We start from the raw sequence: 121,896 nt of genomic DNA on the forward strand, positions 1-121,896 counted from the left end.
AGAAGATGTTTTTGACAAAGCAGCTCGTTGTTCAAAACAGACATTCGGCCTTCAGAGAGGCTCCTGGTTGGTAAAAAGATCTGCCACTTTGACAATGAAATTTAGAATTGATATTGCATCTTTGTGCTGGTCTGTTTCGAAACAAGTGCTCTCCATCAGGTTTTGACTATTTGATAGCACCTTGATTATGACGGCAGGAGTCTCAACATCAGAATAACAACACCACAGAATCTCAGAAAAATACAGCAATATAACTTCAGTAGTGAAATGAAGCAGAAATGCACACCAGCATCCTCCACAGTAAACTGGGTCAGACAGCTGATACTACATAGGACCACTGAAAAGAGGGTTGATGAAAGCTTTGTGTGGGGTTTCATCATGTTTTCCATCATCTGGTAATTGAAACAAAATTTCAATAGAAGCTAGGAAACTGCTCAGTCATTGTTCCACAGTCGCTATTGTTTGCTGAAATAATATATCAAACATGTGGCTTGCACTGCATTGGGGTATAAAATGTATTAGTAGGGAAGTAAACAGCAGGAATACACCATTGTTCTACATTTACATCATCAAAACATTTACTCTAAACAGGAAATGTGTTTGGAAGCCCATTTAGCTGAACAGGAAAGGGTGAACTGATAAAACAGTTGTTTCTCTCCAGAAATGATAGGCACATGGTGATATAAAAGATACACAGCAGCCTGGCTTAAGTTCTGTATCTACAGCTTTCTACACAAAGGTACATTCTTAATTTGTCACTAGTTAATGACAGCTGCCCATCAACTGGTCCAGATTTGCGATCCAAAGACTGTGGTTGCAGGGGAAGGCAGAAGTGAAGCGTCCAGTAGAAAAAAAGCCCCAGGACCCAAGAAGGAGCGCCACATGACCCGGTCCCCAGAGTTAGACGGAGAGCGAGAGAGGAAGTGCGTGATTCTTCTGTTCCTCTCTCTATCCCCCACTTCCTCTCCCTCTGCCTCTCTCTTGGTCTTACCACGCAGTGGGGTCTTTTCTCTCTTTGCGGGGAGCCTCCTCGTTCCCTTCCAGCTGCCTCTGTCTCTGTCTTTTCTTGCACCGCCTGCAGGACAAAATGACGATGAGGAGGGCGACCACAGCAAGAATACCGCCCCCGATGGCCAGCACCAGAATGAGAAGCTCAGAGAAAGAGGCTGTATGTGAGGAGAAAACACAGGAGCGCAGAGTGAGTGTGCTTGTTCGATAAAGCGTAAGTGCCATCACTGCTCGGAGCCATTTCATTGTGCATTTGTGTGCGTGCAGAGGATGAATCTTACTGATGTGCTGATCCCTTAACTTTTCCTGAAGCACCAGCAGTGGGTCAAAATTTCAATTTACTTGATGTTTTGGTTCATGACATGAATACTTGCAAAACTCATGGTATTCCCATCAGCCTCAACTTCACTTTGTGTTCAGTGCTAATTAGAAAATGTTTGCATGCTAACATGCTAATCTAACATGGTGAGCAAGGTAAACACTATACCTGCTAAACATGTTAGCACTGACATTGTGAGCAGGTTAACATGCTGATCACAGCAATTAGCATTGCTGTGTCTAAGTACAGCCTCACTATAGACTCATTATCTTGTTGACATGTTGTTGTCTGCTTTAATATTTATACAAACAGTCAATTGTTCTGAGTTGCTGGCTTGCACAGAAAGCTAGAGTAAAGTATCTGATTAATGCATCTCATAATCAACCATAGGCAAATATGGAGAAACATTTTGTATGAAAAGTACACAGCAGACCTGTGGTGACCACACGGAGTCGAATCTCTCCAACTGCACCGTGAACATCCGGCGGATTCTTGACCTGGCAGATATAAGTGCCGTTGTAGGTGAACTTGACCTGTTGAAGTATGATGGAGGCGTCACGGCCCATGATATCGCCGGCCCAAGAGACGCGTTTCCTGAAAATGCCATCTACAGGAGGATATGCTCGCTGCTGGTAGTGGAACACCTGGAAAAAGGAAATTGATGGGTTGATTTTGTTTGAGCAATAAGTGGCTTGACTGGTTGGATTGTCACAGATTGAAAGTCATACCACAGTTTGTGTGGTGAAGGAAGCTATTTTATTCTCACCGAGAAAGAAAGACAAGACATAAACCCAGACCTGCTGCTGCTTTTTCACTCTATTCTTAATATGTGCACGCACCTACACAAACACACATATGCACGCACGCGCACACACACACACACACATAGACACACACAGGCTGTCTTGGACGCTCTGTAGGGAGCCTGATGACTCACCGACTCCTCTCGCAGTTGGCTGAGGGGGTGGATGCTCCCTGACACAATGAGGGAGGTTTGAGGTTTGATCTCATTTTCTTGCAAACACACACACGCACACACACACACACACACACACACACACACACACGCACGCACACACACATGCACACACACACACGCACTCACCGACTCTTCTCTGCCTGGTTTAAGGGGTCTGAAGGTCCAGGAGATGACAATGGAGCTGGGGTTGATGGGAGAGGAACTCTGGAATGTGCACTTCAGGCGAACATCTGTCCCGTTGACTGCCTCTACATCCCCAGATGTGTATATACGCATCCCGCTGACCTGCAGCACGCCTGCAACAAACAAGACACAGCAGCAGAGGTTACTTAAAAGCGGCTTGCAGGACACACAGAGCAAAATTTATACATAGATTAATGGCATGTGAAAGAAACACAAATACATATACAAAAGTACGAGACAACATATACAGTATGAATTCACCCTCATGAGTAAATTCCTGCCTAGTGAGTGCAGGCAATGTCCCCAGTGAACCTACCTCAGCCTACACAGTGCTGCTGCGAGAAAATCACTAACTCTAAACTGTCACTCTAACTGTATTAGATCCATATATTACAGCATATACTGAAATACCACAGATTGGCCCATATGCTAAATGTATGAGATCACATCTGTGATCCCGAAAGTCCAAACTGATTCCAGATCAGTAGGCCAAATCTGTGACACTGAATGAAAAATAGCCACTTAAGCTACATTACTGCATCTGAGACAGGGCTGAAATTGACAGTCTGCTATATATTATATGGATATGGACTATATCAATCTTTACAGTACATAGTGGACCTATTAGATGGAAAATGAATGGACTGGAAGAGCGGAGAGGGATATTGGCAACGATTTGGCTCTTCCACATAATGATGGATGGAGCTCCCCGGAATGGAGTTAGCACTGACACACACTCCACATACACTGTACAGACACACACACACACACACACACACACACACACACACACACACACACACACACACACACATGCATGCACTGCCCCAGAGAGAGACATGCTTAATGCAAAGTTTCTGTCTGGCAGCCAGACAACGTCACATCAGGAATCGGCTGAACACATCTCCCTCTCACCAAGATTGCAGTCTTGTTTATCGAGGTATATCCAGCCTTACTCTAAAGCAGCCCAGAGAGTATGTGTGCATGAGTCTAAGTCTCTCTGGAAGTTTATGTGCTGTCTAGTCCAGATCACTTGGTCTATTTATAGAGGGAGCTCTGTATATCCCAATAATATCAGGAGCCGTGTCTAGCCTTATTAAATTCAGCTCCCAAGCATGCAGCAGACCATCTGCAGAGCTAGCAGCCACAGTGATCAGGGTGACCAAGACTTGTCTTAACTTCATTAGCACATTCCATGTGATTACCCTGCAGAACAAGGCAAACACTTGATGAAAGCTCTGACTATCAGAGACACTTCAATCTGACAGATGAGCTGTCTCTGGCTCAATGCATTACCTGAGTGCATGTGTCATCTCAGGCTAATAATTAGCCTTTGTTGATGCAATCAGCTAGAATCAAGGTTAACCTATTAGTCTGATATAAAATGAATAAAATGTAACCTCCAGCTGTCGATTATCAAAAGAGTTTGAGCAATACATGCAGCAGTCATCAGCAGGATCTTACACCCTAAAAAGGTGAATTAAGCTTTATTCTACAATTTAAGATGAAGGCTGAGTGACTTTAGGTGGGCTTGCCCTATATTGAATGGTAATATAAGGCACCAGGCAGAGAAATAAGAAAAGTCCAAGAAGGCAAATTAAGCCATATCGCTGCCCCTGCATTATAAATACAGTGAGCATTGAGTCAGGGGCTGGATGGGAAAATGTCAGCAGGGGCTTGGCTCCTCAGGCAGCACGTTCTGTTCCTTATCAGGCTGGAGAGAGTTTCCTGTGGGCTAGGATGAGAGAGTAGAGCAACCAGACAGCCCCCGCACAGCATTAAACAGACAGGCTTCTCTCTCATCGCCAGGCCCTGACAGCGCTGTAACAGCCTAATGTGTTTTAAATGAGCCCGATGAAACCTGGGAGGAGTGTGTACGAGCGAGCAATACAGGCTGAGTACACACCGTCCATCTTTGCAAATTGTCAGGTCTTTTATTTTTCAGACTTAAATTTGTATTATTTTTTTTTTTTTTTCCAATGGCCAAACATATGTTGTGTTTTTTCAGCATCATTACCTTGAAAATGAGGCAGGTACTTCAACTTGCATGGAAATCGCTGCTTTGACAACAAATCGTAGCCCACTGGCACATATTTCTGCTTGTATAGAGTAAAATAAGACTTTTTATATACTGGAGAATAAATGCTTTGAGGAATGGACTTCAAAGGGAACAAGTCTCCTCTGCCACCTCTTGTCTACCTGCTGAGGTTAGTGGATTAAAGTGCCTGTGTTTAGGATATTCATTAGGAAGATAACATCAGCACTGACTGTATCCGTACAGCCAGTGCTGCCAGTAATGACTCCCTCCTTGGCTTGACTGCAAGTGTGTGTGTGTGTGTGTGTGTGTGTGTGTGTGTGTGTGTGTGTGTGTGTGTGTGTGTGTGTGTGAAAACTCAGCAGAAGAGTCCGAGCCACCAGGTGAAGGTCTCTGTATTCCATGTGAAGGTTGACAAAGAGAAAGGGAGGAAGGGAGGGCGAGTGAGAGCAGACGGTGTTGCGTGTGTCACAGAAATGACGACCACACCTGTTACAAGTACAAGAGCCCCTTCTCAAACTAAAGGACATGTACTTCTGTTTTTAGCCTTAGCAGCATGGCTTAGGATCACCTCTTTCAGAATGAAATATCTCAACTGTTGGATGTACTGCCTTGAATTTTAATACAGACGTCGATGGTCCCCTGAAGATCAATCCTATTGACTTAAACGATCCCCTGAGGTTTCATCTAGCGCCACAATAAGGTTGACATATTTGATTTTTAGTGAAATGTCTCAAAAATTATTGGCTAGGTGGCCACAAAATTTGGTTCAGGCATCGATCAGGAAGAATTAAAATGACTTTGGAGATCCCTAAACTTTTCATCTAGCGCCATCATCAGGTCAACATTTTAATCTCATATCTGTCCAGGTTTTTGACCCAATATCTGCAAAACTGAAGACATCAGCCTCAGCTAAACTTTGTGTTCAGTGCCAATGAGCAAATGTTATCATGCTAGCATGCTAAATTCAGACAGGAAGCATGGTAAATACTAAAGAAAAGTATCCACGTGTTAACTTTGTTATTCTCAGCATGTTAGCTTTTAGCTCAAAGCCCCACTGCAGTACAGCCACATAGAGCCGCTATTATAGCTGCAGACTCTCAGTCTGCTTTACACACAGAGGGGAAGGGGTAAATCCCTGTAATGACATTCATTACTCATCAATTAAATATCCACAGTTGAACCCCTCTATTTCTACATCCTTATTTCAGAGAGTGGAGCGCACGCAGATTAGCTGAGCAATATCGTGCAATGCCTATCCTCCTCTACCAAATTGTCTAAACGCTCACGCTGAAAAGATTCATCATGCTTCACGTATCAGGAAAGAAAGCAGGTCCTCCAGGCCATAACACCTCATTTCAAATTTCTTCCCTTAACCAATCTATTTACAGTACATGAATTTAAAGAAGCATTGCTAATCTCCTTTCAACAACACAAAAGTAAAACGCTTTCAACTCCGCCATCCTTTGACGCAAGCTGAGCTGATTAAGAATTAAGGTTAATTAGGCCTTTTTGAAGGCAAAATGGATATTAGCAGAATGACAGAAGAGTTGGGGCTATGTACAGCGCCTCAATTACACTACTAATTTGTCCCTGCGGCTAAAAGTACATGATCACTATTTAATCGGTCATTAGCAGGCACTAATTCCGCTAAGATGATGCATGCCATTACATGAGTGAACCATTATGTGAGTTACATGACATTAAGAGCGCAGAATTTAACTCGTTTAGAGAAAGAGAGAGGGGAGATAAACATGCACAAATGAGAGGGTGAGCTTAAGTGATGAACGAGAGCTGGATGATTGAGGAGATGAAGGGGCGCTGATGTATGGATGGAGCCAGAGGATAACACCATGATGGAAAATGTATTCTTCTACATAATTGCAGTCTGTAAGGAGGAGATAAGATAATACTGTTTGTTTGCTTGCTTGTTTGTCCGTCCATTCTTCCACTCTGGCACGGCTCTCTGTCCAGCCTAAGTCGCTCACTTGTTTATGTCTGAACATCCTGCCCAACCAGTACTGACCACACCCAGCATCCAGAGACAGACAGAGTGAGCTTTCATGGCTTATTAAGATGGAGTTATGTACATTACAGTGGAGGGCAGGGCCAGAGTGCAGACGAACATAAGAATTTGTCCTAATTATGTTTCAAATATTGCAGATATTGTCTGGCTTGCTGTAGTTTTCTTGCAGAATACTTGCAGAACAACGTAAGAAAAAGCAGTTAGAGGACCCCTTTTCACAAGCTTCTATCTCTCATAACCGTATACACATGCTATAGGAGTAGGTGTTATTCATTTAATGATTCAAGGGCTTTTAAATACTCAGATTTTCATTAAGATTGTGTCTCTACTCCATGTTTCCCCCTTTAAAATTATTAAATGCTGTGAAACATGTGAAGGAGATCCATTACGCTCTTCACTGGTAATTAAAAAGACGTGTGTGTGTGTGTGTGTGTGTGTGTGTGTGTGTGTGTGTGTGTGTCCATGTATTACTCATGTTGTGGGGACATAAATCTGTTAACACTGTCATATTGTGGGGACTTGTCCTACTTGTGGGGAGAAAATGCAAATGTCAATCATTAAATTTTAGGTTGAAGACTTGGGTTAAGGTTAGGGTGTGTGTGTGTGTGTGTGTGTGTGTGTGTGTGTGTGTGTGTGTGTGTGTGTGTGTGTATTTTTGCCAATGTAATCTCCAGATGTTTCTATTTATGAACAGATACAGCTCAGGAAAATCTGGAATAGGTCGTAAAATATTATCCTCCATTGTTATGGGTGTGTGTATTGTCCGTGTGTGTGTGTGCGGTGTTGTGTGTTGACATCTCTCAGGGGGCTCACTTTTGGCATACATACACACAATCTCCTTTACCGGCGTCGCGTTAGCCAGCAATATTTGTCAATATGTCCAATATATCATGATGAAATGAACTTGCTGAACCTTTAATGCACTTTATTCTATCTGTCAACAATACCTGCTACAAACTACGTCAGTCCACTGGGCCCCGTCTCAAGCCGAAGAGGACAAATACTTTCATCCCCCGTGAAATATTCAAAGCAAAGCCCACTCCAGTGTGATTAGGTTTGCTTGGCTTGGCAGTCCTCCCAAGATTTTATAAAAGCCTTCCAAAGAGGCTAAAAAATATCAAGTAGTGTTTGACCTGCCAATATAATTATTTCACCCCGTGTCAAAGAGAGTGCAGTACCCTCAACCATGCTTTATAGAGTCTCACAGTGCTGGATGTATTATATCTATGCATGTGATGTATCAGTGCAGAAGAAAGGCTTTCAGAAGTCATATTTATTCAGCTATAGCTTATAAGAAATTGTAGCTGGCAAGCTAATTAAGCTAATGTTAGCACTACAAGTTGGTTGAAAACCCCACCAGCTGTTTGCTAAAATATTTCCAGCTGCCTCGATTTGAAACAAGAAACCTCGTACAAAGGTCTCAGTTATGCACTCGATGGCTCCATGCATGATCTCTCATTAAACAGTAAAAGCCATCATCCTCCCCAGTTGACGGAAATGAAGAAATAACATTGTTCTTGTTTTGCAGTGCAGAGCTAGTTAGTCCAAGTAGGCTGTTATGTGTCGGCCTATGACAAGGAAAAATTTAAACTCAGACTCAGGTGTTTGATTAAATGTTGGTATTTTCAAACAGTGTGTTTTCACTTTGTGATTATCTTCAACACAGCATGTAGCCCTACAGATCAGTGAATGCTCCTTGGCCTCATAAGTAACGCTCCCCTATGTAGCAAGGTAGCCACACACGCTAAAATTAGCAGCTTACAGCACCCAGCGCCCTGTGCACGCTGTCCTGGCATGTGGAGAAGCCGCACAGGTCTGCCGTACCTATACTTACAGCTGCTGAGCTATGATTAGACAATTGCTACTTGGCAAAGCGGTGTAGCAAAGGGTCACTTCTCAAGGCAGCCGTGTTAGATTCTGTGTTTATCATCTGGTTACACACCGCACTCAGATAGTGTGTATTTCTGCCATGGCTGACCAACAATCCTCTGATATATGTTCTGTACTGAAAATAATCACTTTTTCCTTGGACCATAACCTCACTTTTCACCACCCTTCTCTAAAATCTCTCTCTTTTTTTGAGAGATTCTGCTAACAGACAAGCAAACAAACAGAACTGTCTCATCAGATAGATTACATACCGTTACGAAGGGTGGCTTTTCCAGAACCTTAGTCTTTTCGGGGCCATTCTGGGTGTGTTTCACACTGCAGGGAGGCATGCTCGGTATATTGTACTTGAGTCATAACTGCTCTGCAAACATCCCCTGGTATTCTAAATATTTTCTTTGAATATCTGGAAAACAATCCACAGAATGAACCAACTGTATCTGCCTTATTGCATAATCAAAATCTTTGTCAAAGCTTTCGTGTTGACTTATAGGCTGAGAGCGTGTTGATGCAGTTGCATATGAATATGTAGGGAAAGCAGAGGGAAGAGAGCTGTTTTTCTAACTCTTATGGTATAATAATATCCATGATCAGATAGTTACCAGTCGCAGTTTGAGAAGTGTTTTCTATACAGTATACACTGTAGACCTGATTTTTCCCTTTTCCAAGAGGATGTTAAGTCTTCTAGGACTTTGTAAGAGAGGAGGAAACACTACAGGAGAAATTAAGTAGTTGGCACGACTCTCTAAATCAGGAAATTGGTTTCATTACATTATTTCCTAGACGGTGTGTGCTTGTGCCTTTCCTCTCTTCATTACGGCTCAGAAACAAAAGGACCACCAGAGGAAACCCGATTCTCTGTCGCACCGCTTTTGGAGGAAACACTTAGGACGGGAGCAAACACACAAAGAGCTCAGTGGATTACAAAGAGCCTCTTCTCTGCTTTGTGAGAGGTTTCACAAGCCCAGGTTACCTTTCCTTTTTTTTTTTAACAAGGCCTGTCTTTCATGCAGGGCTGGCCTGAGAGCTGGGAATAGCAGGTTCAGGTAACAGTGTGTTTGCAGAGTTGAGAGAGAGGGTGAGTGTTGAGTGGTGTTACAGAGGGGAAGCCTTGAAATGGGCGTAACTGTGTGTAACATACTCTGCTGTACATTTCTCTGTATGGGTCTCCATTCATTTCACTTAGTCATGAACACGCAGTTGTTTGCAGCCAATTCACAGCCTTTTTATTCTGGGCCTGTTTTCCTGGTTTGGGCCCCTTAGTTCCAGCTGAAGGAACTATTCATACCACAGCATAACATGATTTTGTGGCAAGTTTTGGAATGGTGCTTTCCCCTCATGGTATAGAAGAACTTGACTGGCCTGCACAGAGCCCTGATCTCAACCCCATCCAGCACCTTTGGGAAGAACTGGAACACTGGTGACAAACCAGGCCTCATCACCCAACACCACTAATGCTCTTGTGCTTGGATGGGAGTGTCCCCTTATGAGCAAAGGCTGTTAAAGCAGTAGATTTATGCACATAGCTTCTGGAATGAGGGGCAACTATCACATACAGGTGTAATATTGAGGCAACCACATACCTGTGGCCAGGTAACGTATGATAAGAGCAAACACACACACATACCAGAGCCTCAGTACTACCTCTCTTTCTCCTCTCTCAACACTTTATTCAGTCCATATCTGTAAAGCTGCTGCTTTTTCTATTTCCCTCCCTTCACACAGATTCATGTTAACCAGTTGGTGGGACTGTTCTTGGGTGTTCTGTTGACTTTCTGCAGGTGGCGCTGTTTTCTTTCATCCACAGTCTCTCTCCCTGCTCATGCCTACTACTCCAAATGAAGCTGCAGTATAAAATGTGTCACGACCAGAGAGATGTACCAGACGCCAGGCGTTTGGAACAGCGAATCTAAAAGCTTTTATTCACTTGATGTGTTTTGAATCACAAAAAAAAGACATTTCTTTGTGTGAAAATGTCACATAAGTCAATTTTGACGCTGCATTTACTATTCATATTCAAATCTGAATGCTGGAGACGTGAAAACTGTATCAGACTTTTGAAATCCGCAGAAATGTGTTTGAATACGCTCTAAAGGTCAGTCCAAACACAGACCAAACATCAATCTCTCTTTCTAACTCTTTCTTCCTCTCCCCCCTGCTTCCTCCGGGCCAATTGTAATTCATCAGGCGGCAGTGTCCAGAGGAAACGTGTAGTGGGTGAGTGAGGATAAGAGTTTAATCCATCAAACCTCTTCCACTCCCACCTCGCAGCTGACTCAACAACTCCTCCATGGGATTACAAACTCCTGAGGGGGGGTCCAACACGTATGCTTCAATTCAGCACACCCACAGGCTTCTGTTGGAAGGATGGTCCAACACTCAAAAGACAACCTTAGTTTCACATATCTACTACGAGGCTAGACGAGCCGTATGTCCTGCAGCGCTATGAGTCAGAGTGAGTCCAGTCCCACTGTGACTTGCGCCTCTGCTCCTGAGCACATGAATAAGTCAGCTGCTGACAATATATACACAGATCAAAAACCACACATTGGAGGAGGTAAAGACCCCTGCTCTCTGCTTTCCACCTTAAAGGGCCATGCCACTAATTTCACAAATAAAGATCAGTATACTTGTCATAAAATGTACTAGACTACTGTATAATATCACAGCTTTGGTTCTGAAGGAGGCTTTTTTTTTTTTTTTGAAGGAAGACGATGCAACTTTTTTCTCCAAGCGCTGGCAAAATGCTAATGTCCAAGAAAATGACCCTGATAACATCTCAGTGAGACTTCACATTTATAACGCTAAGTACGTGATGCAAACTTGGGAATTCGATTTTTAAGACCGATAGATCCTCCCTTCCAGGTAAATAGCCAGGATGTCGGATCCGGTGTTCGGGTAATCTTGACTTCTGCTGCATTAATTGTGAACATTCCTTTTAAAATGTGTTTCTTGTGCGCCCCCAAGTTTCTGATAATAGCTCTTTAATTCTAGCTCCTGTATATAAACAAGGATATACATTTTGGCTAATGTGCCAGAGCTAACCTGAACCCTGAACCCAGAAAAGCACTCCTTCATGTCAGTCACACAGGCTTCAATGGAAGTGCATGAGAGTTGAAGGGAACATTCAAGTGCACAAGTGTGATCGAACCCTTGCATCCTGTCCTTCACCTGCCCCACCCACGAGCTCCACCCCTTCTCTCTTCAACTTACACTATTCATTTAAATTGCTGTGTACAGTGTCAGTTAATTAGTGAGCAAACCGGATAAGTAGGTGCCTCTGCTACTCTTTCTCATTTTTATTAGTCAGTGTGTTAATAGCAATGGCTGGATATACCGGAGGACATATTCAAGTCGGAGACAAAACAAAGAAAAGGAGAGTAAGACAGAGCCTGAGAAACTTTATGATCATGACTGCTCTTCATTTTAATCACAAATATTTAACTATTGGCAACGGATGATGAAATTCCTCGTGGCTTTCTGCAGATCAGATGACTCACAAAGAACTGCTGATATTCTGTGGAAACAGTTAATTTATTCCACATGCTGTAGACCTACTGGAGGTGTTGCTTTAGCTGGAATATCTTCTTGTTTGCCGTAACTCTAAACAGTTTTGAGAACGAGTGCCCAGCCAGCAGAGTATGTAAGAATGTGACTACACAAACAGAAACCCATGCTAACAAATACACGGTATTTGCGTTTGCACGGGCTCGGATGAACACTGACTGTGTGTGTGTGTGTGTGTGTGTGTGTGTGTGTGTGTGTGTGTGTGTGTGTGTGTGTGTGTGAACACAAACACTATCAATTCAGTGAGAAATGTATTTCGATCCATGTTTACACTTGAAGCCAAGCACAGCCTTGTGACTTAAACATTATTCAGGGAGTGCCTTGCCTTCACACTCAAACACTTCACAGATGCGCCCTAAGCCCGCTGTGTTGGCGATTGGTGCGTTCTTGCATATGAGAGCGTCATTGTCAACTCTCCACACCCCCAGGCAATCCCATCAACCCGACACAAAGGCCAGACGTCCTCATAGGTGTGTCAACACAGCACAGCATGTCAAAAACCACAGCAATGCTTTGTTATGCTGACCTATTATTGTGGTGAGATTAGAGATGCCGTGGCAGAGAGATAACTGTTATATCCCAGTAAGACATACAAGAGGCTGCTTGTCGACTGCAAACCTGACAGGCTTAAACTGAAGCCTTAACAACCAGTGTAAGCGTCTAGTAGCTGTGTGTGCATGCGTGCTAAACCTGTAAGTCAGGACAGGTTGGCACACGTCAGCCTTCGAGCATTTCAGGCATCTAGCTGAGGAGGAAAATATGAGAGGAGGACAAAAGGAATTAAAGCAAGGCTCAAAAAGAAGCAGCAGGGGATCAAAAAATGCGAAGAAAAAGATGCTTAGCCACCTCTCTGTGTCTGGTCAGACAGAGGAGAAATGAGAGTAATTTGGTCTAAATTCAAATTAATCTGCTCTTTGTTTTCAGTCTGTTTCCTTTTTCTAATGAGCCATTCACAGTGCGCGGCTGGCTCTTTATTTTACTTGTTTTGAATCCAAACAGTCAGACACAAGAAAAGCGATGTTTAAATGTAAGCTGCCTGCAACCAAATGACATTATCTTTTGCAACAAATGTATGAAAGATATGAGAACAATGACTATGCACGTTCTCTCTGTTAAATATGGCATTTTCTTGATTTTTCTGTAACTCAAAAAAGGGAAAAACAAGAGGTTGTTGTAGTTGATACCAGACCCAGGGGCATTAACTGCATGTCTATTGTTTTTGGTCATTTTAATTGCATATTTACAGCATTTCTGTACAATATAAACTAAAGTGGGTCCTTTATCTTTGGTCCTGTTTTGCTAGTTTTAAGATCTTAATTGCTCACACTAAAAAAAGTTAAATGAAAATGCTGCAATCTGACAGAAGAAAAACTCGGGGCCAACAGTGTTATTCCAGTGCACTGTACTCGAGAGCAGCTTGGAGGTGACAGGTACATACATAAAGCATCTGCCATTTTCAAAGGCACATTAACATTTTAAGGGGACATATAATAAAAAAAAATGGCCCTGTTCCTGAAAACTATGCAGAAATCTTGTCGCAGTACCTGTTTTTGGTGTGATCAGAGGCTCTGCTCTCATTCTGACAATCGTGTGCCTCCACCTCCGTGAGACTCCATGAGCCTTTCACTGATCCTGCATTAAAACTGCATCTACACCTCACAAATCTGCTCAGGATCGTGTCTGCTATAGAAAGCAATTCCATTCTGGTGTTGTGAAAAGTGAAATCATGTCTCCCAAAAGGATCTCGAGACAAATGATGATTTATAATACAAAAAAAAAACCTCCTACCAAGCACACTTACGAAAACACAGAAGGGAGTAAGTGCATTTATCTTTGAGAGCGATGAAAGATTTTTTCCACTGCAACACCTGCTGTGATTATGTTTGGAGGAGCACTGGGAGAGAGGAATTAATCTGTTTGGTCTATATATACATCTCCTTAAACACAGGCTCTACGCTGCAAGTCTACAAATGAATGCTGACTGTCTTTGATCGGTGAAATGCGTGTCAAAGCAGTGGCGGGCTGATGGGTAAATGTGTTAGCTGTGTGCTGTCTTAATGTCACAACGTATACCTGAAGGGAGGAGGGGAAGGGAAAGAGAGAAAGCCATTCGGAATTATTTTGCATGCATATTTGCAATTTTACACATACATGTCTCGTGACAATGAGATGTGTCTGCAGGCTGGTTTCATCATGGTGTGCCGTTTTGCTAGCACAATAAAGCCAAAGGCAAAGAAAGTGATTACAGCGTAACAGACATGAGAACCAAGATGCTGCTGAGCTGTAATCACTTCCAACATGCTTTTCTTCATCCACATGCTGTTATTTGATTATCTATCCCTCTATATCCACTCAGTATATTTAGTCATCCTCCTGCTTTGTCAGCCTGTGACTCTGTTATGACTGATCTGCAGGCACATGCTCCTTGTAAACATAAGCAGCTTGCTACTATAGTGAATCCCAACATGGTGCTTTGGCAGTGGATGGACATGTTCAATCAATATAATCCACTTAAGTGGGATGGACAGAGATTACTTCAAGGTTAAACAACCTGAATGAATTGCCACTGATACGCCAATTTGTGTTATTAAAACGTTTCCATTAGCCGTGCAGTTGCATTTGGATGTGAGCAGTTATAACTATAGGATGTAGTCTGCTTCTGTTTTTTTTTTTTTTTTTTTCTTCTCCATAGTGTATATCTGACAAGATGTTATGATCCAACTGACATATCCTGGACCCTTTGCACGGGAAGCAGGTGGACTTATCTGCGTCCAGCGGGTCACTTCAAAGCACGGATGCACATTAGTAGGCAGGAAATGAGAGAGGTTGCATAAAACCTACACACAATGCGGCCACGGATTGGATGCCAGTAAATACTCTAAAGCCATTATGTTGTCAGAAGTTGCCCCCGTTATGGCTGTTTTATAGTGTTCACAGGAATTCTCCAGCGACCCCACCGGTGCCACTGTGCCAAGTTCTCCACTTCCCAATGACGCACGACGGGCGCTCAGAGATTGAGGTTAGGGGTCCCTGCGGAGCTTTCACTAATGGAACGAGAAGCATGGTTCTCTCTTTTACCTTGAAACTCGATTGTTTGTCGATTGGAACGTCTCTAAAGGGTCATCCTGTTATGTCTTAAGCGCACTCTTGGGATGTGAACAAACACCGCCAGTGTAAACTTTTGGAAAACCCAGATGCGAAAATACGCGACCAAGCAGGTATATGCTAGTTTATACTGTATATAATTAGAAAGGCCTTTTCATTTGTTTTGACCAACTGTTGGACAATGTATATGTAGCTACTGTCCCCTTAACATTTAACTATCAAAACAATGTGTTACTGTTAACTTTCAAAAAAAAAACATACAAACATACATTTGGATAAATCACATTAGACTGTATGATTCCCAGAACACATGAATGTTGAACAACAAACAGCCCCCATTTACTCAACATCGTCTTTTCACTCGGTTTATCCACTCAAACTAAACTGGGGTCTCACCTGAAGCTGCGAGTCCAGACAGGACGGTGAGGAAATACAGCCCTTTTACGCACATTGGATGGACGGCAGGCTGTCCGATGACCAAGAGACCGGGAGTCCGCTAACCCACTGAGACTCCTCCGCCGACGCGCAGTAACAGGGAACCGGCCGACAAGTATGTGGATTCCGTGTCGTGAAGGTCAAAATCATGAAGCATACGGTGAGTCCTCTCCTCCACCTTGTCTCTCCAAAGACGCGTCCCAGCTCGCTGCTGCCCTCGTACATTTCATTTCTGCACCCTCCCACCACATTTTCGGGCGGAGTAACAAAGTCATAGCCTCTCCTTGCTGCCTTCTTATCTCTCGTTCACATGTTAAACCCAAAGCTCAAAAATTCTTGATGGTCACCCAACCTGTTTTGCTGCTGCGTAAAACAGATGCTGTGCCATACCAAAGCTGTTGCGCAAGCACATATCCAGGACGGTTCATCAGCACTGTTACAGACAGCATCGTGTTATTATGATGTCACCTTACATGAGCTGATGTGTGATAAAACAACAAAACCACATGTAATATCCAGTCATGCTGACACGATAAGGGAGGCAATTAAGAGCTTTCTGATGTGACATTTTATGACTTTATATTGAAGGCTGTGACGTGTTTTTTTGTTTTGTTTTTTTGACACGTGTAATGTGTCGTCACTGTGAGACTTAGTGAAATTTTATTCATTTTAGGCTTGGTTTTGATTTTCTAATCATCACATTGAAAAGTCATATTCAGTTAATTGAATCATATTAGTTCTTCAGAGAGACAGGATGGTTAAAGGGGAATTCAATATTTGAATAATATATATGAAAAACAACTATGTCAAAAACCACGAGGCTGATGATGACTGGACTATTAATCCTTCACTGTAAAATCAAACAGTGAGACGTGAACAGAAATGGTTCTGCCTCTCCTGGCAGCTCAGCTGTATTGTTCCACATGAAACTGGCTGGTTTCTGGTTTGAACCACTTGGGGGCAGAGCTGCACTTTGATGTACACCACCTCTGTACTTCTTGTCTGAAGCCTGTCAAAATGGCTGGAATTCACGTCTAACTTTCTCTGGCTGACATGAGAGACTTTTCACGTTCGTTTAAATCTCATGGCGTGAATAGAATGAACATGTGTGACTGTGAAAGTACATTTATGTTTGTGTTAACAAAGGTGTATAAAGATCTCAATAGTCAATCTGAATAAGTACATTTTTTACAACCGTAATTCTAGCCTTTGTGGATGTCAGATATGAACTGCTACATATCAGCTTTATTACTTGCAAATATTTAAAATAACAAGCTGTGATATAATATGATCAATTGGAAAAAATGACTGTGGAAGCGGTAAAATGATCAAACAGCACCTGGTACCATTTTTGAATACAAAAGCCTTCATAAACAGTTTATATGCACACATTAATATGGAAAAGCAAAACTATGAAAGTCACACATTCTGCAGATACGTTTACACATCCAGCATTCATTGTGTCCAAGAGTGAATAGAAATCCTCTCTGGGGCTGAGGATTGGAGTTTCGGCATTTTTTTAGAGTTATGTTAGGTTTAGAATGTAAATGTAGCATTTTTGACAATATGTAAATGTAATGTAGTTCATGGATTTTTAAATATGTTGTTAAAGCTTATTGTGTGAAAGCAATGAAAAGTGACCCACAGTTTAGTCCACACTGACCTCTGATCTCTGACTACAAAGACATGACTGAGCAATGTAAAAACATTCCATGTAACTTCATTTTTGCATAAACCAAAATTCCATTCCAGTAAAAGGAAGGATGTCTCCATACCGCATGGATTGTGCTACCTGACAGTATGTGTATGTGTATGTGTACGTATATGTCACACAAATGAATCTGAAAGGTTGCAACGTGCTTCAGTAGGCTTTGTTAAACACTGCAGTAAATCCAGTAATGTAATGGAAAACAAATGTGTGTAGATTCACTTTGCATACTTGTACAGGACAGCTTTCCACCTCCATGAGGAAAACGATTCCTCGGTGGGGTTGAGGACCCGCTGTGGAGTCTCTGTGGGTCCATGATTACTGAGGATAGAGTCATTCCAAAGATTTGCCCTTTCACAATATACACGGCATGAAATTGAAAAGCATAATAATTGCAGGCATTCTCCTAAAAGTTTTAGATGTGGATGCAGCAGAATGTAGAGTTTGTGTTGTGTTAGATTTTGAATGCAAGTTTAACAGTTTGTCTTATGATGTGCAAACATGTGAAAGATGGCGGGAGTAAAACAGTTCATGAATTTAATGCGTTTTGAGTGAAAAGTGATCCACAGTTTAGTCCATATTGACCTCTGTTGTACTGACTGTGTAAAGAGTTTTTAAAAAGCGAACTCAGTACAGAGACGTGTGAGTTAGCAACTGAAAAAAGAAAAGAAAAAACTGTAAGATCTCATTTTCAAAATTTTCAATTTTGAGGCCCGATCACAGAAAATAATAGAAGATGCTGAAAAACAATCATGTGCATTTCAAAAATTTCTATTTCTATTCTAAATCAATACAATAAATACAGTACAGGAGGATTTCTATACACTATATTAATTTAGTTTGACTTCATTTAGAGGTTCAACCATGAATGCATCTTGAAAAAAAAACACTTCCTGTGGGGAGTAACGTTTGTGTGTGTGTGTGTGTGTGTGTGTGTGTGTGTGTGTGTGTGTGAGACTGAGAGAGAGAGAGAGAGAGAGAGAGAGAGAGAGAGAGAGAGAGAGAAGCACCAGGTCTGCTCCTTCGAATATTTTTATCTCAGACAGCTTGATATCTTTTTATATTTTGTAAGTGCTTACATTCACAAATCGATCTATAGAGTCGAAAGCTCACCAAACGGCACAATAAGCAGAGGTCGTCTTAAGGAAATGACCAGCATGGGTGTTCAGGCTGCACTCGCCGTTCTCCTCCTGCTCGCAGCAACCGTGAAGGCTGGTGAAGGTAAATATTGCATTGTATTATTATTTTTTTTTTTTTTTTTTACGTCATTGAGTTTCAGTATACTGGTCTTTGTTCAGAACAATACATATTCTGAAAAAAAAAGACATCTAAGAGCTCTATCCAAAGACACTTCTTCAACTTCCTGTATTTAATTCATGCACCCGACTTGCTAAATGGAAAAGTATCCTTCTCTGTGTTTCACACCAGTGTAACGAGTACTTGTTTCACACTGATGTTTTCATCTACTTTATTCTTTTTTGCAGTGTAGTTTGCCACTTGTATTTTTGTTATTTGTTGTGGGTTCCCGTTGGAAACACCTCAGTCTCCACACATGTAAGACATTTGACTCAGAGAAAAATGATTCGACTCAGAGGCACATAAGATGAGCTGAGTCTTGAAAAACCTACCTCAGCTCTCTGATCATCCTATTTTGTAACTCAAATGTAATGGGGAAGAGGGGTCGTCATGAAATGATGAATTAAAGCAAGTACACTGAAATAACCTAACATCTGTCCATGTGTTTTAACGAGAAGTATCATTCTCGGGGGAATATTTCACGATGACCTGTCCAGAAAACGGGACTTGGCACCACAAAAAAAACGACGGCTATAAGGGACAGGAATACAGACTCAAGTATGACAATGACAACAAAGGCCTTTATCGGTGTGAATATGAGGACAAATTCTATTACTTCTACGTGCAAGGAAAGGGTGAGTAAAAATCACACTTCCTCATGATGTGCCATTCGTGCCAGCTGTGCTTCACTTATTCAACTGCTGTTCTTTGTCCTTCAGCGTGTGAAAATTGTTTTGAGCTGGATGGGGCTATGTTTGCTATGGCCATCTTTGGGGACGTGATCGTGACAGCATTTGTGATGACGCTTATCTGCATGTGCATCAAGAAGAGAAGCTCACCTGGACTTACTCACGCTTCCAAAGGTAAGAATGCATTAAAGTAGATCATACAAACTCACAGCATTCCACTTCTTTATCTAAAATGTTGCTGAATGTCCCCTGGACTGGAGGACTTAGCATCTTTTAGTGAGGATACTGATTTTTCAGACTTAGAAATAAGATTGTAGCGGACGTGTGCTGATGCAGCTGCAAATGCTATTTCAGTTATTTTTAAATATTTGAAGTATTAAAGTGGGTGTGGACTAATTTTTACTCTTAAAGTTATACATATTTTGTCTGTATGCATGCACAATAAACCATAGAGTATGTGCTGACTCTGATAGTTCAAGTAACTGGTCCCTCTGTACCTCTAGCACCTGCTCATTCAGGAGGCCGGGCTCCACCTGTCCTATCTCCTGACTATGAGGTAAGAATTGTATAACAAAAACAAAAAAAGCATTATATTTGCATTTGTTGCATTCGCCTGATTTTCCTCTCCACGGTGACAAAAGCCGCAGTGTCCTCGCAAACTAATTCTAAACATAGCATTAGAGCTGAGATGAGAGTGTTAAGTAAACTTAAGTAATAGGTCGACATTTTGGGAGATACACTTATTTGGTCTCTTGCAGGGAGTCAGATGATCAGTACCACAGCAGGTGAATAGTTTGCCTGGCTCTGTCCAAAGGCTAAAAAACACTCCACCTACCAGCACCGTTAAAGCTAACTATATAATTAACACCTTATATACTGTTTGCTAAATCTGTACCAAAACCAAAGTGTAAAAAGAACACGTTTAGCTTTTTAGTCAAGTCACTTCTGTTTACATGGCGCATTTAAAAACACAAGGAGCTGACCCAAAGGGCTTTCCAGATGGGTTAGAATTTGCATCAGTACAGGAATACATGATTAAAGGAAGAATATAAGAAAGAGCAATAAAGCATAATGTAATACATATAAAAGAGAGAAGGCAAGTCTAATGTGGAAACATACCTAAAACAACTAAGATGATAAAATCGGAATCAAACCATTTGGAGTTGAGAAAGGATGGATTCAGTGAACTACAGCACTCAAGAGGTGATAAAAGCACGGATGACTGTTTCTGGGTGCTCATTTGGCTAAGCTGCTAAAAAAAAATCTGCCCTTCATGCCACAAGTGACTTTATTAAAATTCAATGAAGTGTCCAAGAAAACACCAAAGTTTTTAACTCCAAATTTGCAGTCGAGGGCTCGAGTGCATTGCTTATGTTGGTTACAGTGCTAGGAGGAGCAAACATGACTCTGTGATCGACCTAACGCTGTTTGTGTTGTGTTCTGGCAGCAATTGAACACTCACACTCGCTCCAAGGATACTTACTCTACCGTGAACAGGATGGGATAGCGACAAATCGGCACTAGGTTCCTGGTTTAAAGGCCGCATGGACGAAGGCAAACTTGAACAGCTGTCATGCTACCAGTAGTGCTTCCTTCTGCAAACATTTTCTCACTCGCTCTTGGTATTATCTACCCAGGTACAGTCGTTTCAGTTCGGGTACAACAGAGGTGAATTGCTTTTTTTTTTTTTTTGTATTGTTTCTGTAAATTGCTGCAATTCAGGTTCACCAACTCAGCTAATTTGGAAAAAACAGATGGCATGATTTGACAACATATCAACACATTTATGTCTATGAGGAAATTAAACACAGTCTTCTACTGGCCTGAGTCAGTTGTAAAACCTTGACACCAAGTATTGTAACTGAGAGTGCATGAAAAGTATTTTAAATGTTTTCCGTGCTGTGAGCACCACAAACCAATGTCCATTCTGCTGTGTTGGTGCGGAGGCAGAAATCTCGGAGACCGATAACTGGTCAAATACACATCCAGACTATATGCATGGCTTACCATTAGGGGTAAGTGAGACAATGTTACAATGTTGGGGGGTGTTTGTTTGTTTTAGAAATATATGCTCAGTGGCCACTTCATTGCGTACACCAAAGTCTAATACAAGTACAAGTACGATACAACTGCCGTGCCATAAAGTCTTCTTTTACGGTGCCTTTAATGTTCAGTTTGTTAATTAGATGAAGTGTTTTAACACTGAAGTTGTAGTGGTGGTGGTGTTTGATATATGGAGGTGTGGAGGAGCAGAATCTTTCCTTATAAGGTTGCGTAATGACCTCAGTAATAAACACATTTATACATATTCAGCGATGTCACAAAGAAATATGACGTAAGCTTTGTTAAGATAGAACTTCTCGCAGAGTAATCGCACCGGATCGCATTAGATTGTACAGGTGTACCTAATAAAGTGGCGACTGTTTGTGTGTTTAGACTTGTACTATGACTGTACTGACCCTTAAATATAAAAACATGGTATGGTGAAGTATTTACAATGATGTCATAAGTAAAAAATGTAACATATATTTGTCATTTCAAATATGAATATACCTGTTTTCTATAGGCTACATATACTATATGTTTTTGTCATAACTTCTGACTTAACTTTATTTTGCTCATCAACTTGCTTTTTTTTTTCTTTATCACATTTTTGTTTTAATCTACAGTGTTAATTTGTGCAACATGTGTCACTAATAAATGAACCACAGCCACCGCCTCGTCTTCTTTTTTTTTTTTTTTTTCTTTTACTCATGGTTGGAAGCAACGCTGACATACTTCTACAGATATAACTGCGGGCGATTCATGAAGCGGCCTCAAAGCCGCAGCTCATATCCGTAGCACAATTGTCATCAATATGTCTTCATCACTAGTTTCTCTTTTGTGAGTGACTGGCCATCCTGTCTCTGGAAACATCTGACATCTCGACAGTGAATACACATGTATTTTCTATCCATTGTGTGCACAGTGGAAATGCTGTGTCATGTTTTGCTGTTTTTTCCCAGCACTGACTAATATTGCCTCTTCATGCAAACTAACAATTGATCAGTCTATTACACTCAGTCTAATGCACTCTGTGTAATAGACTGGGGTTCACTGCTCAGTGGAAACACTCCCACACTTACTGCTCAGCTATCTCCTTCTACATCTGCTGTATGTTTGTGAGAGAGAAAAACAAAGAGGTAAAGGGGGAAGGGGTGGGGGTGTATACGGTGTGCTCCTGTATCTGACTGTCTGAAGTCAAACCGTTCCCACACACAGACCTACATCTGCTCGACAAGTGCATGTGGCTGTGCGAGTGTGATCGTACACGCTCACATTGCACGAGAGCTTGTGTGTGAGCGCGTGCACATGCATTGAGTCAGAAGTCGGTCGTGTGTGTGTGTGTGGGGGGGGGGTGATCAGCTTGTGTTTCTGAGCTGAGCTGTCTGAGCCTCGTTGTTTGATCTCTCTTCTCCTCCTCAGGTAGGAAACTGCAGTTTGTAGCTTTGTCACAGCAACGTCAAGAAGAAGGCGAAAGACTGCGAGCGGTGATCAAAGAATTGAAGTTATCAGATTATTTGACGTGAGGAGGCCTTCTATAAAGTCAGCAAGTTTCTCTCATCCTCCTCCTCTTCTCCATTTCCTCCTTGTCGTCTGTGTAACTTTTTTAACGTTTCTTTTTTTTCTTTTTTTCAACTTTCTCTGCGTTCTTTACCCTTGTTGTGCACTTCTTTCTATCAATACAACAGACTCATATAGGCCTCTGGAAGACTCTCACTCTAATGGTAATGAAATACAGCAGCAATAGCAACCCAGCTAACACAAACGTTCCAATAACATTTCCGGAACGTTCCTTACAGGTTTCTGTTTAATTTTTCCACAGTGTTCTCAGAATGAACAAAACACTGACGTTGGTTTTACGTCAGAAAAACATGTTGTCATTGTCGTTCCAGGGAACGTTGTGCAGGAACATTCAATAAAAGTTCCCACAACCAAAAAATAATATTCCAAGAACTTTTTGAGAACCAAATTTTGCTTGCTGGCGAGTGCTGGAAGAAGTACTAATATCCCTTACTTAACTAAAAGTGCTAATACAGCGATGTAAAAGTACTCCACTATAATTAAAAGCCTTGAATTAAAAGTCCTGCCAAACGGAAAGTACAGTATTACCATCAAAATGTACTTAAAATCCTGAAGCACACTGATTTTGCAACACCTGTGGTTTCACAGGGAAGTGTGGTCTAACACTACTACTACTACCAGTAAAGTGAGGCTGATATCAATTAGATACAATTACAAACGACAGTGCTGGATTACGTGCATGCAGTGTGACAATGTCAGACTCTTAAAATAAAAACTACTGTATAGATACACTGAATGGCTGTAGCTGAATCAATTAGAAACGGAGTCAAAAGGATTATAACTGTAAAGTATCAAAAGTAAAACAGCTCATTATGCAGAAAAATGCCCCTGTGACTGATACGTTGTTATATGTTTTCTAACTAGATTCATCCTGATGCACCAATGTGAAAGCAGTATTTTACTTTTGTTGCTGCTCGAGGTGGAGCTGACTGAGCCACTTACTGTAATGTAAATTTTGTTATTTAAACCCAGTCATTCCCAACTGAGAGACCGGGGTCATGAGATTAGTTCTGCAGCACAAATTATTAATTAAGCTTTTCTCCAATCTTTGTTTATTTGTGAAATTGGATAATTAGACCTCTTCAAGCCTCAAACAGCTATTTCAATGAAACCCCCCTGAGAGGTTTTCGATGGGAAGTGTCTCATGTGGAGCTGTGCACAATGTGACAGGGGACGCTAAGAAGACAGAGCTCACAAACCAAAGCAGTGCATTATATTCTTTCAAACATACATTTTATTATTTTTCATTTAGTAACCACAGAACAAGCATAGGTCATGTCAGTGAACATATCAGTACAACTCTAAATGTCTCTGTCTTTACTCAGGGGCTCCAGGGGTGTCCATGTGAAGGGTGTGATGAGACGTCCATTTGTCCCATTTCTCAATAAACTCAGATTGTTGGATTCGCAATATCTGTGTGAGTCTTTCCATATCAAACATCTTCTCAACAATGTCCAACCAGTGTTTCAGAGTAGGATGGCAAAGTACCTCAGAATTGTGCCTCTGTGTGCAGTACTTAAATGTGCACTGGCAATACCTGCCAATATGACAAGACAGCCCAAGTTTGATTCTTCAGTTTTCGATCTTGCATCTTGATAATGTGAGTTACGTTTGTCACAATAAAAACTTGATCTTTAAGTCATTACATGAGGCGGCTGTTCTAGCGTCCTCCTTTACAGATACTTAAAGAAAACATAGATAATGAGTGAAAAATATAACAATAGCTGATTAAAATGCTACAAAATATGAACATCGGCTAATAAACAATTAACTATAAGATACAGCAACGACTTAACAAGTCACTCATTGTGTGAGGGGTCTATGCTAAGATGCTAAGCTAAAACAGTATCATAGAGAGAAACATGTATTAGGGATGTGCAACACCCATCACAGATGATAGACTTGTCCCTCCTGCAGATGTTTGAGTTGCTAGCACACATGGAGCGCTTTCAGCTGGGGTCCCAGGCAGTGAGCCACCACCCCTCTATCTCCTGTTGGTCAGCACATCATACGTGTCCCTCTGACCTTTGTGTTTCAGAGGCTGAGGGAGGAACAGTGGGGTAAAGAGCAAAAGAGTCACTTATCATTTCATTTTCACATGTGATAATCACATAATACCACTTGAGAGGGCCTCGTGTTTGAGCTTACCTGATAATGGTCATTGGGGGCTCTGCTGCTCATTTCGTTTGGAACAAGATGCTGTCGATCAGAGCCTGAGGATAGATGTGTTGCTAATATTAATATACAAATATTAAGTAGCAAACAGAGGCTAATCTGAACATTACTATTTTATTTACCATTAATACGAGCTGGAGCAGCCTTTTTTCATTATGCTAATGCCTATTTCTGGTTTTATTTAAGTTATTTGCTTCAGGTACATTTTTGGGAATGCATGAATTTTTTTACATTTTTTTTTTCTTCAAGTTTTTTGTCTGTGCTATTCCTGCTTGTAGCAAAGGATCTCAGTTAAACTGTAATACTTGTGTCCATAGTTGTCACTGTGATTGAAGCTGCAGTCGTGACTGTGACGCTTGAGTTTTTAATGTGTGTAAGAGTACGTGTGTAGAGTGTAGTCGTGCTTGTGCTGGTTGAGCGTTGCACTGAAGATTTTCTGAAACTCCTCTGGTGTATATTGGCGTATGTCTGCTAAAAGCGCAGGGTTTATATCCTGCTGCAAAGTCCGGCCCGAGTGCAGCAGCAGCAGCCGCGGAACAGCTGAATGCCTTCTTGTGGTCGCCTTGTGTTTATCATATGGACAAGACAATGGTATCAATTTTCTCATCTAGCATCAACCAAAGCCAAACAATACTCACAGTCAACAAAAATGGATTATTGTCAGATTCACAATGGCAGCATTGATCAGACATGAAAAAAACTATGAACCCATTCAGTGTACAGCAATGCAGCCACGTCTATTTTGGAAGTTATTTACAGTCGTGTATTCATCCACTGCTATCGTTTTTCTGTGAAAACCCAGAAGGTAGTTCAAATGAGCAGTCTAATTTTTTTTTTTAATCATAATGAATCAATCCACACAGATTGCATCATTAAATGTGTAGTATTTACTGCTACTCAGTTCATGTGAACATACTGTATGTTGTCAATCAAATATGATTGAATTTGCATACTAAACAGGAGTATTAGCAGAGCCCTGCAGTGGCAAACCCTGAGATGAATGCACAGACTTTTTCATCCTGTCTAATCAATAGGATTAGTTGTTAGGGATTAGGAATATACTGAATATGGACAGACAGACAGACAGACAGACAGACAGACAGACAGACAGACAGACAGACAGGTAGGCAGAGTTTACTTTTCTTGTGAGAGGCGGTTGGACTGATCCGAGTCTGAGATGTAAGGAGGTAGACAGCCACTCCTATCACAACCGTAGCCACCATGTTTCCTATAGCTAATCCCACGATTGAAGTCAGGTCGAGCTCTACACAGTTGTCACAGGCTTCACACACACACACACACACACACACACACACACACAAACACGTCTTCTTGATAATGGGACATTTTTGAAATATGACTACAGTCAAAAATACTGTCCTCATAACACAGTGAGTATGCAAGTAAGTACAAAAGCATGCATAGAACCCAAAACAACATGCAAAAAAACATAAGTACAGATCACATGAGATACGAGGCCCAAGTTTTACTGCAGAACTTACTTCGAAATTTCACAAAGATTTTTGGTAGATCGGTTGGTTCATCCCCCTCAGGAGGGTCATCAGAATCAGGCCTCACACATGGGTACTCTCCTGTGTTGTCGTCTCTGTATGTCAAGGTTATTGATTCTCTCCCACCTGTTTTGTTTTTAATATGAGATGTGCTACACCTGAGCACAATGCCATCAGAGACAGTTTTCACTTGTATCTCATTCTTTGGTGGTGTGCCTGTGTAAGAAAAGGAGACATTCAAAGTTCAAAAAGAAATCTGCACCTTGTGCTGATTATTGAACTGCTTTTTGAAAACTACCCACAGGCATGCTTTTACAAAAACACATTTAAACCTAATTTCACTGCTATGCAACCCCATTCAAAGCAATCGTCTTACCGTCATTGCAACTGACAGATGCTGTGGGAGAGATGTGGAAAGAAACATGAGAACATTTACTGGCATACAAAACGTTGATTTCATGCCATTAAAAGCAAAAATCGTGACCGAGGCCGACCTGTCAGTGTCCAGAGCAGCAGCAAGGAGGCAGGCAAAAGTTTCTGGCATTTCATTGTGTGTTTACTCCTCTGAGTCCTGCTGATGACAGAAGGACATATTGCAGCTCACAGTCAGTAAGAGCGAGCATACAGACAGAAACCAGGAAGGGCGCCATTTTCTGCTCCCTGTCAACCATTTTACTCAGCTTAGCGTAACAGATAACTGATGATGAAAGAGAGACTTCAGGGGGTTTTGTTTTGTTTTGTTTTTTGTTTTTTGGTTTTTTTTTTTTCCAAGAAAGTCATTTAAGCTCATCTACAGCTCAAACTTTGGGTTGAGTTGATTTTATTTCAAAAGGTATCATATTATTTGGCCTCCATAAAAACACACAAGTGCACAACACAGTCTGAGATCAACTGAAAGTCAATATTATATCCAGCAAGTTTTGAATAAAAGTACAGACCTCAAAATAAAGAGCTGCTGTGTCCTTGCTGTCAGCGCATCCAATCTCCGTCTGCTGAAGTGTCTCGGTTTGTGTGCGTGTGTGTGTGTATGTGTGTGTGTGTGTTTGAGTAGGAAGTGAGTGTGATTGGTTTGTTTTCTTTCTCAGCAGGCTTCGTTGATTTCTGCATCTGGAGGACTCGGGGTCTCTGTGACTTCCAGCTAATGACACCATATGTTAGACGCTGGTGGATTTTACCCTTATTGATTGTTGTCACAGCAGCTTCCACATTTCCATGAATAACAACAATCTGTGAAGGAAAATCTTCAGATTAACAGTGGAAAAAAAAATCAGTTCCAGGCCAACATTACCTGAAATGACTGCTACTTTGGCACGTGCTGTGGAAATTCTCTGTAATAGAGACGAATTTCACATAGACAGAGATGTCTTCCAAGAGAATTCTGCAATATTTAGTCAATTATTTGCAAACGGTCCCTTGAGTTTGTAAGGCTGAGATACTGTATGAAGTTCAGTCATCATATTTGTACATATTTGACTCATAAGTACATTTAACAACTGCTGGAAACCACCAGTTGAATATTTTTACACAACAAATAAAGTATGACACTGTGCGCGCCATAAGAACCTTAGAGAGTACAAACAGTCATTCATAAGACTAGAAGAACATGCATTTCTAATAAGAGTATACATTTCTTTTGCAAGTTGCTTTGGGAGACAAACAAAGACATGAACACAACCGGTATGTGTTCAGATGAATATTTCAATTCCCTGTGAGTTTCAAATGTTTGTCCTGCTGTGTGTGACAGACTACAATTCCTGTTCAGCACAGAAGAAGCAACAGTGGGAGAGAGAGGAGATGCTCGACAACACAACTCTGCTTCCTGTTTGAAGATAAGCCACAACAACCTGTGACCTAGAGCTAACACCTGGCAGACACACACACCTCAAACATAAAGACATGCACTATTTGTCTCTTGCACCTGCTATTGTAAAAAAATTAAAAAAAAATGCTTTCAAGCAATGTTTTCACCATCACGCAATATACACTCATCACCAGTACCATGTCAAAAAATATGCATCAACCTCACACCTAACAGAGAGGCCACCATATTTTCCTTCTTGTATAGCACCTTAGAGCGCCCCCTGGTGAGCGCCAATGAAATCACAGCAAGCCCCACAACCATGTCATGTAAATTCAACATAATCTTTACTAGACACCCTCTTTTATACACATATACATATGCATACAAAGATACAGTACATGGCATGTTACATGTCCACATACAAATATGCACTCTATAATTATATACCATCTTATTTGGATATTATTAATCAAAATGTACAATCTCATGTACAGTACATTATCTTGAACATTCTGCATAGGGCAATGAATGCATTCCAATAATGCAACAGGGAGGAGGACATCATGAGCATGTGGTTACAGGAGGGGATCATGTCAAAACATACAGAATATGAGCATTGTTATGTAGAGTTCATACTTTGCATTGCTGGGATAACACATCAGCAGTGTATAGACCAGAGCACTTGATTCAGAACGACAAAAACATCGACAGTTGTCTTTTGTGAACAGTTCATGGATGAACGTGTCAGAGTGTGGTGACACTCTATGTGGCCCAGAAACACATAAGATCACCACAGCAAGAGAGTGTCTGGTTCCAGGTCATCCCGGTCCAGCTTGACGGTGGCAGATGATTGGTTGAATCACTGACCGGCAGTTGTTTTGGGTTTCCTCTGGGAAAGCTGCACTATTAGAAGTAGTTTTGCATGCATGTACGGTGTGTGTGTGTGTGTGTGTGTGTGTGTGTGTGTGTGTGTGTGTGTGTGTGTGTCTTTGAGGTCAGTCAGAGCCAGATCTCCTCACTGCTTGTGCTGTTCACCTTGTAGATGTAGCCCACCATCGGATATCTGGCAAAACCTTGGAATCATCAGGGAAAAGCATTCAGAGAGAACACAGAGCAAAAAAAAACAAATACTCACTGCTGTTCCTCCACGCTGAATCTAAAGTATAAATAATGAAAAATGCAACAGCATCAGAGTGTATATCTCTGACCTCTGGCGGCGTAGGCTAAAGACAGATCTTCCTCCTCCTCTTCCTCTTTTTTCTCCTCTCCCACACTGTTCTGCTGGGCGACCTCTCGGGCTAGCGATGCAAGAAGGATGGAGGACAAAGCAGAAGGCACAAGAGATGTAAGGATGAGTTGAAGGGATAGTTTTGGGGAAGTACAGTTTTTTTTTTTTTGTTTGTTTTTTTTTCTTGCAGCAAGTTAGATGAGAAGTCTTACACCACTCCCATGTTGTACCTCTAAATGTGAAGCAAACAGCCAGGAGATGGCTTTCTTAACTTAGCATAAAATCCAGAAACCACATGTGAAAGGCTGCAATGGAAAATCCTGTAAATATACAAACATGTGCTTTTATGTTTGTTTTGATGAGGTCATTCTAAGCTGCCATAATACTGTACAGTAAACTAAATGAAAGCATCCAAATCTTATTTTACTGGCCTGTATTTCCTTGGGTTTAGCTAGTTGTGTTGAGCTCCTACATGTATATGGGAGCGGTTGATTTGGCCACTATTTTGACCACAGCTGTGCTTAAAGATTAAGTGTTACTCTCGAGTGTATATTGGTCACATCAGAGTCACAGAGGTGTCAAAGTACATTCTCAAGCAGCCCGTTTTTCTTGTTCTACCAGTTCCTGCTAGTTCATCTATCATTATTCTACAGCAGCAGTGTACAATGTAGTTAGCCCTTCATTATTTTTTGATTCTTCTTTTCATTTGACACTGAAAACATGTGTACTTATGCTATTCTAGTTGCAGGATTCCAACCCTTTACTGGACACAACAGGTGACAACAACAGCTCTGCTCTGATGAAGGTTGCACATTCCGAACTGCATAACCCACCAGGCAGCCAGAGGGCAAAAAGAATAACTACAGACAACTAAAACAGAATGCCTTGGGGCCCCTGAGGTCCTGGGACCCACGGGCAGATTGCATAATCCAGCTCTGACTGAACAGCCATTTTAAGATGCACTGTGGGAATTTTGGATTGAAGAACTTGCATGTTCTAAACAAGAACCTGAGCTGCAAGTGTGTTGGAAATGTTTGCATTGCCATTCGCTTCCGATTTCAGCATGCTTTTGTAAGAGGCTCAATTTTGCCGGCCTTTAGCACTGAGCTTTGACCGAGAAAACAACTGACATATTCCTATAAAGGTGTGTTACTGACTGACTTGTGCTTTAACTGAGGTGACCTCCAGACCTTTGCCATCTTGTGTAGGGTGAGCTTGTTTTGTCTTCTTAGACGTACCTTTTCTCAAAGTGCTGAGGTCATTGAGCTGCATGTTGGAAGGCAGAGACATGTTCTCTCTGGGGATGTGAGTCTTATCAGCTTTCTCTGGCCTCAAATTAGCAGAGTCACTGTGAAGGAAATGTGGAGAGGAGATGTCTAACTTGGATTAGACGTGTTATTGGTCTGCAGGATGGACATAAAGTATTCATAAGAGCACAAAAAATGCTTTCATCATTGTTTTTTCTTGCAAAGCAGTACTGATGCTGAGATGGAAATTATCAGATGACATGCGGTGGGGGAGGGTGTGATACAGTGTCAGTGTGATGTTAAAGTAAGGAAGGTGGTTGTAGGAATTGTGAAAGGAGATTGTCCACTTGTTAAAAATCTCAATTAAAGCCTTAATTATAATTGATCACTGTTAACCCAAAAGGAGTTTCATTCTCAACAGTGACTGGTGATTATTTGCTGGGCACGTTCTACCTGTGCCCAGTGTTCAAAATGTGTGTGAGGTGCCAAATCACTGTAAAGGAATAGTTCAACACTTTACAGTACAAATATCCAGTGACTTAAGTCTAATGTTCTTCTTATTATTGTTATTTTAAACTGTATTTACCTTTTCTTGGTCATCAGAATCTCCACTGGCTCATCTGTAACACAATACAAGGGGATTATTGTTCTGCAGTGATAATAATTACTATCCTCTAGTGAGTGTTATTCAGTATACATGGTCACAAATTTTCTAGATGTCTCGCTCACAAACACACTCGAGTCTCACCAAAGGACTTAGTCTTGTTTTTTTGCATGAGGCAGAGAACTATCAGACTGAGGATGAGGAGGGCCATGAAGGCCATGGCTCCCCCAGTCACTATTCCCAGCATGGGCACCTCCACACGAGACTGCAGGAACTCTGGAGACAGAATGAGAGAGAGCTAGAGGACATTTCGAATGCTTATTTGAATTAGATGAGAAGTTTGATACCACTGTGATGCCTCTTTGGTAAATATGAAGCTACAGCCACAACACAGTTAGCTTAGCATTATCGCTTTCCCATTGCCTTTTACCATCACTGACCTGCCAGTGTGAGGTTGCTCTGCACCGTTCCCACACTGTTGCTCGCGTTCAGCGTGACATTTCCTGATAGGCTACTGAGCATGACCCTCAGCGTGTGATTGGTCAACCAGGGATAGCTTCGCGAGTCCAGAATGAGGAAGTCGGATGTGTTGGCCACCAACTGGCCTGACTGGTCTACAAAGGTGATGGTGGCAGGCGGGTTGGACCGTACCAAGGCGAAGAGGACCAGGGAGAGGCCTGGGTCTGAGGTTTCACTGTAGTGGGCGTTCACCCTGAGGATCTCAGGCTGAACTAGGAGCCAGAGGAGAGGAACGACTCAGCACTTAATTCACTGTGTCAACAGAAAATAGTTGGCTTCACTTACAATCCTGGCCCAATATTTCACACAGACTCACACTGGACATTGAGTGCGATCGTGGCATTGTAGCTCTCTCCTGTCCTGGGGTTTGATGCGACACACACCAGCTCCCTGTCCCACTTCCTGGCCCGCAGAGCGAAGGTGCTGTTGTGATTGGTCCCCAGTCTCATGCCCTCAGAATCGGCGTGCGATGTCATCACCAGGCGCCTGCGGTTGGGTGACGGCTCTCTCTGCTGCACCCCATTCAGGTACCAGGTTAGCAAAGGAGGGGCACGGGGATCCCAGCTGTCTGATTGGCAGTTGAACCGGTGTGTCATGTTCTCCTGCATTGTCACAACTGCCCGGTGCCTACCATCAATTTTGGGGGCGGGCTCAATCGCACCTGTGAGTAACAGGATCAGTGTTGATGTGATAGGACTGTGAGAGCAAAACATGACAACTTAAAACATTTCAGCTTTATCTCCCCTGACTGAAGCAGTAGCAAACATATTTCTATACGCTAAATCCTACACGCTGAACCTTTAAATATGAAGCAGTGCAATAACCTGGAGCTACATTTTGCTTGAATTAAAACAGTTTATGTGCACAAAGTTATAGTTGCTGTGTACCGTACCTGTCCAGGATAAGGCCAGTGTGTGAAGGAACACAACAGCAGAGCCTGATGCCCACCTCCTCAGACACACACGCTGCATACTGGCCCAGCGGAGCACCATATGCACATACACACCTACCTGCTTGGAGAAGAAATTACATATGGACAGTTACTTTACCGTAATGAGCTTCTATGGATAATCCTGACATATCACCAACTAAAAGCTCAGAGACAGCAATCTTAAAACATGGGTACGTAAAATCAAAAGCATCTAAATGGCTCAATTCCACTGGGGTTACACAAGGATAGGTTTATGATTCTGGTGAATTCTCCCTTTACAGACACATGGCATCATTGAGATACAAGCCTAAAGAAGCAGACAGAGCTACTGAAATGAAACTTTCAATGCAATACAATAAAGACACAGCACACACTGACAGTGACATGCTTCTCACTTCGCAGTAATTCACTGGCTGTCCAGCTTTGATTTGCACACTTACTCTATCACTACAATGCAAAACATTCACAGGTCTGCTTGGATTGACGGCAATAATGCACACGCTGGAATGGTGAAGGGAATGAGTAATGTCGAGTGCCTGCTTGCTTGCAATCTGGGTCATGTGATCTGTGAGAGCACCTCGGACGAAAGCAGGAACTGAGCCATCAAGGAAACACTCATAATCCTGCACAGACTGAGACGACCAAGGATATTCTTTTTAAGACAAGCACACAGGACAGAAGGTGTTACAGCTCTTTGCCCTCAGGTTGAGGATGCTGGGATTGCACTGACATTCAGAGCAATAATGATAGGCAGCAAGGGGCAACACATTACTCTGTAACTAACACGTACACATACTGGACTTTGTAAGGCTGCATGCAGGCATTTCAGTGCAGATGTGTGCACTGGATTACAGAAAGAAAGCCCTCCACGACACACACAGTATTACCTCAGCCCTTTCTGCAGACGCTGTTGTGATTCAGCCTGCTGGAGCTCCATGGCAGCAGAGGAGAGGAGGGAGAGCGAGGGAAGGTGATAACAGCAAGGAGATGAGAGGCAGCCCTCCCTGACTCAGTTGCTTTCCCATCTGCATGCACTCATACACTCTCTCATACACACACACACACACACATACACTCACTCACACACACACACACACACACACACACAAGGTTCTCTGCAGGGTATGGCAGCTCCAGTAGCAGCGTTCACTGGCTGGCAGGGGCTGGCAGGGCTGGCTGACGCAGGCAGTCACGCTGCCGCCACTCCGAGGACGAGAGAGTGGGAAGAGAGGAGGGGACGAGGGGAGGGAGAGGGAAAAGAAGCAGGGAGCTGAGGAGATGGAGGAGAGGGAGAGAAAGAGGGAGAGACTGCCGAATGAATGCAGGGACAAAGGGAAGGGAGCAGAGGATGCAGAAAGAGAGGAGGAGAAGGGGGAGGAGAGTGGGCACAGAATCGTGAGGGAAGCAAGAAGATCCAGTGTGGGAGAGGAGAGGAGAGGAGAGGAGAGGAGAGGAGAGGAGAGGAGAGGAGAGGAGGATATGCAGACGAGAAGACAATAGCATCTCTGTGCAAAACATCAATCTTTAACAATCTACTCAGTGACTGAAGATGGAGCTGTGGTGGATAGAGGACAGTAAACTGTCAGTTCAGAGGGATAAACAGATCTCTTCCTGTCATGCATCATTCCTGTCCATCATCAGGCATGTTAAATTGTCCCTGATATCCCTGATCTACAAAGGCAGATACTCTACGTGGCTGAAAGCGTCTGAGCTCAATTACTAGAGACTGAAAAGCCTCTGCAGTGCAGCTGTACAGACATGAGCAGCAGCATGCAGAGCACTGCAGCCAAAAGGCAGACAAACGAAACTACCTATAGAACAGATATATTTCCTGCCCTGACGCCACAGTTCAAGCTTAAATCACTCTCCAGGAAATTTCTATTTTTTATTCCATTTGCTTGTAATAAACATCATTGGTTTTGTTTGGGGTCCTTGAAGAAGCAGCAGCTTGTTAGTCCCCTGAGGAAACTCTGTCCTTAAGTTCCTCTCTGCCTGGAAAACATGTTTTGATGGGAAGTTCAAAAAGCTATGCTTCTAGCAAATACCGTATCCTTTTCCTGTGACTTCAATCATCTGTGGAACAAGGTCGACACAAGGTTAGGCTTCATGAGGTGATGAAACCAGCTGCACACTTAAGACCATTGAAAGCCAGTATTGCGTCGCCAAATGTAAACAGATACTGCTGACAGGACTGGTTGGAGCTAGACACAAACAGGTAACTCCTGCTACATCTGGTAATGGAGAGCATTCACCTTTCAGTGAAACAGTGGATGAAACTCCTACAAAGAATGCACTCACAGGCAGCCATTGGTCTCCATTTATTTCTGTAAAAACCAAGCCTCAGTGATCATGTGCGTCTTCAAAGATTCAGAACTACTTTGTGTCAGTTCTCCATCGGATAGGGCGAACTCAGCCGTGGAACAAAACCATCACACTGCATCTTGACCCAGACGGACAGGCAGATATCAGATGGTATTAGAGTATTGCAGATACACGGATATCTATGTATGTCTGCCAATAAGAACCAAGACGTTGCACTACAGAAATGCCAAGGTCGATAAACAAGTGGAACAAGTACATCGTCTGTCCACCAGAGAGCAGTGACAGGTTGATTTTTAGACCGAATGTCTAAAGGTATGTAGCATGATCACAATTGTTTAAATAAACAAGTTGCAGGAATCCACAGTCAGATTGTTTAGGTTATTTATGAAAAAAATGCTACTCTTGCCCTATATATCATTTTTAAAAACTCTGTCGCTTCAAGTATCAGCTTCAAAAATCCAGAATCAGTTAATCCGCTGTCACAAACAATTCATACTTACATTTGAAATATTTTGACTTTTTCGCTCTTTGTGTCCTTTCTAGTGTTTGAATGGCTGCATGCATGTTGGTAACAACTCACATTTCTCTGAAGTTAAGCTATTTCTTTCATTTCTGATTTTATGCTAGTGTTTTACAATTGTTCTACTTCATAAGGGACCAACTCTAATTTGTCATCACTGCTTTCTTTCATTTTTAAGTGATGCCTTTAGCATTTTTCTGTCTTACCAGCACATTGCTTTTCCCCCCATTAATGTATTTGCTTTTTTTTCGGTCACCTGTGCAAAAACTTACCTCTCAACTCCTATTCTGTAATAATTGTGTGCACTGAATATATTAAAATTAGAGTGATCACTTTGTCATATATTCCTGGAAGGTGGGGAAAAAGAAGTAAAAATCTTAAAAAAACAAAACACACATCTAGATTAAAATATGCAAACACATTGATATGGCCCTTTAAGGTTATCCAATAATATTGTGACACTGCCCAAATCTCTCTATTTAAACTTTTGAAACTGCACTATAAGAGCTTAAAATACTCATGAGCCATGAATCCACACAGGCATGTAGCAGGTAACACAAACACACAAGAGCCATGACCTTTTTAAATTATTTCTTTATTTATATATATTTATTTATTCATCTCAGTTTGGTTGATATTCTTTTTAATCATTGTTGTTGCACTTTAGTATTTTTGTACTCAACAGAAATGAACATAAAAACAAAAACAAAAAAACAAAAAAAGACAAAATGAACCAATAGAAAACAAAAAGAACCTAAGAAACAGGAGTAGAGCAGAGAGCTGGCTTGCTGAGCAGGGAGGCTGGGATGGAGAGAAAAGGTGAGAGGTGGGGGAGAATGGAAGCGTTAACGAAGAAAAAAAGAGGGGGGAGAAGGGTCAGTCTGGTGGGGCAGAAGATGTGTGTGAAACAGCGCTCGCCTCTCCATTACCTGTGAATCATCCGCAGTGCTTTCCATTCACTCGAGCTGCCCCTTCCTGTGTGCCTCTGCTCTTCCCCTCCATCACGATATGAGACAAAGTGGAGCCTCTGGTCTTAATTTTAGAGTTTCTATCCTGCCATGGGACGAGAACACAAGCAATGTCTTCCAACCCGGCCGTTTCCTCTCCAATTCCTGACAACACCTCCCCATTTCTTTCTCTTCCAGATCTCAGTTTTGGCTTGGTGTAAACAATGAGAGAAAACAGTAGGGCAGATCTGAAAGAGGAATGAATGAAGAGCTGAATGGAATGAAAACAAGCGAGTTAAGTTCATGAATCCATCCCACTTCGCTGTTCACACCTGTACTGCGCTCTTGTTTTAGAGATTCAGATTTACCGCTAAAGCTAAATGCTCTCCTCAAGAGCGAATGTTGGTAAACAGGAAGTGACACGGTGCAAATGGAAAGCACAGGCGCTGCATGACACCATCTACAGCTATATATAGAGAGCATATGAAAAGTCAACCGTGCAGCCAGGTATTGTGAAATCTGGCCAGTATAAACACATATAAGTGGAGCTTTACTCTTTGCCCCACAGTCGCTTGTTGGCCCAATAAAGACTCAATATCCAAGGGTATTGTGTAATGGGAGGATGAATAGAGGTCAAACAATAAGATAAAATTAAAAGAAAGGGAGGGGAAAAAAAAAGGTGGTGGTGTTGGGAGGGGGTGTTCAATCATCTGCTGTGTTCCCCTGTGTGCTGTAATCTCCATCTGGCTGTGCTTGAGCTCGGCTTAGGGCACAGACCTCGGTAAAAGTGTTTAAGGTGGGCACATCCTGCCCCGCTCGGACCACAGCCTTGTAACTCCTCTGCTGTGGAAGTCCAATTCAAACCGTTCATTCCTATGGTCACCTCCTGAAATGTTTCCCTTTTACGGTTTGGAGGTGCGTCCAGGTGTATCCAACCACAACAAGATCCATTAACTGCGCATGAAACGCAGCATCCGATCTTCCCTTCCAGGCTCCAGGCGGGAGAACAAAGCAAGGCCGAAATGAAATTGAAGAAAACTAAAAGAGGAGAAAGGGGTTGAGTAATAGTAGTTGTTTCCTCCTTCGTTGCCATAGTGACAAGATTAGTTTGGGAGGAGGGGCCATGTCCGTAAGGCGTCATCCGATCACAAGCCGATGTAGTAAAAGATGGTCGGAGAATCACAGCAGATAGGCAGGGCAGCAAGAGAGAGAAAGAGAAGTGGGTTTGTCCGTCTCCACACTTGTGATGCTTAGGATGATATGTCAGCTATTTTACAAGTTATTCCTCATTTTTTGTCTATTTTTTTTTAAGAGTGTCAAGTCTCTGTAGCACCCGAACCACCCAGACAAAGCCCAAAGCCTGACCATGTATAGCCTGCCACAACTACCCCATTAACAGAGAACAGGCCCAACATCAACAAGAATGACAGTCACAACAACATCGATTGAAATGATACTTTAAAAAGCAACACAAAATAATTACTCTCCTCTTATTCAAGTGTCTCGATATAATAATATTAAAACAAATAAGAACAATCTTCTTTACGACACAGAAAGAGCACGGTCTCTCTTCTCTCTGTCCTCTTTTGGCTAGAAATCTCAAGAAATCTCATAAAACAAAAAATGGACAAAAAAAAAAAGAAAACATTTTGAAGACATCCAAAAATACAAATGATAAACAATACCAATATAAAAAAGCCTCCCCAGCAACATCTAAAAACAACAAAAAAAGTAACAAAAAAAGAAGAGATTTGATACAGAAATTGCAATAGCGTTCTATACATGGCATCACTGTACAAGGAAAGGAGCAAATGTCTGGTAAAACTACCCACAATGCAATACACTGTCACTGACACGGGAAAGAAGGAAGGAGGATGGACAAAAGGGGCAACACAAGGTGGGGAAAGTTAGGGCTGTAGGACGCAGGGAGGGTGGATCTGCGGGGGTAACAGCATGAGAGAGAGCGAGGAACAGCCGGGGGGTGGGGGGTGGGGGGGGACAGACAGAGAGAATAGCTGAACTGAAAGTGCAGAATTACTTAAGTAACCAAAGAACAATGTTGTCTTCCTTGCAACACAGAACTGTTTTTCCTTTCATAATAATAATAATGATGATAATAACAATAATATTCATTATAATAAAACCTCTTTTACAGAAAACAGTAATAACAATAAGAGTAACAATATTGACCGTAATGCCTACATGGACATTAGCTGTAAAAATGAATAATAAAATAAAAAAAGAATGCCAGAACAAAAAGGAAACAAACAAAAAAACTAAGAGAGAGCTGGTTTGTCCTGTGCGATGTCACTGAGCTCCATCTTTGGAGAGAGCGGTTTTGTTGCCCAGTTGGAGCCTGATCCAAAACACCCGACACCCGGCCAAAAAGGGGGGGCCGCCGCTGCTGAGACTTCAGCACGCTCCGGAATGATCTGCTGCAGGACAGCAGGAGGGGAGGGGGGGGGGGGGGACAGCGGAGCAGACTGAACCTCACAATCACCTTTCCCCTCCACTCACCTCTTCTTCTCAGTCACTCACACACACACACGCACCCCTAACGTGAATACTTTGGGTTTGTGGCAGCAGTGTGTGTGTGTGTTTCTTTGTGTTATTGGACTCTATGTTCTTGCGAGTATGACTGTTATCGATGCATTGGCCTACGAGGCACATCATGACATGCCAACAGTTAATAGAAGATGAAGGGTGAAAGGGGAGGATGAGGCGAGGGCAGCGGGTGGGCGTGGAGGGGAGGGGGGTCGAGTTGAAAAGAGGGAGGAGTGGAACCCCAATCTAACCACGAGGGGAAAAGAGGAGACGACCGGTGGCAATGAATGCTGGATGTCTGTGCAGAAAATGCTGGCACTTTAGCTTTTGAACCCCGCGGACTCCCCCCAACCCTCCTAATGTCTACAACCCCCCCCCACAGTGCCCCCCTCGCTCGCGCAAACTGCCCTCCCAGGGACAGATGGAGACAGACAGATGGACGTAGAGCGCCCCCGCTTGGGCAGACGATGGTGGTTTGGCGTGATGCTGCTCAACTCAAGTCAACACAAGTCAGGATGGCTGATATGGACTGCTGTACACAGGATACACCACGTCCTGAAAGAACACAGATGGGAAGAAGAGACGGTTTAAGACTCCACAGGCTAAAGGCACCTATGCCATACGCAGGTGTGTGCGTGTGTGTACCTGTGCTAGACCCCAGCCTGCTCCATGCTGTACTGCAGGTCAGGGGGCTTGTAGCTGAGGAGCATGTCACTGGTGCAGGAGGAAGGATAGCAGGCTGCCGCATGGAGCTCCCCTTCGACATCACACACTGCATGAGAAACACACGTCTTTCACTGATATGGACCAAGAAAATCCACGAGGTAGATGAGTGCATGTCTCCTACTGACCAGACTCTTCCCGCTGGTGCAGCTGCTGGCTTCCTGTCAGTGACGTCTGGCTGAGAATATCCGACATGCGAGCAGAGCTCAGTGCCTTCCCAGCCAACAGGCTCATCCCAGACATGGGGTCTGCCTGATCCTGGACCGAAAGTGAACAACAGTTTTTTGAGACACAGAACAAAACCTCGTGATACTTACTGAAAAGCTTCTAGCAGCATTGATGAGTTGGAACTTTGTTTGGATGACTGGGCATGCTGATAGTGTGTCGATGCCCACAAAAAACATCTTAATAAATATTAAATATCGATAAATATTATATACATTCCTTCAGATATCATCTTTCAAGATGGGCTCTCTGCAGCTTTACACTAGCAGGATGAGCTAAGACACCATACTCTTCAATATAAACCCAATCTAGACTAACATGCCATACAGATGTGAGATTGCTGCCGCCATCTCTCATGCATGGTATCACACTTACATACATACGTTCATAGAAAAGCCCAGCTTGAGTCATTTGTCCTGCTACAGCCTTAACAAAGTTGTGATCAGAGTGGTCTGGAGAGACTAGCAGTGAGGTTTCACTCACATAGGCATCGTCACAGGTCTGGATGGTGTGGTGGCGCTGTAGCTGTCCACGGGACCTATAGGCGTCACCCTGGGGACCTCGTGAATAGCCGACACCATTATGATCCGGCACCTCCATGGCTTGCCCTGGGGGCCTGCACTCCACATGTTCAGATTCTGAAAGAAAAGATAAGTAGTATGTAAGGTGACAGTAAACAACTATTTCAGGCAGTCAGAGAAGACACTTGGCTCTAAACCGCTGTGGTTCGTTTTAATGCAGCAGTGTAGTGTTACCTCTAGTGGCTGGAGCACTCCTTATGAAGCCACCATGCCTGTGTGTAGGGGAACTGTAGGGCGGGGTGCCTCCTCGAGGAGGCCCCAGGAGCTCGTGACCTTCGCCTGCCTTAGCCAGCAGACCCTCGTGTGGGTGGTGGTAGCCAGCTGGCACCTCATCCTCCTCCATGCTCTCCGAATGAGGTAAGCTGGTGCACGGAGCCTGGGGCGGGTGCTGCTGTGGCTGTACTTCTGGGGGCCGGATCTGGAGGAGGTGGTGGTAGTGTTGGCCTCCGGAAGCACCCTGCGGTGTTGGCGGATCCAAGCTCTCTCCCTGGCTCAGCTGGCGGAGAAGCAGCATCTCTCCATACTCTTGGGGTGCACCGCTGGGTGGTGTTGGGGGTGCCTGGCACGGCCGGGGGCTCTGCCTCTTCAGCAGGGCAGCCAGGTCTTGGGGGGGCAGCCTGGGGTCGGCGTGGCCTGTTAAGGAGTGGCGGGGGGACAGGAGGCCCTGCAGGGTGGGAGTGACATGCTGCTGTGGGGGGCGGTAGTCCAAAGGAGTCGGGGAGAGCAGGGCCTGCTGTAGTGTAGAGGGGGTGCCGTAGCTGCTGGTCCCTACCACCCCGCTCTGGTAACCCTCCAGGCCAGGGACTTTGAGGGAGGCTCCCTGCAGGTAGGGGCTGTAGGAGCCAACCACTCCCGAGGCGCCCCGGGACGCGGCGTCACCAGAGAAGAGGTGGGGATTGAACTGAGCCTGGTCGTAGCCCAATGTGAAGCGGCCAAGGCTGCGACTGGACAGACAGAGGGAACGCAGAGGGACATTAGCTACCTGTCGCCTAGCATCATCATACTCCCAGTTCTCTCTACACAGCGCAAATACAACACCTATCTTTCAACAATCTACAGAAGGCCTTCATTAAAGCACCACACACAGACACCCGGGCAAACACTTCAGGTCAAATCCAGGGTCAAGTATTCACTGAGAGGTGTAATGACATTCCAAAGGACACATTTGATCGTTACACGCTCTCTCAGTGAAGGCAGTCCTGGTGACACGGGGCTGTTCAAGGGGTGATGTCAGGGGTCACAGGATGACTCATCTCCTACTCTACATATACTTCCAAAACATTTACATCAAACCACTCACCCAGCTACACTGAGGTGAAGAATTTGTTGAGGATGTCATCTCAGCAAAGTCGATGGGGGATTTACATCAATCAATTTTCAATACTGATTACAAAGTCTGCCCTCTCACACATAAAATCTCTGTCCTGACCAGCAGAATTACTGTCTGAGGTTTCAAAATACAGCATGTAGAAAATCAGTGGACATGGCATAAATGTAAAACACAAACAAAAAGGTGAGAATCAACACAATGATAAACATAAAAGTACAACAAATAGCATGAAGTTGTCTGTAATGAGTAGCGAGGTCATGGAGAGGAATACAACAAATTCAAACTAAAAGATGGAAGAGGAGGAAGACACAGAAACAGTCCAATGATGTTGTTGGGACGGTCTGGCCGCCATCACGGGACGTGGTGACAGGATGGGTGGGGTCACCTGTGCGACTCGGCGTTGTCTGCGCTCAGCTGCTTCCCGAGGACTCTGTGTCCCCCTGGCGTGGACAAAAAGGCGCCCTGTCTCTGTGCCCCACCTCCCAGCTCCACTTCCTGAACCTGAATGGTCACCTGGCCAAGCAAAGTCACATCATTAAAACTCAAAACACCAGCAGAGAGAAAAATGTCTGAAAAACGGCCTCTTTGCAGTCACCTGCTGTTGCTGAGGTACACCCTGTGCCAATGGGACGGCGGGGCGCGCAGATGCTGCTTGTTGATTAGTTGGTAGAGAGACTCTTGGCATGCCAGTGGGAGGTGGGCTGCCACTCTGGCCCTGATACAGCGCCGGAGTACCGTGCTGGTACTGCACTGACGATGGACCTCCTGAGAGAGAGGAGTCATGAGTTCTAAAGTTTTCTTTGTCCCACAAAATGCCTCGAGCAATGACGGACAGTTTTTACAGAGCTGGGACAATGAAGCTTCCCCAAACACACAGTTTAACCTGAGCAATCGCAAGTTACTGTGTTGGTGATGAGCACAATGTTTCCTCACCTGCTGCTCACGGTTGCACACGAAAAACCTCGGTGTAAACTATGCCTTCTAGTGCACTTTTCATAACACAATGTCAAAAATGAACACATGTCAGATGTGCGTGTTGTGTGCAAATGACAAAAGCCAGTGAGCAAGGCTGAAGCTGAGCATCTATTTCAGAAAACAAATTAAAATAAGTCAACTCTCATATAACTATGAAATACACATGAAAGCCTAAAATGCGACAGAACAGTCAAAGCTGAGCTTTGAAATAACCAGCCACCTATTTCAAAAGCTGCCATAAAGTTTATGTTAACAGGAAAATGGATCTATCCACTTCTACTTATTATCGCACATTAAAAAAAACTGCTGCATCTACATCAGCTACAAGATAACAAGGATTTAAGCACTTTAGTAACGGTATTACTAACCATGCCCTTGCATTATGCCTGCAGAGCCAGGCGGAGGGCTCTGGTTGGGCTGTCTGAAGAGGTGGTTGCTGGGATGTGTTGGCGGAGGGCTGGAGGGCTGGATGCGCAACCTAAGGGAGGACAGGACAGAGTAGGAGAGGAGAAGAGAGAGATACGACAATGATGTAACACTTCAGTCGATAGCACTGCACCACAGTATCAAGTTCATTGTTCACCGTTCAATAGCTGATGAGTAATGTGTGTGTGTGTGTGTGTGTGTGTGTGTGTTCACCTCTGGAGCTGGTGGGTTAGGTGACTGGGCTGGCTCTCTCCATGGCCTAAAGAAAGACCCTGCAGGTAAAAAGAAATTACACTTGAGTCAAATCTTCAATATAATGACTGGCTGATGAGAGTTTAACGATGTGAGGCGAGCTGGATGAGATTATATAACTGCTAATACAAAGTGTGTGTGTGTGTGTGTGTCCCACTAAAAGGTTGATGCATTTATAGAGACCTGTGTAGTTCAATTTAATGCATGCATCATGTAAGAGTGATGAAGAGTTGCTATATGCTTTCACAATGCAATATGAGGTCAAGCAGCGCAGCTCACCCCGTCCTGCATGAAAGGTTAGAAACTTTCTCAAAGCTCACGGTGCTTTCTTTCACCATCACGGATGGATCTTTATGACAGCTCTCTGACAGGTTCAAATACCTGGATTTGCTGGTGGAGGATTTGTTGCTCTTGCTGGTAGAGGACATGCTGTTGCTGCGTGTGCTCCAGGAATCGCTCATCCTGCTGGGCAGCGTACATTTTCTGGAGCTGCTCACACTCCTATTGGAAACGCAGACATGCACCCCAAGTCAGAAATTTCTATGCTAAAATGGAAGTCATTTCGATTAAGGGCAATGTGTTTGGATCTAGAAGAGTGGCAAACACGTGATCAAACGATGGCTGAAATGTAGTTTTTCAAAGCTCATCAAGGATAGTTAATGAGTAAATGACAAAATCTACTGCATGTCCAAATTCAATTCATTATTCGTCTCATCAAAATGTGTGAACAGTAATTTATCAGTCATCAACACTAAGTGGTAATATGTAACCTTTGGAAGCTACTGCTCACAATATTTGTAAGAAACCACCGTCTTGCTGGCAAGCACATCTCAGTAATACCCATCATATCTGAATCTCTACATCTCCCAGTTTAGCACCATGTGTCATCATCTGGCTCACTGTTATCCTAAAGCTCATCGAACGGCATGAACAACACAGGCGCACTCATACATTTAGTTCATGTTTTGCTTAATTATACCGATAAAATGAAATGATAATGCAAGTCGAAAAAAGAGAACATCCCACATGCAAGTGGGATGTTCTCTGATCACTTTGTGAAGTGCCAACTCACGAAAACAACACATGACAGCTTGCATATGACCAGCACATACAACACACTCTGAGGTCATATAATCCCTCCCTGCACTGCCAGCTTCTTCCCAGCTGACATTTCGCAGACATTTCGTTAAACATTTGATCTTTTCAGGGGTCCTTTCCTGGGTATAGGTCATGTGTGCATTAACCTCTCTTCTATCCATATTAACCCTCTTAACACTTAGGAACAATGATAATCCCAGCAAGTCAGTACATGCCTAAGACGAAGCACCCGGTGTGAACATGATCATTATCTTTCTCCCTACCTACGCCTCCGACTGGGTGAGGTAATCTCACTGCAGTGTCACTGCGAATGATGTGATGTCTCAAGAAGCAGCTTGAGGTTTTCTCCGGTGAAAGAGTTTGAACTCGCCTTAAGAAATACTGTATGTTGTGCGTCAAGATTACAGCAAGTCTAAATTGTGTCAGTATTTAATGACAATGCTAGGACTGGTTCACCTTGTTTACACTTTGGACGTCACTTGAATTCTAACAGCAAAGAAACAGGACAAAGCTGACTTTCATCCCTGTCATCGTGATGTCGACACTTTCACTTTGAATGTTTTTTTTGGGCAGGATCTCCTTACATTTCTCCTGTTTGAGGCTAAAATCATGTTTGGGTGACACAGAAAAAAACCAATACCTCCATTTCATTAAGAGTGCTACTTGCATGCACGTTTGTGAATACACATAATGGCATCTGAGTCTGTCCTGGGTGTCTGTTGTGACATTGCCAGTCACCAGCGAGCAAGCTTTATTCCTGTGATGCTGTGACCCTGTTTTCACCTCTCACTTTTGTAACCACCTGCTCTAGCCGACTATCACCGTGCCGCTCACAGGATAAGATCGTATCTCTAATACCAGGATGTCAGAAGCTCCTGAGGGCCTGATTTGAAGTCCAGGGGCAAACACAGCTAATCAGAGATGGCACTAAGCTTGCTTATGGTTTCGGTTATGCATTGAAATGGTTACTGGGACCAGAAGAGACAGAATGCACAGTCAGCCACATACTGCATCACTGAGTTTAGGGGTTACCTCATAAAGCAGATTGGCAGTGCCATGGACCCTGGTTTGCATTCCTATGAGGGTCAACATTGCATCAGACTTGCAGCGGTGTATCACTATTTCTGTACTTTTTGCTCTGAGAGCCAAATGTGTTGCATCACTGTTTGCAGGCCCTGAGTAGTCCTCCTTTTGTGAGTGGTTTAAAAGGCAGGGGGGCTTGGGGCAAAGCAGAGTACAGACCAGAGGGGAATTTCTGAAATCTCAGCACTTGGTGAAGTAATGGTTTGGTATTGATCAATAACCCAATCGATCCTCCACAGAAACGCTGCCTTTTTTTCTCCCACAGACGGAGAAACAAGATAGCTAAATTTATCTTTTTATAAAAATAGCCAGGCAAGAAAAAAGCGGATGATATCCCTTGATATTACGTCGTACCTGTTTGAGTTGCTTAATGAGGCTGCTGTTTTCTAGATGAGCCTTGAAGGCCTGGATGGTGGCGGCGCCATCAGAGAACCGTCTGACAGGTGAGAAGCGCTCCATGGGGAGATGAAGGGTGTTACAGTCCTTATAGCTGGATCTGTGGATGGGACCACAGGGAGCAGACGCAAACACATGTGGACACAAATACACACACATGCGCACACACACCATGACACACATAATCAGTCATACAGACACAGAGACAGACACATGAGAAGCTTGAGCTCTTCAAACCTGCAAAAACGTTACAAGTTAAAGTATCTGACGATGGTGTGTTGAGTGTGGAAAGCATCAGGAGACCTAAATTAACGCAACTGATATGTCAAAGAAATCCAGTCGCTATCCATTCCTGTCAATCATGACAGGAGATGACACGTTATGGGGGGGATTTTAACTGTGACGAAAAGCGGCTCAAAATTGGCTAGGGTTCAGCGTTTGGCAGCTGGTCCAAACATTTTGATTTCATATCCCCTTAACACCCTTGACACATCAACTGCATCTCATCAACAGCTGAAGTCAGTGAGACAAGAACCTGTACGAAATCCATAGCTCGATCACAGCATGCTGGCCAAAAAGTACTCAATGAACAAAGATACAGCGTCTAGCTTTAAACATCCATTGCAACTGAACAGAGCATCCTTCCTCTGACAACAGGTTCAACTCTACCCATACCCAGCCACATTTCAGACGACAGGCCGTGCATATCACTGCACACAAACACAAAACTTCACAATGAAAAACGTCAAAAGACTTTCTCAACTAAGTTGGAGGAAGATGATACTTACGGGGAACATCTAGAATTACAACACGGAAAACACCTAAACACATCAATATGACTGCTGTTGGACAGAAGACACATAGAGGCAGTGATTTAGCTTTGAAGGGCTGCTCAATCTGCTCCTTCTTTGGAGTGGACCTGTCACATTCATGCTCTTTCCAGGTTTGTGGGGAAGAAAGTTATTCTAAATCGTGGTTTACTGGTGATGTGGAGATATGTCTGCCACACACTCCACCTCCAACACCACTACTGACAAAAAATACACTTCCTGTTTGGAAAGCGCCCGACCTTCATCTGGTACGAGTACATCACCTGTGTGTGTGTGTGTGTGTGTGTGTGTGTGTGTGAGAGAGAGATCGGCTGTGTGTGCAAGTGAGTGTCTGTGTGTATGACAGAGAGAGAGAGAAAGAGTGAGGCTTAATATGCCCATTTAATATGAGTGTGTGTTTGTGTGTGTTTGTGCATATACAGCTCGGAGCGGGCGTGTCCCCTCACCGGGTGTGTGTGTCGAGGGCCCAGCCCCCCCTCTGGCGGGGGCCCTGGGGCCGCTGTGACTCTGCCGAGGGCTCGCCATGCGATGTGCTCGTGAGCGCGTGCGTCGTGTGCCGCTTGGAGCGGTTCGCCAGGTACCTGGGCCGCAGGGAGGGGGGAGGACGGGGGTGAGGGTGGGAGACAGGAAGCAGCGCTGGTCAGCTCTCTGTCCTCATTGGCTAATGGAGACGGGGGAAAGGCCCGCCCCTTCCCACCTCTGCCAATGGGTGCCATCATTCATATCATCTTAGCCAATCAGAAAAACATAACATAAAATTACACCATAGATTGATGTTATAGCCTATGGGTATCCCACAACCCCCAGCTTCCAATTTAAGGACTGGAGTGGTTGCCATTTCTTAATTACTGGTTTTTGCAAGCTTCAGAGTTAGCAAAGCTGTGTGAGAAAGGGTGAGAGAGTCTGGAGAATAATTTGGCACTTACTGAAATGAGAAAGTTAAAGCAGCTCTTTGCCAAAGAGTTTGAGAGATAGGAGGGCTGGATTTGGTGGCAGATTCAGTTTGGAACTGTGGCAGAAGGCACTTGCGCGATGGAGAAAGGAGGAGAGATGGGGTAAGCACCACAGCAGAGTGGCCACCTCCCGTGTGAAAAAGCAGAGCAGCCTAGAGGCACTCACTCCCAGCAACCCAGGACACCAGCGAAGTCTACAGAAGGTGCTGTCTGAAGAGGACCAGCTGGGAAACCCTAACCTGGACTTTTGAATCCAACACAACTCCATACACCAAACCTGTGCCTATCCTTACCCTGCCCTCATGTCAGCTCCTTCTTTGGACAGTTTTCTAAATTCTTGCATTGACCCATCTATAAACCCTGACTGCATGGTTGCAGTATTTGTTGTGTAAGCCCAGTGTTTTGCCTTCTCTTGTATTCAGTTAAATGGATTTAACCCCACCACCACACACACAATGAAATCTGCTGGCTGTGCACATTATGTACTGTATGTCACTGTCCTGTCGTATTTGAGGCCTATGAAAGGTTGGTTTTTGACGGAGGGCAGTGATGCAGATCTATTCCAAACTACACCTGATAAATCATTTTAAATGATGCTGGATCAAGCATGAAGACAATAAATCCAAACCTAACAAAGAATAAAAAATGTCAAAATGTGGTGTGTTGATAATTTTACTGATCTTTTCGATAGCCTTATTTCAACCCTTATTCCAACAGTCACACAGAACCCACCAACCGGTCATCACAGGTTACAGGCCCTCCAGACTACCCAGTTTAGACAGCACCTCTGTACAGTATAGCCCTTCACCAAAAACCATCATCGTGGGTTACCTCTGTACTGCCTCTTGGTCTGGCTCTCCATCTGAACCCTCCTCATCCACGGGAGCTACTGCAGGGATCGGGTGCTAAGAGAGGCAAAGAGTTTACCAGTCAACACCCCTACAGTTAACATGAGAACTTATAAAGTGCACCCATACAGAAATCCAGACCCTCACCGGGCTGGCGACAAGTGGCGAGGGCCCCCGGGGCCTCTTCAGAAGCTGAGCGTGTAGTTGAATGTTGGCCCCGCCGTCGGAAGCTCTTCGACCAAGAGGCCCCATGCCATTAAGCAGCTGCAGGGTTGGTGGCTGCAGCAAGGACTGCTCCTGTAGGATCAGCAGACACAGGAAGTCAGATTGGTGCTGCAAATTAACTGATGACTTCCAGAGGCCCTTGAATGCCAAGTGAAGGACGTCACACCAAATCCAGCCCAGCTGACTGTACCTTGTACTCCAGCTGCTGCGTGGGCTGCAAGCTCTGTGTGGGCATGAGAGTGTGCATTTGACCCATTGTGGGGGCCAGCGAGGGGAAAGGGGGCTGGGGCACTGCACCGCGAGGGAAACCCGGTGGCAGTTTCTGGAGGTCCTCCTGCATCTCTGTCCTGTGGTGGGAGGAGGGAGAACAACAGGAAGAAGTCACTACATTTACGTGTTGGCCCATGTGCTAGTTACTGTCTAATTTGGGATAGACAGACAGTTCACTCTCCCTGTATCAGTGTGCTCACCAATAAACACTTGCTATTTGTGATCTCCCACTGATTGTTTGATAAGCTACAAAAAGCTAGCGTTCAAGATTGACAACACAACCTGTGTTGCTCGGTGGTTGGCAGAAACATGGCATCTACCATCTCTTGACAACTGCCTTGAATAAATGCAATTTTGATGCAGTCTTCTACCCAAAAATTAGATAACATGACCAAATTTCATTTGATCCTTACCTCAGAAGAGCAAAATATTTGTCGAAAGATAGACTTATTTTGACCGTATGGTTATTATAAACAAAGGTTGACATTTTAAAATTCCAGATCATTAACAAAACATATCAGTATATGTTAATAAAAAATGCAAGCAAATGACGGGTGATGACAGACAGCTATGCTTTTAAGAAAAGTACGAAGGTGATCATTTGTACGCACAAGACAGAAGAAACAGCTGTCATCTGTCAGCTAACAGTTATGGAGTAAAAATAACCCTTGTTCTACTGCAGCAATAACACAGACCACTGACTGTAGATTGGAGAGTTAAGTATTTACGTTACCTTTGGTCTGGTACCCCCACCGTGTGCCGCCTCATCGAAAGGTAGCGAGCCATGGCCTCTGGAGATGGTTCCTCACCTTCATCACTGTCCAGTGCCATGCTGCCATCCGGCTAAACAATAAACACACACATATTTGGTCACGAGTGATGCCCTTCGGTAGCATGTGTTGCATGCTTGTGTTCATGTACATAACGTACATTTTAAATGTAGCTCAATTCTAATATAAATGCTCAGGTCTTCTATTAAAATCCCTGCTGCAATGCAGTGATCTGACGCAGTCTTGTGTTTCACAGCATTTGTGAGTCAGCTGTGAGGCTGTGTGAGTTATGTTTGAGTGCGTTTGCATGTATGTTTGATTTTGTTTGTCTGACAACAGGCTATGAGATGGATACCAGGCTTCTCTAACAGTAGTTAATTGTAGCAGTAAACTGTAAATACTGAACAAATACCCCGTGACTACAAACGTGCACATCATCAAAAATATGAGACAGGGTGATGTTGCGTTTACTGATTTAAGCTACAAAGACGCCTGTGAAGGTTCAAACTCAGAAAGAAAGAAACAGAAACAGTTGGGGTTAGAGCCGTGGTTGGGATTTCAGCTTATCCAACAAAAGTCCAGCCTGGTCCAAGCTTCCTTATCAAGCATGATGACCTTTGCTGCTGGCCACCCACTGCCAGGCTGACGCAACCAGGTTGACTCACCTCAACAATCTGGTTCTCTGGGTTGATGAGCTGGACATGGGGAACAGTCATGCTAACGGGATTACCCTGCGGATCTGTCTGCTGGGAGGCATACAAACACACACACATACACAGACACATACACACACACACACACACACACACACACACACACACACACACACACACACAGACAGGTCATGTGAGGATTGCGCTAATTTTCTAACAATCTCATTAGTGCAGTGGGATTGGCAGATGTGGGTTAAAGCCAGTTAATTCCAATCAGTGGCAGAGAAAGATGACCACAGTTGGCTAGACTAAGAGAGAGAGTAAAAATCAGTCCAAAGGTGCCTTCATACACACATAAACACACACATTAATCGGATAACTATAGGGGGTGCTAAGATCAAGTTGTGACCCAGTGGCTTGATTACAGCTAGACTAAACTTGGCATGAACTCGTCACAACACTCCAAAATACCGTCAAACTGTACTGATAATTGACACATGCAGGCTGTAAAGCCACCATTACATCACTCCAACACCAGTGGATAATGAATTACCTGTACAGCGTTAAGAGAATAGCTAATGGGGCGTGGTTGGGGTGGGGCAACAGGCAGGGTCTTGTGTTTCTTGAGGCGGTCAGCCAGCAGGCTGTAGATGGCACTGTAGTGATCATATGCATCTGTTTGTAGAGACTAGAGAAGAAAGATCATGACAGAAGTAAGTTGCTGAGCTGACGTTTGACAAAAGGCAGTGCTAAAAATGTTTGTGTCCGACCTGAAGTGTGCGCTCTCGGTCCAGGCCCATCTCAGACATGGCTATCAGCACCTGCTCGATGATGAGCTCTGTCTCTCTCTCCGTCTTCACCTGCTCACACTCCGTTATCAACTGGAAGGGTGAAGAGTATAAGCATATTTCTCTAAATGTCCATAGTGTGCTCTAAGATTTGTATATATATTGAAATAGTCTGGATACTAGGCTCCCAACTACGTGAACTGTTAGTTCATACATTTTCATTTTGTTAATGTAAGACAAAGATTAGGGGTCAGGGGTGAGTCATCTTGACCACAAGGACAAACACTAAGGCTGTCAAGGGGTCACTAAAGTCATCAAAACAGCTGCAAAAACGCATTCAGTAGACAGCTTGGAAGACAGATGATTACCTGACACCGAAGTGGAAAACTGAAATATTCTTTTGCATAAATAACCATTACATAACCCTGCCTAAGTCAAGAGATTAACTTCGGGATACTTCTACGGGGGTCTCACCCTGTCAAAGTCAGGGTCGGGGTCTCCTTGTCTCATCCACTTGTTCTTACAGATCTGCTCCATGGTGAACCGTCTGCTGGGCTCCAGCACTAACATGTGTCTGATCAAGTACTCACAGTCTGCAATAACACACAAACATCAATTCAAGCTGAGGACTGTTAAAGGTACCATGTGCAATGTTTTTTACCACTAAGAGTGCATAGTATGTGTGTGTGTGTGTGTGTGCGTGTGTGTGTGTATGTGTGTGCAAGTATGCATGCACATGCACACGAACAATTCACATCCTTTCAATTGTGTCACATCGTTGTGCTGATCAGCGATTTGTGGCAGTAACCAGCACCAACTAAAATATTAACGCCGTAACAAAGGTAGTGAAGACGCAGATTGCCAGCAAGCAAACATGGATATAAATACTGAATGATGCAAAATCAACTTTACAAATGTTCTATAAGGACGGAAATGCACTCAATACGTTTATTTAACTCCACAGGGCACCTCTAACAGCCACCTTCTAGGCCAACAGTTGCAAGTTCTCCATACTAAGGAAATCGATTTTGGTAAAGTAGCACTTTGGAATTTACTTTGCCTGTGGATGGAAAAAAAGAGAGTGACATCTTCCATTGAGGTGTGGTCTGGAGGAGTAAGAAGATACGAGAGAGTAAGAGCTGAGTGGAGTCCTACCTGTGGACATGAAGAAGGGGATGCGGAACTTGCCACTGAGGACACGCGCCCGCAAATTTTGTAGAGTGCTGCCGTCAAAAGGCAGGGCGCCGCACACCAACACATATAATACCACACCTAAGCTCTACACAGAGAAAAGACAGCAGGAAACAGACCATGAGTACAATATCTCAATTTAAACAGGACTTAAACAATTATTTTCATTATCAATAAACCCAGTTATATCACAGTTTCGACCTATTCAAATGTCTATTTTTGCGCATTGTGCCAATAAGAGGATGAACGAACACAAGGGACAAACCATTTGTATCGGTATATTTATTTCAACATTACAATGTCTTTTAAAAGATCTACATAGTTACACATTACAAAATAAATAAATAAAATAATGTCCTATAATATGTCGTTGCATTATTCGCATGTTACAGCTTGTGTGCAAAGTTTCCATTTGGTGCCTGAGATTTCAGTGTTCTGGACAAACGGGAGGAATTCCAGTCAAATATGAGCTGTTTAAGGAGCCTATTTTCCCATGTTTTTGTGTGGAACTAACTAATGGGGGTAACAATTTCTGAAATTGGTCGAGTATTGAGTGAGAGCGCTGCACCTGGCAGCAATGAAACTGGCTACAATGTAATCCCTCTGGGCGTTTGCGCACCGTCAATGTACGCCCACTAAAAGTGTTTGTTTTTGCCACTGACAGGCTCAGACTGTTATTCTAAGTGTCTGACAACATTATGGAAAGGATCCCTACAGGGTTACCTTTTTATTAAAGAGTAAGATCCTTTTTGTTTAACCAGAAACAGTCACTGATCGCTCTCACCAAAGTCACCAGACTCCATTCACAGAAACAGTAATTCTATCATTGTAAAAGACACTTTGTTGTGCTGCTTCTTCTCAGTCGAATATTAATTTTCACAATCTAATGTCTTTTCCTTACAATTCGATTACATATTTGAATTTAAACTGTTTGTTTACAGTCCCACTCACCCATATATCTACTTTAGGTCCATCATACTCCTTGCCCTCAAAGAGTTCTGGTGCGGCATAGGGAGGACTGCCACACCATGTCTTCAACAGCTGGCCTCGAGAAAACAGGTTACTGAAGCCAAAATCTGACAGAGGCGGAGGAGAAGTTTATTCAATCTTATCACTTTCCTCTACAGAATAAATTCAATCAACCCAGGAAAATGCTCTAAAAGCACATGTTGACACTTGCCTACACCCACTCACCACGACAGCACAAAACAACTATATTAAGTTTCCCACCCATACATTCTTAAGTGAAAACCCACAGACACACACACACCAACACACACACACACACACACACACACACACACACACACACACACACACACACACACACCTGCGATTTTGATGTTGAGGTTGTGGTCCAGCAGCAAATTCTCAGCCTTTAGGTCTCTGTGGACGATGTTGCGGCAGTGACAGAAATGGACTGCTGCAACAATCTGTTTGAACTTCTTCCTGGCGTCCTTTTCCGCCATACGCCCATGAGCCACCAAATGGTCTGCACACACGTGCACACAAACACACACACGTGCAGGCATGCGTGCGTGCGCGCACACACACACACACACACACACACACACACACAAAATACAGTTTGGATATTTATGGTACTCATTTGCATCGTTGAATATACAGGAAGTGAAGCCTGTGATTCTATTATGATTTAGCCTAACAACGCACAACATTAATCATCAAGGAGCAATGCATAAGGAATCTAGGTTAATCCTTCAGAAAACTGAAAAAGGACATAGAAAGACGCTATTTCAACTCAAATACAAATAAATGGCACAAAAGACAAAAGGTCACGCGCTGTTGAAGAATGAACATGCAGTGCAAACAAATCAATCATGATGGACACAAGCGAAAAATAAAACTCCCTTATATCCCAAATTTCATTCTTTTCCCTTTTGGCAAAATTGCCCAAATCGCCAGACATCTCAAAACACTGAAGCAGAGGGAGAAGCGATGAAAAGGACAATCTACATCATGGGAACAGCGGGGAACTCCCTTACCGAATATCTCTCCACCGCTAGCGTACTCTGTTACCAGATAGATCATCCGCTCTGTCTCCATCACCTAAAAACATAAACAAATCATAACAACGAGAACCTACAGACTCTGTGACAGGCCAACATCTAGTGATGGGTGGTTCACCCGTTACACAACAGAATGAGTAAGCACTCTTTGGCACCATAACAGCGAGATTTAAATAGAACAAAAACTGACATTTACTCAGTGCGGTGCTCAATGTATGTATGTGTGAGGATTTCAACATTAGATTTTGAGGCAAAGTGATTAGATTTAAACCTCTGGGGGCTGTTTAAGACAAGATACTGTAAAAGCTGCCTTGTGACGGGTTGGATAGGTGTTACAATCATCTACAGCTGGAAAACAAACAGGAAACTCTCTGTTTTCTCAGCATCTACCACTGAGTTTTACCAGAAAGAGGTTATCAGGCAGAGGACTGTGGTTGTTCTGGGCAGCCCCCCAGATTTGCATGAATGTGAAAAAGAATTGTTGGTACAGTAAACCCAAAAACAGTGGCATCTAACATCAGATCCTGCTAAACCAACACATATTTTATTTGTTCTTTCCCTGTCGGGCCATGGGTCTCAGGTGTAAGATGTGAGCAGCGTGCATTATCGGCTCTGTGGGTGAGTGCAAGTGTGTACCTGGTAGAGGCGGATGATGTGGGGGTGCTTCAGCAACTTCATGATTTGCACCTCTCTGAAGATCTTTTTCAGGTTCTCATCATCCAGCTGGGTCTTATCCACTATTTTTATAGCCACCTGGAGACAGAGAGACAAGAAAGGGATGGACGGGAGAGATAAGGATGAATGATGAGGGGGAGAGGGCGAGATTAAGGAGGAAACAGTGAGGGAAGCGGGGGGTATGGAAGACAGAAGGAGACGGAGATAGAGTGAGGAGAGAACACAACAAACGAAGAAGAATTTATCTTAAACCAAGCGATATGTTTACCAGCTCAAAATACAGACAATACATTCACATTAATGGCATTTAGCTGACACTTAAATTACAGGCAACAATTCCAGAGCACAGGCCCTTGCAATATTGCTGTGATGACACAATAATCATAGAAGTGCCAAGAAAACAACCAGCACAGGAGCTAAGGGGAGGGTGTGAGTCAGACAGACTCAATCTAAGACGAACTGAGACCTATAATCAATTAGCATACACACAAAAATGTGTGTAAAAGTAATAAACACAAGTAATTATCTGCCATCGGCTGAGTTAAAAAACAAAATACCACAAGGAGAGACTGGCACTTGATGAACAGCCAAACAGAGTGTTGTCAAACACAGTGCTTTCTCTGGATTTCAGCTTGTTCGTGTAACCTGACCTAATCCATGACCTTCGACGGTGAGCACGACTCTTGCGTAATTGCTGAGCCCTGGACAATGGCTCCGGCAGCGTGGACGCTGATGGTGTGTGACAGGAGCTTTGCTCTGCCACTTAGGAATGAGTAGACGACTTTAATGACTTAATCAAGCACAGCTAATGGGGCTGCCCCAAAACACAGCATCTTCCAAAAATAGATGAGCAAGTCAAGTCCAAGTGTGTGAAAAAATGAAAAGCATGCATCCTGCATTCAAAGGCGTGTGTCTCATTGATCACTTGATGACAGTTCTCATTCATAATATGTAATATATGTGTAAGACTTTCAGTTTAACACACTGTATTTATTCCCCATATTGGCCACAGCATTCTTTAGAAACTGTACATATTCTACACATACATACACTTGTGCAATTCAATGTTCTTTTATGCAACAAAAGCACAATGTCAACACATTGGTAGTTTTTCTCATAAGAATATTGACAATCTGTACTCAATGTTCATATACATAGTTGATTTTTTTATTCTGCATGCTTTATACTAAGTATCTTGACCCTTCTGGGCCACTGTTTTTGCCTTTTTTCTCTCTCATGAGTGAAATTTAAACAGACTCCTTGCTTTCATCTTGATAGCAGTCTATCATATTGGAATATAATGACCTTCAACACAAGGGAGGAGAACTCCAAGACATAGCTGGCATCAAGAACAGTAACAGTCACATCACTGATGGCTAAAAATATAAACCAGCACAAAAATGTCAATCACCAACATAAACCACCATGTGCTGAACGCCCACATTACGAACACCAACGAAAAGTAACTTCTGTATTTAGGAACATAAAACAGCAGAGTGCCATCACAAGCGCTCCTTTTCCGGGTAGCAGACATGAAGAAGATGAGGGCCTCTGAAGGCCGACATGGCTCACTTCCTGCTACAGACAGGAAGGGGAAGTGAGGGTGAAGAGGGGGCTCCTGAGAGAGTACAGAACCATAGCTATGTAACAGTGGCATTAATCCAAGTCAGTGTGTGTCTGTGTGTAGCTGCCCTTCAAGGTCACTGGACAATTGTGGAAAACACATGTATTAGTAGAGTTCACTGGTGTCAGTTTACCAAAGTTGGTGTTGTGCACACTTTATTACTCAATTAAGTATTTTTTGTGGATGAGCTTGTAGCTGACCCAATACAATTACACTTATACACGTATTTTCTTCATGGGCATACTGCTGCTGACATCTTAAAAACCTGCCATTTATAAAGACCATGAACAGCAGCAGAAACATATATTTAAATAAAAAATAACTCTTGACCATGACCACCGACTTGTCATGTATGTATGTATGTATCTGTTTGGAATGTGTGTCTACGTCGTATTTTAAGCTCTCGGAATCTATTCTCGGCGTTGGCAGTCATCCAGCTTTGTTGATGTAATCACTCCCCTCTGCATCTTCTGGAGGGTAACAACAGGACATCTGGACCGCACACACTGAAACGTATGCCGACATCTACGTGTACACATTATACTCTGAAAATAGGGAAAATGGCCTAGAATTACAAGTGTACAGAGGATTGGTGTGTGTGTGTGTGTGTGTGTGTGTATGAATACAAAAGCTGACAGGGAGATTCAATAGCTAGATGACAACGTACACACACTGCAGACATTTCAGGTTTTACATATTGGTCACTCAACTGCTGGATTTCTTCTACCATAGAGTTTGGATGATTGTTAACATGGCTGACAATCTGGGTTCACACACACACACACACACACAGACACACAGACACACAGACACACACAGACACACACAGACACGCCCACGCACATACACACAATCCCGAGAGGCCGGCTGCGATGAGATGAAGTGTCACATAGTTCCTCCGATCACAAGACAGTGACATCAACAGAGCACTATGCCAGAGCAGCTGGTGCCCAGCAGAGGAGTCTATACCATTTACTGTACATCGCAAAACACACATCAACTCTAGCTTTACAGCACGAGAAATAATACTGGATGATGGCAACAAAAAGGGATTTAAAGGAGTTCAAAATAAAATACCCATCAAACACGTAACCAAAGTTGATTTTTTATTTTGTGTGTTATATTTTTACCTTTTATTTCATATGTTTTATTCTATTCTACATCTCCTTTTAATTCCTGCTACTATTGCTTACTGTTTGTAATACACTAGTTTACCCGGCAGGGGGATTAATAATGTTATCACATTATTCATTTACTTCGACTCAAACGTTGGGATGGTAAATTGCTGACATTTTAAACTGGTACCGGGTCCCCACTGGTCAGAACCGGGATAACAATGTACTTCTGGGAAGCATCTTGATTTATCTTTAAATTTCCTCATTTATCTTTTTTCTTTTCTTTGTTTTTGTGGACCGTGGATTAGACTTGTAAAAGCCCAATACATTCTCTTCTTCTGACAGTGCAACAACTGTTCTGACCAACTACTGGGAAATAATTGTGCAATGTGATCAATCACTCTCTGTCATCTGCTGAGCTGAATCAGACAGATCCTGTCATGTCTTGTCTCTGTTCACTTGATGACAGTTTGAACAACTCATTCATTAAAAGGTGCAACATGAAATATGTGTGTAGGAATTTGAGTTTAACTTAACTACAGTTATAAACAGAATTATAAACCTATAAACAAAAACGTCTATGTATTGTGTTTCAGAGATATCTACTGAAGTTAGCATGCTAACCAGCTAGCCTTGGCCCGTTCTGTCTTGGAATACCACTTTGTACCTCGAGAGGCAATAGTCCGAGAGTATAGGCCCCTGTAGTTTCAGATGTTGGATGGATGCAAGTTTGGTATGTTTCACAAGCACTTTAGGAAGGAAGAAAAGGAATTGGAATAGAAAGGAATTATTCTTACACCTATTTTCCTTATTAAACAGAAAAAAACACAACCACACCTTATTAATTCAAGTTTCTCTCTTTTTCAGAAAACTCATCGTAAAAGACATACCCAAGCTAATGACACAGCAACACTTAAAAGGGGGCAAATGTCCTCCTGTGTAAAAATATACATGGGCCCAAGAAAGCACTGGCTGGCTCAGGTAGACACAGCAGAATATTTTGAGTGAGAACATTCAACTGTGCTGCTCACCTGCCTTCAGACAGACATTGGCATGTTTTTCACCGAACACTGTAAAAAAAAAAAAAAAAAAAGCCTGTGTGTGCCGCTTATTCCTAATGATTTTTTACACAGTAACACATACATTGGCTTTTCAAATTATTACTGCATGTGGGAACCCTAGTAGCCCACCTCACTGTGTACCATGTACCAAGGCTGAGTCCTTACCGCAGCAGCCAGGTTCAATTACAGCCCGGGCCCTTTACTGCATGTTATAAAGCAGAAATTGAAAGAGAAAAAAAAAAACATTTGCAAAAGCGCATTAATGCTTCATGACTCTTGAAAATGGCAAAGGATCTTTTAACAAATTACAGATGTTTACATCAGCAAAAGTGACCCAGAAGAGGCCTGGAATTAAGCCATTCTTAGTCACTTAAGTCCACTTTGGCCCTTGATAAACACAAATTCACTGGAGCATCATGGCCAAAATGTAGAGCATCAAAGCCAAAGCTCGCAGTGCTCTCCAGTGAAAACAGTATGCCATGCCATACTCTCTTTGAAAAATCCACACATTAAGAATGTCATACTGACAATTCAAGTTACAACATATAAGGTGTCATATGTTGAGTCTTGTCAGTTTGGTGTTAATATGATCCATAAACTCTATGTACAACCTTTACAACCTCAACTCACCACCAGCCTCCATTGCTCGACTGTATGCTATTTAATAGGAGAATACTGCGAGAACGAGAAGGCAAAATGTTTCAAAAATTAAGATTTCTCACTAAAATGCGTGCTGGTTGGTGGATGAGAAACATGCGAAATTAAACACCGACTCATACAATACTGCTAATTCACCATGTAGGATCAGGGGAAAAATATGACTCATCCCCCACGTATATAATAAGTTTACTGAGTCCTGTCAGAAGACGCATACCTATCAACATCACCATAAATCAGATATGACTGAATGCCATACAGCGACTGGGCTAAAGTGACACAGTGAAAGCTGTTTTGAGCTTACAATATTATTCACAATTTTTCCCTTTGTGTGCTCCTTTCATGGCATCGCGCTGAAGAAGTAGCAACAGCAAGTCAGATCTCAGCAGTACTCAGCGGAAAGCCCCATCTCACAGCAAATTAGAAACTCTATGTACGTTCATAGTTAGCCAACACAAGCAATATCCTGGTCAAATTCAAAGCACTTGTCTATCAATACTTAGACTGTACAGAGTTTAAGCGTTTGCTAGTGGGTTAGCTGATACTGTTTGCAGAGTGAGAGAAATCTTGCGCTACTGTTGATGACAGAGACACTGGGAAACATGAGTTGGTATATTTGCTGCATCCCATGTTGCTTTAAATGAGGATATCTGCAACTTTCTTTTAAGGGCATAATGGCAGGTTCAAAACAGGGCGTGCCAAGAAGGGGCATTACAGCCACAATATGGGGCATCCACAGCACTGGCTTTTTGGCCATGGTCTAATTCTTGCACTGTATTACTGTACTATTAGCCATTCAAATTCACATGATAGCAAATCCACAGTAAATCTCTGACTGACTCTGATTAAATAGACCCTGAAGAATAAGCAGGTTCCAATATTTCAATTAATATCTACTTGGACTTCCCCCACTGATAGAAATGGGATGGACAAAACATTCAAAGCACACATCAGTATAACGCAAGATAATTCAACAGTAACACAGAACATCCTCAAAACTTTCAACGAAAACATTACAATCTTTGTGAGGATGTATTGTAGGGTCATTACATTAAACTTTATTAGTTTTCGCAAGGTAAACTGGCAAGTCAGTGTAGACCAAAAAATCAAAATATCGAGAGAAAAAAATTGACAACGACAAAAACAACTGATCACAGAAATGACAGTGGAAGAAGTAAACTACATCCTTTACAGCGCTGTGATAAAACAGTTGCATGCATTGTTTTCCCGAGGTCAATTAAACAGGTTTAGACCTTTTAAGATACATATAAATAATTAACCATTTAAACATAGCCAAAAAGCTGTAACACCTAAAATCACACAGTAGTAGAAGTTAAATAAGACATAAGAATAACGACACTAATCCTAAACAGAGAATTGGGTCTATGGTGTAATGAGCGGGTGCACGTGGTGTGGTGATATTATGTATGAGGTTAACCTTCATCAACAGGTGACACAAGTGACACAGATTACAACACTCACAGCGGGTGTAATGCTCAGGCTAAACCCATATCAGCACGTAGGAGAGTTTAGCTCGCACTCATGCACACACATGCGACCATGTTCAGGTCCAAGGCGTGGTATCGCGGCGATCTGTAAACCCAGTCTTTGTAACAGTTAACAAGAAGCTGCTTGGTATGAAACTTAAATTGCAGCTTTTTGTGCATGTGTGTTTATATAAAGTCACGAGGACATCACACAGCGTCATACACACAAGATAAGGTCACAGCAGTTCAGCACTATGACTGTATTATGCGCGCACACACACAGAGATGAAAGCGTACAGGCAGTATGAGTCAGCACAATGCCTTTCAGAGATGTTCTACTTGTGTGTTGTGCACTTGCATGAGTTTATGTGTGGAAATGACTCAGTTGAGTGTGTCAGGCAGAAAGTACAAGACTGGAGACATGCTACAGTGTGGAAAAACTGGACATCACACATTAATCCGCCATTTGCAGTTTTTTTTTTTTTTTTTGTCCCCTTCTTGCACTGCAGAGCCCACACTTTGTGTTGAGTAAATTCTGAGGGACATGCAGACCTAACCTCAACCAGAATCTGGCAACTAGTGTTGATGAACATGTACATCACAATGGTCAGTGGCATAGAGTAACACACATGAGACAACTACTCGCATTAGAGCCATCACGACAGCCGAAATTAATCTGCCACTTCCTTTCTAGAGCAACTGAATAAGTTCAATATGGAATTGGCGAGAAGCAGGAATTGGAATTACAAACATGCAAAACTGCAGTCAGCACATGACGCACCATCACCCCAACCTGGCTGAGTCTGCACGGTCTGGTCCACATTCCCATCTTGACAATGACTTTGATTGGTGCTTACAAAAAAGAAACCAGCAGTTCCAGTTTGCCAATGCTTTTACAACAACACACATATCTATACAGGTAAGAAGAGGTCATTATCAAACTGTTCTTTGAGAAATGCTACAAGGATGTACCTTTGTGCTGGTAAGTCAAGCTTTTTACAGTCCGTCACAAACAAGTCTTCATACTACAACATAGATCAAACGTTAATATAAAAGTGTAAGGTTTTTGCGCTATACTTCTTCTATTGCTTTGCTTGAACTATATCCTGATTAGCAGGTCTTCTACTCATACATCCTCAGCCACTGCATCATCTCTGCCTGTCCACTGCTATCAAATGTTGGTAGAGCTGCAATGCTAAGCGGATGAATCCATTGGCCAATTAAAAGAAAATGTATCTTAATTTTCATCGTGTATGATAGTAAATGAAATACCTTGGGCTTTGGACTTCAAGAAAATAATCAGCAGATTAATTGATTATGAAAAATAAATGATGAGCCACCCTGATCCATGGTAGGGGGTACATACACAGAGCCAACGCTGTAGCCCATTTAAACTTATTTTGAGTTTCTTCCTGTACTTCCCTCTGTGTACTTCAAACAATGGAAACAGCAAATAGTGTTTTAGTTGGAACTAAAAAAAATTAGAGTAGTTTCTATTACTGAAATTGCTACAAAGCAGAAAAGAGAGAAGATGCCGGAAAAGATACGACATAGGAGGTTGAATTGTCTCTGTTTGTCATGTCACTGGGAGGAAATGCATTTCAGATTTGTTCAGATGTCTGCAGGCAGATCTGAGGACTTGGCTCATCTGCAGTCTTGAATCAGTGTATGCACAGTATGCTTATGGACATTACTCAGAAACTGGCAATCACCATACGGGATTTAGCTTCAGGTGGAAACCAACAGGTTGTAACAGCCCTTGCTAGCTACAAACTGGCGTGACGCAGACTAATCACAGTTGTTGTGGTCTACATCAGAGCAATGTGTAGGTGCTATTCTAGGGAGGTGCACATCAAGCTATAGCGTAGAGTACATGGCTATGCTGTACCTAGAGTGTAGATTTAATGCTGTAGTATAATTTAGGCTTTCCTTTCTTAGTCTTGAAGCAGAAGCATCAACCTAAGACCATAGCTCCTGTCTATCAACCACACAAATGTGGTTTCTTGCTACCAGAATGTGCAACAGAACTACCACTATCATCACTAAGCAATCAATTAAATGGCAATGAGAAGCCAAGGACCCAGCCTGTCTCAAACACTGAGGTCGAAAACCCAAGTCCACCTTACAAATTCTGCTGCATCCAGCTTTTAACTATGGTAAACAAAAACACACCATAACACACAGAGAGCAGTCCAGTCCGGACCTCTCTGCTTGTCGAATAGTTCCCAGTGAATATTGAATACTATTTATGCTTGAAATGCCCATCCCTAATTGCTATGGAAACCAGTATGACTTGAATGGAGCAACCTTTCTCCAACTAGGAGCCTTGGCAACACGCAGTCGCCTCTGACAACAAACAGCGCTGGGGATGATGATGGCGTAGACTTGTGATTTTTAACTGCCACAGTGCGTGCTGCCATGCACTGTTCCAAAACACACACGTGTGCACACACACTGCTGGCATCAGCTGGGGCAGAAACATGAGTGCTCATATAGTTCATGAGGAACGGGATCGCACTGATGAAGCCTACGCTGTCCTCCCTCGTCTCTGTAACAGAGACACGCACACAGAGTCTGGACTGTGTTCTTCTCCTTTTGAAGCTGGCTGGCTGCTGATTCGCACAACTAAGAATGCAGCAGAAGACGACTAGAGGGCAGGAAGATAAGTCAAGCAGAAACGCAACCTTTGTCATATTATTCGCCCAAAAGAAATCACATTTGAGTGTGTGTATATGTGTCTTTGAGAAACAGAGAGGGGATGCGGTATGTTAGAGAGCTGTGCGTGAGTGTGTGTGCGAGTGTGACTGAGGGAGTGAGTGAAATTGTTACACAGTACATTAGGCCTGTTACCTAACACTTGCCATCCTTCCTGCCCTCTCCCTCCTGCTCATCCTTCTCGTGCCTAAAAACACTCGAGAGGAAAGGGGAGAAGACAGGAAAAAGAGGGAAAAGGGAGCGGGGGAAAGGGCCTGATTCCCCACAGACAGACGGGCGATGACGTGCCGCACAGTGCCATCCTTTACCAATGTCGCTCACCTTGCTGTGGGCACAACAAGGGCTTGTCGAAGTGCGCTTTTACTTTATCCTCAGTCAGGTCATCCAAGGGCACTGACCATACCTCCACTGTCAAGCTATCATACACAACTATGCACATACATAAATGTACAATGGCAGCCCTGCACATTCACTGTATGTCAGTGGTCTTATCTACTATGACAAACCCAAAATATCATCTCAAATATGACACATTGCTGGCATACAGGTATATTCCTGAATACAAAAAGGAGCGCACACTGCAAAGGTTGACATGCTTTGGTGGTAATTACAGGACAGAATATGAAAATGCTGATAATCACTTTATCAATGTAGTCTATTGTGACAGAAGACTGGCAACACATTTCTGGTGAGAGCTTAATAAAGACTGAGATCAGAGTCCTTTTTGCTGTTTCGTCCTATCACAGAGGCAACACTTTGTGTTTTTTTTAGCATCTGAGGGGATTGGCACGGCGTTGATGAAATTCCATTCAATGGCTAATAAATGCCATAAAGAGGATGAACAAATGTGCTATCTGTTTAGGAAGGTGGCCAGGATGTGAAATATCATCTCAAACAGAGCGCATTGCAACATGAGGAGACTACAAGCCTGATTAATAGCCCATCAAATTGCGGTGTGGGGCGATCAGTTCCATAACCTCGGTCAACAGGAAAATAACTCTCTCTACAACTTGGCTACCTTTGTGTCATAACCAGGAAGCGATGTGCATATACACTGAACATTTGTTTAACACCCTGTAGAAGTCCTTCATCACATTTCAACATTCATAAAGTGTGAGCACGTTTTCAAGGACACTTTACCATGAAGTTGTGCAGGAAACGCAGAAGGCATCAACGAGTGGTGAAGATAAAAAAATACCGGCTTTGACTAGATAACATCATAGAATGGACGCGACATTTTGTGATCAAAATAGCCTTGGAAGATTAGTCGATCAGCCTCTAATTAATCAGTGCAATTTTAATAACCTATTTAGAAATGTTTGATTTATTAAGCAAAAATTAGAAACATTTGCTTCCCTCTCTGCAGTTTTATATGATTATAAAAAAATATATTCATTTTGGTCTGTTAGTCAGACAAAGAAAGCAATTAAGATTGTCACTCAAGCTTTGGGAAGCTGTGATGTGCTTTTTTTTCTATTTTCTGATATTTTATAGACTAAACAATTCCTGTAAGTTAAAATAAGGTATTACCCGATTTTTGCAAAATCAAAAATTAAGATCAGAGGGGACAAATTAGTTGTTGGCGGTACTGAAATAATTTGGGGGAAAAAATCTAAAATATCACAATGATGGCTTTGGTTATGGTCCCCAAATCTGCACAGCAGTAAGTATTTAGAACAACACCCAAAACAAGTAGTTTATAGAGTCTCCCAGAGCTAGTAAGGAAAAAAACCTCCCTCACTGAAGGGTCATGACCAGCAATAAAAAATGTTTATGGAGAGAGTGAAGACCGAAATCAAATCAACATTTATCAAGACAGCCCAACGGCCTCTAGCACAGCATTCGAGTGAGAGTATGAAAACTCCTGTTTTGACTTCCACTTCACTCGCTGGCCTTTGTGTAGAGGAGATGAACTTTCACTATCACAACATCCAGGTGCAGCATGCTCGCTATGCGCCATCAGAGGTTTGTGTTGTGTGACTGCCTCTGTGTTAGCAAAACCAACAGCCCCCTTTCCACAAGAATTTGCAAAATATACTGCTAAAATGGGTGTGTATTGGTGACATAAACTTTGCACAAATTGCCCATTGAACGTTTTATGTTTTAGAAAACAACAGAGAGCAAATGAGGCATAAAAGGGGACCTTCCCTTTCTGGGCTTCTAAGCTACCAAGTATAAATAACCAGGTCCTGTTCTGTGTGACTGCACTGCAGGATATCATCCAGCTCCATCTAACAACTGAGAGAGTTGTTAGGCTATTTTTGACTAGTCAGCATTTCTCATTGGATCGTTACAAAAACCTAGGCCATAAAACAAGGCTCTAAAGCCCATCTCATCTGATGACTGATCATATCCATATTCATGATATCCACAGGCATGTAAAAGCACACTTTTATTCTTTTGATATTCATGCAAAAATGGGGATGCTGAAACCCCTGAGCTAGTTGATGAAATGCATGAGCTGACTAGTCTGTCTGTGACCACTATCAACAGACAACAAACAAGGCCTCTCTTTCATTCTGTCAGTCCATATTCCACTGTCATTTTGTCCTCTGCCTGTCTCTCACACTCAGTCAGACAGCCAGACACAACCACACACACATATCCAGACAAGCATAAACAGGCTCATACACACAAGGAATATAGCCTCGTAACTAGCTCATCAATCTCTCACTATAAAGTCGCTACTGTCTTTGTATTGCTCTTATACCAAACCGAATACATGCTCCCATATCTACGAGTCTGTAAATTATGTTATATTCATATCAACACAGTTAATGTCCCTGAAGAAACATCGTCTGCAGTGTTTGAAAAACACCATATTGCACTCACTGACTGAAGTTTGTTTTGGCCTCATGAAACTAAATGGAGGGTTCTCTGGGATATGTGGCATAAAGCACCCAAATGACTCGTGTCTGCCTGCCTGTGTGTATGTCAACAAGGGCACAGAGGTAAGCTGCACACTCAGCCACCTTGACACACCTTTATTTGTGCCATTAGAATTAAAGGCTCTTCATCAGGTTTAAAACAACAAACAGTGACAATGCAGGAGCTGTCTGACTGTAAGTGTAGGCTTCACCCCTACTATATACACCTATTTGTTGTGAGTGTTCAACCAAGCATCCATCATAAGGGATGTGCGCACTGATCCCAACAAGCATATAATAAGAGGAAGGTTTCTCATGTCATCTTATGGCAAATATGGTCCTGAGTAGAGGCAAAGGCTGGAGAGTGTTTTTTAGCAGAAATCTCACTGATGCTGCTGTTGTCAAATGCATCAGCTGAGGTTTTCTGATTAGTCATTTGTTTAGGCCCTGCTGTAGTTACACCACCATGCCAGCCAAGAAGACGTAGGCAACATATCAGGAGTGACAACATACTGCTCACAGGCAAATGAAGCTTTGAAACACTGTGGCAACTGATCCAATAGGTCAGCACCAAAGATAAACACTGCTTGGAATAGTTGAGCGACCCCTTCTGCTTGTGATGCCACAACTTCCCCTTCCTATGTATCCTAAAATCACCAACGTTTCTGTTTGCCACAAAGGCTAACAAACCCTTTTTTAAAAAGCCTGGGTACAATGTTCTGTATCAAGATCAGACTATATATTTGCAGCATAGGACTGAACTGTGGCAGACCTCAATGCAATGTGTCTACACATTAAAAACGATGCTGTTCTGCACGAGGATCATTTGTTGATAATAGCGGGGAGCCTTTACTAAAATGTCATCTTGTTATTAACCAGGATATCTAAATGCAAGACACACACACACACACACACACACACACACACACACAGGCGAAGTTTAAATGCAGCTTTGACAAACTGGCAACTTAGACCGCATCAAAGTGGTTGCATTTCACTAAAAAGACGTGAGAAACTTTGCTATCTCGAAATTATATCAGCGGTTCGTTTATTGAAAATCATTTAGGTACATGAAAAGGCTAACAGCTACTGTACATAAGGCTCTGCAGTAAAGTTAGTTAGCTTTACCCAGTTTTCGGTGCTACTTTGACGTTGACTTTCAGACATATCTATAACGTTATTTGGCCAACCTGCACCTTCCAACTCTGCAAGCTCATTGTTAACGTTAATTCAAAATTATCCTGAAGGGTGCTGTAAACTTTTAACCTTGTGTGCTGGCATCCGTCTTAAAGATATCTGCATCTAGCCAAACAGCTAATTAGCTAGTAAGCTAAGCTAGCTGCTACAGTCGGAACGTTCTGAGTCTCCTCTTTTCATCTTCGTCAGTACCCTTCTCTCCGTCCTCTGCGTTTTGCCACACATTAACCTCAGGCCCTTCTAGCTTTCCTTAAAAATAGTACTACTTCACTTTGTGAAATCATATGTATCTTGGGCTAAATATGTTTGTATCTACTAGTTAGAGGTGATGCCCCGAGTCGAACGGACCCCCTCCCTCAACACCAAGCAGCGGTGTCACCAAAGCGGGCTGGCCGTTGTGTCTCCAGAGCCTGAAGGCCCCAGCGTCATCCCGAGTACATGGTCGAAAAGGCTTGAAATAAAACAATGACAACTTGTACTTGTTCATCTCTGGTACTCGAATACCAGCCGCCTTACCTTTGCTTTGGTAATGATGTGTGTGGCTAGTTTAACAACCGCGAAATTTCCCTTGCCGATGGTCCGCTCGATTTCGTAGTAGCCCACTCGGGCTGGGGGGGGCCTGGTGGCCGAAGTGTGGCCAGGATTGGTGATGCACCCAGTGGCCGTGCTGGTACGACTGGAGTGGTTGATCCCGGAGGATGGCTGGGCTCGGTTCTGGGAGCCCATGCCTGCGTGGGTCGGTCGGGCAGAGTGCGTAATCCCGGCCGCAGTGGACCCAGCAGCACCTCCGCTTGACACGGCCGCCATCTTCTCGCCTCTCTGCGGGAACAACAAGCAGCCTTGCGCAGCGCGCATCGCGGGCACGCCCCCGCCCTGCGTCATTTTACGTGGAACGCTCCTCCGCAGCGCCCTCTCTAGGTTGTAACCATGGTAACTATCAGCGTAACAAATTACTTCATCCACAGAAACGTATTGTGGTTGCCTTGGCGACAAAGAAGTGCGCATTATCACTGTGGTTCCCATGATTCAGTGATTCCTTGCAAACTGCTGCACTATGTATGATATGAAGGGTTCATGAGGGTTTAAAGGTATACGGAGCTCTAACATTGTAATGATAGATTTAAATAATGGAATTAATGTATTTCACTCCTTTACTGTTCCAATACACATATCTGACATCGTGAATATCTACACAAAAGCACATTCACTGTTTCTACCGATCGACAAAACGCAGTTTTTTTTTTCAATAGCTTCCACGTAAACCCAATGAATGAATGAATGAATGAATGAATGCCAAGCTAAAACTAAAAACTTTTTTTCCTCACAGCATTAAGCACATTTCAAGGAAATACTTTATTTGCACAGGGGACTTTTCCTGTGCTTTTGCTTAGCCTTTTCGTATTGTGTGCTGTCCATTGCTAGACATGGGTCATCATCCACAGTCACATTTCAAATAAAATACTTATGTTAAATAAATACATGAATCAAATTGTATTACTGATCAAAATATGTGCTACGTGACACCCATTTAGTATAACTGTTAATGATTTTTTTAACAACAATAATAATGCAAGACGCATAACCCACATGAAAATTCACAGAAGCCTAAAATATCCGTTACCTACATTCAATAGAAGTGCTAATTTAATAATTTAAACAAAAGCAATTTAAGCAAAACTAAAGGGGTGGTCTCATATCATGCTATGCTATTTGGTTTAATATAACCTGTTGTGCGGACTTGCTGTAGAATAGGCCGTCGCGGTCTCACCAGGTTGCAGACAGCACCACCCCGTGGTAGAGAGACGTTCCTGCACCCTGCAGCTACCAAATAAGCATATGAGGCTGCTGCCCTGAGTTCAAGACCCCCAGGGCCCATGCGTTTTCATATTGTAAACACACTGAACCTCAGTGCCACGGCACCGCGTAGACAGGCCGTGACAGCCGCTCACTTCGGACAGACTTTGAAAAACAAGTTGTGATATTTTTGTTTTTCACACGGTCCGCGAAGCTGGGACTGACTCCGACATCAAAAGATGGAGCTGCCTGATCAGCATACGAAGCAACGATGCTAACGTTAGCACAGCTAGCTAGCATTCTGCTATGCTATGCTATGCGCTTTAGGTGACTGGGAAATGAGGAGCATTGCCATCTTGCTGTTTTGAAACTCGTGTCATTGGTTGCATAGCCGACAGCGTCGAAGTTGTTACGGATGTCAAATGGACGAGGGGCACGTCTTTGGCTAATGTAAACACCCCGTTGTCTCTTTAGCTTCTCGGTTAGCGATTGCTGTTATTGTCGGTCATCGCTGAAAGTGGCACCGTTAAGCTCGCTAGCCTTCGATCTGTAACTGTATCTGAATGGGGTGGAGTTGTCATCCGTATTGCCCAACAGGCTAGAATAACATTAGGTATCTGTTGTCAGTTTCGGAAGAAGGTGTCAGACATGATGGTGTTGAGGAGTTGCTGGAAATCTCGACATAAAAACAGAAGTGGACGTGCGCCTTGCTGGATCCGATCGGGACTGGCCGTCATTCTCTGGATATGTGTGTCACAGTTTATTTGTGAGGCGGTGGGGGAGAGCAAAAGCGTCGTCCCGAAAGATGCAGAGTTTGATGTCACCTATAATGACACGGTTACAAGTGAAAACCAAACCATCTATGCTTTCAATCACACTGTCTCCAGGAATAAGGTGCGTCTATATCGTCGGACGAGTACATTTGTTTTGCTCTGAATGACATCAAGTAACACTGAGTGTGATTTGATCTTTTCTCTTTTCCCTGTCTTTGGCTTTCAGACGGAGGGAGTGCGTGTGACTGTGGATGTGCTGTCACAGGGTTTCGAGAGTCCTCTCCTGTTTGTGGTACGACAGAAGCAGGCTGTCCTGTCATTTCAAGTCCCCCTCATACTAAGAGGCCTGTGAGTATCCGCACTCTGTATTAGCTGTAAAGCTGGACTCACCCGGAAGCAAGATCTCTCCTTTCAAACCAACTGAAAAAACACTCATGGGGCTCCTACAACAGCATGAAACACCTCTGAACTGAACAGACCAACAGTATTGCTAACAGCCTCAGTAAATGATGTTCTTCAAATCGTGGAGTAGACATGAGATCAGGCCTGGTACTAATGTCTCAGACAGCATGTTTATGTTTGTGTTTGTGTGTGTGTGTGTGTGTGTGTGTGTGTGTGTGTGTCACAGCTTCCCTGAGCACAGTCTTTTCGAGTAACATGATCTGGGTCATATACGATAAATGCCAAACGTACACAAAGGATTCATGTTCTATGGTGTATGTATGTTGAATTTAGCAATTACACATTCAGATTTTGCAACTCAGATTGAATTTGATCTGCAAAGTCATTTACAGAGAATGACAGAGAAAAGGGAAGTCATTAGCTGTTGGTACAGATTTAACTGTGCGTCATCACGGCCTAAAAGACCAAATTGACTGTAAGGCAACCATCCACAACGCTGAATAGTTTTTAGTAGGCTTTAGGCCTATACTAAGCCTTTATAAATGTCTCAGTACCTGCACATATGTGGATGACACAGAAAATAATGATTCAAAGTTCTCCTTAGGGAGATTGTAAGCAGTTATAGCTTTAGGTTATGCCATAAAGATAATGTTCCTGTGTGGTGTAGAGAGCTGCATGTACATTTAATTGCTCTGTAAAAGGAGGAACCTGTAAATGATAGCTGTGCCTGTTGTCAAGTCATTGTAGTATTGTATGTATGTAATAGTTGTATTTGGACATTTGCTAGAATTGCAGTCATTAATTCTGTCCTGGATGGAGTTAGTGTTATGGACAGAAGGAAACCACAGAATCTACAGCCGTAAGCTTTCGATTGTACCGCAGTGATTATTGGGCACACGTCTTTTGTAACCTGACCTAATCAGGTGGGATTTCATAACAGATTAGACGTTGAGCTGGCCAGCAGCCCATCTGTGTCGTGATCTGCGTCTCCCACTCTCGGAGGTAGTCTCCATGGTTGTGCAACACCAGAGTGACCTAGCCATATTCTTGCTTATTCAGTCTTATGGCCAGGCGTGTTTTAACTGATCGCTGATGAACCTTGGAATTTCACTTCCTCCTCTGAGAACCATCAGTGCAGATCTGAGGAGCGCAATTACTGTAAATGAGTTATTTCAGTCATCAGAGGGAAGTTAATTCTGTTTCACGCAGTTTCTGTCACATGCGCCCTTTAAAGGAATCCACTTCCACGTGTTGAGCTATGCGGTGTGCATTTAGCAACATGTTCTAGGGCTGCGTTTTTATTGATTTTGCTCAAAGATCATTGAAGACACATTATCGATTATGTCATGTGATCCTGAAACAGCAATCCTTGCGAATGTAATGCTCTCTTACAAGGTTAAAGAATCTAATTTCTCTTCTTTTGCTTTGATTTCTTTCTTCATAGTGCATAACCTGTTCTGTGAAATTGTAAAGAGCTTTCAGTAGATATGATGTTAACATCTTTTATGTATTTATTTTCACAAAAGACCAATTTAAGCCCTCAGTAATAGAAAAACTCAGACCTTTTTAATGTGAACTTGAACTCTGTCTCTCCAGCTACCAGAGGAAGTACCCTTACAATCATGTGGGCCGGACACTGTGTCAGCCTCCGACCCGCGCCGCTTCCGAGACCCAGTACTTCTTTGTGGACGTGTCTACCCTGTCCAGCCAGGGTACAAACTACCAGCTCAGGGTTAGCCGCGTTGAAAGCTTCACTCTGCAGTAAGTGACGTGATATCTAATCACACAAACACAGTCACTGCCTGAATTCTCCGCTTAATGCATTCGCCATCAGGTTGGACTTTATAGTCACCAACAAGTAACCCACTGCTATGTCTGATTTTTGCCTTAATTACAGGACAGACAAGAAATTCAGCTTCACCGCATCACCATCCCAACCTCAGGTACACAGCTCAATACCACAGCTTTGTGTGTTTGTAAGCGTGGCACTAAGCGCTACTTAACAGCAAGGAGAGATGTAGATGTAGATTGCAGATGGATGTGAGAGGGTACAGATGACGAGAAACATGAGAGAAGCTGCGGAAAGTACAAGTGAAAAAGACGATGGTGAGAATGGAAAGACCTTGTGATTTTACGCAGTTTTTCATGCAGCAGCATTGCTGTCGTTCTGCTTTTCAACACGTGAAAAAGAGAAGAAGCTTTTGTTTCATCATGTTGTGCTTTTTGTTGTGGAAATTGTCACATCCTCCTGATACAGATCACCAGATAGTGGAGAAAGACGGGACACAGTGAAAGGGCTGATCTCGCCTGAATCTGTGTTTTCTGATCCCCTCTGATGACTCCCTTCCTGACTCCTTATCTTTATTCCAATTCTTTCTCTTGCCCCTTATCTCAGTACTTCAAGTATGTCTTCCCGGATGGGGTGGACACTGTGATCGTCAAAGTCAACTCAGACATGAACTTTCCCTGCTCCGTCATGTCCGTCCAGGACATCCAGGTACAGTTACTCGGCCTCTTCATCCCCTCAACCCAGACGGCTGCTGTCCTGAAGTGGCCCTTGGCATTGTGGTCAGTGTGCAGTAACACTGTTGGACCACATGATGGCATAATAGAGCTCATTGCAACAGTGTCAATGGAAGACAAAGCAAATCTTGACAATTTTCTAACATTCTTTTCATTAGATTTAGATGGCTTTAGCTGAGATTTTACACATTGCTTTTTTTTACATGTTTAATATCACTTTATCTTTCATATAATCCTCTTCATCTCTCCTTCCCTCTTGCCTTTACTCTTTTAATTCTCCATGTTGCTCTCCGTCTCGCTCCTTTTTTCAGTGCCCCGTCTATGACCTTGACAACAATGTGGCCTTCATTGGGATGTACCAGACTATGACCAAAAAAGGCGCAATCACTGTGCAGGTAGTGTTTGACGCACAGTCACGTGCGCGTTTCTGAAATACGTACTGCAAACCTTTGTGACAAAGCGCCGTGTTTAGACCCCTCCATCAACACACGAGCAGTCACATATCATATCTTCTAACATCTCTTTCTGTCATCTAGAGAAAAGATTTTCCCAGCAACAGTTTCTATGTGGTGGTGGTAGTCAAAACAGAGGACGAGGCGTGCGGCGGTCCGCTGCGCTTCTACCCTCTCCGTCCTGATGAGCTGATTGACGCCGGCAACCGCACCAAGGTCCTTGATGTGATAGTCTCCCCTGCTATCAACTGTAAGTCATGAGTTTGTAAATGTGAACTGCTCAGACTGAGGAATGAATGACCCGTGGATTTGTTGTACGTCACAGTTTGAGAAAGAAATGGTGCATAACTGATTGTGTTTATAATGCAGCGCAGTCAAGACCATGCATTCTTGGTCTGTGCATAGGTTTACAGTAAATATATCTGTTTTCACGCTCCACAGCGGAGGTGTATGTGATGGGCATGCTGTTCTGTCTGGGTATCTTCCTCTCCTTCTACCTGCTCACTTTGCTGGTGGCCTGTCTGGAGAACAAGCGGTAAGACACTTTTCCCTGCAACCAAAACAATGGCTAGTTCTCACATTCACTTCATACGCACAGGCTTGCGCCACTGCTGAGATATCTGAAAAGTCTTTGTAGTGATATATGTGTCTCCCCTGTAGCCACAGACAGTCCTCATTACAGCTGTAGAAGCAATTGTATCAACCTTAAATGGGTTTCTGTGGTTAGATAAAAATCATTTCAGCACTATGGACTACACAGCAATTACAAGTTCACAATGTTCAAATGTATATATATTGTTGGTCCCAGTTCAACTAAGTGGTTTGGATCTCCAATAGAAGAATGTAGATTTATACAACTGCACCACAAGAGGAGCACTTAACTGAATACAAATGATTTGAATTTGCATGTTTTCCTCTCTGTTTCTGCAGAATGAATAAGAAGAGAGACGTGTTTCAGGATCCTGCTGACATGTCGCCTGCTGAGACAGGTAACCCAGCAACTAGCTATGATGGTGCGGCCCGTTAGGGGGTGCGTGGAACATACCATTATCTTGAAGTCGTGAACCTGTCCTGCCATAGTATATATCCAATGTTAAACTACACTTAACATGCAGTATAGTAATCATTTAACTCAAGCTTCTTATGTAGAATTCAGCCTGCCTGTGTGTACTGAATATGCCTTTCATCCTCTCTCCCTCATGCTAATGTGTGGTTCAGCCTCCCTGCTTGGGAAGAACGGAGACGGTATAACGACACAGTTACTCCTATCTTATTGCTTTTTCTCACACTGTGTTGCTTGTCTGCAGATGCTCTGCATGCATTAGCTCACAAACGATCACTGTCTTGCCACATTCACATTCATGGTCTGTGCAGTGACATGAACATGGCACTATCTGAAGCGGTTACTTAAGCTTTTGTGTCTTGCATCATAGACATACAGATACACGTGACTCACCTTAGTACTTGTTAGGTACAGCTAAACCTCAAGGTGCTGCTGCTGTCCTGGTATTTTGCCTGCTTTTGTCACAGTTTGATACAGTTTGTTGCCTGAAGAAACACATAAGCATATTGTATTAAAGTCGGTGATGCTAACAGTGTGAAGTTGTTCCATGAAAAAGAGGCTTGAGTGAATCATTGAGATCAATGTGTGCGCTGCTAATGTGTTTCTTCAGCTCAAGACTACATCTCAGTGTGCATCTGTGTCTTCTCACTGCACTGTATGCTGACATGATTTGATTTTGAACTGCAGGACACTTATGGTGGCAACCGCAGCAGTCGCTGCTCCTCACAGCAAATCGGCCTCTGCACCATTCTGTCTTCACATTTTCACCCATCCTACGTGCTAAAACTGATATTTCAAAAGTGTTTTTTCAGGCACAAATTCTCTAACCGGGTCCCTGCATGTGTTGTTGTCTCTCTGTGTTTGCGCTGCAGGGGTTGTTCTTCTAGCCAGTATTGGTTGTAGTGGTGTTTGTTTGTGTTTGTTTGCATATACTCAACTGGAGGTTTTAAATGTGCATGTCTCCACAGGAAAGACTCCAGCCTCACCGTATGAATACGGCTCCTTTGGTGAGTTTCGGTCATTTCTGTTTTTCCTCATGTGTTTGTTTGTGTGGAATTTCAATAACCATTTTCTTCTCCCTTCTCCTCCAGCTGACAACGGCAGTACCCTCAGTTCAGAGGCCATCACTGACAGCGCCACATCAACTGACAACAACTACGGTTACATGGGTATGGATAGCATGCACGCACACTTTTTTCTGGCCACTGCTGTCACGTTGCAGAATGCCTCCACAGCCTGGCTTGCAGTTCACTTCCTGCGAGCAGCTCTGGCCCCTCACTCCTTTTCTGTGTGTCTCTGTTCATCAGGACAGGAGCCTTTCAAACGTCGCCCAATCCTCAATCACCTTCACCACATAACCATCCGTATTGGTGACACGCTGCCGCATAATTGGCCGAATCAGTTCAGAGATTTACACCAAACCAATCAGCACTATGTGAATCATACTTCAATAATACTTAGATGTTGATGCCAGGAAGTGGCCAAATTCCTTATCGTGCAAATTCCTGATAGTGCCAAGATCAAAGCACAATGATCATAATAATATTTCTCTTTAAAATGTTTGAAAATTGTAAAGAAATTCTCAAAGATGTGACGTGTTTGAAATCTTTTAATTGATCAGATTGTCTCTCCAATGAGTTGGCTCTTTATTCTCGCTGTGACCTCCTCCTCTCGCCTCTCTTCCCTCTCTCCATCAGAGCGAACGTTGGACAGTGTCGGGCGAAGCAGGCACGAGTCTCTGAGCTCCGTGGAGGAGGACGACTACGACACGCTGGACGACATCAATTCAGACAAAAACATCGTCCGCACCAAGGTACACCTCGTGTCTTTGTTTCAATACACACAAGTCATTTTTTTGGAAATCGCAAATCATCACAGTTAGCTGCTAGAAATGTCAAGATGTGTGAATGTCACCCACAATCAGTAATGTCCTCTTTATTATCACAGAAATTTCTATGTGTGTCTGACCTGGCCCGCAAAGACAAGAGGGTCCTGAGCAAGAAATACCAAATCTACTTCTGGTGAGGACACTGGTTAATGACAGATACCAATGAAGAGTAGAATCAACTGCAGTGATACAATACAAAGACTCCTTTACGTCTCCTCTCCAGGAACATTGCTACCATTGCCGTGTTCTATGCGCTGCCAGTCATCCAGCTGGTCATCACCTATCAGACGGTACGCTGATCAGTGTCAAACCGTGATGTATGAGATATGATTTGTTTGTGTCGAAGCATGTTAACACGCTGATGTTAAACCGATTCGGTTCTTCAGGTGGTCAACGTCACAGGAAACCAGGACATCTGCTTCTACAACTTCCTGTGTGCCCACCCCCTGGGAGCTCTCAGGTGTGTGGTTAGTGCCGAAATGTTTTATCACAACCACAGCATGGCTAACAGATTACATATGCGTATTAAAAGTAATGTTTTGACTGACTCTCAAGTGTTGTCCCACACAGCGCGTTCAACAACATCCTCAGTAACCTTGGTTATGTGCTGCTGGGACTCCTCTTCCTCCTCATCGTCCTTAAAAGAGATATCGTCCACAATCGCGCCATGGTCCGCAATGACCTCAACGCGTTGGTAAGACACATGCATGCATGCAGGCAGATGTATTTGTATTTGAAATAATAGTGGAATGTTATTGTGCATGTAGTCAATGTGTGTCTGTGTGTGTGTGAGAGAGAGAGAGAGAGAGAGAGACATGGCAAAGATTGTTTTCAGGCCTGTACCTTGATTAAATTACAATTGGTAGTGATTGAAAACATGATCATTAGCTTCATTTGCTGTAGCATGCTAATGTTTAGACAGGGTGACCTCAGTGTTGAAGGGAGGATGCAGGCACATCCAGACACACACAGTATATTTGGAAGATTTGTATTTATTGAACGTCACTGTTCCGTTACTAGTTTAGTTTGCCTCTCTGTCACCTTCCAGGAATGTGGTATCCCAAAGCACTTTGGTCTGTTTTATGCCATGGGAACTGCTCTCATGATGGAGGGCTTGCTCAGTGCCTGCTACCATGTCTGTCCCAACTACACCAACTTCCAGTTTGGTAAGACTGCTCATGCTCCTACTAGGACTTCCTGTGTCCTCTGTTTGCCAGTATGATATCAAATCTGCATCATGCACACAGCTTTCTGTTGTTTCTTTTAATAGAATAGAAATAGATTGTTGACACTCTCTGTATTATGGAGAGTTTTGTTTTGTTATTCTTTGATCGTTTGAGATGAGAAAAGGTAGACGTGTCGTTGTAAAGTCTCCGTCTTTGTTGGCAGACACCTCCTTCATGTACATGATTGCTGGACTGTGTATGTTGAAGCTGTATCAGAAGAGACACCCGGACATCAACGCGAGTGCGTACACTGCCTACGCCTGCCTGGCTGTGGTCATCTTCTTTTCTGTGCTGGGGGTGGTATGTACACACACGTGCAGACCACATGGCAGACGAGGCCTGGGTGTTGTTTAACAAGGAAAAATACGCATACACACTGTTTGTGGCGTCTGTTTGCAGGTGTTTGGCAAAGGAAACACCGTCTTTTGGATCATTTTCTCAGTGATCCACATTCTGGCCACTCTCCTCCTCAGCACACAGCTCTACTACATGGGCCGATGGAGGCTGGGTAAGATCACAGCAAGAAACCTACAAACTCCTGTCTTTAGATCTTTAACCCTTTGATTTGCTTTGATATTAGTTAGACCAGTGTTTGACCACAGCTGACTCTTTGTCTGTGTATCTGTGTCAGACTCCGGGGTGCTCCGCAGGATCGTGTACATCGTCTACACAGATAGCATTAGACAGTGCAGTGGACCTATGTACATTGTGAGTAATGGCCAGAAACATCTGAGTCTGATTTTACAGGAACTCATAGTATTGATTTAGTTGAGAAACTGGAGATACAGTTCAATTGTCAGGTGATTATGTCCAAGTCCAGATCACGTGCTTGTTAATCATGTTTCCCGCTCTATCTCTCTGACAGGACCGCATGGTTCTGCTTGTAATGGGGAACATAGTCAACTGGTCTCTGTAAGTGTTTTTCTTCTTTGACTTCATGATATAGAATAGAAAGAATGTAAAAGTGTAAGTGTAAAGTGTAGGACTAAATGATGACCTCCTCCTGCTGCTCCCTCTCTGCAGAGCTGCCTATGGCCTCATAGAGCGGCCTAATGACTTCGCCTCCTACCTGTTGGCCATTGCCATCTGCAACCTGCTGCTCTACTTTGCCTTTTACATCATTATGAAGGTATGGTTATTCATGTTTTTAAGCAGCATTTAGATTTAGAAAAGCACAAATGTTTTGTATTTCTAAAGCTTTTTTTTTCTTTTGTTTCCTGTGTGTGTTCAGCTACGGAGCGGGGAGAGAATCCAGTGTCTGGCGTTGGTGTGTATCCTGTTCACAGCCGTGGTGTGGGGCTTTGCACTGTATTTCTTCTTCCAGGGCCTCAGCACCTGGCAGGTCAGTAACTCTCACACATGCACTCACACAGGAGCATCAGCCTTTTAGCCTGTGAGAGCACACATTGACTTTCTTGAATTCCTCCATAATGTGGCTTTAGTTCACTGTGTGTGTTTCCCTGTGGACACAGAAAACTCCAGCTGAGTCTCGTGAGCACAACAGGGACTGCATCCTGCTGTCATTCTTTGACGACCACGACATTTGGCACTTCCTCTCCTCCATCGCAATGTTTGGATCCTTCCTGGTATGATCATGTTTGGTGCATGCTTTAGTTCATTTGAAGTGTTAACCCTCACCCTCGTGACCCCTCACCTTTCCCATTCCCTCCTAGGTGCTCCTAACAATGGATGACGACCTCGACACCGTCCAGAGAGACAAGATCTTCGTCTTCTAGGTTTATCAGATCATCCGTGATGGGCTCAGCTCTTCCTCTCTGCCTTATCTCTCTCCGTTTGCATCTCCTTCATCTTCTTGGAAAAAAAAAAGCACAGCCAGTAGCCTGTTTTTCCCTGGGCTGTACAGCGGGCACCTGTCTGCCTCTCATAGCCAGTCAGCCAGTGGAGAAGGGGAAGCAGCCCCTCCCTCCACCTGTATGGACACAAATGTGCCAATGAGGAGCTGCGTCGACGTCAAGTGATGCTGAAGTGTTTCGTCCTCTCGCTGCCATCATCAGTATAACTGTCATGATCGATGTTTACTTACTGCTGACGATGGAGATAACAACGTATACATCCAAATTAACTTATTTTCTACTGTCCGCATTACATTTGACCTGCAAGTCAACAATGCATTTTGAAATTACCGTTTGTAAGCTGTTTATATGCTGTGTGAGTGTTTGTACAGGCGCGAGTGTGTTTGCAAACATAAGTGTGAGAACATGAATCCCGTCCAGTCTGTCAGTGGCCTTTAATGTTCTAATCACGTTAGTCACATACTGTGCTCTGATTGGTCAGACGCTCTAACGGTCCTTCTCATTGGAGAATATGATGATTGTATTAATTTCTCGACTGCCCTGAAGTCTGAATGCAAAAGGTTTTCTTGCACTGTACTGTATGAAAAACATGATTTTAATGTCAAACATTGCATTGAGCAGTTACTGAATAAAGGCCTCATTTTCATATTTATATTTGCCATTTTCTGCATGTTCTGATGGTGACTGCTATCATTAAACCTGATGAATGTGTGGATGCTTGTCTGTGTGTACATGCACATGCACAAACAACAGATTCGGTGAGAAATACATTAATATATATATATAAAATTATATTTATTAAAAAAGTTTTATAGAAAAATACAAATATATATGCACAAAAGACTTTTTCTTTCTGCCTGCACAAGTCTACACTCAACAACAGCTCACTGCTTCTGCTGTGCCAACAGCTGTGGAATATGGAAAAGTAATAACAGTCACAGTTAGGGAGGTCGGACTTTGCCTTGAAGTTTTAAAAAGGAATGAATCAAAGAGGGCACAGGACTCTTAACGTGAGGCCCTGTCACAGCCATGAACGCTCCAAAGTCCACGGTGACGCGTCCGGATCAGCAGGACTGAACTGTGTGTCCTGTCCTCAGTAATGATAGACTCTGATCTGGTTGTTATCGTCCAGGCCCAGCTGGACCAGGCCGCTCTTGGTCGAAGGAGCCTGATAGCGAGTGAACAGAGGTCTGGAACACAGAGTTAAAGACAGCAACTGTGCTCACAAAACAAGTAATGGTGTGATTGAGACAACAGATGATGAAATCGTGAAGTAGTAAAAGTGAATTCAAAAATCCATCAAAATCCACTCAGAGTCCATCAGTGAGTAAAATTGTTAAAGTAAATTTAGTTTAAACTGATTTTCATTTTGCTTTTTACTAAATGAGTGGAGGTTACTGTGTTTTGTCAGTTTCAGGCTCCACACTCATGGAGAGTGTGTATGACAGAAGGATACATGCTGGTGTCTTTCTTGCGCATCTCCAGCCACCTCTTGTTGCCGTCGATCAACCCCTGCAGCCTCTGGCCATCTACCTCTACTGACTTCTGCATGGAGCGCAGACTACGAGCATGTTCGCTAAGATACACATGGACACACACAGTTTTATGACGGTGGTAGGTGCATTAAGGACAGCCAGGCTGTGTGTGCAATCTATACTAACAGCATAGTTACAGGTGTACTGCAGGTTACCTAGCAGATGTGTATGATGAGTAAGTTGAGGTTGGTCTCATGGTGCTGGAGTTGACTGGGTCCACAGCAGCTCCTGGAGAACAGAACAGCAGTTCAGGACCAACAACAATGTTAGCAACTGACAAAAAAAAACACTTTTTAACAAATCACATTATTGGTGCTTCACTCATTCTAAACCAAAATGAGGTGTCTGTTGGCATACTGGGGAATATTTGGCTCCATCGGCTGTTGATGAGGTCCTCAGAGGTCCTCAGCCCACTGCTGATGGGGGTACTGAAGAGAGGGCTGGCTGCAGAGGTGCCTTGGGGCACCCAGCTCCAGGACGGCTCTGAGAGCCTCACAGGGGGAGGTGGAGCTAAGGAGCTGGGGCCCAAGGTGTGCATCTGGGGCATGACTGGGGCAGATGTGGAGGTGGGTGCTGGGGTGGTGTGAGGGTGAGACAGAGGCAGAGGCAGAGGCAGAGAGAAGCCTGTATAGGGTGTGGCGCTCTGCCTCTGTGCCAGTGAACCCAACGCACTCAGGACGGTGTTGAGCTGGCCTGAGATCTGCTGTAGGGACTCTGCTAACTCCTGGACTTTGTCGGGGACAGTGGGATGACCTCCTGATGAGGGAGTGAGGGAGAAATGGAGAGCAAGTGAGGTGTCAGTGTAACAGGAAAAATATAGTAATCTGAGAAGAGTAGAAGAAATATCAGCAATATAGCAATAATAACAGTGCGTGTGTCAGATTCTTTGGTGAATTATGAATAAGTGTTACCTGTCCCATCAGGTGGGTCACCAGTGCTGCTGAGGTCGGACTCAGTTACATCAAAGGTCACCTTCCTCTCTCCTGACAGCCGAGACAGATCCTCAAAGAGTGGCTAAATGGAGAAAGCAACAAGACAAAGTGCAGTTAATGATAGCTCTACTCCAACTCTGTCATCCAGAGTGACTTTAATACAGGTCACAAAAAAATATTCATGTGAATCCAGAGAGAGCAAGGAAATGAAAGAGCAATAAAAGAGGCAGAAGAAAACCAGAAACTTTGATCATTTGTAAAACCTGTGAATAGATTTGTGATTCATTTCATTTTCATCACCACCCTGAATTTTAAAGGCGCTGGTTGACTTCATGGAGTCCTTTGCAGTGAAAATATAAGAGCATTTCACCAAAATGAAGCATCACTTTAATTGAGTTGACTGTAAGGCTACAGAAACAGGCTGGTGGTTTGTCCTCACCCTGTCAGCTATAGAGCTCTCGAGCTGGTGGAGTTGCTCCTCTTTCCTCCGCAGGAGAGTGTTTCCTCTTTGAACCGTCCGCTGCAGCTCCACCACATTTCTGGCCTCCTGACACAACGAGGGGGAAAATAACCGCCACTTATTTTAAATCAACCCCCATCACGCAAATGACAATGCTGCAGGAGGTGGGCCACACTCCTCCCTACCTGCTGGAGGTTTCTTATCATCTCCTCAGTCACCCCTCCTTCCTGGTTGGGGTCCTGGGAGGAGCTGGTCTGAGCTGCCCGCAGAGCTGCCTGTCTCTCCATCAGTCGCCTGCTCTCCCTCTCCAGGAACAGTTTGGTTTTTTGGATGGATGCTCCATGTGAGGAGATGTAGCGTCTGAAGCTGCACACAGAGATGTGTATTTTCATATTTTTGCAAGCCAGCAATGTTAGGCCTGCTATCAACTGTATATAGACTAAAATGATATGAACCCTGCTATGCCAAGGAAGTCCAGCTCTACATCTCTGCTCTGATTCACTCAAAATACTAAAGAGGCCGAAATTGTGTCTTTATAACCACAATTTTTTTCTCTATCTCATATGTCTCGTCTTACTCGTCCACGCTGCTGTGGCTGTCAGGTACAGGGGAGAGTGGCGGGTCGTCCAGGTCTTCTACATGTAGCGATGAGTCTCTCCTGTCATTGGAGGGCGCCGTCACCTCTGCTTTCTCTGCCTTCTTTCTGTCCTGTTTAGGTTCTGGTCTGAGGCAGGAGCTCACTCCTTCGCCTTCTTCCACCTCACTGTTTGGACAAAACACGACCCTTGAAAATGCAAACAAACTTGCACGGGAACACTGGAAATCACTGCTCTGTACAGTTTAATCAATGCATGGGCAGAAACTGCAAAGTAAACAGGATGCGTGGATGTCCCGCCTTGGAAACTCTACCTGACTCTGCGACTGAGGCGGTCGCATCTCTCCTGCAGCAGCGCCACCTTGCTCTCCAGTCGCTCCTTCTCCGCCTTGGCCCTCCTGCTCTCTTCTCTGGCTTTGTCTCTCTCCTCCCTCAGCCTCTCCTCCTCCTTCTTGGCCTCGCTTCTCTCCTCCCTCGCTCTCTGGATGAGTTCCCTGGCTTGATGTTTCTCCTCTCTCATCCTCTCCAGCTCCTCCTTCAGCTGGTCTCTTTCCTGGATCAGCCGGGGTAAGGCCTGGACACACACACATAGGTGGAGGAACAGGGGGTTGATAGACGGACGAGTGGGTGAATAGAATCTCTCTTTTCAGAAATGTGTCCCACTTCTATCTGTCTGTCCACTTCGTCCTCATCTTCCTGAAGTTTCTTCCTCCTCCTCTTCAGATCTGCTGCCTGATACGAGACAGAAACCATTAGTCCATGTGGTTTGAGTCTATCAGTGATTAATGGTACATACAGTATGGGATAGAGGACCTTGGTCTGGAGCATGGCCTCCTGACTCTTCAGCTCTTTGGCTCTCAGTTCCATCTGATCTGCCAGATCCTGCAGTTGTGACTCCTAACAGAAGGAATAAGACAGATGTATTCTCTGGAATGAAGCACTCATTATTATAGAAAAGGCTTCCTGGTAGTCTGCCTCAGTTTGGTGAGCAAAATACGGTTTCAGTCCATACACTAGAAATATATTCTACAATAAAAGCATCCATTTAAAACCCAAACACGCACAGTGATACCAGATGGAAGGAAGCACCTGTGAACCATTGGTTTTTGACTTTAAAAGGCAGTGTAATGGCACTACAGGTTCAGCACCGCATCGTGAGTGAACACCCGTCTGGCCTCACCCTGCGCGAGTGTGTCAGCTGCGTCTTTTGCATCTGTGTGTTGAGCTGCAGGCGGAGTTTCTCCAGTTGGACGGCGTGCGAGCTCTGGAGACGCTCTCTGTCCTCCTGCAGAGTAGAGAGCAAGCGCTCCCTCTGAGCAGTCTCCTGGAACACACAACCATAAACACACTATATTATAAACTTGGGAAAACCAGCCAATCAGGGGTGACTAGTGTAAGGTTTGTTGGTTTGCTCCTTTTTTTTTTTTTTTGATGTTTCTAACTTGTGCTGGTTTAGGCCTTGGGAGAAATGACAATTAAAAACAAAACAAAACTGATCATTTTACTTTTCTTTTAAATGCCTGCTGGAAACATAAGTATAGCGAACAAGACACACTCCATTGTTGCAAGTTGTACTGGATGAGGGTGCGGATCAGCTACATGTGGAAGAGAGATGCTCTCTGACCTCATCCAGGTATTTTTCTCTGATGTTGTTCATCTCTCTCCTGTGGTCCTCCCTCAGCTGCTCCAGCTTCCTCTCGTGGTCACGCTGCACTTCCTCCCGCACTTCCTGGAGAACATCAGCCAGCTAGACAGTGACAGCAAAGGCCAGTTTACACTTCAAAGTTATATTCTGCTAAAAAACGGAATTAAAGCCCCAACTCACATTCAGACAGAAATACACATGGTGAGGAAATTCACACACTCACTCACACGCACAGCTGCTGTGAGTGTGTGTGTGTGCATGTGTTTGTGCATGTCCTCCAACCTCTCGGTGGTACTCTGCCAGCTGCTGTTCAGGTCGTGGACTCATGAGCTCCCTCCTCCTCTCTGTGATTTTGACCTTTATACAGACAAAAGAGTGCAAAAACAGAGACAGACACACATATAGAGAGATCATTAATCCATGTCCCTTCAGTCCAATGCCACCATGTACCAGCAAAACTGAGCAAACACAAACTCTTGGTTCTCTTGCTGTCTGGTGTTCACATAAATATTGCACATTAAAACAACGCAGTCACATATTCCATAGAGATCATTTTTTAACATCTAAATGTTTCCTAATATATACAAAAAATTGACGTTAAAGGCATATTTTCATGGGCAAAATATGTTGGTTAAACTTCATAGCACCATCATTTCCAAGTATTCTCATCTTGCTGTTTGCTAAGACTGGAGCTGAACTGAAGAGGGTGACGGGAGGATACGACTAGAACTTGTGTAACAGAACATGTGACCACCCACAGAAATGGCTTCAGGCTGATCTTTCCCCTACATATGAAAACTGGTATTCAGGTTAATATGCTATCATCCAGCGTGGGCTAAGACGCTCCATGAATCACTTGTTTTTCACTCCAGATTGCTTCATCACGGTGCCTCTGTTTGAATTCAGCTATTTGTTGGACTCAAATTGATTTTCAAACAGATGTTTGTTAAGCTATTTGCTATCTTTGTTGGCCCTGTTCAGCTTCAGCTTCAGTCTGTTTGGAATGAGATATCCCTCACTAGTCATGCAGATAAGCAGTGTCAAGTCAAGTCCTGCCAGGTGCAACAACAGAATTCATGCACTGAGATATGAACGGCTGAACCACACTGAAATTAAAAATGAGCTGGACACAAGCAGGCCAGCATCACCCTCAGTCACCTCCTGTTTCAGAGAGTTGAGTTTCTCCTCCCTCTCTCCCTGGAGCCTCCTCTTCTCTGCTTGGAGCTCCTCTTCCAACTCTGCCTTCAGACGTTCAGTGTCCTGCCTCTTCTGGGCCTCCAGTCTCTTGTGCTCTGCCACTCGTTCTTCCTCTAGAGTGATGCGTAACTCCTTCAGCATGACTTCCCTTTCCTCCCTGAGCACAGGACACACAGGTCGATGTCATTTTGGGGGATCACAGGTGATTAACTGCAGCATCACTTTGAGAGCCACCTCTGTGGTGAACCTTTGTGTTACGTGTTAATGTGCATGTCTGACCTGAGTTTGAGTTGCTGCCTCTCCCTCTCACCCTGGGCAGACTCTCTGAGTTCCTTCAGCAGCCTATCAGACTCCTCATTCAACCCAGCCTCTTCCTCGCTCCTCTTAGACAGGAGGTGCTGGCGCAGAGTCCTGGGGAGCCATGGATCATCAATGTTCTCTGGCCGAAAGTGTAAACACTGACACACATTGTAGTATTTGAGTTTTATAAGGAAGTGAAAGTTTGGTCTTCTATTCTTCATGCCTACCTCAGTCTTTCATCGCTCTCCTCCTTCAGCTTCCTCTCTTCCTCTTCCTCCTCTCTCCTCAGCTCCTCCTGGAGGAGACGTATTCTGTTTTCCTTCTCCTTCATCAGATGCTCCCTCTCCTCCTCCACCTCTCGGTCAGCCTTCCTCCTCTCTCTCTCCTCCTTCCTCTCTCTCAGACTCCTCTCTTCTCTCTCTGCCCTCCTCCTCTCCACCTCTTCCTCCTCTTTCCTCTCTCTGTCTTTCCGGACTCTCCAGCTTGCCTCTCCTTCCAGTGGGCTCTCTTGATTTTGCAAGGGGGGTTCAGCATCTTCTTGCTGGGTATAGGAGGTGCGGACCAGCCGACCTCTGGAGGTTTCAGGCCTTTGTAGCTGCAGAGACATGCCCAGGCCTTCGTCTTTTAGCTGGAGCCTGACACCTTGCTCTGACTGGGGCGGGCTTGAGATGGAGGATGAAGGGGTGGACTGGTGAAGGACGAGTCGGTCAACTTTCAGAGCTGGAGGGTTGTCTTTGTCAGCAGCCGGCAAATGCCTGAAGATGGAGAAAGGTGTTATGCTCTGACCAAGGTTAAAAAAAAAATGCTGAAAATATATTGCAAACAGCTTGCAGTGTAATTCTATTACTGGACAAGCTGTGTATATTTCCTGAATGCTGATGCCCTTCACAAGTGACACTTTCAAAGCTGAAATCCCCGTAAAAATAAAAACAGGCCTCTAAAATGAAATTCAAGACTTGCACTTCCTCGTGGACACACTCCTTCAAGGGGTGCTAACAACAAACCTGTTGGCATCCTGTGCTCTCTTTGCATTTGCCCGCTCCTCATTCTCTTCTTCTTCTTCTTCTTTTCTTTCCTCTCTGTCATCTTTCTCAAGTGGACTAAGAGTGCCAGACAGGTCGTTGATGTCCAGAACTTTCTCCGACAGCTTTAGGATACAAATCCAGCAGCATTACAAAACAGGCTGACAATAAACAGGTAAATGAATGAATGAATGGTGGTGGATGGGTGTCACACTGCCTGATGAGTGTACCTTGACATCTATGGAGGATGACGCCTCCTCAGTGTTCTTACCAGCCTCAGACTCCTGGAATAACACGTACACCAACACACTCAGCGACAGGGTAATAGTTCTGAATGAACACAGATGCACAAGTATACACAAACAAAACCGCACAAGAAACACTAAACATGCAAACACAACCAGGGCAGTAAATCTGGAATCAAAGCAAGCAGACGTTGAAAATGGAGGAGGTGATGACAGGAGATGACGTAAGGTTCCTATGGCTTATAAAATCAGCCGTCAATCTAAAAGCAGATAGACTACCACAAGCCTGCACTGTCAACGGGAAAAGGGATCAGATCTATCCAATCCAGTCCTCAGGGGCTCACGCGGATCGTCCTCTGACCAAATGATATTCCAGTGTGCGAGTGATGACATCCATGCTGGGAATCACACAGGATGAGACAGCCCCTCAGGCAGTGGAGTTGGATTCTGGGAGCTACATGCAGAGATCAGGCAGGACCAGGGTTGGGGTCGGGTAGCGAATGCAGGGGTAGGGGGATGTGAGCACGCACAGAGGCAACACCAAGCCCTACCTCTGCGGGAAGGGAGCAGTTTTTTGTCACATCCTTCATCTTGCCAGCAAGAGCTTTTTTCTTTTGGTCAAGCGTTTTAAGGTCCCCCAGCATCATCTTCTTGCCTAGCTTAGCTAGTCGGACTTGACCTGTTTCCGTCTCAAAAACCTCCACGACTTCCTCCTCACTCTCTGGAGCAGTTTGGGGCTTTAGGGCATCTGATTCCTCATCTACCTCCAGTCCTCCCCCCTCTGTTTCTCCTCCTTCGCTCGGTGCACATGTCTCTATCACCTCCTCGTCACTCTCTGTCAGCTTCCTTTGGCTCACGGAGCATCTCTCCAAATCCTCATCACTCTCACGGCCATCCTCCTCTTCCTCACTCTCAGTCTGCCCTCCCTCGTCATCTACACTTCTCTCAGCTTCATCTCTCTCTTTGTCATTTTTGCCCTCCTCCTCACTCCCTCCATCTTGACTTTTGAAGCATTTCTCCACAACCTCATCACTACTTTCTTCAAATTCCTGTTTCTCTTCCTCGTCCTTCACCTCTTCTTTCTCCTCCTTTAAACTCTCCACATCCTCATCACTCTCTATACTCTCTTCCCTGTCTTTGGTCTCATCATGCTGCTGTTCATCGTAACGTTCTACTTCCTCATCGCTGCCGTTTTCCTCTCTTTCATTGCTCTCCTGCTTCTCACTGAGCTTCGCGTTTCCTGACACCCCACCACCTCCTTCATCTCTCTCTTCATCATCACCTTCACAGCATTCCTCCTCCACTTCATCACTGTCTACCTCTTCCTCTTTCTTGCTTTTCATAGACCCTTTACTTTCTTCACGCTCTTCCCCCATCTCATCCCCCTCTTCTTTGCTTTTTCTCTCATCTGCTTCCCCATTCTGTGCCTCTCCATCTTCAAGCTCATTTCCTACCTGTCCTTTCTCCTCCACCCCTTCCTCCTCTCTGTCACCTCCTCCTTCATCCTCCCCCTTCCTTCTCTGAACATCCTCTTCTTCCAACTCTCCTCCTCCCTCCTCCTCCTCCTCCTCCTCCTCAACCTCATTCAAGTCCTCTGCTACCTCCTGTGGAGCAGAGGGTTCTGGCTGAGGGCTGATGGGACCTGGCTCCTCCACACTGACATGGTTTCTGCTGCCCACCAGTGAGGACGGGTGGAGGTGGCGGCCCCTCAAAGAGTCCTTGGTGGAGGGGAAGGAAGAGCAGTCCATCCATCCCAAATAGAGGCACAAAGGAAGGCGTGCAGAGACACAAGGGAGAGAAAGGATGGAGGAGGACAGGTGAGGGAATGAAGGAAGGAGGCAGACAAAAAGATTGTGACCCCTGCTGACAGACGGTGGGGGACTGGGAGGGTGGTCTTCACACAAATGCATGCAAAACCGCTGGAGAGTGCATTTTGCAGGGACACAGTTAGTCATTAAAACATGCAGAGAAAAATATAGACACGGTCCGGGTCTCACTCACACTCAAACACAGGCACACACACAGGAGCAGGTTTGTTTGATAAACGTGATTTCTTTGTTTCAGCATTTCTCCTCCAAAAACATATATCACTGGATCTATAGACATGAGTTCTGCTCAATCACTTGGACATTATGTCAACAAAGAATACATGCATTGTAACTTTCATTACAAGGTAAAAATGTAAAAAAAAATAAATAAATAAGTGCAAGATTCATAAATTGGGAATGATTTCACAGAATCTAATGACAATGAATCTAATGTCTATCCTAATGGAGATAAATAAATACATCAGAGTGACATTGGTTTGATGGTGATGACACATGCTCCCAATACAGTTTCAGACAGCAAAGCAGTAACATTGACAGTAGGAAGACAGCAGGACAAAGAGGAAGACACAGTAGCAGCCATGCCCATAGGATAGATCCCAGCAGCACAGCAGCTACATGAAAACATCCCGGGTCACGGTGCAAAGGTGAGAGGTTTAAAGGTCAAAGAGGTCACACGAGAGAAAGAGAAGGAATACCAGATGGTTTAGATTCATAGTTTCATGAGGCAACAAAAAAATCCACTATGGTAGATCACTACGACAGTGAGGATGTGCAGAGACATGCACACAATTAGGACTGTCCCAAACTTAAAGATATATGTATACATGTATATATCAGCATCTATATCACACATTAAGCTTGCTTCATTAATTGTTTAAACAAATAGTGAGAATGGGGCTTCTTTTCCTCACAATATGCTCTGGTCTTGTACAGAATGTCTGGTTCAAAGATACAGAAGAAACACAATGTTAACCTCCATATTTATGAATATACTACCTGGGCTGCTAGGGTTGTGCTTGAAAAATTCCTGTAACTCATGCAATGTGTAAAAATGGAATCACTGGTCAGTCCTGGTGAAAACATACTATGGCCATTATATATGGTACATACAGGACACAGAAATGACAGAGTGAGCAAGAAAGACAAAAGAAAGCTGGGAGCCACTGCAAAAGCGGATGGCGTGTGTGTGCGTGCGTGAGTGTGTGTGTGTGTGTCTGTGTGTGTTTTTACCTGTTGGGACGGTGGTTCAGGGCTGTGGTCTCCAGATAGAGCCAAGTCCTGCAACTCTGGCTCTGTCCTCTCCTCAGCTGGAGCTCCACCACTGGCCTCGCTGTCCTAGAGTACACATACACGCACACGCACACACATTAAAGAAAGAAAACATTCGTACCTAATATGCACCTTCTGGACAGTTCTGGAATTAATATGAAATCAGAATCTACAAAGTCAACAATGTTGCTTCTATACAAGGGAATTATCGGCCCGAAATATATTAGCATTTGCCTCGCCACAGCTGTTCTCATTTCCCTGATTATAATATCTACCTCATACTGCAGACCTCCTCCAAGGGCATCCAGGTCCAGATGAAGGTTCTTTAATAATCGGTCAGAACCGCGAGGACTCGGCTGAAAAAGTGACAATGTCTGGTTTGACAGGGATATAAAGTGCACATTTATGAGCCATGGGTGGCTAAACCAGCTAGTTCATCGTCTTGCATTTCTCTTCAGGTTGTGCTCTACCTCGTTTTCTGAGATTTTCTCATCGTCATTGTCATCATCATCATCCTCAAAGCCAGGCAGAGTGAGGGACACCCTCTCCTCCTGCCTGCTGCCCAAAACACTAGATGCCCCACTGCTCCTCAGACCCTGGCAGAGAAAGAAATGAAACGTAGTGCACTGTCAGGCTTTGAATTAGAGGCTCGTGAGAGAGTTTACAAATTCAAACTTGTACCACACGGTCCTTCATATAGTGCTAGGACTGTACCCCGAGAGATGTCTTTAGGGGCTCCAGTCCCCCAGAGCTGCCGAGGGACCGCCGGAGAGCAGGGGCAGAACCAGGGAGTGGGCCGGTGCCAGGGGCATCCAGACCACGAAGAGGAGCCAAGCTGCCCAGCGGGGATGGTAGGGGTCCCAATGCTGAACTCAGTGCCTGGTGGAAAAGAGACATAGGCAGAGAAGTAAGCACCAAACATCATAAACACTTCAATAATTCATTACATTTAGAATCCCAAAAGAGTTGATTAGCAGCATTTCATCTCCCCTCCCACAAAAAAACAACAAAACAACTCACTCCAGGAGTCTTGAGCGGCTCTTTCTTCTTCTTCTCTTTCTTCTCCTTCTTCTCTTTCTTCTTCTTCTTGTCCTTGTCCTTCTTCGCCCCTGTGCCTCCCGCAGCAGCCGTGAGCTGGGCGCGCTCACGCTCCTGAGCCACCAAACGCCGGTAGTGTTCGTCGCAGGGGTGATCCCAGGTGGACTGGCCCGAGGAGAAGTTGAAATAGTAGATGTCCCCTGTCACATCCTGGCTGTGGGGGAGGAGGAGGGGGGAGAGGAGTGGGGTCACTTCAGCACCTCCAAAAAGGCCCAGGAGAGGGAGGGAGGAATGATGGGTGGACGGGTAGGTGAACAGAGAGATGTCACCAGTGGTTGTGTTGTCAGCTGAAACTGAATACTGCACCACATGAACTATGTAAGTCAATCTCACCCTCTCCCATCTCAAAGATTTTTAGTCTCATAAGGGTTAAAGCTGCCAGACTTATTAATTCTTAGTTTCTACACAAACCCTTGGGACTATATTTTGAACTGATTTCATCTAGCATCCTCCTGTTGTTACTGTGTTAGTAGTGTGTTATAATCAGTCAGTGATTTGGTAATTGTTAACAGGGGGCATGGCCCAAACCCTAACCCTAACCTTGGAGTATAAAACAGAGTATATCTGTGTGCTACAGGCAGCAGTGCATCTCTATGGTCCTCTTGCTCTTCTGCTCCTTTGCTCATGAAGGTGACGCTTCTCTATAGAGTATACAGGCTACAATATAGCACAGAACTGAGTATTATGGGTTTATGAGTATATAGTTTAGAGATGATTATATAGATCCAAGATGAAACTGACAGAAGGGCAGGGCTGCAGCTGACATCTCTCTGGGTGACGTTGTTAAGAGAAGGCTGTGATGCACCTCCACCTTCAGATGTCAAGAACAGACCTTCACCCTTGATTCGTTGCAAGGACACAAACACGCCCACACTGCATTACTGTCAAACACACTCAGATAAATCAAACTTGCAACTGGGCAGTGTCTTTGGTGCCTCTCTAGGGATCACCAAGACCGTTCACGACAACATTTTTAATGAAAAGCAATAGAAACTCAAGGTAAGACTGTAACACCACAGCCTCCGCAACATGTCAGTGTGATTCCATGATACATCCTGTGCTACAAACAGCTGTTTTGACCATACTGCTAGGGCTCCACTCTCCAGCTTCTCTCCCCTTACTTACCAAGGCTTCCACTCGGGAGGCAGAGGGGCAACGATACCTTCCCTGGCCAGCCACAGGAGCTCCGGCTCACTGTCGGGATCAATGCCAATCTCTCTTGCATACTCTTGGATTTCTGATGATAGACAGAGATAATAAGAGAAGAAGTGATGTGAGACAAGCTGCATGTAATTGTCATGTAATCATACCACATCAAGTCAATTTAATAGCCCGTTTAAGCAGAGTGAGGCACCCCAAAACAAAACATGATACAACAGAATTATGTGAGGGATGGAATAAAAACTTGATATTGAATAAATGAAGAATGCAAATAAACTTTCATTAACACTGCAGGTTTTCCATGCTGCTGCTATCAGGAAGGATCATCCATTATCTATCAGCAATAGTCAACATATCGGCATAAACCAATAAAGCTGAGGATTTCTGCCACCAATGAGCTGCAAGTACATTTCACCTGGAGAGTTTCTACATTTTCATTTTGGGATAATCTAGACACAGGCAGTCAATTATAATCATTCCTGCTACCATATCCAGGGCATGTCCCTCTCCCCAGTGTACCTTGTTCAGAGGGTATATAGGTCTCATCATAGTCCTCTTCAAGGATCAGCTGGTCTCCTATGAGAGCAGCTGCAGTCATGGTTACTGCAGAGACACGGGGATTAATGCAAAACAGGATGACTGGCACAAGAAAGAGAGATATACTGTTCACGATGCCATATACAGTGCTAAACACAGCGACAGGCGACTAAACAGGGTTTCCTGTCTCGCTCGACAGCCTCGGCTCTTCACTATGCTGTGCAAAACATGACCTCCTGAGAGGGAGAAAACTGACGATTTTATCTTGGCATTATGCTCAGCTAATAAGATTAACAAACAGATCTCTCGAAACTAGCTAGATTGTTGTGCAAGTAAAAGCGAGGGCTTACTATGAAGTAAATTATTACGTCTGTGAGAAACTGTCCATCAGTAAAACCATACTAAAATTTCGGAAACAAAAAACATCCACATGAAATGATGTTAAGTACAGTAATGCGTGGCACACCTTGGAAACAGATGAGCTAAGCTATCATCTCAGCTAACTTCAACGTTAGCTTGCTGGGCGCCATTTAGCTATTTAAGGTTAGCTCCGCCAGCTAAGTAGTTGGAGAATAGCTTATTCGTGTTAAGTAATTTACCTTACAAACTTTGAATGGCTTTCTCATTACCCTCTGTGGTAATATCGATTAGTTGTCAGTTGTTTAGCAAAGACATTGTGTACGCAGAGAGGAGAGGATGGTAAAGTTAGAGCACTAACAACATCTCCAAGGACGCTTCCCCCGCTTCCTGTTGACGATGGAAACGTGGCTCTGACTGGCTGAGCTACATGAGGCGTTCAAGTATCCTCGTCAGATCCTATTTCGTCAACATATGCGGTTACACAGACACTACTGCAACGGTAAACATGACGAAACATTTTAACAAATGTGTCGTGAGCGGCTTTTGTTGGATTGAAAAATGCCAGACAACCGCCTTTATTCTGCACCAGAGAGAAAAGACTAAATGAAAGATGCCTTTAATTTTTCTTTATTAATTGGTTAATATTAATGCATTTAAAAATAGAGGTATATCTTACTGATGGGAAAAGACATAATTAACCTCAGATGATATTAAATTTGTGCATTGTGAGATGTTATCATCTTTATATTCCTATTGTAAAAACAGAATGAGGAAGGAAAACAATTGATTGGGTTTTTCATTTGAATGAATGTGCGTAATAATTTGCACTGCACTAAAAGCATCAATCACTGTACATCTGCTGACATCCATACAATGACAGATCAAATGACACTTTCCATTTGTTTTTCCTTTCCTGAAGGGCGAAACAAGTGTGTGTTGTATGGAATGAGCTTTCAAGGGAGCAACTTGTGAAGGGAAATGTGTTTATCTGTCATAGTTACTTCTACTTCTGTCAGCACTGTGCAGCCTGCAGGAGCTATACACCGAGCAGTGCCTCAGGAAGTCCCTGAGGGTCATAAAGGACACATCACATCCACACAGCAGCCTGTTCTCTCTATTCCCTCTGGTAGGCGATACAGCATTCGCAAATCATCCACCAGCTGACTAAAGAACAGTTTTGTCCCCAGATCATAAGACTACTGAATAAATAACACACACAAATACACACCCACACAAACAAGTGCAATCTAACCTCTGTGCTATATCCAAATAAATTACTCTTATTGCCTCTTATACATCATTGTTTCTTCATTCATATGTCTTTTTACACAGGTTTTATCATTGTTCTTCTGTCTTTTCCATCTATTAACTGCTGTTTGTCTTTGTTATTTGTTTGTTCTTTGTAGTGGAGCCCCCTCAGCCCATATTTTCCACTATTGCACTGGCACAACAGGAACAACAATAAACAGGAGCATTGTAGACTTAGTTTGGAATTCCTTCTAAATAACTTCATAATTCCTCATATTTTTCTTTCCTATCATGCCTTGCTTTAGCTCAGAGTTTTGTAGGCAGCAGCTGGTTTTGTCTCCTTCACTGGACACATTATATTAAAGGGAAGGCATTTACTTACATTTTTAATTCATCACTGAGAATCAGCGTTAAACTTTCCTCTCCTAATTTCAAGCCAGTGAACATTTTCATTTTCTTATTGTGACTTGAAAAACAAAGGACTGCTTCCTTTATAATGTGCGTTAAAACAGCTTGGCTGGAGTGACTTTATTTTCTACAAAGGGCAAAGGTAATGTGTTTTGCATGTGTCTTTGCAGGGGAAGTTGAATGCAAGGCCCCCTTTGAAATGGCAAATGGCACTGTGTCCCCCAGCCCTTCATTCACAGCTGGGGGCTGCATTAACACTGTGTTGCTAAATGATGCCTTTGTTCAGTCCCAGAGGCCAGGTGTGATACCAGATTGTTGACACAAATTAGAGGTTTCCTGTCCACCACCTTGAAGGAGATTTTCAAAATGTTCCCCCGGCATAGTATGTGCGCAGGGTAGGACTATAGTTTCCAATAAATCTTCATTTGACTTCTGTCCTGAACTCTTTACTCTGGGTTGTAACCACAAGGGGGCAGACGACAGGAGGACTGATGCAACAGGGCTGCTTCATTTGCCAAGTAATCCTTAGTCCACCTCTCTGACAGACTAATTTGAGTAAACTATTCTAACTCTCTGGCTTAATGTGATGTCAATAATGCAATACATTTTCAAGTATAGCCTACTGCTCATTTCCTACCCTTTGATAAAACGAATATAATAAAACACATATCAATAATGTCAAAATAGAGAATAGGTACCAAATAGAAATCTGCAAACCATGCCATGCGTGGGTTCATGGAAGAATGATTTGTCTTTCTGTGTGTTTGTCATGGTGTGGGCAGCTTGGTTCTAGTAACAGAGTGAATGACCTCTACATCTTGGGCAATGCTAGCTTTAGCATTACAAACTGGCCTTGAAACTCAGATGATCAACTGAACACCTACGCACCAAACTACACAGACAAAAAAAAAAAAAAATCAGATTGCACTGAACAGCATAACACACAGTCCTAATGTGAGATTGCAGTGTATTTTTCAATCTCAGTGCACCAAGAATGTTCCATTTCATGTTGTTTAAAACCAGAGAATAAGCATTACAGTAATTCATGTAATAGTTAAAATGTATTTAAAATATTCACAAGTAAAACTAATTCCTTCTTTTACTTACAAAAGTAAAGGCACAAAGCAGTAAAGTGTATTTGAGAGTCTAAGTTAAACTTCTCCCGCATAATTGTTTGTTAGATTAAACTATTCTAACAAACTATATCAGACAAATGCAGTGAAGCAAAAAGTGTATTTTTCTCTAAAAAATAATGGTAGAAATGGAAACAGTCAAATAAAGTTCTAGTACTTTAAAATTGGCTTTCAGCTCTATTTAAAACTCTACCTTGATTCAAAAAATTGCTTTCTGGCAGTGTCCTTCTTCAGGGGACATGCACAGCATGCACTGTTACCGTGTTGAAGAATACACCACACTGTTTTGCATTTACTTTTGCATCAGCTTTCAGGGGTGTGACGCTTCAAGGAACGTGTTCTTCTTATGTTCACTTGCTCTAATATTTAACAGTGCACTTTAATAAACTGTATTATCTTTGGAACAGTCTTACAAGCAGCAAATGACTAGAGAGGCTCATAAAAGGAGAAGATAATGTTCTCTCTCACTGGCCAGAACATCAACTCACTGCATGATGGTTGGCCTGGGAGTTGCTCAAGTGTGTCCTCATTATTTGCTGATTACGTGAGCGTTTGTCAGTATTTGTGAGAGTGTGTGAATTATTTTATGATTCAACAATATTCCCTGGTGACTGCTGGTCACCTTCATGTAGGTTATCTGAGTTCAGGATGGATTTTCTTGCTTTGCTGTCACGCTGTACAAACCACAGGGCGATGCAACCTACAGTGACACTCTACGACCGGGGCTTTGGTCCAAATATCTGTATTAAAGCAGAAGCGACCTCAGCAGATGTGACATTGCAAAACCACATCACTAAATTTAAGTAGACTTGGGTATAGCAATCTGAAGTGGTGTGTGTGTGTGTGTGTGTGTGTGTGTGTGTGTGTGTGTGTGTTAGAGAAAATGAGAGAGAGCTCCACACTGTTGCTCACAGCTGAGATAACCTCCCCTGCTGGTTTGAGAACAGTGCTCCATCATGGAGGCAGCTGGAACAATGACGTGACCTTTGAACCTCAGTCAGGGCCTGATCAAATGGTGGATTTTCTGATCAAATATTTATCATCTCCAGGCAATTACCCCACATCTGTCTGGCTGTTTGATGGTCACTGTAAAACGGGTTGTTGATCATCAACAGAGAACTTCCTTTTCTTAGTCAATAAATCCTATAACATGCGTTAGCCAAGAAATTAATCAGCTTTAAATAACTGATGAGGCCAATGAAATCTTAAGAATAAGATCAAATCATTCCTTTAAACACGTCTTTGTTTAGCAATTATATTATCTTACATCAAGCCCAAATTATCCAGCTTTGCTGTCTATACAATGTCTTTGTGATTTTGCCCAAAAAAGTTGTCAGGTACGAAGTTTCCAAATTTAAACTCTGTTCAAGAACAATGTTCTTGCTGCTCATCATAATAAGCAAGCGTTCAGCTGCCTTTACAGTTTTCTAAAAACATGCAACATTAGCTGCATTGCCAACAGCTGCCTTGCCAGTTGGAGTTCTGAATTCACATTGATAACAATTACAACAGCAGTAATCTAGATAAATGGTTCATTGTGGATGCTGAATCAACGTGCTGCAATCCAAGCAGTCTCAAAGGTTGCTGTCCCAGATAAGTGTCATCCTTCTGACAAGGGCTGTTTCACTCCTGGTCAGCAGTTCTGAGCTCAGCACAGCTGATATGTAGAACTCTCTTATCTCACAGACCGGGGCAAAAACCCTAAAGACTACTGTACAATGACACTACAAGCTGGAGCCATTGAGGGTTTGTGTGCTGTGATCTGTTCGGCTTTTTACTCTTCTTTGTGTGTATGGTGGAGACCTGTAACTAAGAATTACTATCATGATCAGTTTCTCTTTTTTGATTGCTTGTTTGGTCTGACAAAAGCCAGAACATAGTGTCATCGCATCTCCAAGTTCTTTGGTCCAATCTGTGGTTCCCAACTATGGCTGTTCTTGCTTGGCTGGTCTACTTTGCTTGGCTAAATTAGACACTTCTCAGCCAGAAATTCAGATATACACATCATTTAATGGCAACCGCATGGCTTCCATTACTACATTTTCAAATTGTCTGCTGTATTTTGCAAATTGGTGTCAAACAAATGGTGAGAGTTGATAACACCAGTTTGAGTCTAGCAGGCGTTGATGCGGCCTGCGTAGGTGACAGCTCTGACACCCCCCTCTCTTTGCTGTCTCATCAGGCTCAGCTAGGCTCCTCTCCGTAAAAATGTAAAGTGAGTGAGTTTGCTGAAGGGAGTGAGAGTGAAGGCAGACACCATAGCGTCAAATGCTAAATAACAAAGACAAATGGAAGCAGAGAAAGACAAAGGAAGGTCGAATGTCATTTGGCCTTTATTGCTGCAGACACACTGAAACCATCACAAAGGGAAAAAGGAAACATGTTTTGTGGTTTATACTTCTGGAAAAGAGAAACCCCTACACCAATGTAAATCTGCTGCTGAAATGCAATAAATGATTGCACCGATTGTTTTCTCAAAGCAGCTGACTCAACTGCTGGTACGCACTCAGACACAACACAGATGCATTTGCACCATAACAGGTTCATACCGGGTTATTTGAGGCCTGAACTAAAAATGTATACCATCATCCTTCCAGTGTGCTGTTTGGCAGTTGGAAACTATTACTGCTGACTATTTGGTTCTGTGTTCTGTACATTATTGGATAATTGCCTGTATTTAACAGCTGGCTTGAACAGTTTGTACCGATCATATTGCCCCCGAAATCATTTCCACCCTTTTCTGTAGTTTCATTCAGTTTTGGCAGCACAGTAAATGAAGCACCTGTGTGATCTGAATGAGTCAGACAGAGCCTGTTTTTGATGAATGGTTAAAGTGATGGGCATTGCCTCTTTTGAATTGTTAATAACAAGGACTAAGAATTATCAAGAGTGGTTTTATGAAGTGTGATTGAAATTTTTAATGTACACAAAGAGAGAAACATAAAGGAATGAGAAGATTCTACTTCATTTATGTAGTACTTAAGTGGTACTCTAGCTTACTTCACTTTGTATCTCTTTTTATTTGTGAAAGTGCTTTGTACCTTTTTTTAGAGATTGTTATAGATTGTCTTGTGCTCAGATCTGGTTTGTTTTGTTACATTTGCTTTGTCAGTTGTTCTTCAGCGACTTGCTGTAATGTGTTGTCTTATGTTTCTTTCAAGGTCAGTCTCTTATATACTTAGTCAGTATATTTAGAGGATGTTTTAGTGGCTGTGAAGAGCTCATTTTGACATGGAAAACTGACAGTCGAGTCTTACCTTGTACCCTTTTGTAGCGTCAGTTGCCTTGAATGTTGTATATAATGTATGTTACCATATATGATTTGAAATCTTGCTGTAGTATCTCGTCACATGTTGCATAAGATATGAACTGGACACGCTGCAATCGCTCGGAGAAGTACTGACAGTACAAGAATTTGAGAGTGGTGGCATTCAGAGAAAAGTACATTGATTGTATAGGCTACTGGAACTATATTATGCAATAAACACACCAGTCTCTTGGTTACAGTTGATTGCCTCTGACCACTTATGACAATGATTAACCTTGCACCAAATAACCCTGCGCTATTAGACAAGCTTTCACTCTTGCATGGTTATGGTCTGATTAATAGAAGGCAGCATTTTCCTTCTATCATGGCAAACACATCAGCAGCTGATGCTTGTGCAGAATTATTTCTACAGCACATCAATAAACAAGCGAAGAATGTCTGAAAATGTATACATTTCTCCTCTCTGTCAAAAACTCTAAAATTTCAAGCGTGTTTGTAATATATTACTGATTTTGTCTCATACTTTCATTTTGTATAGGCTTTTTTTTCTGATAAGGGACATGAATCATATCTTATATTGCAAATCTCAAAAGAATAGGCATGAACCTTTCAGTGGGGCAATCAGTATATGAGCATAATGTCTGTGACAAAATTCATTATTGTATCTATGATATACACTTACGTTTGTATAATTATAGACAACTTTCAATACTGTGATCATTCCTTTTCCTCAAATTACATGAAGCCATGGTGGCAAAGTCCACTGGTGATAGGACAACAAACAACAGCATGGCACACACCACTCTTTGACCCATTAATCATCACACACACACACACACACACACACACACACACACACACACACACACACACACACACACGCACATCAGCCACAAACTTTGTTATCCATAAACTGAGATAAGTCTGTCTTGATACTCTGTTCTCTATAGATTACTGCACTGTTACATGATATTGTGTGTGTCTGTGTGAATGTGAGTACATGCATGTTTGTTGTCCACAATTCAGTGACTGCAGATTGAATGTGATTGAATGTCAGACCGTTGATTGCAACAAGGCACTGTCTTCTGTTTGCTCTAGTTTGTTTCCCTTGGCAGCCTTCTGGCATCACTGGGACTGTAAATAATGTGGCTTTTCTGTTCTGCACACTCTTCTGCAACAAATTCAATGTAAGAAAACCACTGGGAGTAGTGGGGGGGGTCAACTCTCCTGTCTCTCCATTTTTGTTTGATACCACAAAAAACCTATTTCTGTCTTTTCAATCAGTCGCCTTTTGTTATTGTTAAAAAATATATGAATAACTTTCCCAGAACAGTCACCGGTAAAAATGTCCTGTTGCCTTAAAAGCATGGTGAATTGAAAGGATTGTTGTGCATCTGTAAAAGTTACAGTACATTTATGATACGCATAATCTATAGCAATTCTGTGGCTGTGTGTGTCGGTGTGTGTGCTGACTGATCTCCTCCCAGCAGGTGACCATTGAACTCTCAACCCAGTCCCCCCGCTGAGGGAGATGGCAGGGGGGTGAGGTCCACCTCCACGGAGACACACAGGCCTCACACCTCCACCCCCACCCCTCCTCCGCACATGGACTCATCCCTCACCGGGACACTATAAAAAGTGTGCTCTTGCTGAAGTTGTTCAGTCTTGTCAAGAACTCCACCAGGTAAGACAAGCAGCTGCCGTGGCTTTGACTGGGACTTGGGCTGTAGAACAGGTGGTCAGAAGGAACCTTTTCTGTCTGCCAGAGTGACTTTCTACACTCTGTACTTTGATGAAGTTGTGAACTGGTGCCAGAAAGAAAGAAAAGTTGTAGTGTTACACTTTTATTGGTGACTTTGGGATATTTAATTCATTGGAATTTTAGGATTATGCTGTTTAACCTGTCATGGTACTTTAGCAGTTATCTTCATTTCAAGAAAATGAAGAGACCCCTAAATTTAAGTGCACCTGGATTGAGACCGTCTTTGAGATCAGAGAGATGACATGATAATTCTATGACTGATTTACTGGAAAGGCTGGAAAGGGATTTTGTGGCAGTCCAGAGCTAATCTTCTAATCGTCTCTCCAATTTGTACCCATCCCTAATCTACCCAGATTACAGATTCTCTTAATAGGCAACCATATGCTCAGTGTTGGAACTCATTCGGGACAGTTCAGGGATGAGTGTGTAGCTCTTTCTTTTGAACGTGGCTCATCTGGCCTTAACATTGCTTTAGGTGCAGGATTTGTTGGGTTAAGGGGTTTCCATTTGTTATGTTGTTTTTTGTTCACTTCTTTGTGTAATCTAAACATGTTCTATGGAAATTCCTCACTGCAATACTGTGAGTGTGAGGTGTACTGATAATCAGTAACCAAGTTACCCCTTTTTCCACTCTAGACCACCATCATGAAATTCGCGGTACTCGCTCTTGCCCTTCTGCTGGCTGTCGGTAAGTACTGAATGCACTGTTTCTTATTCAAGAGAAATACTTAATCTGCATGTACATCTTTTCTCACTCAGTAGATCAATTTTAGTGAAAATGTAAAATAATACACTTTGTCTTTAAAGACACATTTGAGATACTGTATTTTCTGACTGCTTACTGTTGCTTTTTCCCTTCCTTCACCTTCATTTTCTCCTCGTCTCATCTCATCTCATCTCATCTCATCTCATCTCATCTCATCTCATCTCATCTCATCTCATCTCATCTCATCTCATCCCTCCTCTCCACTTTTCTTTTCCCCCTCCCAGGCTCTCATGCCGCTTCCCTGCAGGCTGATGCACCCTCCCACCTGGCCCAAATCCGGTCTGCTGTGGATGTGTACATGACTTCGGTGAAGGAAAGTGTCAAGAGAGCCCTGGACCAGCTCGATGACACTGAGTACAAAGAGATCAAGTAAGGCCTTGTCATTCATTAGCCTCAGTCAGTCCCACTTTCCTTATTTGCTCCATCACTGGTTCATTCAGCTTTCTCCCTTAGTCACTTTTTACTGTTCTCTAGTCAACATTTACTCGTCAATGTGTATGTTTAACTTTAGCTAAAATGGTTTTGCTCCCACATCTCTGTTCTCTCCCAGGGCCGGCATAGTTGTGCGCCTGGATGATTTGCACGGTCAGGTCAAAGCTTTGCAGGCAGCTATTGGCCCCGTGACTGACAACGTCGTCAACACCATGGCTGAAGTCACCGCTGACTTGCGAACCGCTATCGCGAATGATATTGAGACCCTGAAAACCCAGCTCGAGCCCCTGCGTGCGAACCTGAGGACGGTCGTTGAGAAACACATGCAAGAATACCGCGAAAAGTTGGAGCCCATTGTCTCCGAGTACTACACCAAGCACAACAGTGAGATGGAAGCCCTGAGGGTCAGGATGCAGCCCGTTATGGAGGAGATGCAAACGCAGATAGCTACAAACGTGGAAGAGACCAAGGCCGCCCTTGTGCCCATTGTGGAAGCTGTGCATGCCAAGCTCACTGAGCGTATGCAGAATTTGAGGGAAATGGTTGCTCCCTATGTTCAAGAATACAAGGACCAGTTAAAGTCTGCCTACACCCAGGTTAAGGCCCTGGACCATGCCGAAATCGATGCCCTGAGGGAGAAGCTTACACCTTTAGCTGATGACGTAAAGGCTAAGCTCAATGCTATGCTCGAGATCGTCGTTTCTTCCATCAACAAGAACTAAGTCCTCTCTACCCTGCTCCTGTAACTAACCTCACCTACCTGTCTGTCCTAGATCCATTCCACCTTTCTTTTCATTCCGTCTTTCCTCACATGCACATACAGACGACTTCCCAAAATGAAGCCACAACGCCATACTGATGCACTTCTTTGCAATATAATGGCAGGACTCGTGCTCACTCTCTCCCATGCAAACACCTTACTTCATTCGCACATGCTCAAGCACATACAGCCAAAGACATACACAGACACATACATACTCAGCACACATGCTTTGCTCTTTGCATATCATGGCCAACTGCTTACATTTTGTCTAGGATTTGTATGTGAAATGATGCTTGTCTGAAAACTGTGCCTTGGTGAAATACAGCTCAATAAACATCTGACTGTTTATACTACTTTGCTGTGTGACTCTTAATTTGAATGATGTCATATGCCAGTTGGATATCGAGAGGATTATTTCTTTTTCCTAAATGATCTGTCTGTAATGAAGCAGAACATCGTTTACAACAATCTATAACACACTGTAATTCACTCTCAAAATATATAGAGCAGTTTAATTAGAAAGATTACTGACTCGGGTACATAACGCCACACCTTCAGCTTCATTGGAGACCTCAGTGAGCCTGTAAGATCATAAACACACAGACAGCCCTTTGAAGGGGTCATCATTGATCACAAGGTCATTTGGAAAAGAGCAGTATTAATACAATCAGTTCTTCTTAAGAGAGGCATCCAATAACATATGCAATATTTCAGCCTGCGGTCCTGAAAGCTGTGATTAATGAGGTGGTCGGGGGAGCAAATTGGCCTATTGACAAACTTCAGTCTTGTTGTGCTTTATTGGGGAAAAGTCCTTTTTCTGTTTTGGATCCCTGAGGCTGGTACCCTTCAACACTGTCCTATCATAGCCACATGAGGGAGTACACACATACACACTCGTGTGTGTGTGTGTGTGTGTATGTGTGTGTGTGTGTGTGTATATATATATATATATATATATGTACACACACAGACACATCAATACCACACAACTTAACACTTCCACTCACATTTGTAATGCAACATCTTTGATTTAGCAAGAGCATTTATTATATCATTTGAGTGTTATGAGCTATGGTCAGGTCTGCATGTGACACAAAACCTTGCATGACACACACACACAGCTTATACAAAGACACTTTGGGACACCAACAACATTCACAGTAAACACAACAGTGGAAATAAGTCAAGGGGTTTATCAATGTAGCCCTGACAAAGTCTCATATGTTCCATTTTCTAAACATTTAACAATAAAGTATTCACTTCTGTTGATTTTAGAGAATAACTGGCTTTCTAATTAGCACGGTGTTGAAACTCTAGCCTATGAATAATAAAAGCAGTTTGCAGCTGTCTTCATCTGTCCACACCCAGTAACACTGGGCTGATTAGAATGTTCTTAATCTCTCAAGGTTTGGCCACGACAAGCTCCACTTAAGACTTTAGGCTATAAGAAACAATAAAAAAAATGCAAGCAGGAATTTACGGAGGTTCCAAAAAGGTTTTGTGTGCGTGTGTGTGACTGTGTGTGTGCGTGCACACCAACACCACATTTGTGTATTCACAATTCTTGGGGCGGCATGCATGCATACGTGCGCAGCTGTGATTAGAGCATGTCATTGGCACTATGAGTATTGTAATGGATGAGGCAGGCATGGAGGTCCCCAGTGAGAGTCTCATGGTGTATAAAACCAGCTTGTTTGTGGGCACAAGCAGCCACTCTTGATGCTTGGATGTACATCTACCACAGGCTGTGAGGAAGACTTTTGCCTTCAGTTCAAGGCCAAGTTGTGTTTGGTTTTAATATAAAGACAAGAGTTGCTTCTTGTGGTCAGAAGTTTGAGGAACAGACTGGAGGGAACAGAAATACCAAAGGAAGAGACAAAACAGCAAATTCAGTCATACATACATTTATCTTCTAGATCTTCAAATGATGGATGGTAAGTGCTTGTTTTATAATTAAAATGGCCTGAGCTCAGTGGAGGGTAAATCCATTTATGTGACAATGGTTAAAGACAAATCTGTGATCCAAGTGTGAACAAAAGTTCAACACAAATCTCTCCTCAGGTCCTCAGCTGCCTCAGAGCTGTGAACTATCTCTGCCCTGCTGTGCAGACAGGGGGTTATTGTCGAGCGCCAAGGCCCCCCAAGTCAGCGGGGTTAGGGTTCAGCTGGAGATGCATGCACTTTGGCAGCAGTTTGACCAGCTGGGCACAGAGATGATTGTTACCAAAGCGGGAAGGTAACAATAACATTCGTAATTATATTCCTCATCACCTAATCTCCCACTTGAGTTTTCCTCTTTCTCTGGTGTCTCTTACTACATTGTGTCCATTTACATGTTCACAAACTGCAGGAGGATGTTTCCAACATTCCAGGTGCAAATCTCTGGGATGGATCCTGCTGCTGAATATGTCCTGCTCATGGACTTTATCCCTGTTGACGACAAAAGATACAGGTCAGACACATGCATACAGTGAGCTCTGCAGTGCTTGGAGTGTAGTGAGTAACAGAGAGTGTTACTTTCTCCAAAATACAGTAGAAGTTATTTCTGATCTGTTCTGGTATCATTTAATATAATTCAAGACTTATAACCCTGATCTGTGCTAGTTTTCCTTCATCGTACCTTATCAGTCCTATTTTACATATTTGAAAAATGTGTGTGTGTGTGTCAGATATGCCTTCCACAGCTCATCCTGGTTGGTGGCAGGGAGAGCCGATGTTGTAGCCCCAAGTAGGATGCATTTCCACCCAGACTCACCTGCCTGTGGAGCCCAGTGGATGAAGCAGACTGTATCCTTCGACACCCTCAAGCTCACCAACAACCTGCTGGATGACAATGGGCATGTCAGTCAATGTCTTTCACGTGACTCCTACATGCTTTTACTGTTAGAGTGGAAAAAAGAGCATATAGGAGCTAAGAAACAACGTTGTCTCGTCTTCAATCATGAAAGACATATTGAATTGTCTCTTTTCTGACTTGCCTGTTGTGTGTTTTCTCCCACTTCCTCCTTGCCAGATGATACTGAACTCCATGCATCGCTACCAACCACGCTTCCATGTCGTGTATGTGGATCCAACCCCCAACAGTCACTTAAATGCATACAGGAACTTCTGCTCTTTTTCCTTCCCAGAGACGCGCTTTATGGCTGTGACCGCCTATCAGAACCACAGGGTAGGACACCCAGGATTAGGTCACTGCACATTTGTATCAATATATGTCAAACACCTTTGTACTAATGACATCATTCTTGAATTGTGCATTAACTACAACATTTAGGAGAAATGTAATTTGCTTTTTATCTTATTTATTTTACCATCACGCTCTCTGTCAGATCACCCAGTTAAAAATTGCTAGCAACCCATTTGCTAAAGGCTTCCGGACTACAGACCCCCAGGACCGGTGAGTGTCCATCAGTGATTCAGTCAGGTCTGAATACAGTTTGCCTGATAAAAAAAAAACACATCGCTGCCTGGAAAAACCAGATGGAATCATGACTAGATCACAGTGCATCTTTATCGCCGTTATCAGCTGGTACATAGTGATAAGGCAGCAGCCTCGCTGATAGCTAATCTTTGACCTTTGTAAGCAAGGAGGTTCTTGAATGGCAGGTTGTTGGCCATGTATGTTAAAGCTATGAGAGACATGATTATAGCGATTTATAGGAGTTTGCATATGCGTGTAAGTACATGTATAAGTCTGTCTACGATGCTTGTGTGACTATACACGATATCTGTGAGGGGTGAATACTTGTGTGTGTGTGTGTGTGTGTGTGTGTGTGTGTAGGGTGGGTACTTCCAGACACCTAGCAGTGTGGTGTCCACCAGAGGGCAGAACTGAGCCCCTCATCACCAAACCTGAGGAGCAGAGAAGCTGGGGCTCAAGGACTTCAACAGGTGAGTACCTCTCTGTGTGCATATCACAGCATGTGTTGGGTGCAACAACTTGGATGAATTAATCATGCTCAGCATCTGTTTCACACTAGTTTGCTTTTAAATATAATAACCCACAGCCACAAATTCTGTTGTGTGGAGTCTCTTGTTGGATTATTAGATGCTTCATACAAGAGGCAGGGTTACAGAAAGGACTGTCAAACACGGGTCAAAGTCCTCTTAGTTGGTGGATCCAACAGTGTTTTGACCTCCAGCCATATTCAACAATCTTACTGCTCTCGTGTTAGAAAACTGGACAGGCTAATAGACAGAAACTGATCATTTGAATCGGCAGTGGGCGAACAATTTAGATTTGATAGATGATATAACAATAAGTGCTGATCAATACCTGTCCAACTGTGTTCTCTTGTGTCCTCAGGACAGGAGGATCCAGGCCCATTGTTGGTGGAGCAGTGTGGACTCTTCCACCACTGTAAAGACTCTGTGGGACTCACTGTGGAGAGCAGAGATGGGCACAGTATATTAGCACCTGCTTCCTTCCTGCCTATTCCTTCCTACTGGGACTGTCCAGGGTCACCTCAGGAGAGAGGCAGCCTGTCTCAAGGAAAGAGAAGCAAACTAACTGACCTTTGAAGTAAATTTGACCTTGTGCTCTTTTGATATCAAACTTCTGTGTTCTGTAATAAATGTACATAGTTTGTGGTCTCAGAATTAATTTACAGGGATACTATGCATTATGTGTTCCATGAAAAATGATAATATTGATGGCAAGCTGATTGATTTCCAGCAGTGTGACTATATTTAATACCATAGCACACATCAAGTGCACTATACAGTCACAAGAAAGTACTATAGATTATAGTAATAGTAAATCACATACATGGAAAAAACATGAAATACTAGAGCTGCACAATCTCAGCAGAAAACATTAAACACACTGTACTAAGTCCCACTGCAAACTTTATTAATTAATTTCTTGCTACGACATTTGTGCAACTGCAATGCATCCCTTTGTCGTCTAAGATAATAAAACAGCATTTTGATCTTGGTGTATGACTTCTCTTAAATTTGGAAAATGCAAATGATGTACACTTAGCTGTAGGTGTTCTGGGTGAGAGCAGGCAGAAATGCCTCAAAACCTTTTGTCGGCGAAACAGTCACGGGTAAAACTTCATTACCCAGAATGCGGAATGTCGCAGGGCTATTTCCTGGAGAAGCGGCGAGAGCCATGTCAAGCCAGCGCCTTCAACTTAAAAGAAAATCGAACGACATATGGTGTGCGTGTATAGGATTAAGGACATGGATGATGGTTATCTATCGACTGATGTAACATATCGTATTTTATTGTAAAAAGACTAGTGAGCTAATGTTTCATTAAGAGATTATCAGCCCATAAAGACAAACTTTTATAAACTGCTTTGGGAAGTAACGGGGTTTTATGATGCATGATTGTTTCAGTTATTAGTGTTTTATTTCGAAAAGGCTTAGAGGAAGTCTCGTGAATTTGGAGTGTAACTTGACGGCGGTGATGCTCGCGCTCTCGCAGCTCTGAAGGATGCGGCGGGGTGGATGGAGGAGGAGGAGGAGGTGAAAGACTGGAAGGCGGAGAACAGTATGAACGGGTCGGGAAAGCTGAAGGATGCGGATTACGGTAGCCCGTCGGCCAGCATGTCTACCGACGATGGATTCGGTCCTTTGAAACAAGGATGTACGGAGGAAGCGACACAGACCTGCGGCTTGTTGTTGCACTGAACACGCAGGGAGAGCCTTTATTTACCCGTCGCCTCAAATCATCTGTGACACCGAGGGTCGCCTGGTTTAAATGTGAGGGTAATTTGATGTCCAGCGAACGCTGTTTTGTACTAGCCTACGTATTACTTTGTCGTGGTGTAAAACTGTATTCTTCTGTGCCATTTAACGTAAAGAAAACCGGAGAAAAAGCACGCTGACCCAGTCCCTCTTCACATTCGTGGTTCAACTGCCATCATGGTTGTAGCCGTCATTTTAGCATCATCGCCAGCTGATCTCTTCTCCCGTGTCACTGCAGACTGGATGTCAAGCTGAACGGAGCGCCGTAAAGTCAAAACTAAATATACGAGAAAATACAACTTCACCGAGTTTCAACATGGAGGCGTCGCCGTTCCAGCCTCGCTGGTTGACAGGTCTGCTCTTATGGACGACGTTGTGTCTTATCGGCAGCGGTCAATCCGCGCCGGACGCCTCGGGCCTGCCTCTAGCCATCCGCGTGCCACTGCGGCAAGGCGCTCGCGCTGAACCGCCGCCGCAGCTGCCACCTGCCGCAGCCGTGAACCGCGAGCGCGGCAATACGGGGAAGTACGGTGCGCGCAGGCGGAGAGGAGCGGCAGCGGGCGGCATCAGCTTCGTGGACATGATCGATAACTTGCGTGGCAAGTCTGGGCAGGGGTACTACTTGGAAATGGCCGTGGGCTCTCCTCCGCAGAAGGTAAAGGTTTTATTTACATGGCATGATTAATATGTTGTCAAAGCACTTCTGAATGCTAAGTCTTTATGAATATAATCATGCACTTTTTGAGCTAACACATACAACAAAATCAAATGAGTTAAAACCCAATAACCTCAAAAAGTCAATAAATCTTCTCTGAATGATGACATTGATGACATTCATTGTTACTCTTCAGTATCATTTTATTACTCTGCACAGAGTCTGGCTGTCTGTCTGTCTCTCACACACGGATTTAATCTGCTTTATTGATAAGAATATTCCGTTTATTACCAGGTACACAGTTTGTGATCAAACCTTAAAAATCATCATAATCATTAAATCTGGTGTTACTTATTGATATGAAAGGGAAGGAGAAACAACACTGCCAGAGCAGAATTTTACATTTATAACGCATTTACTTTATTCTTGAATCAGTGTGTCTGTGCATGTATCCTCTCACTTTGTTTGGACCAGCTTATTATAAGAACAATAACAAGTAAATGTAATACATATTTAATACTATTTAAGTACCACATACATACACACACACACGGTCTAAAACATGCATTATAATCATACCATAGAAGATACTATGCAACTCAATGGGAGGTGACATCATTATAAACTTATAACACACCTTGATGACAGATTCACAGCGTGTGCCCATTACTAATGTAAAGACCCTCATACTTCAATATTTCTAATGTAAGTCCTCGACAATTAAATCGTGAATTTTAGATTTAAGTCAGTTAACAGAGAAGCACTTCAAATATATTGTCCGTCTGTCCAATACCGTTAATACCCCTGCAATGACAGATGGCCTGTGTGTGTGTGTGTGTGTGTGTGTGTGTGTGTGTGTGTGTGTGTGTGCGTGATTGAGAGAGAAAGTGAGAGAAAGGACTGAATGATACAGACAGATAATGGAACCATTAATTCTGCAGAGTGAGGAGTGCCAGCTGGGTGCAGCTGCAGTGTACAGGCTGGCACACAGAGGGCGACGGGTGGAGGGAGGAAGAGAAAGTGATGAGGTGGTAGAAGAGGAGAAGAAGGTGAGGGAGAAGGTGAGAGAGGGAGTGAAGCGGAGAAATCAAGAAGTGACAAGAGAGAGAGACTGAGAGGGACGAGGAGTGAATGAGAGGAGATAAGAGAGAGGTGATGAAGGAGAGATGGAGGGCCCTAAGTGGAGGTATCACTCTGCCATTGAGAGACACTGATGTTTCCTTCATCAGACACATCTGCCTGATCAGGGCGTTATGCTGGGCACCACAGTGACTACTCACCAATTACAAGCAGTGAGCACAGTGTTGGTATGTCGAGTGTCCTTCAACCAGTGGTCCAGTTTCCATCCCTCGTCAGCCATCACTCACCCTGCTGGAAAGCAAAGCAAGACTTTGAGAAATATGAACCTTTTCCGAAATAAACCCTATTTTAATTAACACAAGAAGCCAAAGTGCTCAGGCGTTAAGTGATGTCTGAACACAAGCAGCGCTTCATGCAAGAACTTTGCCTTGCAAAATACTTAAATTGGCGCAACCAATCAAAGTGTGTTGAGTGCTATCTTTTCATACTTGACAGCCTTTTGAAACACTACCAGTAACACATATTGGTAAGTGCCAAAAAAGTAGCTACATTTGATCCCCAGTCCTGCCACTACCAGGGCACTGAATCCCTACCATAGATGTACAAAGTGCTGGATGAGCTAGCCAAATATAGGGACCCTTTCATTCCACTGGAAGTTGCGCCCTGCAAAAATGTTAGTTTCACCTTCTACTTTAATTCCTGTGACGTTTCAAATTGTGATGTTAAGAGAAGCCTGTGCAATGCTCATGGTACTGTCTTCACAGCTGTACATCTTTTTTCGTAACGGATGTGCATGCCAGTTAAGTCTTTATGGGTGTCACCTGACCTTTGATCACGACCGGGATCGCATACTGTCCATGGTAGCCTGGTTACCACCAGCTCCATGACCTCAGCCCTGAACACAATCGAAAACAGTTCAGAAAATAGGTTTGCAGTGCCTGTAAAATGGCAAAAGATGGGATTTCATTTCAGGCATTGAGACAATATAATTAGACATATTAAAGGGTGTATAAATGTCTAATATTTAGTTACTGGGAGTGATGAGGAGCTCAGGAAGGACACTCCCTGTTTGCATCCTTCTAACACAAAGCACACTGATCCTCCAGGACTTCAGGGAAAACCTGTAGGACCAGTAAAAACAGGAGTTTCCAGACTTGTGCGTATGAACCAAGTGGACAAGTGATGCTCAGTGACCATCTAATTCATTAAAATGACCGGTCAGGATCACCATTTCCATAACAACAGCTGTTTGCAAGCCCTTAATAAGTCATACGAAGTCTTTCATCAAGTGATCTGACTGTGTTAAAGGCTTTTCAATGCTTTGTAGATGCCCCTGCATCTACATAAATAGATCGGATTGCACAAGTGATGAAAGGCCCTGCACTTAACTCGAGATGCATGGTGGATGCAAAGTTGTGGAAATGACCTGAAGTCATTGATTTGCAACAACTTTCAGATGTTGCATTGTATTCTGGTAACCACAAGATGATTTCTCCTCTATAGCGGAGGGGGAAGGGCAAAAAATAATGGCTGGAACAGACAGGCACTCTGCCAAGAGGACAGGAAGACAGAGAGAGAGAGAGAGACAGAAGGGAAAAATGTGAGGTCTCAGTGTGTCAGGATGCAGGCTTGAGTGTGCGTGCGTGTGTTTGTGTGGTTGTGTATGAAAGAAACAGATCTGTCTTGAGCAGTCAGCAAATCTCTGGCCAAGAGAGGAAATCAGAGTGTGTGCAGCATTGTTACTGACAGTTGTGGCATCTGTAGGGACAGTACATACAGTATGTATGTCTGTATGTGTGTGTGTGTATATATCACTGACATGGATGCATGTGTGTGTGCGATGCTTTCAGGCCCAGCCCTTGAGACAGTAGCACTTCTCTGGATATTTAAAGAGCCAATCCATTATTGAACAGCTTGCTGTGGCTGTATGGCTGTCTATCTGTTCTTCTGTTTGTGTGTGTCTGTGCCACTCTGTCTGTCTATGTTCTCTGCCAAACAGTTGTTCTTTCACCTCATGTGTCACTCAGCATAATATTACAGTATGTTCTTATCAGTGGTGGAGTGTTACTCGGGACGTTTACGTCACACTGCTGCTCCGCTACATTTTGGAAGCCAATATTCTACTTTTCACACCACTGCATTTATTTCACAATATTAGTTATTATTCATCCACATTTAAATCAAATACATTCAGATTAAGTATATTAAGTAGTTAAATTTCATCAATGCATCGCTAATTATAATCTAGTGATATTACAGCATACATATATATATTCATGAATGTGTGTATGTGTGTGTGTGTGTGTGTGTGTGTGTGTGTATACACATCATTCTGAAATGGGACATTTTGCATAATGAGTTTACTTTCGATAATTTAAGTATATTTTGATACTAATTTTTATGTACTTTGAATGCAGTTCTCAAAGCAGGACTTGTAACCAAGTATTTTTACACTGTGATATTGCTGCTTTTGCTTAATTACAAGATCTGAGCACTTCTACCACCACTGGTGCTTCAACAAGGAAACATATATCAACTGTACAACCTCCACATTAGCATGTTACCTAGAACTGCATGAACGACTCACACAGTGTACTTAATGTGCATGAAAGCAGCGACAGACAACAACAGACAGAAAGAAACATGATAAATGGCATACAGCAGTTTATATACAGCATGTGTAAAGTTATGATTTCTCATTTATAATATGATGCATGTGCAGTAGGTGTTGCATATGTCTGTCTCCATCGCCATCTGCCATTATGCTCCATTCACACATTCACTAACTGTTTTGACTGTGCAAAATATGATACTCACACAGAGATGCAGACAGAGGAGGAGGAGATGGGAGAGAGAGGGAGTAGAATGGGCAACCTGAGAGGAGTGGAGGGTGAGAGTGGAGACAGAGAGGGCACAAAGAAGGACATTTAGGACAACAGGAAAGAGCACAGGACACTACAATGAAAGAGAAATGGATACAGAGATGTGAGAGGTTTGGCTGGCTGTTTGCTGTAATAGAGGAAATTAGATAAAAATGAGCTGAATCTGTATAAAAAAAGAAAAGATAACAATAACAGAAATCAAAAACCCCCACACAGAAAATTGTTTTACAAACGGCCGTGTCTGTCTCCAACGAAGCAAAGATAGATTAAAGTTGCTCTTCAGAGAACGAGTGCAATCAATTTCATAATGTAACCCAAGCATCACTTCTACAAACCTATTGATTTTTGTAAAATCCACATGGTGTGCATTTAATAAATCTCTCTGTCTCTCTCTCTCTCTCCCCTTCTCCCTCTGTCTCATTAGCTGAACATCCTGGTGGACACAGGAAGCAGTAACTTTGCAGTCGGGGCAGCCGCTCATCCCTTCCTGCGTAGATACTACCATCGCTCGCTGTGAGTAGAGACGCGAGCGGTGAAATGTGCAGCCACATTTGGTTCTAAAAAAAAAAAAAAGGCCATGTTTCAGGGGGTTTTCTGGTTTTGTTTTCTTTAATCAGAATTCAGTTGTCTCCCATGAATGAAGTTTTAAGCGACATGTCTGATTCCAGCTGCAGCTTGCAAATCATCTCCTCCACCTTTTCTCCCACTCATCCATCCACAGCTCCAGCTCATACCGTGACCAGGGGAGGAGTGTGTATGTTCCCTACACCCAGGGTCGCTGGGAAGGGGAGCTGGGCACCGACCTGGTATCTGTCCCCCACGGCCCTAACGCCACGCTGCGCGCCAACATTGCTGCAATCACCCAGTCAGATCGCTTCTTTATCAATGGATCCAACTGGGAGGGAATCCTGGGACTGGCTTACGCCGATATAGCTCGGGTAAGAGCGCTCAGTGATTTTTTAGCTCTAAGGGAAAGACACTTCAGCAAGTTATCAGTGGACACACCACCAGCCTGGGAAAGTGTATTCAGTCATTCAAAAATGCTGTTTATTACTCCTCCTGTGGGCGATCAGGAAAGCCAAATAGGGTGGATGTCCAGTGTGTTCCTGTGAGCACTGAGCTTGTGAAAAGACCAGTGGGAATACTGTACTTCCTTTTTTGTCCTTTTCCAAGCTTTCTGAATCCTAATCTGGTGTAAGAGGGTGATAGCAAGAATGCAGATGGATGCGGGATATAGTTTTTTGGGTCATTCAAATTCAACCGGATATTTGGAAGATGTGACAAGAAAAGTAACACATTTTTGGATATGTAGCTAAAATCTATCGTGTTTCATTTTGTTATTACTGAAAGCTAAAGTGTTCACCTCCGGGAAAAGTAATAATAGCACTGCGTTCAGTGGGAAGGAAAGACAGGGGAAGGAGAGGCGGGATGAAACCTGATTTGACAAAAGATGTTGATATTTAATCTTGTGGAAATGAAAAGCTGAAAGCTGAAAACAGCAGCTTGGTTTCTCCGTTCTCTCTATTTTCTTCTTCCCTTCCAGCCTGACGAGACATTGGAGCCTTTCTTTGACTCTCTGGTTCGCCAGACACCCGTCCCCAACCTCTTCTCTCTCCAGCTGTGTGGAGCCGGCTTCACCCAAAACTACTCCCTGGGGAGTGCTACTGTCGGCGGCAGCATGGTGAGACACACACACACACACACACAGACACACACACACACACAGGTACAAATGATCTAATATCATATTTGAAGCCAGTACTGGATTCTCTTTTTCCGTATGCTCTCAGATCATTGGAGGAGTGGACCCATCGCTCTACGTGGGAGAGCTTTGGTACACCCCCATCCGCAGGGAGTGGTACTATGAGGTCATTATTGTACGAATTGAGGTGAATGGACAGGACCTCAACATGGACTGCAAAGAGGTAATATATACTGGTGGCTGCAAATCTAAAGAATCGCTGACACTAAAAGAGAAGAGATTTCTAATTTGTGACTGTTTATCTGTCTTTCTTAGTACAACTATGATAAGAGCATTGTGGACAGCGGCACCACCAACCTTCGACTGCCTAGAAAAGTCTTCCAGGCTGCAGTTAAGGCTATTGAAGCAGCCTCTTCGGTCAGTCCTTACGATGCTATAGATACTTTTATATATTTATTACGATCTGCGTAATACTCTTCTGTTTTTATTTTTCTTCCTCTGTTGCTTCCGCTGCCCCAGTCATTACTGATTTCTTGAGATATCTGATGTAAGCAGATAACAGTATTTTAGCCAACATGGAAAAGCTTGAGACTCATTTTTAAATCGATATTTTTAAGGAGAGTCTCAGTCACCTTTGTATTAATGCACTAATGAAGGACTACCAAAAAGAGCGCTGATGGAGACAGGACGTCTTACATCTATGGTAACTTTAGATAGTATTTAAAGAAGGTGAGACATGTTAGTGTTTCGCTGTTTTCCCAGACACCTCAGGATCACTTAGGAAGGTTTTGTATTTGCCCTCATTTCTGTTTTTTTTTTTTTTTTTTGGTGTGTAATAATTTTAATTACAGTTAACATTGTCCAAATTATATAGATGCTTATTGTCCTAAAAAAACAACATAAAAATTATTTTATGTTAGCCACTAACAATACAAAGGCAAGTGTTTTTTTTTTTGTTTTTTTTTTTTGGTTCTATCATTCCGCATGAGGGAAAGCGACAGCCAGTTTTAATCACTTGTGTTTTTAGCACACTGAAATCCAATATGAAACGTAAGTCACAGCTCTTGATGAAGGTCAGCGATGAATAGAAAAGGCATAGAAAAGTGTGTGGGAGTACGCGTCTGTTCTATTTACAAACGATAACTGCAGTAATTTGTGAGGAAATTATAGTCTCCTATATGTATGTGAATAATGAAAGTGTAATTTAGTGCCCGCCGACACTGTCTCAATGCCTTTTGGAGCAAAACGATGGTGTATGTGTTCTGGAGAAAGGATAGAAAAGCTCACACTTAACACTATTAATGCCGCGTGCAGTGGAGACCAGCCTCTCTGCTATAACTAACACTAGGGAAAAAGCAGTCTGATAACAGGCACAGGTCTTTGAGATGAAGCAGACTGATGTATTTAGTTTGCCTGATTAGAGTTGGCTGCTGCAGTCTGTGGTAGCTGCTCGTTTACAAGTGGTGGACTTCAGTGCTAATGTTGCTGATGTTGCCCTGGGCGATGACATATTCATCTTGTACAGTTAATTATACTGAATCCATTCCCCCAACTCCTACTGGATAAGCTCCAGTCTCCCCTCTTGACCCTGATTTGTAATGGGTGGATATGGGAAAGGAAAGAATGAATGTCCCTGTTTTTCAGACAGAGCAGTTTCCCTCTGGGTTCTGGTTGGGGGAGCAGCTGGTATGTTGGCAGGCCGGCACTACACCCTGGCACATCTTCCCAGTCATCTCCCTCTACCTGATGAGTGAAAACCACAACCAGTCCTTCAGAATCTCCATCCTGCCCCAGGTAATACTCAACACTTATCCCATGGGACCATATCAAGAAATATCACTTAAGCCTAAAATTCTGTTTCTTTGGCCAAAGTTTTAACCTTCATTGAAAATTAAAACAAGTTTGCCATTACTATGAGTCACGTACATCCTCTGTAATTCTAAGGTAGGATAAATGCAGAGTTTTCATTTCCCTGTGCACTCTTACAGGAGGTCAGGTCACAATAAGTCCCCCCATGCTTTAACCATAATCTTTTAAATAGACCTCAGTAGATGAAAGCCTGGCTAGGTACCACGAGGAAAAAAAATAACGACCACGTTTCAAAGAGAATTACCTTTGAATATATTTTCTACAGCTTTTCATAAAGCCCTGAAAAGTCATTTAATGGCTTTTATTCAAAGCCACTCAGAAAGGCCTTGACGGTGGTGGAATGAATACGATTTGACAGTGAGATTTATAAGTGAGGTTCAATGCTGTAAACCTGTGGGAGGCTCTGCTGACAGCATAATGAAACACTGGAGAAAATTTTTTATTTCCTTTGTCTTCTGTTCTAATTTCTATTGCAGGTGCAACAGTAAATCACCAGGTATAGAATGTACATTGGCTGCTATGTATGCATAGGAAAACATGCAAAATTACCAATAAACAAACAGATTTGAGGCTGATACTGTACTCACTCAGAGTTTCAAGAGTCTGATGACATATCAGCTGATATTCGTACTTTTAGAATAAATACATAGTATAATCAAAATTATAAAAGGATCCCTAATTTCTCGATGAAGAATTGTGACCATGATATGTACCTACGGATGAGGAATAAACATACCAGTGCTCTCTGGTGGACAAACTATGTAATGACAGTATTTGTGTAATGTCTTTGACGTTTATCTACTGCCTTTTAATGTTATTTATCAGCTGACGTACAGTATGTACAGTACGTTATATATCAGTGATAAACTGATACTTAACCGATGATATCAGCCATGCCAGTGTATTGGATGGGCTTGTTGAAGTCTGGACATCGGTCCGCATCCAGACCAGGGGTGGCCACAGGTCAAATCCGGTCCAACAAAGCTTCCCATTCAGAATACTAATGAATTCAGAAAATGCGTGCCTCTAATGTTATTCACCAGTGGAAGAGGTCCAGTCTGTCCTGAAAGCTTTCCAACCACTGGCAGCGAGACAAAAATGTCCATAATTCATAGAGCAACTGCTCTACTAAAGGGAATACTCACGGAGACTCACTGAGTGAAACACTTAAGTGTCACTTGGGTGTATCTTTGTTGGCCAAGTGCTGTATTGAGTGTATTTATTTGCTTCCAGGGGTCCTGAAGAGGAGTTTTTGTACTGTGAGTTTGTACTGAGCACTGACTGCCTCTTTGGCAGAGGTGGGTTTGGAAGCACATCATCATCATCATCATAATGACTGATGGGACATTTGTTGCTGTGCCAATTAAACCCATCCAGTGACATGATCTATCCATTGTGATGGGAGCCCCCTGGGTCAGAGAAATGTTGATTGTTTTGACAGAATCTATCAATTGAGGAGGGGGCTCCCTGTACCTGTAACATATACAGTACACTCAGAGGGAGAGCTGTGTTAGTATTAGACATCACACTGCAAGAAGGGTGTGTGTTCATACCTTTCTTGTTTGTAATCTGTGTCGAACTGCGCTCTCTGATTCTTCCCTTTATTATTTTTTTCTTTTCTTTGTGCAGCAATACCTGCGGCCTGTAGAGGATGTGGCCTCCGCCCAGGAGGACTGCTATAAGTTCGCCGTGTCCCAGTCAAGCACTGGAACAGTGATGGGTGCTGTCATCATGGAAGGCTTCTATGTGGTCTTCGACCGAGAGAAGAAACGCATCGGCTTTGCTGTTAGCACCTGTCATGGTGAGGAGGAGAGGTTGGAGGGGAGGAGGAGGAGAATCAGTGAGGTTTATAGTGAAAATTGGTGAAGGGCAAAAGGGAAAGAAATAAGAACACCCGTAGAAAGAAGTGTTGAGATTGAGGGACTGCCTAAAATATCACTATTATCCTGAACGACAATCCTATTCTCTCTTTTGTAGTGCATGATGAGTTTCGCACAGCCTCTGTAAAAGGCCCCTTCCATGGTGTCGACCTGGAGGACTGCGGCTACAACATCCCTCAGACGGACGAGTCCACTCTGATGACCATCGCCTACATCATGGCGGGGATATGCGCTCTCTTCATGCTGCCGCTGTGTCTCATGGTGTGCCAGTGGCGCTTCGCCCGCTGCCTCCACCCACACGGGGACTTTGCTGATGACATATCGCTCCTCAAGTGATGGGAGGGAAGAAGGGGACAAAAGAAGTCGTAGAGACCTACATGTGAAATGCGGGACATGTTGGATGGATGGCTTATTGTACATTGTTACAAAATGTTGGTGCTGTTGAAAGAGAGCTTTGAGAAGGTTCATCAGGAAGATAATATGTAAAGTAGAGAAAATGCTGCCATACAGCGAATACACAGTGAACTGTACTGCCCTCTAATTGGACAGCACTTGAGGATAACTAGAGCCATTACTAACCTGGAGAACAAGTGAAAGTTGGTGTCCTCAGCGTCAACTTTGCCTGTTTAAGCAACCTATGCAGATCAGCATGGCTAGAGGAACTGAAGTGGGAAAACAAACAAAACAAAATCAGCAAAATCTTTCTTATAGGTAGTGTATAAATAGAGCACAGACATGGATTGGGAATTTTGAAAAATTTGTCTCACAAAGGAAACAAATTACAAACACGGCGAAATGAACAAACTCACGAGCTGGATGTGAGTACAAGATGGGAGTCCATCATGCAGTCAGACGTGGTTTGCGATGGTATGATTTGAACATATGAGCGCGTGGTTACATGTGTGTTTGTTTCTAGACCTACTGTTTGTGGCTTCTGAGTGAATGGGACAAGGTTGATATGTGTGAGCATGCCTGTATGTGTGCACAGCTGTACTGTAAGTGAAGAGTAAACAGCAAGATTTAATGAAAATGATACTACTGAGTGTGAATAGCATCTATGAAATTACACTATTTTGCAAATGCCAGCAAAGAATTCTGCAATGCAAATTAAGTAAGCATAAAGAGGCTAATTTGATGAAAAATCAGATTGTAACAGCATTTACTGCATAAAAATCAGTTTTGCTTTGTGTAAAACTGAGACTACTGAACAGTCAATATCAGATGTCACTTTTTCTTCTTATATTGATAGCTTAAATATATCTATTGTACACAAAATTTGTGCATTCCAGATCCTCTATTTGCACAGGCATACACACACACACACACACACACACACACACACACACAGATACACATTGCTTATCCTCCTGCAGCACCATATGATGATTTGCACATGTAACAACACATTACATGTTAACAATGCAAGACTAAATAGGGCTTCTTTTGCAGATGCAGAAACAGCCTAACTCACCACATCTTTCAATGGGGACCATATATGCTTGGACAAGGAAACCAGCCCAAAGTATGTTAAACACTAAAGAACACTATGTACTGTATGTCTACAAGGGGCAGTTTCTATTGTCTCTTGGCAAGCTGTAAATAGAAAAACTCAGAACTGTATATTTATCTGTCAGGCGCTGGCAGCACTGTTGAACCAATAAAGTACTTATTGTAACTGTAATATGTCAATTTTTGTTTCTTAACACAAAACATGAACCACAAGAACTACCTCACAGACTGGCATCCATTATATTTGCATTTTACCATTTCAGTGTTAGAAAATGGAAACGTAGAGGGATTCAGTGTGTTCCCCCATAACTATCATGTAATGGTAAATAATTTAGAACATGTAAAAACATAGTCTGAATACCAAAGACAGAAACTGATTGATCTCAATTAATGTTTTGCAAACTGGCCTCCCAGAAAAATTAAACTTTAATAATAAACTTTTTTGACATGAACTTTGCATAGTCAAA

At 43.3% G+C, this 121,896-nt stretch overlaps 10 protein-coding genes across 20 annotated transcripts in view; 5 read left to right on the forward strand and 5 right to left on the reverse strand.

Annotated features, from left to right (window-relative positions):
• Nucleotides 1-15,642, reverse strand: part of LOC143323534 (myelin protein zero-like protein 2) — a 17,531-nt gene extending 1,889 nt beyond the window's left edge. Inside the window, exons 1-4 of one of the 2 annotated variants that reach the window (XM_076735420.1) lie at nt 15,506-15,642; nt 2,433-2,602; nt 1,761-1,971; nt 1-1,075 (exon numbers count right to left, since the gene is read on the reverse strand). The exon at nt 1-1,075 is cut by the window's left edge and continues 1,889 nt beyond it. In XM_076735420.1, the coding sequence (XP_076591535.1) occupies nt 780-1,075; nt 1,761-1,971; nt 2,433-2,602; nt 15,506-15,560 (732 nt within the window). In that variant the 5' untranslated portion in view covers nt 15,561-15,642 and the 3' untranslated portion in view covers nt 1-779. Of the gene's footprint in view, nt 1,167-1,760; nt 1,972-2,432; nt 2,603-15,505 lie in introns of both variants that reach the window. The other variant, XM_076735419.1, reaches the window with a different exon arrangement.
• LOC143323535 (T-cell surface glycoprotein CD3 epsilon chain-like) lies at nt 15,569-21,955 on the forward strand. The gene is made up of 6 exons (XM_076735421.1): nt 15,569-15,704; nt 18,352-18,473; nt 19,007-19,183; nt 19,268-19,411; nt 19,741-19,793; nt 20,685-21,955. The coding sequence occupies exons 2-6, from the start codon at nt 18,401-18,403 to the stop codon at nt 20,742-20,744; spliced, it is 507 nt and encodes a 168-aa protein (XP_076591536.1). The 5' UTR covers nt 15,569-15,704; nt 18,352-18,400; the 3' UTR covers nt 20,745-21,955.
• Nucleotides 21,956-24,083: 2,128 nt separating this feature from the next.
• Nucleotides 24,084-27,550, reverse strand: LOC143323552 (T-cell surface glycoprotein CD3 delta chain). 2 transcript variants are annotated; one of them, XM_076735449.1, is made up of 7 exons: nt 27,486-27,550; nt 27,042-27,118; nt 26,924-26,944; nt 26,539-26,763; nt 26,175-26,318; nt 25,010-25,074; nt 24,084-24,902 (listed from the first exon to the last, which is right to left on the reverse strand). In XM_076735449.1, exons 2-7 carry the CDS (start codon nt 27,094-27,096, stop codon nt 24,846-24,848), a joined length of 567 nt encoding a protein of 188 aa, XP_076591564.1. In that variant the 5' UTR covers nt 27,097-27,118; nt 27,486-27,550; the 3' UTR covers nt 24,084-24,845. The 2 variants fall into 2 exon arrangements, with proteins under 2 accessions (XP_076591564.1, XP_076591565.1); XM_076735450.1 differs by having other exon boundaries at nt 24,745-24,902; nt 27,042-27,121; nt 27,486-27,537.
• A 1,125-nt stretch (nt 27,551-28,675) lies between these two features.
• Nucleotides 28,676-34,090, reverse strand: tmem25 (transmembrane protein 25). Of its 2 annotated transcripts, none has more exons than XM_076735159.1 (9): nt 33,765-34,090; nt 32,839-32,959; nt 32,263-32,607; nt 31,868-32,158; nt 31,572-31,703; nt 31,410-31,443; nt 30,815-30,924; nt 29,557-29,646; nt 28,676-29,421 (listed from the first exon to the last, which is right to left on the reverse strand). In XM_076735159.1, exons 2-9 carry the CDS (start codon nt 32,936-32,938, stop codon nt 29,348-29,350), a joined length of 1,176 nt encoding a protein of 391 aa, XP_076591274.1. In that variant the 5' UTR covers nt 32,939-32,959; nt 33,765-34,090; the 3' UTR covers nt 28,676-29,347. The 2 variants fall into 2 exon arrangements, with proteins under 2 accessions (XP_076591274.1, XP_076591273.1); XM_076735158.1 differs by having other exon boundaries at nt 32,839-32,956; nt 33,765-33,892.
• A 2,206-nt stretch (nt 34,091-36,296) lies between these two features.
• Nucleotides 36,297-69,087, reverse strand: sik3 (SIK family kinase 3). 3 transcript variants are annotated; one of them, XM_076734483.1, is made up of 26 exons: nt 68,772-69,087; nt 55,494-55,610; nt 54,834-54,897; nt 54,158-54,319; nt 53,779-53,903; nt 52,792-52,915; nt 52,111-52,229; nt 51,619-51,729; nt 51,402-51,536; nt 50,861-50,941; nt 50,159-50,268; nt 49,346-49,502; nt 49,078-49,227; nt 48,914-48,987; nt 47,576-47,710; nt 46,258-46,399; nt 44,104-44,223; nt 43,684-43,742; nt 43,413-43,522; nt 42,665-42,834; nt 42,455-42,582; nt 40,914-41,683; nt 40,642-40,796; nt 40,062-40,191; nt 39,856-39,982; nt 36,297-39,765 (listed from the first exon to the last, which is right to left on the reverse strand). In XM_076734483.1, the coding sequence occupies exons 1-25, from the start codon at nt 69,060-69,062 to the stop codon at nt 39,861-39,863; spliced, it is 3,861 nt and encodes a 1,286-aa protein (XP_076590598.1). In that variant the 5' UTR covers nt 69,063-69,087; the 3' UTR covers nt 36,297-39,765; nt 39,856-39,860. The 3 variants fall into 3 exon arrangements, with proteins under 3 accessions (XP_076590598.1, XP_076590599.1, XP_076590600.1); XM_076734484.1 differs by having other exon boundaries at nt 50,861-50,938; nt 68,772-69,065; XM_076734485.1 differs by lacking the exon at nt 47,576-47,710 and having other exon boundaries at nt 68,772-69,081.
• Nucleotides 69,088-70,067: 980 nt separating this feature from the next.
• sidt2 (SID1 transmembrane family, member 2) lies at nt 70,068-80,842 on the forward strand. Of its 2 annotated transcripts, XM_076734583.1 has the most exons (26): nt 70,068-70,943; nt 71,049-71,170; nt 72,821-72,985; nt 73,122-73,167; nt 73,620-73,721; nt 74,059-74,142; nt 74,284-74,449; nt 74,641-74,734; nt 75,130-75,188; nt 75,418-75,444; nt 76,231-76,269; nt 76,354-76,431; nt 76,960-77,075; nt 77,210-77,283; nt 77,374-77,440; nt 77,537-77,610; nt 77,721-77,844; nt 78,199-78,316; nt 78,540-78,676; nt 78,776-78,884; nt 79,008-79,084; nt 79,242-79,288; nt 79,400-79,505; nt 79,608-79,718; nt 79,849-79,962; nt 80,050-80,842. In XM_076734583.1, exons 1-26 carry the CDS (start codon nt 70,698-70,700, stop codon nt 80,110-80,112), a joined length of 2,565 nt encoding a protein of 854 aa, XP_076590698.1. In that variant the 5' UTR covers nt 70,068-70,697; the 3' UTR covers nt 80,113-80,842. The 2 variants fall into 2 exon arrangements, with proteins under 2 accessions (XP_076590698.1, XP_076590699.1); XM_076734584.1 differs by lacking the exon at nt 75,418-75,444 and having other exon boundaries at nt 70,075-70,943.
• Nucleotides 80,843-80,990: 148 nt separating this feature from the next.
• On the reverse strand, nt 80,991-94,787 carry cep164 (centrosomal protein 164). 5 transcript variants are annotated; one of them, XM_076734579.1, is made up of 28 exons: nt 94,615-94,787; nt 93,998-94,081; nt 93,443-93,554; nt 92,240-92,471; nt 91,934-92,098; nt 91,690-91,815; nt 91,495-91,593; nt 91,181-91,285; nt 88,673-89,839; nt 88,107-88,160; nt 87,859-88,001; nt 87,082-87,609; nt 86,834-86,965; nt 86,516-86,711; nt 85,640-85,714; nt 85,337-85,459; nt 84,893-85,036; nt 84,526-84,609; nt 84,376-84,444; nt 84,027-84,286; nt 83,695-83,880; nt 83,303-83,483; nt 83,097-83,201; nt 82,637-82,739; nt 82,083-82,481; nt 81,881-81,953; nt 81,647-81,766; nt 80,991-81,380 (listed from the first exon to the last, which is right to left on the reverse strand). In XM_076734579.1, the coding sequence occupies exons 2-28, from the start codon at nt 94,074-94,076 to the stop codon at nt 81,284-81,286; spliced, it is 5,157 nt and encodes a 1,718-aa protein (XP_076590694.1). In that variant the 5' UTR covers nt 94,077-94,081; nt 94,615-94,787; the 3' UTR covers nt 80,991-81,283. The 5 variants fall into 5 exon arrangements, with proteins under 5 accessions (XP_076590694.1, XP_076590693.1, XP_076590695.1 ...); XM_076734578.1 differs by having other exon boundaries at nt 83,097-83,204; XM_076734580.1 differs by having other exon boundaries at nt 80,992-81,380; nt 83,097-83,204; nt 91,495-91,575.
• A 7,250-nt stretch (nt 94,788-102,037) lies between these two features.
• LOC143323852 (apolipoprotein A-I-like) lies at nt 102,038-104,508 on the forward strand. The gene is given in 5 exon segments (XM_076735974.1): nt 102,038-102,055; nt 102,057-102,116; nt 102,831-102,882; nt 103,185-103,329; nt 103,511-104,508. Coding segments are annotated over 5 exon segments (879 nt in total). The 3' UTR covers nt 104,115-104,508.
• Nucleotides 104,509-105,776: 1,268 nt separating this feature from the next.
• LOC143323437 (T-box transcription factor TBX1-like) lies at nt 105,777-108,519 on the forward strand. Its single transcript, XM_076735278.1, has 7 exons — nt 105,777-105,816; nt 106,217-106,391; nt 106,506-106,607; nt 106,825-106,996; nt 107,169-107,324; nt 107,485-107,552; nt 108,462-108,519. Exons 1-7 carry the CDS (start codon nt 105,777-105,779, stop codon nt 108,517-108,519), a joined length of 771 nt encoding a protein of 256 aa, XP_076591393.1.
• A 1,066-nt stretch (nt 108,520-109,585) lies between these two features.
• On the forward strand, nt 109,586-121,601 carry bace1 (beta-secretase 1). Its single transcript, XM_076735054.1, has 10 exons — nt 109,586-109,867; nt 110,091-110,507; nt 114,894-114,982; nt 115,191-115,407; nt 116,013-116,150; nt 116,260-116,394; nt 116,487-116,588; nt 117,816-117,965; nt 119,670-119,841; nt 120,018-121,601. Exons 2-10 carry the CDS (start codon nt 110,169-110,171, stop codon nt 120,254-120,256), a joined length of 1,581 nt encoding a protein of 526 aa, XP_076591169.1. The 5' UTR covers nt 109,586-109,867; nt 110,091-110,168; the 3' UTR covers nt 120,257-121,601.
• The last annotated feature ends 295 nt before the right edge of the window (nt 121,602-121,896 follow it).

This window comes from Chaetodon auriga, chromosome 7 (assembly GCF_051107435.1).
Source record: "Chaetodon auriga isolate fChaAug3 chromosome 7, fChaAug3.hap1, whole genome shotgun sequence".
NCBI lineage: Eukaryota > Metazoa > Chordata > Actinopteri > Chaetodontiformes > Chaetodontidae > Chaetodon > Chaetodon auriga.

What these genes read in the sequence shown, in the direction of transcription:
- LOC143323535 (XM_076735421.1), top strand. Translation starts at nt 18,401, where the DNA reads ATGACCAGCATGGGTGTTCAGGCTGCACTCGCCGTTCTCCTCCTGCTC. An exon ending in ACTTACTCACGCTTCCAAAG is followed by an intron (nt 19,412 to 19,740) that starts GTAAGAATGCAT and finishes CTGTACCTCTAG; the next exon opens with CACCTGCTCATTCAGGAGGC. An exon ending in TCCTATCTCCTGACTATGAG is followed by an intron (nt 19,794 to 20,684) that starts GTAAGAATTGTA and finishes GTGTTCTGGCAG; the next exon opens with CAATTGAACACTCACACTCG.
- LOC143323552 (XM_076735449.1), bottom strand. Translation starts at nt 27,096, where the DNA reads ATGAAATGCCAGAAACTTTTGCCTGCCTCCTTGCTGCTGCTCTGGACA. An exon ending in GCTGCTCTGGACACTGACAG is followed by an intron (nt 26,945 to 27,041) that starts GTCGGCCTCGGT and finishes TCTCTCCCACAG; the next exon opens with CATCTGTCAGTTGCAATGAC. An exon ending in AACCGCCTCTCACAAGAAAA is followed by an intron (nt 25,075 to 26,174) that starts GTAAACTCTGCC and finishes ATCTATCCTCAG; the next exon opens with GCTCTGATCGACAGCATCTT.
- tmem25 (XM_076735159.1), bottom strand. Translation starts at nt 32,938, where the DNA reads ATGGTGCTCCGCTGGGCCAGTATGCAGCGTGTGTGTCTGAGGAGGTGG. An exon ending in GATCGCACTCAATGTCCAGT is followed by an intron (nt 32,159 to 32,262) that starts GTGAGTCTGTGT and finishes TCTGGCTCCTAG; the next exon opens with TTCAGCCTGAGATCCTCAGG. An exon ending in AAACAAGACTAAGTCCTTTG is followed by an intron (nt 31,444 to 31,571) that starts GTGAGACTCGAG and finishes ATTGTGTTACAG; the next exon opens with ATGAGCCAGTGGAGATTCTG.
- sik3 (XM_076734483.1), bottom strand. Translation starts at nt 69,062, where the DNA reads ATGGCGGCCGTGTCAAGCGGAGGTGCTGCTGGGTCCACTGCGGCCGGG. An exon ending in CCCCTTCTTCATGTCCACAG is followed by an intron (nt 52,230 to 52,791) that starts GTAGGACTCCAC and finishes GTGTTATTGCAG; the next exon opens with ACTGTGAGTACTTGATCAGA. An exon ending in GTGGGGGTACCAGACCAAAG is followed by an intron (nt 49,503 to 50,158) that starts GTAACGTAAATA and finishes CTCCCACCACAG; the next exon opens with GACAGAGATGCAGGAGGACC.
- sidt2 (XM_076734583.1), top strand. Translation starts at nt 70,698, where the DNA reads ATGATGGTGTTGAGGAGTTGCTGGAAATCTCGACATAAAAACAGAAGT. An exon ending in AACATAGTCAACTGGTCTCT is followed by an intron (nt 79,289 to 79,399) that starts GTAAGTGTTTTT and finishes CCCTCTCTGCAG; the next exon opens with AGCTGCCTATGGCCTCATAG. An exon ending in AGGGCCTCAGCACCTGGCAG is followed by an intron (nt 79,719 to 79,848) that starts GTCAGTAACTCT and finishes CTGTGGACACAG; the next exon opens with AAAACTCCAGCTGAGTCTCG.
- cep164 (XM_076734578.1), bottom strand. Translation starts at nt 94,076, where the DNA reads ATGACTGCAGCTGCTCTCATAGGAGACCAGCTGATCCTTGAAGAGGAC. An exon ending in AGGCAGCAACTCAAACTCAG is followed by an intron (nt 86,712 to 86,833) that starts GTCAGACATGCA and finishes TCCTGTGCTCAG; the next exon opens with GGAGGAAAGGGAAGTCATGC. An exon ending in AAGTGGACAGACAGATAGAA is followed by an intron (nt 84,287 to 84,375) that starts GTGGGACACATT and finishes GTGTGTGTCCAG; the next exon opens with GCCTTACCCCGGCTGATCCA.
- LOC143323437 (XM_076735278.1), top strand. Translation starts at nt 105,777, where the DNA reads ATGAGTATTGTAATGGATGAGGCAGGCATGGAGGTCCCCA. An exon ending in CCGCCTATCAGAACCACAGG is followed by an intron (nt 107,325 to 107,484) that starts GTAGGACACCCA and finishes GCTCTCTGTCAG; the next exon opens with ATCACCCAGTTAAAAATTGC. An exon ending in ACTACAGACCCCCAGGACCG is followed by an intron (nt 107,553 to 108,461) that starts GTGAGTGTCCAT and finishes TTGTGTCCTCAG; the next exon opens with GACAGGAGGATCCAGGCCCA.
- bace1 (XM_076735054.1), top strand. Translation starts at nt 110,169, where the DNA reads ATGGAGGCGTCGCCGTTCCAGCCTCGCTGGTTGACAGGTCTGCTCTTA. An exon ending in CTATTGAAGCAGCCTCTTCG is followed by an intron (nt 116,589 to 117,815) that starts GTCAGTCCTTAC and finishes CCTGTTTTTCAG; the next exon opens with ACAGAGCAGTTTCCCTCTGG. An exon ending in GAATCTCCATCCTGCCCCAG is followed by an intron (nt 117,966 to 119,669) that starts GTAATACTCAAC and finishes TTCTTTGTGCAG; the next exon opens with CAATACCTGCGGCCTGTAGA.